Source organism: Lagopus muta, chromosome 2 (assembly GCF_023343835.1).
Source record: "Lagopus muta isolate bLagMut1 chromosome 2, bLagMut1 primary, whole genome shotgun sequence".
Taxonomy (NCBI): Eukaryota; Metazoa; Chordata; class Aves; order Galliformes; family Phasianidae; genus Lagopus; species Lagopus muta.
In genome coordinates, this window is record NC_064434.1 from 42,819,917 (window position 1) to 42,940,776 (window position 120,860).

Here is a 120,860-nt window from a genome sequence, read left to right on the forward strand (position 1 = left end):
AGACCCTGTCTCACCATGAAGGCACTGCATAGTGGTTAGCAGGTGCAGACCAGGCCCCAGCACAGCCTGAGGAGTTGTGTCCCTCTGGCACAGCCAGAGCATCGCTTTCTCAAATGCTGTGCCCCATCTTTTGGGGCTTGGGGGTGAAATTCTATATTGCTGGATGGAAAAACTGCTCTTGGTGTCTGTTCTCATTCACTCACGTGTCTTTCTAAGACATTCCTAAATAGTTGGTTAGCCTTAGGAAAAGCCAGAATCACATTTCTGAGACAAGCACTCAGAGCAGCCCAGGACACTCAAGGTACTGAAGAGCTGTTGGAGCAAGGGAAGAAGCACCTGCCCTGCAGAAGCAGAAGGTGCCATTCTTTGTCTCTTTTACAAACTGGCTCTCAGAAGAGTGGGAAAAGTTGCAGTTATTAGTTGTCTCCACGAGATGGTTCCCAAAGCACTGGGAGAGCAGCAATGCAGGGCCCAAATACCAGATTAGGCTCGAGGCCAGTGCTTTTATCATAGCTCTCCCAGGCAAAGCACAAGCAGGTGCTGCAGAGCACAGTAAACCGCAAAAGGCAAGAACAGCCTTTAACAAGCTCTCAAATTTGATGTACAGCAAGAGAAGGAGCCTAGCATGGAGTAGGTAAGAAACCAAATAAACCAGTGGTGGGAACAATAAACATTGTGACCAGCAACAGGCTTAACAGAAGCTCTCCCTCTAACATGCTCCATCCAAATCTGTCGCTACCTCTGTTCTGCCCCGAATTAGGCACCAGAAAGGATTGTTGTGGGCTCACCCTGGAGGGCAGTATGGCAGACTGTGCAGCTGCTTATTCACACTCATTGCCTCCCACTTCCCAAGCAAGCTGGGACAGAGAATCAGAAAAGCAAAAGAAAGAAAAGTTGTGAGTTGAGATAAAAACAATTTAATAGGAAGGGAAAAAAAACCACAAAGAAACAAGTGATGCAGAAGCAATGACCCCAGCCAACTGATGCCTAACCAGACCCAAAGCAGCAGCTCCCCTGGAAGACAGCCCAGCTTCTATTGCTGAGTGCAACGTTCCATGGCACAGATTGTCCCTTTGGTGAGCTGCAGTCAGCTGTCCACCTGTCCCCAGCCTGCTCACTGTGGGGGGAGAGTGAGATGCACAGAAAGCCTGGGTGCTGTGAAAGCTCTGTTCAGCCAAAGCATTGGTCCGCTACTGATACTGCTGTGGTCACAAATCTAGAACACAGCACCATACAGGCTGCAATGAAGAAAATCAGCTCTATCCCAGCTAGTTCCATCCAGCGCACCACAGTTTTATTCTCCTCTCCACCATACCCAGAGAGGCTGTTCCCGAAGCAGCCTGTTTTGGGCTTGCAGCCCAACAAGTATAATATGAAAATGGCTTTGGTCCATGGACGGCTACCCTGCTGCTCAGGACATTGCAAGGATGGCCACCAGGAGGGGTTGATAGAGTTGGGACTGCTTAGACCACTGAGAGCAGACTAACAGGCAACCAAACACTACCAGCCTACAAGTACAGGGTAGGGAATTAAAGACAGGGGAGCCAAACTCTTCTTAGTCGTGACAGAAGTAATGAGCCATCACCACTAACTGGTGTGAGGAAGGACATCAGAAGGTGAAGCAGCACTGGGACATGCTGCATGGGGAACCTGTAAGAAGTTTCCAAGGCTTGGTGTTGGCAACAATCCCACTGTGAACAGGAGATCTGAACACATGACCCTTAGCACTCCCCTTCCAGCCAAACATTTCTAAGCTCCTATGTACCTTGTTTTCCAAACAATTAGAAGTTGAATTTTACAGCCTTCTTATACAACATTATCACAATTGTGAAGCTGGAAAAACCAGGCTGGAAGTTCCATTAGACACATATGAGACAGCCATCCTAACCACTGCAGCTGTGCTCTTTGCAGATGAATTCAGTTTGGTTTTATGAGCAATTGGGACCTTGTCCTGTATTTTGCATACCCGTGGAATGGTCCAGCAATACAAATCCTGGAACAAAGTTCAGAGGAGCAGCTGATAGGTGCTTCTGGTTGAGTCACTTGTGTTTTGGATCAGAGTACTGGTGGCAATTAAGAAAAGCAGACATAAACATTAGGTGCAATTTTCTGTGCCAAAGCCCTTCTGAAATGCAAGGGCATGGAAAGGAAACGGCACATGTCCTCGGCTTTGCTAAAAACCAAAATCACCTCACTCCTCAAACTCTTTAATTAATGTACATTCTGATAATTCTCTTGGTCATTAGAAAATTAAAAACAAACAAACAAACACAACAAACGTGACCCTGAAAACAGTTTTTTGGTTTTTTTTTTCAATCTTACGGATGAGAATTTCACTATATATATACATGTACTTCTAAAACAGCTGAAGACAACACAGCTTCTGTCACCTGGATGGCTGAAGCAAATGTTATGAATTCCCTCCACAGCCAGAACTCAGACCTCCCCTCCCCGACATCCTTATAGAAGTAGGTGAGGAAAATAATCCAGGAGAATAAAACCAGAATGGTCTAAAGATTCCACCACTGCTCAGCAACTGCATATGGTGTGGGGAACCCAATTAACCCACAGTTTAACAGAGGGGTGTAATTCTTTGCTTGTGTTTTACCTGGATAAACCAAGGCAACAAAAATTTCTCAATAGTTATAGACAAATATACTGAATATAAAATTACCCAATAACAGTGGTACGGACAACTCATTTTGACTTCTTTTTAAACTACTGTTAAGGAACAGTTTAAGAGCAAGCAGAACTTTCTGGTGGTAAAAATACAAAACCATTCTAAATAGTTTTGTCGATTTGCCTTTATTAGTAAAAAGTACAAATAAAAAAGATGTACTTGCATGAAAAAATAAACCAGGTGTACACAGTTGTTTTGCATGTTTGATTTTTTTCTTCATATAACCGAGGTAAGATAGCTCAGAATATCTCCAGCAGACCCCAGTTTCTTGTAGCTTTTAATCATTTTGAAGCACTTAGCGTAGATGTAAAATAAAGACAAGGTATGGCTTCTTCTATATGTAACATGTAAAAATCAGGTCCAGAAAAGCTGTCTGAAATACAACTGGGGTTGAATTTAAGTATTTACTTTCAAGCCTGGTGCCTACGTTAGCTAACCAGTGTACATTTGCACCTGTGAAGTTCCCTGAAGTTCTAAGGCAGATGCCCATGGCTGCCATCACCTGCATGCTCTTCTGCAGCCTCCAGCCTTCCTGCAGCAGCAGCACCAACATGGGCAGAAGTGCCCTGAGCTTGGGAAGACAGAAAATGCCAGGGCAGCCATGGAAAACAAAGTGCAAGCAAGAAGTGGTCTCATGCTGAAGACATTCTCCAAAATAAAACAAGTCCTGAGTTTTGGACACTGCTCCTGTACAAAGATTGTCTCAAGCGTCCTTATTATACATGCAATATTACAGTATAATATAGACATATATTACATGGAATATTATGTACATTATGCGGGATACATTTTCAGTATATTTTTAGAGGATACAGTTTGTATTTGTATTTTGCACTCGGTGGAATGCAACACGCTGGTCTATGATAAATAAGCTGTGTGACAGAGCGGGGAGGAGTGCAGGGGGAGAAGGAGGGAGGAGAGAATTTAACAGAAATAACTCCACTTAAGTGTTTGAGTGAACGATGTAATGAAATCTGTTTGCTGTGCTAGCTGTCTCCAGATCGGGCTGTAATTACACCACAGAAGGAAGAAAGGTAGCTGAGTCTCAATCTAGATCATTTATGTAAACTCAGCCTTCTTGTCAACGATGTTCTCAGATTGCATGCATGCAAACCACAAAAATCATCTCCTATGAACAAAACAGAGACAGTCTCACATTGCAAGCTCCTGATACACCTCAAGCTTTCTGTAGTTGGACTTTAAAATTCAGAACACTGAGATTCAGAACTTCTCCAATGCTTTCTCCATTTCATTCAGAGCCGCGAAAGGCTGCGCTCACAGAAGAATTTCACACAGAATTTGTGTTCTTTTCTGCCCAAGGCTGACATCTAGCCTTACAAATTACCATTTATTTGGCTGAAACGAATACAAGCATCGCAAATCCAGGAAATTATTCTGTGTAAGGTTGTGCAGAAACAAACTACTCGATCTTAGAGAAGGGTATTCCCTCAATTCCTTCAATTCTTTGACCCAGAGAAGCACATTCTGTACGCACAGTACAAAAGCCAGGCAGCCACTTCCCTCAGCAGAGCCAAATTAATATTCGATTAAATATCTTAAAGCTCCTACTTACCATGCTTGACACATTTTCTCGGCAAGTTTCTCAGATAGGGAAAGCATTAGACACAGGGCAACTTTACATTGCAATACATGAAAAGAGCGCGAGGAGCCCCGGCCGCGCAGACAGATCAAGGACTTTCCCCTGTTAATTCCCTGCCCTGCAGTGGAAGATGGGGTGCCCGCTGGCTCTGGCAGCCGGGGGCGTTTCGTGTGACACCCGCTCCCTCCGCACGCCCTCCCTGGGCAGGAAAACCACCGGCCTCCGCCCTGGCGCCGTCCCCGCCGATGCCCAATCAATACGCACTTATTTCCTGTCCATTTGCTGAGGTCACGGAAACGGGCCTCATTAATTATTTCTGCCGGCGCAGCCTCAAGTGTGCTTCTGGCACGACAAGTGAACGCGTGACCTTTTTTTATTTCCCCCGTCTTTCTTTTTCCTTTTTCTCCCCCTTCCCCGAATTTTGCCTGTCATGGAGGGAGGTCAGGCGGGTCCCTGCCGATGGGCACCCGGCAGCTCCCACGAAGAGCTCAGGAGAACCGGGTCACGGCGTGGACGATGTTGGCCAGGGCGGCTCTGGCCTCCGAGGGAGGGAAACTCTCCAGGGCTGCCAGTGCGCGGTTTCCATGGCAACGGCACAGGTCGATGGCAGAAGTCACACCTTTGCCAGCCTTGATCGCTTCTTGCAGCTGTTGGGAAACACAGGCATGGAGAGACTGCTCCGACAGGGCCGGCGCATGGTTAGCTGTGATGGCGGTGCTTCCATCACCTTTTCCCGAGGTAAAGGCAATCACCAAAGCAATTAGAAACAGCTCTCAGAATGGTCTCAGGTGCACAGCTGCTCCATTCTGGCCCCAGACTACAATAAAACTGCAGGTGATTTAATGCTCATCGCCCACTGAGAGCTGCCAGCTCTCCAGGGAGCACAGAGCAATACAAGACTTCAAAACATCTGAGCATTTCCACGCCACTGTCTGAGAGCCGCTGTGCAGCACTGGCACACTGCACACTCATTTGATCTCCCATTTGCTGCAGTGAGAAGCTGGATTTTATAAATGCTCATTAAGGATGGCATGCATGGGGCTTTTGCCTTCTGTACTACAGATTTCTATTAATACACTGCATGATTACATTTCTGACAGTGGACAAAAGCAAACTGTCAGTAAAGCAAGGTTTGTTCAACTTTATCATACTCAACTAAGTCTGGATAGAATAGCTTAGGTTGGAGGGGACCTTACAGATCATCCAGCTCCAGGCCCCTGCTGCTGGCAGAGCCGCCACTCCCCAGTTCAACTGCCCAGGTTCCATACAACCTGGCCTTGAACAGCTCCAGGGATGGGGCACCTACAGCTTCTATGGGCAGCCTGTGCCGGCGCCTCACTGCCCCCTGCATAAAGAATTTCCTCCCAGCAACTCTTTTGGTTTGAAGCTATTCCCCCTTGTCCTATCACTATCAGACTGTGTAAGAAGTCAGTCCTCCTCCTGCTTGTAAGTTCCCTTCAAGTACTAGAAGGCCACAGTGAAGTCTCCCTGGAGCCTCCACTTTTTCAAATGTAACAATCCCAATTCCCTCAACCTTTCTTCAAAGGAAAGGTGCTCCACCCCTCTGAGTATCTTTGAGGCTCTTCTCTAAACCTGCTCCAACAGCTCTGCATCCTACGTGTCCTGGTGCCCCAGGGCTGCATGCAGAACTCCGGATGGGGCCTTAGGAGGTCAGAGCTGAGGGGGATGATCACTTCCTTCACCCTGCTGGCAACCCCTCATCTGATGCAGCCCAGGATATTGTTGGCCTTCCAGGCCCATCCTCTCAATAAGGACAGGCAAATTGAGAATGGTTCAGTGAAACACCCGATGAGAAAGTAAAATTCCCCGTGACATTCACAGCAAGCTGCTGGAAAGATCTGGTATCTAAAAAACTTGGGTAAATGACAGGTTAAGTTTCCCACAAAATAATACAGACAATTATCCCTAAACCATGACAGCATTTCATCATCCTTAATATGTCCCACATGGCTTTCATTGTTTAGTTTCATCACGGTATCAGCTCTTTGTTTGTTTGTTTGTTTTAAAAAGGCTTTTCTTGAACACAGGTGCCTACATTAATTACACAGGGTTCTATAAATTATGTTTTCCTCCAACACATAGCACAATGCCCCAATTCATTCACAAACACATCATTAAAACTGTAGCAACCTAGAAGTAAATCACGTCAAAAATATCTAAGCCACGTCCAAACTGTAAAAGTCATCCATTTTATAGATACTTGCATTTAGTTAAAATGAATGATATTTCTTAATACAAACTGAAGTGGATTCATTATCCGTATTTAAAGATGAAATTAGCTGAAAGCATATTACAGCACTTGAGTGTTCAGGTCCCAGTTCATAAAAATTTTATTTTCCTTTTCAGTTAGAATCTTTCTGTGCTGTGCTTTGGAGAACTAACCTGGAGGCAAAACTGCACTGCATCGTTAATTCAACACATCTTTTAACAAACAGGACTCAGCCGTACAGCACAGCTCTGCTGCGAAGGTGGGGACAGGTGAGAGTGAGGAGGTACGTGAACAGCATGGAAAGGTATTTCCTCTCTGCCTCCTTCAGTCATAACTTTGAGAGATGGCAGAGCCCACACACTTGAAGCTAACTCTGCTATTTGTTAAAGCTCACTAGAAATGTTTAAAGTACCTGCTAGCGCTCGTGTAAGTATACACTGAGATGTAAACTGGAAAGAAATCAACTTCTAAAAAATCTTTACAATCTGGAATGAGGGAGAATTCAAAAACTGACAGAAGGACACAACCTATTTATGTGCTTGTTTTGTGCAAACCTGTAGACTCATACTGTGCCTTGAAGACAAAACAATTGAAAAAAAAATCAGACCAATCTACTATTGAACGTTTGCAGGCAAAGTTCAAGGAACCTCTAAGCGAAAAAATCTCTGCCTGTATGACAGGTTCCTTCCTCAGCTTTTTAGTCATGAACAATTTCACAGTCCTTAACAACTTTGTTTTGTGCTCCATTTGCAGAACCAGCCAGCCAATTCAAGTAAGTATACATACACTGAGGTAAACCAGCCTGGATTAATCAGAGTGAGCGTTACCTCTGTCTCAGACATGGCTGTTAAAAAGGAAGGGGAAAAAAAACACGAGTACAAATTGGGCTTCTTGCAGCAAGAAAGTTATTAAAGAAATTCAAGATGTAACTCCATAGGAAACCAGGCTTCAGTAGTCCTGCTTTACACAAAACAAGTGATTTATGTATTTAGCTGCACTGTTAGTTTTACTGGAGCTACACTTGCTCTCAATTTTTGAACTTCAGTGATTTCATGTAATGAACTTCACAAATTAAGTACATTAAAAAATCCACGTATCCAGTTTAGATGTATTATTCCTATTATTTCATTTAGATAGGAACAGATAATTTTTTAGGCAAATTAATAGAAAAGAAAAACAAACTCTTTCAATTTATTACTGTATAAACTTCAATTAAGCTCCCTTGTTAATTTCTTCTAAACAAAGGGATCACATCTTCTGGTCTCTACTTACAAGGCTTCATTTTGCGCTAGCATATTTCCACTGGTAGGAACAATTTCATCTATCATTAAAATACAATCTACTTCAGAGCAGCATTCAATAATTGAAACAGAATACAGGTCAAGATACAGATTACTTAGATTTTTTTTTTGCCAGTTCAACTGCAAGATATGCTGGAATACTGCATTTTAAATTTTTGGCTTTTGTTCCAACCACTGGCAATAAAGCCTTACTTCTTTCTAAAGGTGCCAAGCATGTGAAAGTTCACAGAAGGGCTCTTGTTTCAATTCAGCTTTAAGAATAGTTTTAAAATAGTGCAGCCCAATTAAGATTCATAAGGGAAGCAATAACCCCTCCCAGCAAACCAACACTGTTTTTCCTCAGCACCCTCAATCTATCCAGATGTTTACCAGGCTTAGTGGTTTTTCACTGTACACATGAAGCTCAGAAACACAAAGTTTTTTTGTCTGAAAGGTTGCTCTATGAGTCTAAAAAAAAGCAACGCAACAACAAAATCTTCAACTAAATTCAAATCAACAAGGAATAGGTTGATAGGTCCCATTTCTCTCATATTTGAACCATACTTTTTCCTTCACAGTTACCTACACACCTATTTTTTCTTGAAACAGTGTGCCCTTGCAGCAAAGATCATGAACCAACCTCAGGCTGCGTTAGCAAGGAAAGGCTGCAAATTGCTTGGTTTGGCTTAAGAGTAGAAGGCTGGAATTGCTGCCCCGATCATCAAGGACCAGTGCAAAGGAGTCACTGATCAAAGGCTTATGTGGAAAGGAGGAGAAGCACTGGGCTCAGGTAGCAGCATGAGAAATGCTGATGAGACTCAAGGAAATTCTTTTCCACTGGGAGGACAGTCAATCCAACAGGTTTCTCAGGCAGGTTATAAGAACTCAAGTTCTTGTAGGTATCCAGAACTCAGACAAGGCTCTGAGCTGATCAATTCAAACTAGCTCTGCTCTGAGCAAAATGAGGGACCAGATGTTCCCCACAGTTCCCTTCCAACTTCAATTACCATATCATTTTGTGACTAAAGCGGAGTTCTGAGCACTGTTTTCTAGTCTCCTTGTCTTAGAAGGTTCTGGGCTCCTACTGGAGAAGACTCCTTGACTGAGGGCAACAAAAGGACAAAAGGGCAAGCTAGGAACTGCTGGATTTTGGAGACTGAAGAATCATGAAGACAAAAAACCAGCAGGTGTTCAAGTATAAAGGAACAACTTCAATTCTTTCGTGCTGATATATCTTTACCTTATTTTCCAGCCTAAGGAAAAACAAGATTCCTTTTAGACAGTTCTACCTACAGGGAGCAATACATTCTGCAGAGGGAAAGACTGTGAATATGTAGTAAATATTTTGATAGCACTAAATTTTATGTGCAAATGGAGAAGAGCACAGGAATTCCTTTTTCTTTTTAGTAATGATCAAATTTAGAATTAAGTGACAAGATAACAAGCAACTATGAAAAAAAAAATGTATTTTTTGTTTGAATGGCCCTAAACACCTTAATTTCTTCTATACTGAAATCTTCAAACACCCTGTATGAACTGATCTTGAACTATTCTAAATTTCTGAAACATACATTATTTACCAAAATAGAACCCCCAAATACAAAATGTAAATTGGTTTGTGGCTGAGTGACTGACTAATGCATTGTTTACAGAGCTATGAACTAGCTTTTCTAAATCTGTTCTCTCTTTACTTGGTAAGAACTACATTACACTGCTGAAACGTCACCTTAAACAGTCTTAAAGCCTATTTTACAACCAGTAGATCAATTTTTTGATTTTTTTCCTATATTTCTGAAGTACCTTGGGGTGTCTCAGCACTCACTCGCAGTCCTTGTGGCCAAACACAGATTAATACTCCTCCTTCTCAATCTAGGCTGGACAATCATTTAAGTGCATCACTTCATACTATCACTGAATACATTTTTTCAGACTTTGTTGGTTATATGCAAAATAATATGCCATTTGAAAAAGGAATGATAAATACATTTATGCAATATTTGTCTTTTTTTTTTTAATATAAAAGGTTAAAAAAAAATGCACCTTTAAAGAGCATAACAGCCATTAGTAGAACAGGATTTATTTTCCTTACTTATCTGACAAACAGCTGACATTTCTACTTCAAACTCAAACTTCAAACTTCAACCCTTTCTAGGAAGAGACCAAATCTGGAGTGAGTCACCCCTAACAGTACAGGAAAGATGTCCTGTTTATAGGGAACACTTCTGCCCCACCTGTTACACAGTTACAGAAGGACACTTTGCCAAATTATTGCAAGCCATCTTGAGTGTCTGATAGAATGTATAAACCTTTTACCTTTCTAGAGAAGATACTAACTTCTCTTCCTTATGCCTTTCCAGGTCTTTCACAATGAACTTGACAAGACCTATTAGCTTTTCAATCTAAACAGTGATAGATGTACGATGAACCCAAAAGCGTGACATCCTCTAATCACAGTAACACAGGTAGCCAATACAAACGCGTCACCTTAGCGCACACAAGTAATTAATATGATATTTATGCTAAAAAAAAAAGTGATATTGGTTCGTTTAATGGAACAAAAGCTATGTTGGATTCTCATCCTAAAAAGGCCATGGAAGACACCCACCAATTAAAAACAATGATACAGCTGATTTTTGGTATTGCATATATGCTTGAGTACTTCAGATAACTGTTACTTTTCTTCAGTTTAGCCAAAATCTACTTTCCAAAGAAAGAAACAAACACACAGACTCAGAAAACAAAACCTCCTAAATTTACCCCAAATAACAACATAACAGCATCCCACATTTAACAAGTGATCATAGAATCACAGAATCATAGAATTGTCAGAGTTAGAAAAGACCTGCAAGATCATCTAGTCCAACCATCCACCTACCACCAATGCTGCCCACTAAACCATGTCCCTGTGTACCACATCTACACATTTACTGAACAACTCCAGAGATGGTGGCTCCACTACCTCCCTGGGCAGCCTGTTGCAGTGTCTCATCACTCCTTTTGAGAATAAGTTGCTTCTAATATCCAACCTGAACCTCTCCTGATGCAACTCGAAGCCATTCCCACTCATTGTATCAAATAATTTGGATGTTAACAAAAGATATATTTATTTCAGGGAACAAAAGTGAACGCCAATGAGCAATAAGGGCCAACTTCTCCATAAGGGACAGGGAGCCACAGGAGATGACCTCCCAGCAGGGCATGGGACCAGTCCTACAGGGTCCCATGAGGTGAGCATCATCCATTTTGAGATTTGGTTAATTCCAAACGTGCAGTAAGCTGCTTCTCCTACAGAATCACAGAATCACAAGGTTGGAAACGACCTGCAAGATCATCTAGTCCAACCACCCTCCCATTCCTATCAGTGCCACAAGCTACTAAACCATCTCTCGTAGCTCCTCATCCAGGCACCTCTTGAACACTGCCAGGGATGGCGACTCCACCACCTCCCTGGGAGGTGCCTCTCCTGAGAGGCTTTGTCTGCTTATGTAATATTGCTAACATATCAAGAATAAGTATACTCACTAACAACTGCTGTTTTAATACACAGAACAAAAGAAACTAATGGCAATTGCTGCAAACAAGAGATTTTACAGAAAACTCGCAGAGGTCACTACCATCTACAAATACCAATTCTGTTTTTAGCTCTCTGCTGCATTTCAGGAGCAGGACAGCAGCTAGCCTACTGCCTGTAGTCCCATGACACCTCTCATGGTGATACTCTGGCATTTAATTAATCAGACCTGAGGGAGCACTGTTATTTATGGTGTAAGATGGTAAAACTGCTCCACAGACAGCACCACAGTAGGACAAGTGCGCTGAGTAAGGCAGTCAGGAGTGAGCTGGTCAAGCAGAGCCATATGCCCTTGCTGGTGCAGCTGGATGGCACTGTGTTATTGTTACTGTCACCAAGAAACCTCATTGTTTCCAGATCTGACCTTACCCATTTTTCTTCTTTAGTTCTTTCCTTCTGTATGTGAAGCCAAGACATTAGCACCATGCACTGTATGAATGGATCTACCACTTCCTGACTCATATTACTGCCAATCCAGTATAAAATCAGCTCTGTTAAAATCTTGTGGTGGTTCTATACACGAACTATCAAAGTATATCACAGCACTGCTGACGTGCCATATTTCCTGTGCCAGTTTGGATGAAAGGACTCCACAAGAAAGCAAGTGAGTAGGCCTACATTAAAAAAAAATTGTTTTGCCATATCTTCTTTCACTTGACCTAATTTATCTTTTACGAATGCTATATTAAGAAAAACAACAAGTCCTTTCCATGGTATGCTATCTGGATGCAAAACATAGGATGTCACTTTAGTCTCGTAATTCTTCTAGAGCCTTGGCCAGTGAACAAGAATTATTCACTCCTGCTACTTTTTGTACTTTTGTTACTCTCACTTAACAAGACTGCATAATGCCTCGCACCATTAAGTCTTGATTTCAGTGGAAGATTTTCAACCAAAATTATAAATAAGTGATTCACTGAGGATCTCAATTTGTTTTTGTAGAATTACAGCTTATCTGTGGCAAATAACTTGTAAAATGGACAAAGAAGCCTGAGATTTTTGTTGAAATTCAGCGTACTAATGAGGATGACAGGAAATCACATTTCAATGACACACAAGCTTTGTTTCTGCCATATATTGGTACTTTTACTGTTGTTATCTGAGGAACACCATTGAAATAGAGCTTCAACTACTTTTTCATCTCTGTAAGAGACTTTCAAACAACATAATGATTGGATCAATAATTTGTCTGGATGTGGTGTGACGGTACAGCAAAATTCAGAGTGAAACATTCAGATAATAATGCAAGAAAATAAGAGTCTTTCTGATACCAAAGTCCTTCTAATAAGAAGATTGATATGCTGGGATAAAAAAAGTACTGATAATTTTGCAGAACAGTGACCTTATTGACATGATAGTCTTAGGGCTAATTAAATTAATGAAAAGTATTTCACTTTGTTTTTATCTCAGAGCCCTAACAAAATTTACTAGCACCATCAAGACTTTTTTTTGTCAGTGGAAAAGCTCAGAAAGATCATTTTCATATAACATGCATCATATGAACAGTTAAAAAGTTCTTGAGCAGCCTTTTAGTAGTAGTCACGTTGAATGGATAGATCTCAATTTCTCATCTTTTCCTTAATTCATTATTTTAATTGAAATCTGCAGTGAATAAGGTGAAATATTCTTAAGCAGACAAAACAGCAAAAGGTCTTTATGTACATATTGTTATGAATTTAAATAAACAAACAGCATTTTTATTTTGTGCAAATGGCATGCTGAAGTTCATAGTAAAAATGAAGTTTCGCATCTAGTTTTGGTGACCATAGCTTTTTCAAAACGAAAGAGGTGTTTCAGAGACTCAAAGAGAAGCAAGGCTCTGGATTTGATTAGAAATGTTAAAGTAAATCTAGCAACTGAATAGAGATGAGAGGAGACACTGACGCTGTGAAAAAAAAACAAACACAAAAAACAGCAAATGTGCAAAATACTGACTCTGGTGGTACAGGAGTAAAGACATCAAAGCAAAGAACAAAAAAGAAATACAAATTTGTGTGGCACAGTATGTACTCTAATCGGCTGTGTGCATGTACCGGTCAAACTACTACACTGAGATGAGCTACAGGTTACTGAGCATGGATGTAACTAATGGCCACTTTTATTTTAAATGAAGAAACACAGAAGAGAGGGATGTGACACCAATTTTGAAACTGATGTTCTCAAAAAACAAAGTTGATTATTGTTTGAGTGTGCAAAAGCAATGGAGAATTTTTCACTAATAAACTACTAGTAGTTCTTCATTACTGAACTCATAATATTCATGAGTGTGTAAGAGATGATCAGCCAGAGCACTGAAATCATGTTTCCCAGCTGAAGTCGACTGCATGAAATAAAAACCTCAAGAGGGCTTTTTCCTTGCCTTGCCTTGCCTTCCCCCTTGCCTTCCCCCTTGCCTTCCCTTTCCCCTTCCCTTTCCCCTTCCCTTCCCTTCCCTTCCCTTCCCTTCCCTTCCCTTCCCTTCCCTTCCCTTCCCTTCCCTTCCCTTCCCTTCCCTTCCCTTCCCTTCCCTTCCCTTCCCTTCCCTTCCCTTCCCTTCCCTTCCCTTCCCTTCCCTTCCCTTCCCTTCCCTTCCCTTCCCTTCCCCCTTCCCTTTCCCCTTCCCTTCCCTTCCCTTCCCTTCCCTTCCCTTCCCTTCCCTTCCCTTCCCTTCCCTTTCCCCTTTCCCCTTTCCTTCCCTTCCATCCAAGTGTCCAAGTTGCACAGTCACACTAAGTTTTCCAATTTCATATGAAGGATTCAAAATATGAAATCATGCAAGTAAAAATGTAGAATATAACAACAAATACATAATTCAGTAAAGCAATTTTAGAAGCCTTTAGAAGCCTTTCTCCCACCTCCCACTTTTTTTTTGTTTTAAACTATGGAAATGACACTGGGCATGTCACAACTGTAACTCTTATAAGAAGGAAATCCATTCTATAGTTAGAAAAGCAAGTAGCGTCTGAACATTCAAAGGAGTGTTTCACATATTTGAGGAAAAGAATTCAGTACTCTCAGCAATGATTTAGAAAGTGACAGTTGTATCAGTCTTTTTCTATTGTTAAAAACAAAACAAATCAAAACACCAAATCAAAATGAAGATGATTTTAAATAGTTAAAGTTGAGATCCTTTTCATGCTTCAACAAGAAGAAAAAATAGCAATTCAAACTTTCTTAATATGGTATAACTACATTAGAAGTCTGACCTGTATGTATACATATTAACTTACCATATTAGCAGCAAACATTCATAGCTGCAATGTTCTTTAAACTCTACTCCAAGAGGGTGATTCTCAATTGTGTGAGAGCAGTAACTTAACAACTATTTCCCAGTGATGCTGGAGGAAGCTAACTGGACCCTCATGATGTACTTCAGACTCGGAACAACTCAGCTTTGTGCTCACTGAGTAACTTGGGGACAAACCTCATCTTCTACCTCCACCACAGTTAAGCTGTTCTCCAGTACTGAAGCTGGGAGCCTTCTATGTCATCTCCTGCACTTCTCTAAGAGCACCACAATGCTCCAGCTACTTTCAGCTGATAAGCTAGTTAATTCACATCTGCTTTTACTACAGAGCAGTTGCATAGCACATGCTGTGGTGACTTAGCTCAAAGCTGTAACAGGAACTGAAAGAAAGGCAAATTGTTATAAAACACCTGCGTGTAGGTGTGTGTATTTTTCTAAAGGAAGCAGAGTATTAAGGTGAGATTAAGAAAAGAATAACAGCATATTCTATCAATAAGTAGAGATCACTGCTGGCAGCTAACCTGCAAACAACTGCAGAAAAGGAGACAGCAAAAGCTGACAAAAAGCTGACTTCAGAACTAAGTTTGGAGAATTAAATGGAATAAATAATGGCAAAAATGATAATTAAATGGCTGTGTTTGATACAGGATAAGATAACTGTTAGTGACTTTTCAAATCAAGTAATAGTACAAGCCATTCTCTCTCTTCCTCTCTCCATGCATACATGCATAAAGTGGCTTAAACAAGGAAGTTTCAACTGTCAAGAATAACCTTGAAAATGTCACACATAATATTAAAAATAAAAAGCAGGTTTAAATGTAATTTACTGACCTTCTTGTAGTCCATCAAATTTCCTTTTCCTTGTGCCTTGAAGAGAAAGAGAGATTTTATATAAGACATCGCCTATATAAAGTAGCAAGAGTATAAGATGCAATTAGAAGACCTACTACTTTAAACAGAATTGACTTTCTTTAGGAATCTGATGCAGAAAAAATACAACTGAAGTTATTACTAGTAATAACTTATCCAACATAGCTCTGTTTCACAGAATCAGGCTTTTTAGTCTTAGTAATACCAGAAGAGGTGTGTTCGGCATGCCCTCTCCTAAACATAAGACGTTACAAGCAGCAGGAGTATTTTCTCATTCTCTGCTCCTCTCAAACACTCAAGCCAACAGCAGTTACACTTCTCCAAGCAGCAGCCTTAGCTAATGTTTCCTAAGGTTTCTTTTTACAATAGCACATTTGCCCTTTTTTTCCTTTTATCCTCACAGTAGTTTGCTCTTTGACTTTTACTGACCCTGATTTCAGGCACAGAGACTTTCTTCTATTACATAAGATTTCTGCATCTGGTTTAGCTTCCTCACTGACTTACAAAAGGTATGCCTTCTTGCCAAACTGGGGTAACTTTCCAGGTCTCACTGCTTGGCTGTGCCAAGGCTCTTGGGAGTGCTAAGGTTCTGAGCCTCAAATAAAAGGATCTGTGTACCAGCATGCTCAAGATATGAACAAGCAACTCAGCTCAGCCTTTCTTCTGAATACCACATGCCAGTAGTGAGGGACAATAATATTAGGACATTCTTCATCGATAATCAGGTGGTGTAAAATCAGCTCATCTTGCCAGGAAGAAAGATCCCTGAATCCCCCGTGGAATGGCTCAAAATGCATCAGATAAGCAGATCACAAGCAGACACTTTATGACAATGCTTTTGAAGCAGGTTTTCAGGACTAGTGGTTTTGAAGATTGACTTTTCTTTCTCAGATGAGGTGACCCTCTTATGTATGTTCTTAAAACCTACGCTTCACAATACTTAACAAAGCATCTGATAAATCATCTACAAAGCATTTCAGAAATGCTTTTCTTCTTGTTGTGATTCTTCAGAGAAGGCTCAGAAAGACCTGGTAAAAGGTACAGGGATTACTTTGGCCTAAGTGAGATTGTTTCTAATTTATTCTCTTATTGAATTAAAAATGTTGTGGGCTAAGATGAGTTCTAGACCTATTTTTTTAATTTTAAGAATACAAGGCTTTCCAAAATCTCAGCAGGACTGCATTTAGCAGCTATTTTAACACTTTTGTCTAGAGGTCAGCATTCAAGCATTTGTCTACAGTGGTGTTTTCTGGAAACTATTCAGGGCTGGATTTAAGTTTATTGAAAAAAAGAAAAAAAACACACCCCAAAAATAAAGACATTTCAGGACTCTACTCCCTAGCCCATATTGCTGACCATTCATTGGCTATTTTACTCTTAAATACAAAAGGTTGGAGGGGTTTGGTGGTAAAATCAGTAAGAATAGATCTCTGGCCTTTGTGTATGATCATTCACGTACGTATCTGTATATGCATGCACACACACACACACACATATACATACATCTACAACTTTTTTTCTCTTTTATGACACGGCTTCCCTTTGTATGCATCCCAATTTTCTTTTAAGGCAGTTTCTGAACATCCAAATTTGAAGGTAATCTTCTCAAAATACACACATTCTAAGTGTTGATGCAGCCTTCCACATGTGGTGATCTGGTGTGTTTTGTTCTTTTCAAATAAAGAAACAAGAGGGTTTTTAAATGGTCTCCAGCTCAGCAGCAAGAAGGTGCATATGCCTGCCTCTATTCTAAAGCTACCGTAGGAACAGCGCCTGTTTCTGGACTTGTGACAAGAGAACTCTGGGGAAACAATGACAAAAAGTCCTGGGCTCCACAGCATTTCAGGCATCCTTGATTAAGACACGAATGACAGGCAGTAAATCATGGCCACATACTTTGTATTTAGCTAAAATAATAGTAAGTACAATACTTCTATGTAGAGCATGTCACTTTTTTCCCCTTCAGCAAAAACCGCTTCATTGTTTCTATCATGCCCATTTTTGGTATAAGAATTAGCAAGGAGACAGACGGCACTCCTGGAATCCTGCAACCTCCTCTAGATTCTGCAGATGGGAAATGGTTTCAAAGCCTTTATAAAGTGCGCTGTGGTAATACCATTATTCTCCAACTGCAATCATCTAAATCCATTTACATTCAACTCACATCTGAGCCTTGTGTTGAGACTGCAGAATTTGAAAATTTCTCATCATACATTATGAAACATCGTCGTCTAATTTCAAATTGACATAAAGCTTGTTTTGGTTCAAGATTCACACACAGTACCACTGCAACCTGGCCACCATAAATGGAGAATTAGGCAGAAGCTCAAACCTTACATCCTGCGATGCTGAGTTCTGCTTTCAAACCAAGAAGGAAAGAAGCCATCAACAAGCATCTTAAAAGAACGTGTTTGCAGGGAGCTAGCTTATTACCAAAGGCAGCAGACTTTCTCCTGAAGAATCAGTGTAACAACATCAGGAATTTCCGAACAGTACACATCACAGCTGTTTAGAAAAGCAAAACATGTCTGTCTGATACAGGAACACAACAGAATGCTTATTACTGGTCATATTTTTTTGTGTCTTCCCCTCTTTCTCCTCCCTGCTCTCCTGTATCATTATCTATTTGTATTTCAGCACACAGGAAATATTCATAGGCTGGAATGCCACAGTTCTATGTGGTAATGTAGAACAGATATATGCTACACAGCCATCTTACTTTTATATCCTTCCTTATGTGTTAGAGGAAAAATAACTGAATGAAGAGAACTGAGCATGAGGACATCAACCAGCTAGACCTCTCAAATACTTTGTAGTGGTCAGGAAGCCATGTCTCCCAGGTCTTTTCCCTCTGTTGAAAATCACAGATCCCAGAGAAAAGTTAGCCAAAGAAAACGTGTACTTACCTTTTGACCACTCTGGTGGCATTACACTGCCACTGAAAGTAGGTTTAAGCTAAGATATAGGACTTTGCACAAACAGTAAGGGACAGATGCTCCATGGAAGTGAATCTGCTCATTACACTGACACACAGAAGTCGTAAAGAGCTCATTTGTCAGCTCCTCTGATTTCACCCTCTTGAAATAATGAAAGAGAGCGGTTTTAGGTATTGGAAAGTAGAGGTAATAACCTTTGCATTATCTCATCTGATGTCAGTTTCTGAGTTTCTCTGTAGATTGAAAGCACAGACGGGAAGAGAGATGCAAATGACAGAAGTTGGCAATTCTAAACAATGTTTTAATTTACCTCTCTGATCTGTTTAATCCATGCATCCCTTCCAAGGAATTCCTGATGAAGGACTGCAGGAGCACAATTCAAACTGAAGGCCATGCCATCACTAGAACTTTCTTTAACAAATGGCTGAAGGTCTGAATGCAGCTGAAAGAAAAGAACAGTTTTTTTCAACTTCCAGAAGCAGACTATACATTCACATCTACCAATTCAAAGCCCGTATCCCAATTCTATAGCTACTTGCCATTTTCTGCTTTGACGTTTGCATTCTGGTTGCACTTCAAGACTGAAGGAGGGAAAGGAAGAAGGAGAAGCACTGCAGTGGCAGAAAGTTGCGATAAAGTACATAGAGTATCTCCAAATAAGTAGGTAAAGGACAGCTTGCAGAGCTGGGCAAGTGATGAGACAGTCAGGTAAGGAATTGTTGAATGGAAAGAAGTGGAAAAAAAACCATAAAAGAAAGAACAATTTAGTCTTTGTTGGGAAGATCAGTTTTTCATCTGTTAAGGGCAGTGCACTCTATCTACTTCCAGTAACCAAAGAAGTTGATGTAGTACGATCTGTTTTCTGACAAAGGAAATATTACACAGCTAATAGCCTTCTATGAAAATCATGTAATCCTTTATACACAACCATATTAATCACTAGAGAAAGAATTAATATTAAAGCACACGCTAAATATATTAAAGCTATAGTCTGAACTAGATGTAGTTTACTCTCAGAGCAGTACCTAGCAATATTTGTATGCCAATGAAGTCCTGCTTTTGAAAACCACTTCCTTTTCTTGGAGGAACTAGAAACCACATAAACCAACTGAGTAGGAGCGGATGGGAGGTCTGTTTGCCTGTCTCAAGCGATATCTTCCTTTACAAGTACTGCAATACAGATGGAGTGGTTATGTGAGGCAAAACAAGAGTGCTGAAGATCTGAATCTTTTGCTTTGCATTAGCTCTAGCTGTGGACTGAAAGATTGAAGAAAATATTTCTGTCCAGTTTTCAGTGAAGAAAATGCAGCTTAATTCTTTAACTAAAACATAAGTTGACTAATTGGATGCACTCCTGACTTGAACTGAAATTGCCAGAGATACGCCTCTGTGTAAGGCCAGTGAGCTCCCACAGAGGACAAGTAGAAATCTTAAACCTGCACAGACATTTTGCAGTGACTGTCTCACTCTAGCATGAGGGAGGGTCAGACTTTTTCTGGGAAATCCTACTGCTGCAGAAGTTTATGCTCCTACTGTTCTCATCTGGCTACCGCCCTCGCTATGCATCATTTACTCCCTTTGGAAGTTAGCTCCACAGCAGATTGGCTAGAAGAGAACACATGCAGGTACTTCAGCCACTGCAGCTCCTGTCTCAGTCTCATGTGCTGCTGCAGGAAGCTGAACTTATTGGCACAAACATATGCATGGAGGCAGCTTGGCACCCAACACCTGCTTCCCTCTGCAATTCCTGCTGCTGGGACTGTGGCTTCAAGAAGAACACAGGAGCACAGAAAGTAAAGCTTTAAGCTGCTACAGACAGATGAACCAGAGGGACTTTTAACAGAGCCTCGAATGAAATAAACCACACAGCCAGAAAGCGTGATTTTGCAAGCTCATAAGCACTGTTCATATCAGCAGTTTCTGCCTATACCAGGCAGTAGTCAAGTCTCTCAGTACCATTAACCTGCTGACAAAGGTCTGTGGCATAGTGGTGGTATAGAACAGAGCTCAAGACCAACAAATCTTGCAAGTTTTTCCAATTTTAAAATCACAGACTGAAAGAAAAAGGTGTACCTTATGACTCATGGACATGTGCTTTCCATACCGAAATGCCATGTCCTGAATCTCAGAGCTATGCTTTGCTAGTTCCATTGCAGCCTGGCAGCTCTTTGCCAGCAAGGCACTATGTGACAGGAAAACCTGTTCCTTCCACGTAGATATTCCAATGTCATCTGTAAGACAGTTCTGCAAATGAAAGAAAGGTGAAAATGAAAACACCAAAACTGCAACCGTGTCAGCTCATGGAAGTTAGCATTGCGGCAGAGGAAAATGCAACATGTGGTAAGTAACAAAACTCTGGATGCCAAAGTGCTAAACCTAAGTTCTTCTATGGATAGGTAGAGAAAAATACCAGAATAAATATGCCTGAAACTTCAACAAACAACATTTTCATCTTCTGCTCAAAAAGAACTACAAACAAAATATGTGGAGTTGTCAACAGATTCCACACAGATCCTTTTCTACACTACTTTATTATTACCCTGAACATTAACAGTCAGTTACACTCCTTCTGCGGTACTGGGGAGAAAAAAGAAAGCAGAAAGCAAACTACGTCTGTATTTCAGCCTCTTGCCAGTAACTAAGAACCAGCAATCCCAAACAAACAGGATGTCATCTCAGAAGTCACTTTCATTTCTTCTTTGCAGTTAAGAAAAAAAAAAACACCCCACCCCACAACACTGGAGAAAGTATTAGAAAAGCATATAGAACTGCAATGGAAAGACGAAGGGGAGTGATGAAGGAGTCATACCTCTTCCTCCCCAGGAAAGACTGAAAGCATTTCAAAATAAATAAAGCCATGTTTTAGAAAAGGTATTAACTTTCCCAGAGGAGCGACAGTGACTGCAGTGGTGTCTCTAGTGAACTTCATCACCTTGACTCTAAGGTCAAAGATATTTAACATTTCCCCAGATCCTCTATATCTAAAACATTAATTTGAATTACTTTCTACAAAATGGAAATGTGTTTTAGTTAATATGAATCCCATCTTCTCTTCCCCAAACATAAATTCATTTGTGTTGGTATTTCACTATTTTACTAATAAGTTTCCAAAGCTAGATGCGACATGTAAACTTTCTCACATGTACACATCACTGTAGGTTTTCTCCAAATAGAAAAATAAATAAATGCAAAAGATTGTTTTGTTATGAAAACCTAAAATAAGAGAAACTCCAGAAAAGAAAATAATGTTAAAAAGTTGGTAATTTCTCAGTTCAGTCAAACCTATAGCATACACTAAACCAAAACATTCTTCAAAACAGTAATGCAAAAATCTCCAACATAACAAGAATTTTCCTTCAAAGTGATGTCAATTAAGTTACTCAGCAATGAGCACGTAGTAATTCTGCGTGACCCTATAGTTTTCTCACAAGGTATTATTATCTGTAATGAAATTGGTAACAAATGAAATAGAATCCATTCATTCAGCACGAATTTTTCTCCCTTATGTATATCACCCAGAAGTGCTGCATTACAAGGGAGAGAATAATTTGAGACTAATGGAAAAAGTAGGAGAATTCTGCAATGCCAAATAACACAGTGCTGTATCAAAATTCCACTGCTTTCAGACACACGATTAACTTATACAAGGAATGTGAAGATCAGAGAAACCACATGTTTGCTATTATGTATTTGATAACTTACGAAGTCAACCCTGAATTATCCTTGTGTTTCATTTTACTGTTGTAATTTTGTTTTAATACCTTGACTCAGCCCAGAGCACGTGCAAATTCTCATCGCTGGCAAAATGTCAAAATGAGCATTTAATTCAAGTAGTTTCCTACGTATCAAGTTATAGGTCCCTCCCTCCACCCTCCCAATCAGATATAGATCCATTTATTTTAAATTCAAAATCAGAAGCTCTTGGAAGACGCAACACAATCTTTTGCTTAACAACCAATCTGCTCAGAGAAAGAACAGGATTTACTAAAATTTGCTGGATGATACTGGAAACTGGCAGTGATTTTTATAATTATTTGTTTTAAATCCAACCAAGACAAAAATAATAAGGTATCTTTAAACAGTTTATGAAGTTCAAATACCTTTCAGAACATCCACAAGCTGAACATTTTAGCTTGCCTGAGCCCTTGAACAGTAAGAGAAATGCAGACTTTATCGAATAATGCAGGAACTGAAGCAGCTTAAACAGTCCTTCCAACTCGATACACATGAGGAAATTGATTCTACAATGTTTGGAAGTGACTGCACAAGAAGCTCCTGTCCACTGGATGAGAACAAGGTAAAGCTTCATACATCTAAAACGGACACATAACTTCCAAAAAATGATGAGAATCTGAGACATTAGAAAATGTAGTATTGAAGTCTTACGTATTGTGAATCCCTGGGTTACAGAAGCAAGGTCTAAAAATGAATCATGTTAATATGGATGTGACTTAGCATATAAGTTTGCAAGCTAAAATATAGCTAATTTTAGTCACACACACTTGTGACCACATACTTCCAAAGCTTCTGCTTGTTAAGAGAACAGAGGTAAATACAACCATTCTTTAGCAAAATTTTCCTACAAACAAAATGGTATTTTTTCCCAAAGATAAATTTCATGCTACACAACTGTAGCATGCCAATGACACTGTAGTCCTACAGTGCCTATGCTAAGAGTTAAGCATGACTATAAAGCATCAAGAAAGAAATGAAACTAGTTCTGGTTTCAAGACGTTGTGAAATCTGAAGCAATGGTGATGTTTATTGTCTTTATTAATTCTAGCTGTAGTGGACAGTGCTCAGACATCTGATGCCTACAGAGCGACCTCATTACAAAGTTATGCCCTCAAGAAGTGGGTCCAGATCCCCATCAACTCTCGTGCTGTTCGTGCAGCAGAGGCTGGGTGAATCCCTCACCGTCCCTGAAAAAAAGCAGTCAATTCAGGTCCAGATACACTTTGAGGAGTGCTGGCATGGGAGCACAATGAACATATCTGAAGCACCTTTGTCGATCACTTCTACTCCAGTTATGCTCAAGAAAAATGGTCCTCAAGGGTCTAACAGCAGGTTTGCTTTCCTTGTGAACATGTTTTGACAATTCACACTCACGATTTAAAAACTTCAAGAATCAGTGTTTTAAAAACTAATTTTTCAAAGCAGTACCTGGAAGAGGGAAATTAAGACCAGCTGAGGGTGCTCCCACTTTTATTAACGTCAGGGTCAGTTACTGTCTTGTGAGAAAGAAATTGGATAGTTGAGAGAAGCTTTCCCTTAAACGATTTCTGTAATTTAAATTAAGTCTGAAACAATCATCCTAGGCAACAGGAAAGGTAGAACTGTCAGAAAATGAACTTGCTAACAAAATATGCAGTCATAGAGGGGCAGGTCTTCGTAGTTAGAGTTACAAGTATCCCCAGTGCAAAAGAGGTTTGATTTGCCACACCAGAGAAAATGGTAACATGAGTTCGGATGAAAACATATTCAGAGAAACATGAATGAAAATTGTTTCTTAGAAGTGCACGAAATCATATGCAAAAACAGGAAAGAGTAGAAGTCAGATATAGATCACATAAAGGGAAGCTTTATTTTAATCAATACGATGGCAGCTCTTTCTTAGCCATCTGGTGTCTCACAAAATGATCAAGATGTCTGAACCACTTTTATACCGAGCTTTATAGCTCAATTCTCAACGGGCAAATAACCCACATAAACAGAGAAATATTCTCAAATAGTTCTACCATTTAAAAGTTTTACATTAGATGGTTCAGGAATGTCTATTTTACATAAGTAAAATCCAGTTACAGATCTCTCTAACTACAGCAAGACCTTGCAAAACATCTTGCATACAGTTCATACAAGCTTTAAACAGATGTATTCCTGCTTTCTGGACATGACAAGGCATCTTTTATTGGTCTGTTAATATATGCCTTCTATATTTTTGGAGAGAATCTGCAAATGGGTCAATAAAGCATGCCACTGCCACTGACTACCTGACACTTCTTACTGTGACACAGTGTAAAAAAAAAAAAAAAAAAAAACAGTTGAAAAATTACAGTAAATTAAAACCTCTCTTCACATCTGCTACTTTTAAATCTCCTGGAAAAGCCCAGTATTCAAAGAACAAAAGGAATAAACAAGTAGCAATGGCCTTCTTTCCAGCGATGCTTTCCCCCACTCTGACACATTCACCTATTCTTTTCACAGATGCTTTTTGCTCAGATTCCATATTTTATCATTCCCTTTCGTCCTGCAAAAGAAACATACTTAAAAAAAGTAAGAGCTCTGACTGCTGCCCTGCTAAAAGGTGGTTAGCATGACTCATAATTCATTTGATTTACCCTCCGTGGTACAATTTATAAGCAAATCCATTACTTGCAACATATACCTGTAACATTCCAGTTGACGAACATGTGCAGAATCCCAAAACACAGCTCCTCAAAGCAGGACTGGTGATCAAACATGAATGAAGAATTGGTATAGCTCACTGCATATAGCTATGCTTTGCAGGAAAATAAGTTTCTGTTCCATATTAGTCTATGCCTGTTAACATTGATTAATTCACTATCCAGTACAACAAGTACTTGCTACAAAGAGATTTATTTTTCATAATTGTTTTACATACTAATTCTTCATACTTATTCAAACAATTCAATGGAAAATTTCAAAAATACTTACCAGCCACCAGAAGAATATCTTTGAAAAAGTAATATCTTATGTAACAGTCTCATTCTGATACTAAAAATGAGGTTTGGTAACACACATCTAGCATCAGCTGGATAATTTGAAGGTGAGAAAAAAAAAGAACACTACAGTTTCCCATGGAAATCCGTAATTCTATAAAAAACAGTCTGCCAAGTAACATACAAGATCCAAAACACTCAAATACTTGTTAAATGATCTGGGATATTAAGACAGAAGATTTCTGAGAGTGCAACAGTATTCTGTGAGCTAGCAACATTTCAGAAGCCTTCAGTCTTCTAAAAGTAGGAATTAGAGATCCAGCACAATGTTTTGTTCTGTTAAAAACAGACACTATGATCAAGAAGGAGGGCCATGTTAGGCTGATATAATCATTGCACTCACTAAGGGCATACACTTCTACTTCCAAATTAGAACTAGATGTAGGAGAGGCGGATGGGAAGCAGGAACGGTGTCCTTTAGTCACAGAATTTTGAGTTCTGATATGGGATTTAGCACAAAGCTGCAAAAATTTTATTGCGCTGCCCCTTCCTGCTCCAGTTTACAGTTCAGAACATTAGCTTAAGCCATTAATGCAATGTCTTCAACCACAACATTTATATACTACTTGCAACAAAAGTGGCAGCCCTAATCTTTAGGTTATGCTCACAACACTTTATAGGTAGAACTGCCACTGCACATAAAGATGAAAAGTTAAAACACTGAATCTTCATTTTCCCCCATTTTACACAGATCTAATGACTCACTGCAAAGATCCAATCAAGAACAACCAAGCAGAACATGCTACAGTGGGATGGCTGCAGGACTGCATGCAGTTTTACAGAGAGAGAAGTGGTAATGAGAGCTGTAGAATCATTATATCCGTTATACATCTTCAGTAGTAAATAAGGTCAGCCTTGTCAGGTCAAAAGATCCTTTTAATTTTCCCATAGGGTCATCCAAATGAAGCAAGCTGAAAATACTTTCTTGGATAAACATGCACTTAGGATCTCAAAGGGGAAAGGTGAATTTTGCTAAGTTATTTTTATCTGAACTAAAAGAAAAAAAAAAAATCTAGCAAAGCTCAAACAACTCAGTGCTGAACAAGAAATGAGTCCATTTTATGCTACTGAAAAGTTTTATAACAATTGTGTTAAAGGCATATTTAACATAAGAACCACAACCTTTCTGCCTCAGGAAAAAAAAAAAAAGAGAAGACATCCTTCCACTTTTCTAAATTTAAGATATTCCCAGCAATGAAAATGTCATTACTAACATCCCTATGCCCTACCGTTAAAAGAAAGTAAGCTTGACATTCGAGGCTTAGTTGCAGAGTAGATTAAAGTATTTGTCTTACCTCCAGGAAATGTCGTTCAAATTTTGGTTTTGGTCAAATGACAGTTGGTGACGGAAAGATGATGCACAAAAGGTACAAATAAGACTAATAACTGACTTAAACCATTTTGCAATCTCTGCTAAAGAGATGGTCAGCATATGAATGGGACACTGTCACAGCAGACAGCAGGGATACATCTAAATACACAACAAGAAGCTACATTTCATAAAGGGCAAAATTAAAGAAAAAGAAAAAAAGATGCTACACTTCTTTGCTCTCAGTCTCAAGAGGCCACATACATTATAAAACTAAACTTCAGGCACTATCATGTAATTTTCAGTACCTATTATGCTATCACACAAATTCTGTTTTGAGTTAACTGGATTTCTCCTAGGAAGGAGAAATGTACTTCCAGCTCTTGTTGGACAGAATAAGTCACTAAAACAAAGTATTTTCTACTTGTAATAGGACCAGGGTAGGCAAACGCCATGCAGCTGTACTCAGTGTATCTCACACTTCCTCTGCAATCTACATCTGGAGTGCTTCAGTACTGCAATAGAAAACAACTATTTTCAAGTTCATCTAAGATGATGTAATTGTGCCAGAACTGTCAGCTCGGCACTTTGCCAAATGAAGAAAAAGAAGAGTTTGACCCTCTGTGATGGCAGGATCCTCAACACCTCTCATTTATACAGCACCCATTCTTAAAATACAGTCTCATTGATGAGATCAACTAGTAGAGCTCCTACCAATAAAAGTAGCTATTGCTCTTCTACATGCAGTGTATCTGGGGCTTAGTTGTATTTAGAAAACTGCCTGAACACAGAAAATACAGTTTAGCTCCTTTGCAAAGATCTCAAAGATACTATCTACTTTACTGTAGAACCCCCAGCGCCGTCCTTGCAAGCAACCTACAGGCTGAAGTGCTGCTTACTCATAGATCTAACCCAGAAGGTGCTCCCACACCTCCACTGTGGAGAGGTGCCAGGAGATGGCTCTATGCACATCGTCCCTTGCCTGCAGCACCCAGCACAGCTCTCTTGCTAGAGGCCCTCACCTCCTCAGAGGGAATTGCTCAGTAGATCAGCGTGAGCACTCCCTGCTAACTGGTTTTAGCCAGAAGAAGACGGATAAGCTGAAGCAAGGAAGTAATATGCCTTCATTGTATGCCACCTTCTGTGGCCCAGCTGCCGCACATCCACAGCCTGACATTCTGCTTAGCCCACAACCTGGTTTTGCCTGGTGTGGAGCTGCCAATGCAGGTACCTACTGTGGCAGTAACCTGTTTGAGCTGATGATTTATTGTGCTGCACACTGCAACATGGCAATAGAAAGCCAGAACAGCAATCTGAATACACAGCACATACAAATGTATTCATAAACTTCTGCCATCTTATACACTGAACATTAAGACAGAAGTGTCTGAGGCAAACTAGGCACATGAGAAAACATCAGAAGAAATAAAACTATATGCTGCAGTAGATTTTAAGATACATATTTACATATACACATTGCTGACCATTGCCATACTGTGAAAACTTGCTATTTAAGACCTGCAGAGGTTATGACAATTTTAAAATATCAATTTTTGTACATGCTAAGATACAGGCAATACAAAATGGAACTCAGTTTTGCTCCAACATCCTGCTCAAGCCAACTTACTTCATGTAAGTTTTTTGTATCTCTACAAATTTCCTTAAATATTCTACGAAAGACAAAAGCATCTAAATCTGATTTGCTAAATCTTCATTATGGTTCTTGCCACACAAATTAAAACACAGGACAGTGACACAAGACATCCACAATTGCCCCTGAAGAGAGAAATGATTCTTTGGTGTGAAAAACTGGCTATTGTCTCTGCCCACACCAACTCTGTAATACATGCACATGATCTACAGTGGAGAAAATAATGGTACTGCATCTCTAATTCCTCAGCACAAAACAGATGTTCAAGTTATCAAACTTAAACACTGAAAAAACCCACACTGAAGCATTTCTGGAAAGGCTCAGTGTTCACAGGTGCCACAGTGACGTTACTGCTGAACCTCGCCATGACTGCAGCTCATTCTCTTCCTCCCCCTTCCTCTTCCATTTCAGATTAAAAAGTTGCAACATTTACTGTACTCACATTAATATCACCAAATGTCTTGAGTATGTAAAATTACTGAAATTCTTACCTCAGATGATCTTGAATTTTCATAGTAGATACCTTGAACTAAATCACCAATAGCACTTGATATGAGTTCCACAACCTGTAAAAGAAAAGGAGGAAAAAAAACCCAGACTTATCTTTACCAGTAAATTTAGTCATAATTAAAGAAAAGCTACTGCCAGATTTCTAGAGAGGTAAATAGTTTACAACTTCCTTTGCAGAAAGCTAGATGCGAGGGACTGCAGGACCTACCAGGATATATTCTACACAAGCATGATCCTGTCTTCCTGCTAAAGCCTATACTGCTGAAACTCTTCTATCAAAGTTTTAAGTAATCTATAAAATAGAATATTTTTAAAAAATTTAAAAGGATAGTAGTATATAAAACCCAATATTTTTAAAGAAATATTTACAAAAAAAAAAAGGATAAAAAAATTGAAGTATGAACGACAGAGTGTATTCACAGGACATTCACAGAGCTACTAAGTCCCAGTTCACGAATATAAGACAATACCTCATCTGGGCTTAGTTTTGTTTTGTTGTTCTTTTTTCCTGCCAAGTAAATACTTCACAGTACCTCTCATTGGGAGCTGTTAAAATTCTAATCTTCGCAGCTATACAGAAAAGTCAGAATCCATGGAAAGGTAACCTTTCAAATGTGATCATTTGGTATTCGGGTGTCCTGGGAATGCACTGTGGATGTATTCAGCGCATGGCCTGAGGCTCAGCTGTACCACATACACTGGAAGTCTGCAACACGGGAATGATTAAATCAGATTTATCAATCTGTATTATCTTCAGGGTTCAAACTTTTTATTTTATTCAAGTGAAGCCTAAAAATCTGAACTTGATCCAGAATGTAAAACAAGCATTCCATGGTCTCCCTGGAACTACTGTACAATTTAGAGTTGTGCACATGAACTGTCTTAATTGGAACAAAATACTCAGATTTACTGTAAAATTAAATGCAGGCATTTCAAATAAGCACACCTTAAGGCTACCCCTGTAGTTTTAGTTTCTTGAATGCTTCATTTCCTATGCATATGATTCTATATCTGATTCCCCTTTTTGCTTCCTAAATTCAGCCTTGCTCTTATTGAATTAAAAGATTTAGTTTCAGTTTTTATCATTCTTGTAACTGAACACAAGAAGTCAAATGATAGAACCCCTAACAGAAAGATATTTTAACATTTAGGCAGACTTTATTTGATAATAAAAACACATTTGCATACTAGTTTTCAGTACCAGCAGAAAGATTGTGTTTTTTTTTTTTAAAAGGCTGGTTCATATACATATTCATACACACAGAGCAAGCGCTAACTTTAGAAATGCTGCTGATTAAAAGTCATGTTTTTTCTTGCAATGCATATGGGTTAATTTGGAAGACCTATAAAAACAGCCTAAAAAAAAAAATCACATTGCCCTTTAGGAAACTAGATCCCTAAGAATTATTGTAGCAATATGAACTGCAGAGGAACTGAAAGGACAATGATCCTACAGTGTTACCAGATGTGTTGAGTTATTTAAGTGGGGAACAGAGAAAATGAGGGCTTTTTTTTCTTCTTCTTTTTTTCTTTCTTTCATTCTTTTTTTTTTCTTTTTTTTTTCTAAGGTATCAGATAAGCACTATTCCCAAATCCAGGAGGATTGAGTATCGCCAATAGGTCTATGAAAGTCTGTAACAAAATGCCGGAGATCAGATTGTATTACAGTTTATACAAGCAACATCCCAAGATTCTTCTGATGGCTAGGACACATAATACAGATCAATCACCCGCTAAAAAATGTTATGGTTTGTGAAACAGTCTGAGCTCAGAGACCTACACTGGTAATACGAAGAGGAATTTACAAAGACACTGAGTCCTACTCTAAATGTCAAAGTGATAGTATGAACTTTTAACAATGCATCTGGCTCTGGATAACCAGACCTTTTCCTCTCTCTCCTGAAACTCTAGACTATGCAAGACCCTGTTTTGGGGTTTCTTCTTTCCATCTCTCCTCTCTTTTTAGTGCAACTCTGCTCTCAAAGGCAATTTTAACTGACTTTAAAACAATCTCAGTGAAAACATTTGTGAACAATTGTACCTCTTCTTCTCATAACTTATAAAACATCTTTGGACAATTACACATTTATTAATTAGAAGATTCTATATATTAAACACCATTAGGCCTTCAGTGACATATTCTCACTAAACGTTAAGAGGTTAATAACAGCAACACTTCCTTTCTTTCCGAATCTCTCCTTTTCTCTCACAAATTATTTTTCTAAGGTAAACACAAGGCCACATAGATCATTACCAAGAATGAAGTTCCAGTTTCAAGAGCACAGTGGGATGCTTGCATGCTCTGTTACTTCATCGCTCCTTAATCTGATCTGTGAAAAGTATCTGCTACATAACATCAGTGGCCTGGGGTCTTGGGTGTGGGCAAATGCAATGAAAAATGTGGAAACAGGTATTCTTCCTGTGTCCCCAACTGACAAAGAGGAAGAAATATTATTACAGATTCAGTAGTACTCATGTGGTCAATGATACACTGACTTGTTCCTCTTTCGGATTACTCATCAGAAAATCTGAAAGCAATCAAAATCCACTGTAAAATTTATTTCCTCCTGTTTTATATAAGAGAAAAAGAACAACAGGGAATTGATTTTCCCCAAAGTCATGTAACATGCCAGTGAAAGAGCAGAAAACAGTATCCAGGTCACCTCTATTCTCATCCGTGCTTTTGTCTGACCAGTGCCCTGCTCAACTCTTCGACATTTCTAAAAAGCAAGTTTGAAGAATAGGAAAGGTAGATGAAAATCACATGCTCCAAACTGTTTTCCTTCTGTTACCATTTGAAGGTTGAGCTCCATTTTGAAGAATTTCAAAGACTGGCAAAGAGAAAAAAGAACTGCCAGAACTAGTGCTTCAAAGCAGCAGGATCTCTGCAGACCAAAGGCAGGCTATTCACAGTCTCTCTCCCCACTATTTTTCACTCCTGCACGCATTTCTGAGAAGCCTAGTCCCTCTTAGGTACTAGAGATGCGGAGGAGTAGCTTCGCATTGATAGAAAACAAATTTCCACTCCATATTTCGTTTTCCATTCTGCATCAGTATCACCCAAAGTGGTAGCAAGGAGGCCTAGTAGCAAACCAGGGTCTGGCCAAGGATTTGCAGGTGACAAGTTAAAGATGATCTCATAGATCGTTTCACACTCTTTTAACACATTTTATGCAACAGTTTTGCCAGTTTTTTCTTTTTCTTTTTTTTCCCCCTGAAGTAGAGCCTAACACATTTTGTAGAGATGTGATGGTCATAGCTGGAGGGCTGTAGCGAGTGTCTCCAGGTGGGGGCTGGTGACAAGCAGTGTCCCTTGGGGACCTGTCTTGGGACCAGTGCTCTTCAATATCTTCATCAACAACACAGAAAGATGAATTTAGTGCACGCTGTCCTGGTTTTATCAGTATTCCATATCATGACATTATGCAGCAAGCTGTTCGGTGTTGGAGCAAAGCACAGGGGAAATGCACTCCCTGGGTATGAGCTCTGGCAGTCTCTGCTATTCTCACAAGGATTCCAGCTCTGTTAGAGGTGGATACACTGAGAAGAGACAAACTAAAATCTCCCAGAAGTCTCCAGTATTCCCCATATGATTTCTGAATCTGGATGATGAGACAGAGCTCTCTGCCCTTCTAGGAGGCCAGTCTTGAGTGCTGGCCAATAAGGGCTTGGACTCTCTTTCCTCCTGTTTTCGGTTCATTTGATTTATTATTCTTAATTACTCTGTATTATCTCACATTCCGTTTAATAAATTAGTTCCCTTATCTCTGACAAGTTGTTTTTTCCTATTTCCCCTCACTTCTCCCATGGGGAGGTAGGGGTGTTGCATAATTAACTCTTCAAGCCTTGACAGCACACTCAGCACACAAAAGTCTAGTCTAGTTAGTTGTCTAGTTAGACCAGTGGCAAAGCTGATTTCAATAGAAGGAAAGGATGCCATCCTGGGACCTGGACAAGCCTGAGAAATGGCCCCAAATCAGCCTAATAAGGTTCAACAAAGCCTAGTGCAAGGTGTTGCACATGGGTCAGGGCAATGCCAGATATGTATACATACTGGGAAAAGAACTCTTTGAGAACGGCCCTTGCAGAGAAGGTCTTGGAGAGTATGGCTGATGAAAAGCTTGACACAGACCATCAGTTCACTATGAACACAGGGGAAAGAAATATATGGATAAAGTTAGAATATTCCCTACTATTTAGGCAGAGAAAGTATATGACACAAATTCTGGACATAAGCATGAAATGCCTGATTCCACAGCAAAGCAGTGCTCACATTCTAACTTCTTTGATGCAAATATAAATAGGCTAGAAGTCTGTGCTGTGCTTCAAAACCAGAAGAGGTCTGTAGGTTTGAAGATGAGAGGTTTGGTGAAATGTATTTTGCCCTTTTTTTGGTACAGTAATTTGTTTGTTAAAAAAGCATAGCTTTAGCTCTTCAAAGTTCTTAAAATTTACTTCAAGTTCTGTCCCTTAAGCTCAGATGTTGACTGAAAAAATACAACACAGTGCTTGTAATTTTCCCGGTGGTTCAAAAAATGCTTGGGATGTTCCAATAACCGCACACTGAAATTCCTCTCTCCCTTTCCTGAACTCAGACAAATTTTTTTCGACAGGTCACTTGTGATCAACTGGTAAGATCGTTCAGGATCCATAATTCTCAAATAATTCTCTCTATGCAGTGACAAAGAACAGGGCCAAGTATTCATTGACACAGGAGCAGCAGCCCAGTTCTTGCTTCCAGTGCCAACAAAAAACAGCCACGTATTTTGATTAAAGTGAAATTTTAAAACAAGAATGAGTGCAGAATAAGAGACAATTTTTGGTAGGACTAGAACGCCTTCTTCAAAAGTTAGTAAATGTGACAAACTCCTTCAAATGTAGTAAAAAAAAAAATGGATCTTGAGCCACGCTCATTCTTCACAGGAGTTCTGAACACACTGGATGAAAGGAAGACATTACTGCCATCAGCTTAGCAACTCAAGCACTCATCTTTGAAATATTTTTTTCAAGTTCACTCCAACACAACACTGAATATTTTTCCCATTTCCCTAGTTGAAAGACAGAATGAATTTGAGTTCCATTCAATACGCGGTGTTTTTTAATTTTAGTTTTTTAAATTCAGCATCTGAACTGGAATTGATTATACAGATTATTCAGAAGCAGCAGCATTGTACCTCTCCAGACTCAAACAGATATTTCAAGGGGAATGTCAGGGAAAGGATGACCCTCTGGGGAGAAGTGGGAAACAGCAGTAGTGAGAACACAACAACAGGTAAGTCTTTGCTCCTCATCCTTCCCGATCTGAAAAAATTCTGTAGCTTTGCCAAATTCCTTTCAAGAAGAGCCATGAGTTATGCCTTTCCTTCTTAGTCTGTCTTTTTGGGCTGCTGATCTTGAAATGATACTCTTTCCTTAGACATCCGCTGTGACAGATCCCACCCCTTGCTGCTGGGGAACAAAATTGAAGATGTTGCAAGACTTCACCGTCCAAGTAAATAAGAAAATTGTATAGTCAAGAAACATCAAATATAAGGATAAAAGTTCCTTCAATATACATTTGACTATATTGCTATTTTTTCTCCTCTCAAAACAAGTTTTAATTTTTGGAAATATTTCACACACAAAAATTCAATGAAAAGTTCTTAAAATTGTATACTCTCCTGCATTTGACACCGACACACTGCCACACTAAGAAGCTACAGATGAAACTCAATAAGCAGGTGAAATTGGATTTTGATTGTTCAATAATATCTAAAAAAAAAGAGAGTAAAAACTCCAGGGAATGCCAAGAATACTGAAATTTAATTTTCTTTCCTGGTGATTTCCTGAAACATCATTAGTCATACATGTAGAGAGGCATGCCAGATAAAAGATTTGTTATCTTTATTGTACCCTATTGGATTTACTTATTTGAGCTTTTTTCTTTCTTTCTTCCTTCTTTGTTATTTTTTTCTTAAGCAGCCACTCTTCCTGTTGAAGCACATGAAAAGGACTCCTCACAGCAATCTGCTTTCTAAGCAAATTTTAAATGCTCTTTGAAAACAAATTTATAGTTTTCTTCACTCTATTAATAATGAAGGAAGAAAAATACAAGGCACAAAGTACACACATCACCCACACATACAGCTTGATAAAAAAGGTACTTCCTAGCCATAAGTATATGCATTTATATTCACATTCAAAACAATATATAGATATTCAAAATAAATATCAGCAGACAATTCGAACATTGTTAATATTTGTAATACATAACTTCAGGTCAGTTTATCTTGAGGCTTTTCCACAATGTTACATGTCTCCTTTTTGTACTGATGTAACACTATCCACAGAAGGGGTTTACACAAGCACGAAGACTTTCAGTGCATAATTCAGTTATTTTCCTGAACGATAACAAAACTAACAGAAGAAATGTTGCTATCTCTTTCCTCCCTTCAACTGGTTTCTTACACAGTATACTAATATCTTCAGATATCTTTACATATCTTTGCACTGAAGCGCTCAGCCATCTATTATTGAGTGACTCAGATTAAAGAAGTATGTGATTCCTTCAACTTGACCTTTTTGGAAGGGGTATCTATTTCACTGCATGTCTTACATACAAAAACAGTGAACAAGGATGGTACTGGGACTACAGGGCACTGAGCTATAAAACCCTCCTGATCAATAAATGATGCAAGAGAGCATGGTTGAAAAAACACTATGCCCAGTCATGCTGGGGCAGACAACCATTACAGCGGAGTGTTTTCACAAATAAACCGTGGATTAAACTGAACAAAAAAAATTTTTGATCAGCTTCAGGTTGACAAAAATGATTAACTGCAAGTGGTATTAACTATTTTGCAGAGACTATGTCTGAATACATGTGGATCAGCAGCAGTATCATGTAGCATCTGACAGATGGAATCAACTAAACCAAGCTGCAGATGTTTGTTAAACTAGCAAATCAACAGCCTGTTCTGATGTACCAGGGAGCAGAAATCAGATTCTAAACTTGCAGTGAAATGCTGCTGAACTTCAAAACGCTATTATTAACCAGCAGTTCCTGTCAATCCAAAAATAAAATCCTCTTGCTAGCCAACAGGAGCATTTTATTTAAAAATACAATTAATTTATCTACAAAATTGCTATCATATTATGTACTTAATTGCATTATTGAAGTAAAGCCCTTCCTGATATAAAGGCACTAACCAAAAATTTCATCACTCTGGGAAGGTCTGCTTCAAAGACTAGCACTCCTGCAGTGCAAGAAGAGGGGAGGATACTTAATCTATCACCCTACTTACAACATACGTTTTTTCCTAGCAGTACACTGCGTAAAAACATCTGCAGGGAAGGAATGAAGAAAACAGAGCTAAATTCTTCTCAGTGGTGCCCACTGAAAGGATGAAGCAATGGGCACAAATTAAAACATATGAAATTCCATCTGGACACACGATAGCGCTTTATAGTAAGGGCAGTCAAACACTGGAACAGGCTGCTCAAAGGGGCTGTCTCCATTAAGAGACAAAGCTCCAAACCCCAGATGGACATGGCTTCGCTGGACAACCCACTCTGGGTGCCCCTGCTTGAGTCCAGGGCTTGGTCTAGATGACCTCCATAGGTTCCTTTCAACCGCAACCACTCAGTGATAGTAGCAGCTGTCTGAGAAGGACCACAGCTGATTTTGCATACGCACCTCTGCATACAACAAGAATTTTCTCTTTAAAGAAAGAGAACTAGCACTACAAAGCAGATGCTAAATACTCTGTTAGGAAACAGTAAATATTAGTGCATGCCCTGGGAAGAGATCTCCCTTCCGTGAGCAGCCAGGCTCTTGAGAGATTAAGAGAGGCAATCCAGACAAATCTTAGATTTCCATCAGTATTGCTCAGTGTCGAATTGCAAACGAATCATTACAAAAATCTAATTTCACTTTTTAAAAGCATATTCCTTACTGAAGTTGTACTTCAGGTGGACATTCGACTATGCACTGTCACTTTGAGTTTGCAAAATCATTTCTTAGCTGCGTTGTTAGAAAATAATAGAAGTCCACCTCTTGAACAAACGTGTCCTAAGACCCCATCCAAGGAAAGATGAGTGTCAAAATGCTATAAGTCCTCAGTCAAAAAAGGCTCTTTGAGAAAAAACTGTCAATACAGTATTTCACCACAAACAGATTTGATTGTTGTTCACCCTGCTACATACTCTCAATATGAATCTTCTATTACAGTTAAGAAACAGGCTTTAAATAAAGCCAAGAAAACAGAACTTGTGATATTCCACTGTTAGAGCTATAAAAAGAACGGAGGTGATATGCAAATATCGCTGACTGAGGAGATCACTTCTTGCAATTTTATGAAAAATCCACTTTCATTTCATAATTTCTGTGTGAACTAAAACTTTTTAGCATTGAACTTGCCTGTGATGATTATTCACGGCAGTGGAGGAAAAGCTGCACTGAACATCCATGCTTTAAGAAACCTGGACGGTGACAGTATCATTTTAGTGTTAGTTCTCTTCACTCTTTTTATAAATGATCTGGATGTAGCACTCAAGTGCATACTAAGTAAGTTTGCAGATGATTGTAAATTGGGAGGAGCTGTTGACTTCCCTGAGGGCTGAGGGGCCTTGTAGAGAGAGATCTTGACAAACTGGAGGTGCTTGGCATGCATCAGCCACATGAAGTTTAACAAGAGCAAGTGCTGGATTCTGCAGCTGGGATGCAGCAACCCTTGTGGTATATTTTTGGCAAAGATCTTCAGTCTGAGACTTGATGATTCACAGCAACGTCTATGAGAATGTACTTTGCTACCAGTTTCAGTTTCAGCCCTTCCACATTCTGCAGCAGTTGCTCTGCTACAAGGCACTGGTTGTAAGTCATATGTATGTCCATAAGGGAAATGGTGGAATTTTCTCTCTATTTTTTAAACTAATTTTTCACGCAGAAGTGGGAGGACAGAAAACAGACTGAAATCTAAACACAAAATTTTCCAGCACTGCCATGGCCAAGAACCACAGGAAAATAAACTTTTTCAATAGAGACGTATTTTACAGAAGCAAACCTAATCCCAGTGGAGCCTAGTTTTGGAAAAGTTTATTGTATTAGCTTTAAAATCAGTGCAGATGCACAAGGTGACTAAGGTAAGAAAAGACCTACATGTAGAACACACTGATTAGGAAGCAAAACCAAATTATGCAGTTGTAATCCCCAACCCCGTGTTCACTGCAATGCAAAAGAACTCTTTTACAGATCATCAAAAAGGAGACTGTTTCTAACCTATTACTGCAATTACAGATTAATTCCAATTTTTAGAATTTCATTTAAATTAATAAGTTAATAAGCTGTGTCACCTAATCCTCCAATTTAACTTCTCCAAAAGATTACTTTTCAAACATATAATCACAGCCATTAAGGTAATGAAATTCTACAAGTATTTTATTACCAGTTACAGATAGCAAAAGTGAAACAGAAAAAAAAATGAAAAAGATTCAGAAAACTGAATGCCTCATTTGCTCATGAGTTATTTTAAGAGGCTATAAATTTACTTCTTGAAAACAAAGGCAAATGACGTGCTTACTAAGAAAGTATTCCACTGACACAGACATGCAAAGGGGCAGTGGGGACGGCAGAAAGAACTAATTAAGAGATTCACAAGCATAATTCTACAATTTTATCATCATCACCATGAGAACTGTTATATCTACTGACAGCAGAAATGCTAGACAAAAGTTTTAAGGTAGTACCACGGGAGAAGAAAGACATTATCAAGTATCAATTCAAATAATTGTTAATCTTTTGCCTTTAATATGCAGGATTTCAAATTCCTTTCTCGCAATGATGTGAATTACTGGATTCTGGTACACTCTAAGAATATTAAATAACTGTATTCTTAGTTGACTTATTATAACAACTCATTTTTCAGTACTGAAAACTTCTTGCATTCTTCAATAGAATTTATGATAAGCTGTATACTAATACTGAGATACTCTGAAATACAGAACTACTTTCTTAGTGTTGCCCAAACAAAAGCTTTATTCTATAACAACTCTCAATCACAACAATTGTGGTGTCTTATGTCATCTCATATTAGGTTAAGTGTTCAAAACACACTTGGTTTCCTTCTCCTCCATTTCCCAGAGAAAACAGTGCTCCTTAATCATAACTTTCTGTAAATACTTTCAGAATTCTTCAATCCTACCTGCAATTTTCAGTAGTGTCTGTCTTTCAGACACACTTCCATGACACTCCTAAATACTAAATTATACTCAAACCACTCAGCAATATAGAAGCAGCCCTACTCCCCACTCAGTGCAGTATGCTCCCTCAGACGAAGGTACAGCAAGACAGACAATGCTAAGTTAGTTCATTCTGAAGCTCATTTTAATTCTTTTTTTTTCCCCTCTCAAAAAATCATTTAAAAAAGGGGAAACCCTTTACTCTTCACTGGTGCCAAGGAATCAAGTCCCTCAAATTCAAAACCCATGCCCCTTCCCTCCATGTAGGACCACAAGTGATGCTATGTAAGCATAAACCAGGGCTCAAGACAAGCAGAACTCTGAGGAAGCAAAGTGCACATTCAGACTGTTTCAATAGAAGGATCTACACGAATAACTTGTTAACACTTATGCTAACACAAGTCCTATCTTGTAAATAACACATGCAGTTAGGAGCACATAAACTTAACGTAAGGAAATGCATCCACTATGTAAGTACTGCAACTGTGCTGCTGTTCATTTACAAACAAATAATGCCTAATAAAACAACTCTCTGTGATGTGGTCTGCTGGCAGAGCTCTGCACTGACAGACAAGATTCCTGAACTCAATTCCAAGTTTTCAGGCTGCAGATTTGAAGTGCTTTGGTGCAGCTCAATCATTCCAACAAAAGTTCATTGAATTACAGAGGGAAGAACAGTGCCACTCCAAAAATTTCAGTAAGAAGTACAAAGAACACGACCCTTACAGGTATGTCAAAATGTTTTGGATTAAGCTTTTTTTTTTCTTTTTTTTTTCTTTTTTTTTTCCTTCTAAGAGATATGCCTTCCTGACTGTCTATGGAGTTGCAAGCAAATATATTTAGATTCTTTTATCATTTCTTTAGCCATCAATACATTACAGTAGGCATTGCACTAAAATGACTGATTTCATCCTTCTCGAGTTCTAGGTGTCATTGCCTTCAGACTGTGGGAGCATCAAAACTGGTCACAACTACATCTTTAATGCACTCTATCTATAGTTTGACAAGAGAACTTACATTAGAGATGATCTAACAAGCCCCAGCTTTAAAGCTGCAACAAGTTTCACTCACCTCATCTGTAATATATCCTAATAAAGAAAAATATTTGACAACACTCTGGTCAATATTCACACATCACTTGAGTTAAAAATGTCCATATGACATTTCTTGCTAACAGATGGCAAAACTACAATTAATGCCTGCTACGTTTGCTGCATTCACATTTGAACACCAGTCTACAATTATTATAAGAGGTTAAGGTTACTTAGGCAGAACTCAAAGACCAAACCAATACCTTTCATTACTAAAGAAGCACTGTCACACAACAAAATCTTGCTAGCAATTTCAACCCCTCATCCATGGCTAAACAAAGCAAGATCAGATATGTTAAGGTCACATCACCTTCAAAAGGCAACAAAGAACCAACCAATTTTTCTTTAAGCACACTGGAGATACCGTCATTTGTTAGGTAAGCATCATTTGCTTTTCTGTTTCTCTCACAACATACATGTTTACAATGACTTCTACAATACTTCATCAAAATTCTAAAATCAAAACACCATAAAACGAGAATACCTCTCAAGCAACCCCCTCCCATCATCCCAAATAAACATTCCAGTCCAACAGATCAGCACGTTACCAGATGTTACTGTGTAATTTTTAACTAGCAAAAAACCCCATCCTCTTCCTCGTTGAGGGCTAATAATTTCTAAAACCACTGCCAATACATCATCTACTAAAAAATCCCACCCAGATGCTCTTTGTGCTCAATTCAGTTTTAAAATCCAATGTCCAATCTACTATAGGGTGCAATTATGGAATAAGGTTATATCCATATTATCTTCAATCAACAACACAACTTAACACGATAATCAGAAAGCCAAGAAAAGCCACTATCAAAAGTACAAGAAAAAAGGCAGTCAAAAAATTAACATGAAAGAACAGAAAATATGCAATCTGATCAATGTAAGACTTTACAGCTGAAGAAATCACCATTCATTTGAAACAGATTTTATTATTCAAATCAACTGAGAACTTTGCTGTAATTTACACAAATATAGTACGCAGTTGCCCTTCTGTAGCTTTTTTTTTTAATTTTTTTTCAATTAATGCCAACTTTGTAATCATAATTAATGTCTTGATTTCACAGAGTAGAAAATGAGAATGCTTTCTTCCAAATTATTGTGTGTGTTCAAACAACAAATTTTACATGACTTTACCACAGCACAAAAACAGTATTTGTATTATAGGAGGCTGTACTGTTTCTGACATCATAATTGACATTTCAGGAAATCCTCAGCATTTGTAGCACACACATAAAAAACAAACAAAAACACCCAACCCCCACCCAAAAAAGCAACCCTCCACCTCAAAAATCTCCTTTTGCATAACATTAGCAAATGTACGAATGAGAACTAGGAGCATTTGATTTAAAAAAAAGAAAAAAGCCCACAAACCCTGAGCCCTGAATTAACATCAGTGCAGTTATATTCTACAGCACTAGCAAGAAGAGGAAAATTACTACAAATTAACAACAACAATTCCTATATTTAATGTTATTTAAAAATCAAAGTGTTACCTAAGGCAATTACCTTGCAGCCTTTTAATATCTACAGGGAAAAGCCTAAGGGAAAATAATTGACTTTGCTAATTTTACCCTTGGCAATTATAAAATAGCTCTGCATTTCATTACGACTACAGAATTTCACATCTAATTGTCAGCCCCGAGAGAAGCAAAGAGATAAATGCATCATACGCAAGCTTAGACAAGAGTTTAATGGCACAATAAAATTATCTCGGTAGCAGTGGTATCAGGTAATGTTCAAATCCCCTTTAAATTCTAGATGATACAACAATTATGCATGCCTAAATAGAGGTTACAGTCTACCACGGTCAGTGCCATGTACAATGCACGCTGCTCATTTCACCAGCCAATTTGATGAGCTATCAAACGAGTGCTAGCAAAAAGCAGCACTGAGATTTTTACTTTTTCCATCAAAGAAAACAAAACATTATGAAGGAAAAAAGTCACAGTTATTTCACACTGCTGAAAAACAGATGCCAGATTTGAAAATTCATCATTTACAAAAGAATAAATACAGTATGTTTAAATCATTGCACCTGTCAAGAAATTTCTATAGCTTGTACTTCAATTTTTCTAACTTTGCTAGTGGGGTTAGACATATGAAAAAGAATAATTTACTAAGTCAATCAGTTCCCATAATGGCATCCCACTTATCGCATCTAGAAGCTATGAAAGTATTTAGATGTCAGGAAAATGAAAAAAGTGCTAAAATGTTTTGGCAGGATTTTTCAGACATACAATATGATTACTTCTTAAAAAATAGTAAGGAAAAAAAGGGGGGGAAAATATTTCTTTGCACTTGTGTTTCATTTCACTGTAGGCTTTGCTTCCTGGCAAGCCTTAAGGGAGTTGTTGCTGCAATACTTAATGATGTAATAAATGCAAAGTAGTAGGTGCTGCATTTTATAAAACGTTCCCACAGAAGAGGAAACAACAACAACAACAAATTAAGTAGAGTTAAATGCTTTGCTTTGTCTTGAGATTCTTATTATGTACGAAAAAAATTAATGGACACAAATCAACAATAATTATTAAAAACTAATTACCACCCACTTTTATTGTGGTATAACTAAAACTCTTTACAAAACTTCTAAAAAATATTTACAATTGGTTCTCCCTGTAACAGCTTAACCCAATATTCAAGCAGATTGACACCTGATCTCCTGTCCTTCTTCTGAATATCAGCTCTACACTGTGAAATGACACCACATTTGTGAGACATTGTCATAACAATGATCAAAGCAGTATATACAGGAAATACTCAATTATAACCATCATGAGGAACTTCAGAAGAAGTTAAAAACGATGCACTCATTAAGCTAAGAATTAAAACTGTGTTGATCATTGACATTCATACACATGACATGCTTATTTTCCATTAAGATATGGAAGAAATGTTCATGTGAATTAAGGTTTCCCTGTCAAGAAGAACAGTTTTCAGTCCACAAAACTCCAGCCATACATGTAGCTAGGTGATACACACTAGACTGCAGAGGGATGCTCACGAATCTCTCTCCACCATGACAAATTTTAAAGAGAAGCTAGACAAATCAAGAATGATTTAGTGCAGCTGATTCTGTCTGGGGACAGAAAAACCGATCAGAAAGATGATTTCTCAAGTTTTCCATCAGATTCATTTTGTAAGATCACACATATACACAACTTGTTCATCATGAAAAACATTGCCTGTTAGGTTTGGTGGATTAGCTAAGTTGCAGATGCCTTTTGGAAGCCAGTACGTCCATGTAAATTGGGCAATCCAATACTCAAGGATGACCAAATGCCTAACAAAATAATTTTATTACCTGAGAGCTGCGTAGACAAGAGATTAAGTGTCTTCCCTTATGAATTCTCTACGACAGTCAAACTTTTCACAAGCTGAAGGTGAAACACCAAACCAAAAGTGCCTGCAGATGGCAGCCTGCTAGAAGGGCTCTACTTCAAGGTGTCACAAGGATGCCACAGCACACAGCTAAAATCCACCAAACTAACCAGTCATTCATCACTACCTATAGCTACACTGCTTCAGAACATCCACTGAAGCTGTCAGCACAGCAATTCTACATGATAGTGGTAGACGTTCCCAGCAGTAGCATCCTGTTAATCCATCCACAGCTACAGTATAAGCATGCTGATTTTTAAAGGGTGTTCCACAGATAAACAACACACCATAACTAAGCTGATTTTCTAATGGACTTCTGTTTTAGAAGATTTACTAATAGTTGCTTTGGCAGTAAAAGAATTTTTATTTTTTATTTTTACCTTGGTATTCTGTAACTGAGCAAGACTTGTGCAAGCATTTGCGAGCAGAAAATCTCCACTCAGAACAGCCATTTTATTCCCAAATTGCATATCCTTCAGCGGGCCATCACAGGACTTGAGCTCACCAATGTTCACTATGCCTCGATGCACCAGAAAGGCAGTGTGGATCAGTTCCGTAATCTCTGCAAGACTTCTTTGACTGAAAGTAAAGAAAAAGTACAATTACTTTGAAGCTATGAATAAAATAAAGATTTCAGGGGGGAAAAAAAAGGCCATGCTAAGCTATACGCTAAGGTAATATTTATTTATTTTCAGATGCAACATTAAGCACAGACAGAATCACATCACACCACCAAGAATTTCCAGATAGGCTGCTGGTACCATTGGTTCTGCTTGGGGGAACACTGCCCTTTGTTTGAATTCTCCAAAAGAGCAAAGCTAAGTAATCAATATGGTTCTCACCGCATTTTCTTTTTAGTTTTGTCTGCAGAAGCTTGAGGGACAACAGCGTGAAGAAATTAGAATAATAGAATCGTAGAATCACTCAGGTTGGAAAAGACCGTAAAGAACATCAAGTCCAACCACAGCCTAACCACACCACCCTAACTCTAAGAACCCTCTGCTAAATCATGTCCCTGAGCACCACATCCAAACAGTTTTTAAACACATCAGGCATGGTGACTCAACCACCTCCCTAGGGAGCATATTCCAGTGCTTAAATTGCCAAACAGAAAGTGTCAATAGGAATGAACGAAGGACGAGCAAGCTAATGTGAACACTCTAAGAATGCTACAGTAAATGACTGCTCAATTTAGAGTTAAATTAATAACAGGATACTTTGCAGTTCCATAACATCGAGGGGGGTGGGAGACAGCCAGACATATGGTGCACTAGTGACATTTCACTGGTCAGAAGACACAGTGATTCTTGTCCAGCACAGGAACAGGTCAGATTTTATTTGGGTAGCTTCACAAATTGTTTCTCATTCCAGCTCACAATATGCTACCCTCTGAACTCTGGAGCTTCATCCCTGTGAGAACCCCGCATCAGGCACAATATTTTCACTTTCCTGAGATGAGACTTGCCCTCTATTTTCACTTTTTTTTTTTTGGAAAAGGCATAAGAAGAGCCAGGTAACCAGTTCTCTTTCTTCTCCTCCTCCTAATTTGGTGCTGTACCCTAGTGACTGCCCCAGGGGCCCCAGGATGAGTTCCTCCCTTGCTTCCACCCACAGCAAGTGATGAGCTGTCAGCAGGCAGAGATGAGGGGAGGGAACAGAGCAGCAGGCAGCAGCACTTTGCCCTGCTGGTTCTGCTCAGCTAGATATACACAGGGCTGCTCTGATGGAATCATCAGCATGTTCATGTTTTTTCACATTCAAGCAGTTCCCTCTGTGTCACAGAGACTTAATGTTATCAGCAAAAACATAATGTACATCCTTGATTATAAGGTCTTTAAGTTGAACTGCAACCTAGTACAATAGTACTGGTGAGGCAGTGGCACAGGCTGCCCAGGGAGATGGTGGAGTCACCACCTCTGGAGGTGTTCAAAATACTTGTAGATGTGGAGCTGAGGGACGTGGTTGTTAGTGGGCACAGTGGTGATGGGCTGGAGGTTGGACTAGGTGATCTTAGTGGTCTTTTCAACTTCAATGATTCTGTGCTCCCTGTGCTTATTCCAATACTGACTAAGCCCCGATTTACTGAGTAAATAAACTGCCTCACATGTTCACATATCCATATACTGCACATATGCATATACAGGTTAGGTTCCGGTTCAGCACTTGCAAAGCACTGAGTAAATCAATATTTTTCCTCTGGCTGGTGCAGATGTGTTGCACCCACCAAAATTGACCTGAATGCAACTAACCTCCTGCCCAAATGACTGCAGACACAATGATGCCCAGCAGCACCTGCTTTGGGCCCACAGGCTGTGGCAGCCAGCAGAACAAGAAGTCAGCAAAGCCATGTGGGCTCTGTGGCACGGCAGGGTGGGCGAGTGGGAAAAGTGGAAGCTGTAGTCCCCAACGTGTTTTGTCACACAGAAAGCAAAGTTTTTTTAAAAGTCACCATTTCTGCTTCATGTGAAGACACTGTGAAAACAAAACAGCTGGCCATTCTCCCTTTAGACAGGAAAATTGGAGGTTGACAGTGTTTTTCAAAGAGGAAAAGCAGCCTCTACAGCCTTCATCCATGGAGCAGTACTGTAGTGCTGCTGGCTTGTCTCTAACAAAGGGTTAACAGAATTGCCAGCTTGGAGGAAAGGACTAACAAGACATCCCAATGCTCCTGCTGTCACTGTCACAGCAGCCCTTGGAGGAAATGTCCCTATCAATTCGGTTTATCAGATGGACAGCTGATCAACATGAAACAGCCTTGCTCTGGGCAGACTGAGCTGAGCTACCTGGCATGAATAGCAATGAGGGCCCGCTGCCCGCAGCCAACCCTGCCACCTCAGGCTGCACAGATCCCAGGACATATGGGGATCCCTGGTGACGAGCAAAGCGCTGTCGCCAGCTCCAGTGATGGTTCATTTCCCCCAGCTGAAAGCAGACATTAATATCCTGAGGAGACTGGGCCCGCCTCTGCAACCTCCAGCCATTGAAGCAAAGCAGCAACTGTCCCATTTCTTCCTTTAATAAGCTTTTAATGAAGGAAATCAAAATCTCCTCTTTGACTTCAGCATTGCTCTTCATTCTAAGGTTACACAAATACATCAGTGTCACGCTTTCCAAATGCACAGGATCTAGATGTTTTCATTTCATTTTTTTATAATCCATTTGTTCTCATAACGATACTCGTATTATTTGTGCTAACAAGAGAACCATATTATGGAGATAATCTGCATCTAATCCTGATCTTACACACTGCTCTGCTACCCTCTCTCTTGAGTCAGCTAAAGATAGAAGAAACAAAGCCACTGTAAAAATCCAAGACAATGCCTTTCCTAACGACTTTCTGTGATAACACCCACAATACTGAGGCACTAAATGGACTCCACGGTGCTGCTATGGATACAAAGGAGGTCTTGACGTGACTTTGAAAAGTACAGCACCCAACAAACAGGCACACACAACGCAAAAAAACCCAAACTAAAACAAATCAACACCCAACACTGTTATGAACTTGCTACTGAATGCCCGAAGCAATACCACACGCGGCTTTCTCAATCTGAGGTACAATTCAGCGATTCAATAGTTCCGTGTTTGAAAGCACATAATCCCCACATACAAAAAGCTGATGTTGGAAGAAATGCTGGACTTATGACAGAAACATCTGATAGAGTACCAAGGCAGAACAATAGGGCAACCAGATTACGAACTCCTGCTGCTTCCATTCTCATATAACAAAAAGGGAGCGCAGTAGCCACCAGAATCACTGACATCACAAGGTAGCACCCAGAAAACAATCGGCTTTTTATATTTTTTTTTCCAATATGCAAAGTTTGTGTGTTGTTAAAATAGAAGAAGAAGTGTTTTTCCATCAAATGTCAACAAACTTCCATTTATCTTTCATGGCCTTTGCCACTAAAGCAAGGACACACTGCAAACCACCACCAACTGCCCCAGAGACCCAAATTCTAGCCATCACATTGCAAGAGATTGTATTATTTCAATCTCAAGTCACTCAATCTCCTCTTTCTCCCTTTGCAGAAAATGACCCACGTGTAATGATATCATTCCAGAAAGGATGGTACAGAGGCTTGACAGAACAAGGAGGACCTTAGCAAGAAGTTTTGATGAGTCACAGTCAAACAGGTACAAGTTCCACTGTTAGTTGCATTACCTACATGGGGTTAGCTGTGAAAAACAGCCCTCTCCCTTCACCTCAGCTAAGAGAATCACAGGATGGAACTTCTGTACCCAACCAGCCCAACCCCTGCTCCAGCAGGGACACTCACAGCAGGGTGCCCAGACCCACATCCTGGCAGCTTCTGAAGATTTCCATGGAGGAGAGAGCCTCCGGGCAGCTTGTGAGCAGGATAAGACAGACTGGTTCATTAGCCTTTCAAGCCAATTACTGTCTACAGTTTTAGTGAATATCTATTTTCTCTCTTCCAGTCTTTAGTAAGATCCTTGAGTTTGTTTATAGTTCTTTTCTTGCTCTACTCTTCATGAAAATCTCAATTCAGAGCCTTGTACTGCCTGAGGTATATAAAATGGGGCAGCATCAACATTGTCTCTTGTTTTTTTGCTCACTCCTTGTTTATGCAAGTTTAGAGCACCTGTCTAACTAATCTAAACGTGTGTAAAGCAGCACATCATGGCTGGAAATATCCTGAAAAGTAGAAAGGAAACACGGATATTTCTAAGAGTCAATAACACCGCCTTCTCAGCAAGGGCTGGAACTACGCTGACTCTGAGACTGTGAAACAGTAGCTTGCAGGAAAATACTAGGAAGATACAAAATTGAGTTACATAGAGCATTGTATCTCACATCAGAATAAGGAGAGCTATTTCTGTTCTTCTTTGCTCCCTTGCCCCAGTAAATTCAACACAGACCTTTGGCATTCAAGTATGTTTTGGTGAAATTTGATAAACTGCTGAACATACTTCAACAAATCCTTTAGATCTGCCCTTATAAACTGACCCAGGAGGTGCAAAAGTGTGCTGCTGTGACACCATCAGCCCAGGGAAGGAAGACAGCTTCTGTACAAAACCCACGCACAGGTAGGCACCAGACCCATGGAGAAAAATAAGGCAAACACTTTGTAAATATGCTCCTAAAAGTAAAAAAGAAAAAAAGAAAAAAAGAAAAAAAGAAAGAAAAAAAGAAAAAAAGAAAAAAAGAAAAAAAGAAAAAAAGAAAAAAAGAAAAAAAGAAAAAAAGAAAAAAAGAAAAAAAAAAAGCTATGATGATATTATTACAAAGAGAAGTATCTCATGAAAGTTTCACCACAAATGTTGAATCCTACACAAAACTGTACAAAATGGCAAGGTTGACTGGTAAAATATTGCACCAAATTTCCGTGAAAATAAAAATAGGTTTTTAAAACAAATTTCCCTTGCAACTTTTAAAAACAATTTTTTTCAGTGCTGAATACCCTGTTTGTCGTCTGTGTTATCATAAAATGCTTGCAGCTACGAAACTTTACTGGGCACGATCTCTTCAGAAGTTCTTACAAGCAACTTCAGTCCTTAATTTCAAGTCCTCCTCTAAAGAGAAAATAGCATTGTGCACAATATATAAAATAAAAACATTAAACAGCTCAATTGATGCGAATTGCTGCGAACAAAGAAGCACTTCAAGTTGAATACTCTGCAGTATTTGCGATGGAAACTCAAGCTCTCAGTAGCAGTTGTAAAGTATGAGTTAGCTTACCTTTCCTCATGAGCTAACTATCACAAATATACTGCCCCTCTCAGAGGAAGATAGGTTACACAAAGAGCCACTTAATAGCTTAAAATTATGTTAATATTAAGGATAATATTTCACATAAATGTACCAAATAAACAAAGAATAATACTAGCTACTAAAACCCACATTCTGAATTTCTCAGCAATGAACACAACTGCTTTGAATGAAGACGAATAGAGATTAAAAATTCTTCAAGAATTATCATCATAGAACCTTTTATTAAAAGGTAACTAACACTGTACACCCCAGATTTGAAGATTTTGTCTATGATTGTCAATGCAATAGCTTCCCTTCCATACACAAAGGATTAACTTGAATGTACAATGCTGCATTCACAATTTTTTAAATAAATACACTAAAAAATATCAGCACCTATTCTAGTTGAGTGACAACTATAATAATCCATATATAAAAATAATATATGAAGTAATATAATAATTATAACTAAGGAACTGAAAAACCATAAAAGCATTTAAGAAAGAATTAAAATTATAATTCTAACACTGACAATGTATTTTAGTAGAACTTGATATCTGATGCAATATTTGTGACCAATGAACAGAAAGAATAAAACATTTATATGGACAAAACATTGCACAAGTTAAATTTAAATTGATTCTGTTTGCTGTGGTCATAATGCTGTATCAACATAACACACTTATTCACACATTAAAAATGGGGAGGAGGGAATTTTACAGTTCTTTTTTCCCCATTAACCTGTCAAAGCCAACACCATACTTAATAAAATCATTATTGAATTATTTAACATTATTAACATCATTTAACATTGGTTAAATTAGCCAACATGTATGGCAGGTGCCGTGGTTTCATTAGCAGGAAAAGACTTTAGGATGAAACAGTAGACTTAAGCCAAATATTCTGGCATGGCCACAATTCATGCCTTTTTACATGCTGAAATTATCTATCCACTGTTATCCTTTAACAAGGTCAAAGACTAAGACCTCTGTGATTCCTTCTATATTGGTCTCTAGGCTATTGTCATCTTCCACCAGAGGGATAAATTAACTTTAAATACATTGGTTCTATGAAGTTTATTAAGGATGCTGATAATTACACTCCTGTTTATCAATTTATTTTCAGAGTTGCTACCTACCTTGCCTTACTCTTCTTTTTCCCATCCTAGCATCACAAAACATTTTGATGTACAACTTCTACCCATAATTGTCCATATATTTTCTTTTATTCTTGTAAAGAGCTTTTATTCTGTATTTTGCCCACCACTGAAATGCTGTTTCATTCTCCTCCCCCTCCAATTAACTTAGGAAGCTCTTCCCTCATTCTTTTGTAGAATTTGAAAATGTTTTCTGATGTTTAAGTTGATTTGATGTTGACTTGAATTCAGTACAACTGTTTCCCTGAGCATTGTGCATGGACAGCATCCTGTTCCCGTTCTTCATACAGGAATCACGTCCTACGATCCCCATTTTAAAATCAATGTGGCAAGACTGATGCTTCCAAAATGAATTATAGCTGTCAGATGCAGCATTGTTTTTTCTACAAGGCAATTATCAAGCCTTAAACTTCTAGTAAATAAAAGACAAGTTGAAATTCTAGTTGCTGCCTGCTGCAGATCATATCAAGAGCCATGCAGACCATATCTAGTGCAACGATCAAGTCATACCAAGAGCTAAAATGTTTACTTCCTTAAAGAGCTACTTCCCTCCTTTGGTAAATATATTACATGAGAATTTACTGACACTCAGTAATTTATATTGGCAATATAATGAATTCTCAATATCGTGTATTTCTAAAAGAAAATTTCCTATCTCAAGAAATGTTAGATTCAACTTGAATTCTCTGTTAAAACTTTTAATTTGCTAAAAAGAGCTCCTATCAGAACAAATAATTTGGGTACAAGTGAATATGATCTAAACACATTTCTTATGCAAAAACAATATAATCATAGCCAAAGCAGTATACAAACACTTCTTGTAAATATGATATGCAATGTTCAGATGTATATAACATCGTAAGTAAGTGTTATTTTCAAAGATAAAACAAGCTGAAACCAATAGATAAATTAAACAGTAAAACACAAACAGCTTTTGGATACTGTTCAAGAATATTTTGCTATATAACCAAAAACCCACAATTCCCTAGTCAGGAAGACTAAGCTGATTAAAAGCAAAACAGAAAGCCAAAAAACTGTTGCCTACACAAAGCCAAACCAGCTATAATTCCCTTCCTCTCTGTCTGAAACAAACTGAAAAATGGATGGAACAAATGCAAATCAGAGAAACTAGGCAAGGAAGGAAACTAACAAAAGGAACAAGAAAATGTAAAGACGGGCACAAAACTCAGCAAAGGCAATTTAAAAATGATATACTAAAACCCCCTCAAAGTCAAAAGAATTTTGAGCATTGCATTGGTCCATTAGGTTGGGTTTGGCAGAAACATAACAGAAAGGCAGAGGATTTTAGGAAGTCTGTTGTATTTCTAAGTGTTACATTTACACAGCCAGGTACAAATATCTTCTAGATCAGTAGTGAATAATAATGCTCATAAACAGCAGTGGTTACGATTTTATAGTCAGTAGATCCAGAGAAATTGCTCTCTGGAGAGGAGACTAGGGAAAGCAATGACATAGTGGATAAATAGCAAGGAGAACGAATTGACCTCGATACAAAGTAAGCCAAGCTGGTTCAATATGTTTTTCTCAAGTCATAAACATATTAGGAAAAAGCAAATGAAACAAACAAACAAGCAAATGCCCACAGTCAAAAGATCTTAGGTAGAATTACAGAAGGCAGACTACACACTTGCAGGACAAGGGACTGTTTTCAGAAGAAAATACTCCCAGTCTGTGTACACGTAAGAGTTGGAAGTGTGGGAAGGAGGCAGCAGAAGAGATCATCTTAAATAATCAGCCAGATCTAACAGGATCACACAAGACACTACTGTAGTCAAAACAGGCTAATAGAATACACAATGAATTAAGGTAAAAATGCCAGCAGAAGCAGTGTTTCCCCCAACTCTTGGTTTCTGATACTAGTCAAATAATTACTGGGAAACTGCACTTCATTGAGGAGGAATTAAGGAAAGCCAAGAAAAGATTTTGGGGAAGTTACATTAATAATCTGAGTAATACAGAACACGTATTCCAATGAGAAACTCCACCATTTAACATAAAGAGAAAGCTGGTATTGAATCTGTAGACCAATCTGTTCACAGCTATTTAAAGAAAATGTACATACCTAGACTTTAGAAACAAATTTAAGAGAAGGAAATACCTGGACTATCATAGGATTGTTAGAATCATAGAATGGCTTGGGTTGGAAGGGACCACAAGGATCATGAAGTACCCTGCTGTGGGCAGGGTTGCCAACCACTAGATGAAGTACTAGATCAGGTTGCCAAGGCCCCATTCAGCCTGGCCTTGATCCCCGTGTTGTGGGGCATTCATAATCTCTCCAGGTAACCTCTTCCAATACCTCATCATCCTCAGTAAAAAACTTCCCCCTGAAATCTAATCTAAATCTTTCCTCCTTTTGTTTAAAACCATTGTCCTCCCACTATCTACCCAGATAAAAGGCTGATTTCCCTCATATTTATAATCTCCCTTTAAATACTGGAAGGCGGTAATGAGGTCCTGAAGCCTTCTCTTCTACAGACTGAACAAGCCCAGCTCCTTCAACTTGTCTTCACAGGAGAGGTGCTCCAGCCCTCTGATCTGATCTGATCCTTGCCCTGTTGGCCACCCCTCTTCTGATGCAGCCCAGCATACCATTGGCCTTCTAGGCTGCAAGCACATGCTGCTGGCTCTTGTTATGTTTTTCATCTATCAGGACTCCCAAGGCCTTCTCAACAGGACTACTCTTAAGGAATTCTTCTTCCAGTCTGCATACATATCCAGGATTACTCTGACCCAAGTGCAAAACTTAGCACTTTGCTTTGATGAACCTCATTAAGTTCATATGGGGCCACTTTTGGAGTTTTTCAAAGTGATGTTTTCCTTTTTCCAGTCACAAGGGACTTCACCTGGCAGTCACTACTTTTCAAATATGATGCAGAGTGGCTCCTTTAGGACCCAGGGATGCATGTCATCCAGCCCCATAGACTTGTACATACTCAGTTTTGTGAGGCACTTGCTCTGCCCCTGTGTTTGGGGAGGGGGGGAGTTTGCTCCCTCAGTTTCCACTGAGATTATCAGGCAAAGATAAAACACAATCCAGTGGCTTGAAACTCAGCCAATTAAGAAAAGAATAAGGTGAAGGTACTTTCCAAAAGGAGTACAAGAGGTAAAGACAGACTCTCCAACACTGGCAAAACTGAAGATGATGCTTCATGAAATTCCACTGAAGTATAAGGATTGGAGCTGATTAAAGTTGGGAAAATCCTAAGACCTGTTTTGTACTGCAAGCTGATCTATCAAAATGATGTCTGTTATTCATGTACGTCTGAACCGTAAAGCCAAGAGAGGAAAACTTCAGAAAACAAACAACAAATGAGATTTGGCACCACTTAGCAGTGAACCCTGAATTTAAAAATTTACTATTGGTGAGTAGCCTATTTTCTTTTAAGGATGCACAGATATTTTCAGGATTGGGATTTCTGAACGCATTTCAGCCACCTTGTTCAGCAGACTGCAGAAGCAGGACCACTTTGCTCATTAAAGTTACCTTGCAATCACAGTACAAGATCATCCAAAGCCACCAGGAGGCTGGGAACCTGTCCTGCTAACACAACTTATTTCTATCTTACTGTTGCAGACAATAAATGTTTAAAAAAAAAAAAGGAAAAAAAAAAAAACCAAACATGTTCTACAAGAGGAAACAACCTTTGTCCAGAATTCATGTTCATCTTCACACATTGAGGCACTCACATTGGTAACACGATGTATTTGGCATTGTACTCCCACAAAAAAAAAACCACCCAACAACAACGACAACCAAATGAGATAAAGCAAAACTGAGACCTTCTACAAAATTATTTTATGTACATAAGGGTATATATTTTATCTAAGTATACATACTTTTTTTAAACACAATTTTTTATATAACCATTTGGGGGTTCTAGCCATGCAAGTCACATTTATTAAAGGCAGCACGTCAAATAAGAGTTGACAATTACAGGCTATATCAATACACATTATGCCAGATGGTAATGAGCCATACACAAAGGGCCAGCCATCCAAAATAATCACACCATTTTCCACAGAAATGTTGAAGAGGTTATGGTTTATTACACAGTGCTCATTAGATATACAGTGGCAGCATTAGCAATTTTTCCTTCATTTGTGTCTCATTTAAGACTCTGCCCCCGCAAGCCCATTCAAATTAGTACACAAGGTTAAAATCATTATGGTCAGAGGGAAAAAAACTGAACCGCATTTTGCATTTTATAGTAATGGTGGATCAAAAGTCCCTGGAATCTATTCTTCTCCGAACTATTATCTAACACAGCATTCTAAAAAGAGTAAAAGCCACTGTAAGCAGAGACTTGACATGAAGACAGACTATTTTAACTGAGCAAGCTCCACATCACTTAATAACACTTAGTGAAAACACCAGTTAAGTTGTGACACCATGCGACAAAAGACATAAAACTAAAAGGTGAAACTGAACTGGAAGTTTTGAACATTCCTATCTGCATTTCAATTTGTTGCTTTGACAGCACTGACAATTCAAGTGTCCAGAAGGCCACTTTCAGAGTAGGTTAGAAGCACAGTTGTCTGAAATAGCAAGAGTGTCACCTTTGAGAAAAAAATTAGGTATGATTTAAAGCACCTTTCCACCCAGCTGCATGTGCTGATTCACAGCTAAAATTGTCTGCTGGAGACATTTTCCTGCCTGTCCAGTTTATAGAAGTACATGAGTGAAAAGATATATTGAGGTCAATGTGAATATTTCCCTGCACTAAAAAGGATGAGTCTTATCAATTAAAAACATGCAGATGTTTCCAAGCCTCCAAGTGAAAATGAGTATTCAGAAGTCAAAAAAAAAACAACCCAAAACTGTGGAAGATGGAGGAATTGAGCACTGCAAGCATCAGCTGACAACAGGAATGAAGAGAATGGACATTTTGGTCCATGCTCCTGAAGAATATCTTATTTAACAAGGCCTTACAAATAAATAAATAAAATAAAAAAATCCATCTAAAACTGGTTTTAAACTGTCTTCCTGTTCTTATCTACATCTGCCTTACAACCTGTGCCTGCTGCCAGCCAGCTCCTATGCCAGCACACAGATTACCTCTTCAGACAGCCAGAGCACCCAGGCACGAAAGCCAGACTTGTCTTCTGATATCCTTTGGACGAAGGGGATTGATGTTCTATTTTCTATGCCAACCCTCAGCCTTTCCAGAGAGGACTTTTCCTCTCCTGCCAATTAATCCACTTCTTCATTGCCAAAGGGACGTTAACTTCTGCAGAGATCATTCTAGACCACCTAGTAAAGCCAACAACCAAATTTCAGCACTGGACAAAAAACGTTTCCATTGACTCTGCAGAGGAAATTAGTCAGTCAGAAGTCATAGCTTATGTATGCTATGCACATGCATTGGATATACCTGCAGGTTCACCACTGGCCTCGGTGAATTTTATTTATTTGCGGTTTTTATTCCTATGACAGAAACACACCTCTAATATGAAATGGCATTTTATGAAAACCACCAAACAAGGGATAGAGGGTGATGTTTCTGAAGCTGAAGACCTCTGCTCAACAATCAATGCTGTTGCTAATCTTGAAGAAAAAGAAGTACTGCTGTTCCCTTAAAACAGCTGTACAAAACTTGGAAAAAATGTGAAGATAAAAATGTTTAAACTTGATCAAATGCAAGAAGATCAAGCAAAAAGGAGTATTTTAAAGGTGAGCTAGTGTAAGGATCTTCTGGTTTACCGAATGGAGTGAGTTGCAAGTTTTATAAGCAGGAGTCCAAAAAAAGGGGAAGATATGAGGAGAACAAAACCTTCAGCAACAGTTGTGATAGCATGACCTTGGAGAAAATTAGATACATGATGCAAGGAGAGAAAGTAAGACACAACTGAGAAAAGTATTGTGAAGAAAACACTCAAAGGATGAGGCATAAATTAAATAATTTGTGAATTGTATGACTGTGTTACCTCTAAAACAGAAGTCGAATGAAACATGGCAATGAAGAAAATCAGGAATTTTGTTATGGAAATTCTCTTACAACAACAGCATGGTCAGTCAGACTGCCTATGAAATGACTAAGCATCATCCAGTCCGTCCATCCATCCAAGATTAACTCAGATGTACTCTACAGACCCTCCACAACAAGCAGTCTTCAGTTGCATCCCATACAACATCTATTCCATAACAAATTTCACATCACAGATTAAAAAAATACTATTCTTTTTAGCCAAAACATTTAAATACACAATAATTAAAGGGAAATAAGCTTGACATTTACAGATAAATGGAAGAAATAGGTTACTAACAATACAAGCCAGCAGTGTGCCTTGGCAGCTAAGGCATCAAACCACATTTTGAGGTACATAGCCAGCCAGTCAGAGAAAGTGATTCTCCCACTGTCTTTAGTGGTGGTGCAGGCTCATACTGAATGTTGTATGCTGTTCTGGATTCCAAAACATTAAAAGGACGTTAAGGTCCTTAAATGTGTCTAGTGGAGGGCAACAAAGCTGATAAAGGGACTGGAAGGCATATGCTGTGAGGAGAGGCTGCAGATGCTTGGAAAAAGTGGGAACAGCAGAAAGCTGTATGAGACGAGGCTCAGATTGGGCATTAGGAAAATTTACTTACTATGAGGATGATCAGACACTGAAATAGGCTTCCTAGAGAGGTGTTTGACACCCCGTGCCTGTCAGTGCTCAGGAGACATTTGGACAATGCCCTCAATAACATACTGTAACTTTTGGTCAGCCCTGAAGCACTCAGGAAGGTCCCTTCCACCAGAACTATTCCAATTCTGATTTTATGACCGTATTTTCTCTTACTATATATTAGCGATTCTCAATCCCCCAAGACTTTGAAGCATGAATAAAATTTTATTTGCAATGAGTAAAGGAACAGTTTGAAACAACATAACAGAAATTCCCACTACCATGTACTGACAACTATGCAGATACCACCAGCAAATGCCATCATGACTTATCACTCTAAGTGTCTCTCTGAAATATCGCTGAAGAGTTTGTCTATAATTGCATTCAATGTAGCTAGAAGTTAAGGTGCAGTAACCTTGACATTAAAGCTCTGCTACTAATGACACTTGAAATACATCGAACCCTTTTTATGCACGAGAAAAGAAGGTAACCTTTTTTTATGCAGTGAAGAAAACCTGATAAATGAGCAGTCCTGCTAAGAGAATGGATGGTTCACATGTCTAAATGCATAAGAAAAAGGCACTGGGGAAAAGAAACAAAATCCTCTGAATTACCAGAATGTAGTTTACAAGGTAGTTACAATTTTTTTATCGTGCTTATATAAAATCATAACATATATTCTGAAATGTTGACAAATATCCAACTCACAGAGGAAAAAAGAACACAAAAATTTACACAGCACGATCACAGATACCTCATGTGAACAAGGAAAGCTGTCCTATTCTGAGCATCTGTAACTGCATTTTTATTACTCGGGAGTTAAACCTGCGGTTCCTGAACTTTCCATCTTTATTGGAGAGGGACACGTAACACCATACATTTAAATTGTTTACTACAGGAACGCTTTCACTTTCCACAGAGCAGAAGTATTCAGCAGATGGGTATTGCCTGCAATGAACAAAGAGTGAGACAGATAGCCAAAGGAAGACAGGAGACTTTCTCAGAGACCTTGCCTCTTGGAGCAGGTGTGTTGATAGAAGCACAGCAGGGAAATGATAATAAACCTTTGAGAGTAAGGCAATGACTGCTGCTTCTGGGACCACATCAGTACAGCACAAGCATTTGGCACTACTGATATCTGCAAACTTTTAGTAGTAGTAGTAGGAGGAGTATATATTTTATGCAAACGAAGTGTAAGACAAGACTATGAAAATGTGTCTTTTGATGAGCAAAATTACTTCCCATTATCCCACTGGCACAATTTCCATCTATTTTTACCTCATTTACATCAGTTCATAACAAATCTGAAAATCTCATTCTTCCATTCTTTGGTCTTTCCATCCCCAAACAATTCAATGTATACATTTTAATAAGTGGTATTCAAAAATTATCAATTAATTCCAAGAACATTAACCCCAAGGAAGTACTGCTGGAGAGAGACCTATATGTTAATGAAACATCTCCAAGAGCAAATCTTCTGCAAAATTCCTCTCTGAGTCCACAAAACAGGGCCTACTATTGCTTGCAGCTACTACTACAATCCTGATAACATTCAGGTAGTTGACTGAAACAGCACATGAAATTACACCAACTTTTTATGTTGGTTTTGGTGCATAGTTTCAGAAGCCAGAATGAAATTTCAGCCACAAGTCTGAAGTAAGCTTTCCACAGAACGCTGTTTTGACGAAACACAGTAATTATGTACAATATTGTACAATATCTGAAACTCAAGTTTTCCTCCTTTTCTGGAAATACTAGACGCATAATTTCCTTGGCTACTTTTTCTCTTTCCACAAAAATTTACCGAAGTTTGGTCAGTCTTTAGAAAAATTAAAAACTCCAACTGCCAATACTATAATACACTTCCAGGTTTTGGCAGTCAAGCTCTCCCAGAATCTCATTGCACTGAATATGCTCCATAATCATACCATCAGTGCCAATCAGAACTTTTCAACTGCTGCAAGACTTAGGAAAAAAACATCATTTGCCTTTCTGATTTCTTTTCTGACTGCCTTACCACCTTCTCATGCAACATTATTAAAATGCAGTCATGAAATCTCTATCCTTATTTTTCTAACTCCCTATTTCTCTTGTAAAATCACTAATCATTGTGCTATCACATTTCTAGCAACTTAAACTCAGAATGCAATCACTATCTTCAAATTCTGGCTTGCTAGTCTTGCAATCCACACAATCCTAAAATCTTGTATTACATAATACTTTAACTTTCCTCTTATTCTAATAATGAAGGTACAACATAACAAGGACTCATATTTTCTATTTTGATCTACTGAAGAATCACCTTAAGTTTCTGCAAAGATAGTTCATTTTTTATTAATGAATCTTTTCCATCACATTAATCTTTGCAATCATTTCTCAGTATTTTCTCTTATCGAATATATCTTACATCAAATACAAACCACCTCGCTTGTGAAGATGAATATCTACCAAATGATGATCTCAAGATGCATTGAAATAATGCACAGAAGTAAATATGACCAATGTCTACTTAAGAGGGAGTCAGTCAAACAAGCTGTTTCTGCCTATCCATCACCCACTGAAGAAAAAAGTAAGTCTCTGAATTAAGGACCTCCTTATTTCACAGTCTCTTCAAGAATTTAACTTAAAATCCTTTCTTCCCATCTTCAAAAAGAAAAAACAAAACAAAAAACAAACAAAAGACAAAACAAACATAACCAAACACAAAATCCACCCACATTTAGACACTCTGCACTTGCCTCTCTTCTTGTTTTTTTCTGGTGACATGGCGAGATAGAGAAAATCTTTTAAGGCCTTGAACAACCTGAGCTACAGTACTACAATAACTGGTAACTTCTTTTTCCTTGAGTTTTCTTCATGTTCCTGATCTCTGTATGTACTCAGTGATCTGCTTTTATATTGGAATGCAATACAAGCAACCACGCTTTGTCTAGCAGAAATGTCCTGTTTATACTGGTCTTAGCAGTTATTCAATAAAGAAACTTACAGTGTAAAGAAACTTTGTATTTTAGAGAAATTGTTAATTTCTAGTCAAAAGATAGAACATTCAGATGTATCTTCCCCTACAAAACAAAGTTGACATCCACCACAATATGCTTTGATTTAGAAGCTTCTCAGAGCTGTCAAACTCCACATGAAAATCTACCACAAGTTTAAAACCAGATAACATTAAAGGATCAGAAAGATTCATTTACCTCATATATAACATGAATCCAGGCTCTAAAACAACTCATTATTTCAAGTAGAAGGAAACGAAGTAGAAAAGGCTACCTTTTCTGAGACAGCATCATTCGTTAATAATCAGGCTCACTCGTACTTAAACTCCATCCCAAGACAACAGGTTACCACAAGACAAACAGCATATTCCTCATACATAGCCAAATACAGCAAAGACCCATGCATACTTTACATTAAACTTGTGGGATATGAGCATCTTCCCTCAATTCCACACCATCAGTTGGAATGCTTTGCAATATCTTCAGTTACATTATATCAGTGTGTTGATTGAGACATCCAAGAAAACAAATTAATTGGTACAGCAACTTTTGTGATATTTAACTTTCCAATTTTCTGAGTACTGTGGAAGTTAGTATTGAAACTTTGCGATTGCACTGTAAAATTAGAAAAGGGAGAAGTTAATGGCTTGGGCATGAGAAAAGGAGAGCTGTTATTTTAGCATATGGGAAAGCATAAGAGACATTCTGGGACTGCAGGACAAATTAATTATAAACATACAGTTACTTCAAAACTTTGCTGCGATACAAGTGGTCACATTGGCATCACACTAGTAGTTGTGAGTGACAAGCAGCTGCCATCTTAGGGCAGCTTTGCAGTGCTGTCATCACAGCATGGAGTCGCACTCACATGACAGAAGTTTCTCTTCACATAACTTATTTATTAAGAAAGCATGAAAGTTCTTAAACAGAACTGTGAAGTGGACTGGTACATGGGGATGCCATTTCCCCAGGAAGGCTGTGCTAGGTCTTCCTATCAACAGGTCACCTAGGCTTTTTTTAAGATCTCCCACTAGAATGAAGCAGAACTTGTTCCCATAGGCACCACTGACTCACTGCAGTTTGTTTTTCGTCAGTGCAGTTTGGCACACTGCAGATTCTTGCAGTCCAGTACTCACTTCACAAGCAGTAGGAGGAGGAAGACCCAGAAACAGAGTGGACTGGAAAGACAGACAGCAGGCAGCACTGTATTTTCTCCAAGGTAACCCCTCTCTACTGTGAATATGAAAATCATTTGTAGTGTTCATATTGAGTTTACCTTGCTCTGTTATCTGGTGCTAAATAGATTTATTTTGAACAAGTTTCAAGTCTATATTCCTCCATAGTCTTGGATTAGCTTTACTGCAGAGTATTCTGATTTATTCTATGCTGTGCAGAGAGGACCTTTTCTTATTCAACACAAAATTGCTGTATTTGCACATGCTATGTATGCTGAAAACAATAAAAAGTTAATGAAGAAAAGTATTGCTTGTAATGAATTAGTAATACTGTTAAATTTGTATTTGGAGTTGATTCTTATTGTTGTGTGTAGAAGATGATCAATAGGAATATGTAATCAAGTTGTATGTGCTTTTCATCTCCTGAGATTCATCTTGTAAATGAGATGAAGAATCTCACAGGGTTCATCCTGTAGAGCAAAAACTAAACAGAATAATTTAAAACAATCACTTAGATTTCTTCTAACTAAAAGCTAAGAGGTTTTCCAAGGTTTGGAAAACAAAACTGTACATTTCTTAAAGATTATAAAAGACATCACTACTTATATTTTGAGATGCTTTTCTCCTTTATCTTCCAAAGAAGTAATTTTGTCAAGAGCCTCGTGTTCCTTAAATACTTAGATACTGAATATTTTAGGACCATGCATTTTCCCTACCAGCTAATTAGCTAAGCTTCAAAAACATGGTAGTCAGGATACTGCACCTTCACTGGAAGCCAGCTTTGCAGAAGATAGGAATAGGATGAGTAACACCCAAAGGAAATGTTTTTTATGATAAAGAGTCCTAATGTGTCCCAGTAAAGGTGAGGATTGATTGTTAAGGCCTATTGTTACTATAATTAGAAGTCAAACACCAATTAGTCGTTCCATTAATAAGATTAATCTCTGCAATATCTGCAGCTGAGACCCAGGGCTTGAAAGCAATAAGGCGGTATGAATTTAAAGTGCAACAGCCATTCTGCAATAAAACTTTCAGTCTGCCTACTTAGACCAGACAAAAGAAAAAAAAGCTCTACCTTCTTGGAGTTTTGCATTGCTACACACACTTTTGATCTTGCAACATCTTTCTCATTACTTGCTTTTTATTTTCTTTAAATGTGTTATGAGTGATTTACACCATTCATGAGGACAGGAGCAATGCAGTATAAGGTCTTCCAAACTCCAGTTCTTGGCCACTCCGAATACATTGCATCAGGTCAGGGTAAATCTGGTTTTGTTTTCCACTACTGATAGACAAGAAGCAATGAAAAAAACCAAAACCTTCTGACAATTCTGTATGTACTCTCCAGGTGAAAGAAGTTCAAAATACAACTAACCATCATTCACTTACTTCCAAACACAGAAGTAAGAAACAGTGAAAGGCAATCTTTCATTTTAATATACAATATAGTTCAGAAAAACTGAGAGAAGCAAAAAGTCTGAAGGAGAGGTGAAAAGTCATGCTCTTATACTCTACATTTTTGTAGGTACTGAAGTATCATTTTAATGGTGATTCTTTGATTTTATTTCATCCAAGCTTTGTCTTTTGCAATAAATGTCTAACAGAATTTGTTCACAGATAAATCTCCCCTGTTTTGACTATGAAGATAAAAGCTCATCTGGGCAAGGTAGAAAGAAGGCTTTTTCAAAATCTAGTGACAAACAGATCAAGGAAACCTCTAAATGATACTTATATTGTAACAATACAACTGATCTCATCTTCACCAAAATTTACTAATGCTTGCCATTGCTTATTAATGAAGAGCTTTTGTAACAGATTTGTATTTTCCTCCTTTTAAAGTGAGTCCATCTGATTTCTTAGTATAGGACTATTGATAAAGTCATTATAGATTTACGTATAGGCATCCATATCTCAGATGGAACACATTTAAATAATTATTTTAAAATAAATTTTAAAAAACCAAACAACAATGTGACTTTTAAACTCATCTAGAGTAGAAAGAATTTGCTAGCAAAAGTCTATTCATGAGAGGTACAAATCTTAAAGACAGCAGATGTCCTTCAGCCAGAGTAATTGTTACATTTTCCTAAACCAGAAGTAGCCCTTTGCTGTTGTAGTCACTACTTCGCTTGAGAGATGCGAGAGCCCTCTGAGTCACAACTCTGAGTTTAGTTGCACTCAAGACAGGACAAAGGCTATTTGCCAATAATCAAAGCCCCCAGGGAATGCAGAGCCCAAGGTGCATATTCAAGCATAACAGATATTCTGTTTGATCACTCCAACTGGAACACATTTTATTTTCCTCAGTCTTCAGAGAAGATGTGCTCACACCTCAAATGCTATGATGCTAATTACCCAAAGAAGAGTATTGCCATTTTGGTTTTCCCTCAACCATAAAATCCCAATTCAACAGCAGTCCAGGACAGGGGTCAACAAACCAATGTCCATCTGTATAAACCTGTGCAGAACATAGCTCTCAGAAATAAACAGTCGTAAGCCTACAACCACTACATCTTGGACTATGCTAGTTCTCATTTACCTGTGTAGTCTGAAAGAGTCCAAGTAACACCATCATTCACATAGCACCAATTCCCTGGAGGCAGCCTGATTGCCTCTCATGCACACGGCTGTTAAAGACTGCTCCAACAAGCACAGCATCACTTCTTATGTCTGTCATGGCATTGGTTTTAGAGAAAAAACAGACAAAGCTGCAGATGGTGAACTGACAAGAGATTCCTTATATCTCCACTAAGACTCAGGGATACCCATCAGAAGTCACTAAGACTGATGATAACTTTACACTTGTGTTCTCATAATCAGCCTGGGATTGGCCCATGCCACTAACGTGGAAAACGTGGGTATGGAAAGTTTTTCTGTTTTCATATCTAGCAAAGAAAAGCCAGGAGTAAACTTCATGGAACTGCAAAGGGACAAAGCAGTAGAAGCCCTAACTTAAGGAAACTGGAGAAACTTCAAGAGAAAGAACAACCAGTGGACGAATATTCTGGTCAAGACTTGGTAATTCCTAGAGACCTTTAGGTTGCAAATCAGTTTTCCGTTAGAGATGGTGAGGACAAGATGACTTGAGGTATTTGTGATGACAAAGAACATGTAAAATCAGATAGTGTGATGTTGTTTGCATGTGCTGTGTCCAAAAACAGAAAAAGATAAAAGAAAAATGGTATCTGGGGAACTTAGTAAGAATTTGTACAGGAACCTAGTGAGTGAAGGACTCAACACCATAACAAGAACTAGTATCTGCTGTTAACTGCCACTTTATAGGTTTTTGTTGGAAGCAGCAACAGTACTGGTTCCAAAAATCATTGCTGAAACACTCAGGAAAAGCAGTACATGTTCACGCTGACTGTCACTACAGTTTCACTGCCACTATTTCAAGCAGCAGAAAGGATTCAGAGAAAAGTTTAGGCAGTAAAAGCATGTAAGAAAGCATGTTCGCCTTGCAAGAAATGAATTCCTGGAGCTTTTAAAGGCCAGATGCATAATTCTGAGGGAGAACAGGCAGGGCAGAGCCTAGCAGTGAAAGTACTAATCCAGAAACCTGTAGTGATTCACTTACCAGTTCTTTGGTAAAATAGAACTTTCTGTGATCCATTCTACACACACACTTGCTGAGTTTGACAAGAGTCTCTTTACTTTCTCAGTGTCCATAGGATCTGACCTTGTGAACACATAGGTAGACTTGGCTGAAAACATACCAAAAACCCAACAGCTAGAAAAAACCTTTGACAAGTGTCCAAAGGAATCTGCAGAGCTGAGGCAATGGGTATCAGTGCTAGAAGGTACTCCTGAGACTGGCACTAAAAGAAGAAGAAAAAAAGAAAAAGTGAAAACATGAAAGAGAAGAAAATAGCTTGCTATAGTAGAGCCAAGGATATTGGTGCCTGAAGAAATGGCATAAGTTTGCTCTTTGGCATCACTTACACTTTCAGCTGCAATATAGAGGCTACATGAGGAATTTGTGACACAGTATAAAGCCAAGAAGATTCCTCAGTTCCAGCCAATGGTGTCTGCCAGTGCCAGACATCAACAGCAGAAGATACCCCTTTGGGTACACAGTGAGAGAGCCCAAGCCCATCTTGGTATCTTCAGCTGTAATTTAGTTGTTGAATTCTAGCTCCAGCTATGAAGCAGAAAGCTATAGGTGTTCAAAAGCCATGATCCTGGAATATCTATTAAAAACCTTCAGCAGCAAAGACCAACAAGCTGCATACATAACTGTCCAAGCAAGATTTGCTCTGAAAGAAGGCAACAGAGAGCAGTGTCTGTCTCTAACATAATCACAAGTTTGGAAATGGGTCTCAAACTCTTATGGAGCTCTTGGCTGCAGCATCACATCTAAGGTGTTCTCTGATACTATTATATCATTATAATTAGCTAGATTCCATCTAAATGTAAATGTGTGTTCTGTGTTCTCTTCAGCAGAGAAAGAACACGAACAAGGTTCAGTTGAATAAAGGATGACGCTTTGCTTAAGTATGGGCAATGACATCAATCCTTACATGACACTGCTTGCATAACTTGTTGAGTGCTGCTCTTCATCACAGCATTTACCATGGTTCTGTAGCCATGGAAATATTTACCTAATGGTAAGAGACCAGCAGGAAGCTTTAATTTTAGGAAATCTGTCCAGCAGGTGAAATAGGGCTGTTTATCATGTTGCCATTCCTTTTCTGCATCCTCTTTTGGGAGCACTGGTGCTGAGCTGGAGGTAATGTCAGGTTCCTTTCCCCGCCAATGGCAATGCAATTAGGTTGCTGGCAGCCTGACAGGGAGGTGGCACTACAGAGAAAAGCATGCCAAGCAGACACTTGTAACACTTTCCTGTTTATCTTCTGCATGACTCATAAGGTAACCACCAGTTACTATGATATCCCTGTGCACAATGGCTTGTAATTCTCCCCTAGCTGAATGTGGACAGTTCACATCTGCAAATGACAAAGTGCCAAGCTGGAAGCAGTGCCGGCCACAGGCAGCATCATATCACTACACCAACTCTGCTTCTTTAACTACCTAAATTGTAGTCCTCATTACTCTGGAAAAAAGATTGCTCTCTAGTAGCAGGCACCAGTTTTGTTCCATTGTGTACCAGTAAAAACAGATGCAAGTTAAGTAGCTAGCTAATCTATTTTTATGCATTTGGGTCACTGACACATCTAGAGATTGGGAGAACAGGATAAAGAAAAAGCTGGCAGTTCCAAATTTAGTGTCCTTAAATTTTAATTATGGATACTGCATTCTTCGTTTATACTGTGATTCAAGATATCAAATAGGGAAAAAAGGTTATGCAGAACATGTCTCATCACAAAATGAAAGGTCTTTTTTTTGGTGATACAACAGATGTGATACAACCAGATACAACAGACTGATGTAACCTAGCTACCCACTGTGGGACAGAGGATTTCAAGAGAGCACAAGAGCTGACTCCAACATATACAGTAGGAAAAAAAAAAACACTGGACTGCTGCAATCACTGACAAGTACTTGAACTTAACTCATGCTCAGATTTCAGAAATGCAATTAACCCCTACCAAATACCCTAAAATCAAGCAAGCTATATCCCAGCTAATAGTCCACAATGCATTGTTCACAACATGTGAGTACCAGACAACAAAGATGCTGGTTACAGTGCCAGAAATAATATTTCCAGCAAAATATTATATGTAAAGTTGAAGTAATTATATGGCATGGTAACAGAAAGAGCTGCATAGTTTACAGCTGAGATGAAACTCTGTAGGAATCAATTTCAAAAAAAGAATTTGAAAGCTGGAGCAGTATATAAGCATTAAAGGATCAAGCACATTTCTTCACTGCATATCACTGAGGAATATACTTTGCCTTTGCTGTACAATTCTAATACACACACCATATATAACTACACTGTAACCAAGACAGCAGACAAGGATGTACTAAGGGAAAATGTCCTTTGGTACTTATTCAAGAGAAAGCAGTTTATAAAACATTATCTGTAATACATAAAACAATCGCAAAAGCCCTTTAAGTTCATGATTTTACGAGCTGCCACTTCTCTTTGCTCTTTGTACAGAACTCCTCTTTCTCTTTGTACAGAAATCAAAATGAGAAAAAAGACAGGCATTGAAGAGTGCATTTGGAAAAGTACACAGCCACAAAATCATTAAGAAGAGGGAGAAAAATAAAAGAAGAGTTCCAAGTCAAAGATAAAGCGCCAAGTGACTTCAGTGGAAGGCAATACCTGGCTCACTATGACACAAAATGAAATAAAGCACTGCCATTCTGCTAGTATGCATCAGTTTGCTTGTATCTGCTCCACAATACAGATTTCAATTGCCACTGAAAATTCACTCAAATTAATGATTCCATAGTTATCACTCTCACAGACAGTAATGAACCTTAAGTGAACCAGTGCGGACGTATTCAAAGCTGTTTCATTTCTGGAATACCTTGGTAACTCTAATCTAGGTATTATAATGGCTATTGACTTGCTCAAACTTAGATTATTAGGCTAGATTTTCAGCTGGTTGAACTGGCACGGCTCCAATGATGTCCATTTACACCAACTGGCTCATTATTAATTCAAGGTCTTATTTGCTCCTCACTGAATACTTCCAATAGTCATCTTCCCAGTGGCAGCTTGAAATGCTCACTAGTTACCTCCACAGTCAGAATCATCATACTCAAAAAGTTGGTTATGAAAACATAATGCTTTTTCTCTCCTTTTATGAGACACACTTAATGAAAACTTCCAAAATCATTTACTTCCAAAATCAACTAAAATACTTTCTGTATTATAATTAACTAAATAGAATTATGCTCTCATGCAGCATCATTTGCATATAAATATAAAAACATTACAGCCCTAAGGGGACATTAAGGACAAAACCAAACAAGAACGGAATTAAATAGCTAAAGGGGCATCACAGCCCCTCCTTAACAAGCCTCCTATATCTGTTCTTTTTTCTTACTTAATGTTATTTCTGTCCTTACCTATTCATGTTTATTTTCCTTCTTTATTTTGTTGCTTTAAGATTTCATATGTATTTTAAGGATGTTATTTGTTTTGGTCTTTTCAGTTTTGAAATGCTATTTGTGCCCTTGTGTATAGGATACAAACCTGTCACTAAGTTTGTGTATCTTCCTTTAATACCCTACAGAGGCCAGAAGCAGAATTGGCTGAAAATACAAGAGTTTTCTCACCCATTGACACTCAAGTCTTCAAAAGGACTTCAAAAATTTTAATTTTACAGTTTTTCAACCAGAACTTTTTAACATCACTTATTATTTCAGAGGAACAGTTAACTGTCAAACACACACAAAAAAACCAACCACTATTTCTAATTACTGTTGTTACTAGTATCAAATAATTTACTTCAAATACTTAAAAAGATATTTAGGAACTGGATGAAACCTGATTATATCAGTGAGGCCCTGAGGTACCTTAGTGACAGGCTCAGTAATTCAGCTCACATGTGGGAGGTAAGGAACTTTATTCTACACTATAGTGTCAGGGGAAAATATCCTTCAAAGTGGCTGCAATAAAAATGATTTGCTCAGTGAAACAAACTGGTATTCCACACAACTGTCAATCTGACTCTGACATTTCTAGTAAGTAGGTGTACCTAAATTACATCTGAGTAACTCAGAAAAATTCCACTCAATTAATGTATGTACATATTTGATTCTGAGTACCTCTTAACGTAAACTTTCAAATACCTAACTTAATTCAAATCTTTTTGATTTAACTGTACCAAGAAACGCCAATTAAGATTTAGGCATGGATATTATACGAGCTACACAACTGGCAGGAAATGCTTTTCACTGTGGAAAGCTTATAATAATCCTGTGGAATAAGGATTTATAATTAGGCAAGTATTGATTTTTTCCTTAACAGCTGAGCAGGCCACTAGGATGCTCTGAAATCACCATGACATTGCCAGTCAAATGCATTTGTGCGTATCTAGCTAAAGAAAGTTACCACGTACCTGGAATAAATCCCACTGACCATGTTGTGCTGGAAAGAGAGCTCTGCTTTGCTGGGTCCAGCAGCTTTGGAAATAAGCAATACAACCAAACCTCGCATCTGTAAATTATTTCGACTATCATACACAAAACCCCTGCAAAAAGAAAAAAATAAAATTTTAGAAAAGCACATTATTTACAATCCATTTTCACTGCTTATGACAAAACAGAAAGAAAGACTTAGATCTCGAGCTCCCCTCGTTTCTCTAAGTCTTTAATAATCACGTTTGCATGAAAATAAGCTGTAATTATTAATCACAAACTTTCGTCACCCTTCACCTGTAACTTATTGTGAAATATTATTACTGCAGAGGAAATTGAGTATTCAGGATTAAATGTCATTTATTTCCGAAGGGTAACACACGTCCTGTGCTTCATATGATGTCGCAAAATGAGTATATCAAAGTAATGTCCAAGCATCAACCACTATCTCAAATTATATTCTTTCTGTCCTTGTCAAAGTTGCTTTCTACTTCCTATGATCATCAGTAAGGCTAAATAGCTACAAAAAAAGGATAATATATCCCAGATGCTATTAAATCTGTAAACTGCTTTCCAGAAGGAGCCCTTATCTCCAATATAATTTAAATATTTGCTGAATAGATAAGAATTACATCACAGATTACTAAGCGATCCAACTCACTTTGTCCCATTGTGTCATTTTAGTCCTAATCACTGAAGAAAATCAATCCAGACCAGTCTGTAAAGCAGCTAACTGACAGGATAGGATGCCTATCTTGGAAGTGCATTTGAATAAGTAGAACACTGCGTGCAAGCTGAAAGTCTATTTGGATTTTTTTCTCATAACATTTACACCACTTCACAACACAATAATATCTTCGATACACTATTTCACTTATGCAGACATGTAAATGTTAAAAAAAAATGTAATTTAATTATCCTTCCACGTGAAAGTTCATGTGCTACTGCAGATAACCACTCCACTTCTTTTGTCAGTCTTCCTAACTATTCCCACAGTGACAGAGATGACCACGTGCCTCCAAAAGCTCAGTGCAGAACAAGCTGGCTCAGGCGGCTGGTGCTGGGTGAGCCCGGCCCCACGTGGCCATGATCGCAGCACCATGCACAGCTGTGGTGTGAGGGAAAGCTTCCAAGAGGAATGCACACGGTTATGGCTTAAGACAGCTTCAGAGTTTGGTTCAACTGAGTTTTAAGAACCAATGTGGTTCACAGTCACAGCTGAAACTTGGCCAGGTGCAAGCATCAGCCACCAGTCTTAACCTTCAACAGTGCAATTCCATGTTAGCCTCTTAATAGGGCAATAAAATGAAAATGGCAATTTGCACAACTGTAAAGATGGTGAAGGATCTAGCAATGTAAGATATGTGAGGGGTGGCTGCAGTTCCTGGGTTTGCTCAGCCCAGAGCAGAGGAGCGAAGTAGAGCCCTCATGGCGGCTGCAGCTCCTCACAGAGAGCAGAAAGGCAGCGCTGAGCTCTGCTCTGTGTGACGGCGACAGGGCCCGAGGGAACGGCATGGAGCTGCGTCAGGGAAAAGGCAGTGGGGTTAGGAAGAGGTTCCTCACCACAGGGCGGTGGGCATGACCCTGAGTGCAAGGAACACTGGGACAGTGCTCTTACACATAGGGTTTGGTTTTGGGCAGTGCTGTGTGGAGCCAACAGTTGGACTTGGTGGTCCTTGTGGATCTCTTTCAACTTGGGACATTCTGTGATTCTATGAACGCGTTACCTTGCTACCTTATAGCAAATCATAAACTAATCAAAATGTTTCTGTAAATTAGGAGAACATGGGTAATCACTATTTCTGTGGGAGACTAAATTCAGCACAGACATCAGTCACAAGACTCAACTTTCTGAGGAAAAGCCCCCTCACAGCCATCAGCTCTCACTTCTTCCATCCACAAAGATCCTTTAAAAAAACTGAATACAGCAGCGTAACAACTGCTGAAAGGAAGATGCTGTACAGCTTCCCAGAGCAGACAATGATTTCTCTTTGTAAACCACTCACGCAGTGCTTCCCAACCATTGAAAGCCAGGAAAGCTTACACAGCTCAGATCAGTTCCTAAGACACAGTGCAACGTACAACCTTGTTTTGCTCACCAGGTATGTATGGGGAGGGATTTTAAAGAGGAGGAGAAAGCTGCTTACCATTAGCATCCTGTGAATTTTCACCCTACATACCTTCATTCCCATTAAGCACACAAAGAATGGCTATTCTTACCACGCTTAAATATATAGCTTCTCTGGTTGAGCTTCAGCTGACCACATTACTTACAAGCAAACAAGTTACACAGCTGATGCAACTAAGTACAGATAGAGTCCTCATATCTCCTCAACACTTATTACAATTCCATCACTAAGAAAAAAAAAAAGTGACTTCAGGGAAATATACATATATTTTTTTACTCGCATACATATACTGGTAAAACAAGAGTGCCTGACACAATATATGCAGGATCCCAAGAGAAAAGAGTAGCGTTGTTTTGTTTTGTTAAACAAAACATAACATAACCAATTTTGCTGATACTTTAAGTCAGAATGCTTTGGTTTTCCATGCTCAGCGCTCCATGGTTTTCCAACAGACACATTATTACAGAAAGAAGAAAACTGTCCAGATCACCACAAGACTTTAAAGCACCGACCTTTAAACAAGGCACTGCCCACAGGGACACTGTGGAAATGAAGTGCTGCAGTGCTTTTAACTTAATAAAGCTTAAGTGAAGAACAAGAGATAATTACCTGTATTGAAAATACTTGAACAGATTCATAGCAATAAGGAAAACAATTGCTTTAGAGCTGTTCTGGGGGGTTGCAACCATGCTCAAAAGAATTGCATTTTTAGCAGAATGTTATTAATGAGAACTGCAGATGTGGGTGGGGGAAGAACAGGACATAAAAATTACACAGTGTAATGGTAAGGAGCAACACGTCTGTCATTTCTACACCTAGTCATATAGGCTAAATCCAAATCCATATGGTTTGAATGCAATTTTAGACAGAATTTTCTATGAATTACCAGACCCATATTCAAAGTCTTATTCCCTTCAAAACATGACTGAAGCTGTGTTACTGACATGTAACATATCCGTACTAAAGCAAACCGCAGGAGACTTGAAACAAATAAAGCCTACGGTGATCATCCTTTAGAGGCTGGAAACTACTGCAGCTACTTGACATGGCTTCAGGGGTCACATTCACATTCAGAATTAAGCTCCCAAGAGATATTCTGCACAAGTAACAGCTACACAAAAGTCTTCCAGATGGTGCAATTAGTCTTGATGGGTATGTGGCAGGAGACAGGTGCCTCTAGGGAAAAAAAAGTGAACTAAAAGCTACCCAAGTGAAATTGTGCACACAGAAAAAAAAAGACGCTTCCAGCTCAGACTCTTTTAGAAAACCTCTGCTGAACACAAGTGTTCATGTACATGCACAGTGTAGCTTCCCTCCCTTCTCCCCCCCTCAAAAAAAAAAAAAAAAAAAAAAAAAAAAAAGCAAAAAACCAACAATAACAAAGAAAACCAAAAACAACCAGGAGTGTAATTTTGCTTGCTTGCTGTGGAGTTACAGGCTTGGTATCTTGCAAATAACATATTACATCTTCAGGGGACCACATGTCAAAAGAAGTAGGAAAGCAAACACTGCGACAATTCAGTTTTGCAAAACGTTATGAATTTCAGGGGAGGTGTGGAGTGAGCATTTACTCGAGATATCATCCATGTGATAGAATAACCCGTCCGAAAACGCAGATTCACGGTTTTAAACAGAGTATTGTTCACAAAAATTTAATCTGAAAGCACAGGGGAGAAGAGCCCAGCTCTGAAACATGCGCAGTGTGACACCATACAGACACAAGAGACTCACACCACCCACTCAAGCAATGACACTGGCTAATAGCTAATGTGCTGCAAATTACACCTCCTACTACCAGAGTCCTCTGCTGCAGCGAATAAATCAAGCAAACACAAGCATTTCCCTTAATGCTTTGTGTATTTTTCCACATGTGCAGCCATTTCAGTACATTCTGCAGTTAAAATGCTAACCTCCAATAAGTGTCAGGCTTAACTCCTGCATTAATTTCCGTTTCTATAAATAAAGAAATAAGTAATAAACAGAGTGCTGATTGCAAGCTCCACTCCTACTTTGGAGCAATGTTGATTAAATACCGTGAAGATTTAAAGTTATTTGCATTATAGCAGGTCCTCAGACAAATACAGCTAATGCTCTCACCATTTTTTTTCATTACATCATACCCAGAATTCAAACTATAAGAAACATGCAAAATAGAGTGGTGACTGTAAAGAAGAGGTGGATGAGGGTGAAATATGGGAGGGGAAAAAAGCCACAGCCAACTATAAAGTCAACTGAATGAATGTGGATGTGTAAGAGATCAAATCCATATGCAGGAGTGCTAGTTCCAACTTAATCGCTAAGAACACAGGAAAAAAAGATCTAATTAAAACAGATATGATGAGGTATTTTACAGTGGTCAGAAAGAGAGCTGTTAAATGTTCAGTCCAACATTTTTTTTTGTTTTCCAAATGTTCTGTTCATTGCCAATGCAAAAACGCCAGGCTCTGTCTGCAGCCGTCCCATTAGTTAGCCAGCAGGCCCCCAGGGTGACCTTCTCTCACAGCCCAGGTGGGTGCTCCCATCACTGCCCTGATGCCTAGGGGCTAAGTGAACAAATGGCTGTTCTTCTCTTTTGGTGATTCTACCCTTTCTGCACATTTTATTGATGGTGTCCCACTGACAGAATCGTTCATTTTGGTTTGGGTCATACACGAGATCTGTTTATTTACGTGGGGATGAAAACCAGGGAAAGACACTGGGTGCTGAGCAGCCATTCCTCAGCCTCCCCCACACAGATGTTGAACAAAAGGAGGGGAAAAAATCACCTTTTTATCACCACGTTTACACAGCACTAATAAAAAGCCACTGGAAAAGGACCATAACAACCACAATCAATTATGCTGATAAAAAAAGATTTATAAAGCTGGGATAATGTCTTTGAAAAACACAGGCCAGTATTAAGCTGAAATAAAAACTGATCTGAAAAAAAAACAGCTCAATTCTACCTGACAGTCTCAGATGTGACAATATAAACACAGTTTAAATCTGTAACACCTAGGGAAAGTAACACCTATTTCGTCCAAGACAGAAAGATTATCAGAATGTACACATGGTTACAGGGTGCAACTACATTTAAAAAGACTTTTTTTCAGAATCAGTCAAATCAATTAATTTTAATCAAAATTAATCAATTGTAACTGATGATTCTATATGTGGTGCTAGAAGTAAATGACATGGCTATTTGGTGAGAATATTGGCTACTTTGTTAGAAATGTAAGAGTTCTACTAGCCTCAGGGCTTTTATTCAATTTGCTTTATTAATGACTAGTCAGAAATAAATAAGAGAAAACTCTCCTGACATACATTTTCTTAACGGATGCTAAACCACTCTATTACAGATGCACTTACTTGAATCACATGACTGACCATATGACCACACTCAAACAGGCATACACTATTTAATTATATATTTCGTTTATGTTAACAGCAGTCCATGGTGACTTATTTTCACCTGGTGAAGTTTCAAGTACATATTAAATAACCCTCTAGACAACATATCTTCAAACACATTAAAAATATTTGTCAATTGAAAAAAAAAAAAAAGAAGAAAAAAACCCACCACCTTATCATGCCACATATTTTGAGCATAGTTATCACAGAATGGCTAGTTTGGAAGAGACCTTAAAGCCCACCCAGTCCCACCCTTGCCATGGGCAGGGCTGCTACCCTCCAGCTCAGCTGCTCAGGGCCCATTCAACCCGGCCTTGAGTACCTCCAGGGATGGGGCACCCACAGCTTCTCTGGGCAGCCTACTCACACAGATGGGGAGACTGACTGAAGAACATTCAACGTACATTAAAATTACAGCTTATAGGAAATGTAGGTGTTTAAGCTGGAATTGGACTCAATTATCTGTGTTGGTCCCTTCCAGCTCAGGATATTCTATAATTCTTTCTGGGGCTGTTACTTACACTTATTTCTTCTGGCTTCAGTATATATCCCATATGCTGTAGTACTTTCAAAAATAAAATTCCAGCACCTTTTTAAACACAGCAATGATCACAAATAATGGAATCTTCAAGAAAACTCTAGAAATCAAAAGTTTAAATAAATTTGTGGAGATTCAAATGAGCAAGACCTCACAAAAGTCAAATGCCATCAAAAAAAACAATTTTAAAAGCTACAGGTTTGGGGAGCAGTGCAAAGCAAATAGTGATACTTGATGATGGCTAATTGGCAGTTTGCTGTCTTTGAACATTCATGGCTCCTACAAATTGATACAGCATTTGAATTGGTAAAAGATTTCTTTTTCTCGGAGCCTTTATAACCCCATTCAAATGTAAGTATCAGTCTGCCATTCACTGATGCTGGACTTAGTGGGCTGCCCAAAGGCAGAAGTTACCTGAATCATTACCATGATGACATACTTGTGTACTGCTTTTTTTTGTTTGTTTTAAGTTTCTGATATACTGACTTCATTTACTACAGGTTACCCCCAAAGATCAATGGGAAGAATTCTTGTTAGAAACAAGCAAACAAAAACAAACAGTTCTGGGCTCCTAATTTTCCACAAAATTTATTAGCAGCTGAGTACCAAGAGGACAGAGCTTTACTAGGAAAGAAGAGGACAACTAGATTTTTTCATGAGTTGAAGAAACACGGCACTGGGTTAACTAAAGTTTCAGTAGAACTGGCTGCAGATTGCATGGTCATTTAAGATCAGAAAACAACCTACACTGAAAAAGAAGATCCTGCAATAAAAATATCAGGCAGCTACAATCACACATTATCTGAAATATATTAATTACTCAGAAAAAGTTTTCATTACAGATTTGTTATAATAATACTACCTTCCCCCCATCAGATGAGCATTAGAGGTGGGCAAAAGCACTACCTTAAGGTTGACATTAAGACACGAAAAAAAGAAAGAAAGAAAAAAAAAAAAGTAGTATTTTTAAGCCAACTGCCAACCTTTGCTGGTTTTCCTGGTCAGTGTTGGCTTGATCTTGGAATGTGATGTGGATAACAGGCAAGCTAATACCACAAAAAGCAGTCAGTGTCTGAGTGCAATTACTCTGACCAGCAGTTGCTTGCAGGTCTGGCACCCCTATTTTTTCTAACCACAAATACTTAGACAGAAGCCTAATTTTTGTGTGTCTGATTTCTCCGTCAATATTTACTTTATTTAAACTCAGTGGGAGGTACAGCATAGCACCCCACTGCCAACCAGTATCAACAAATCTATTCAAGCACAAGGCTACCTTGAAAAGATGCAAGAATATTCTGCTAAATGAAAGGAATATAAACACTTTGAATGACAGGAATATCATTAGCTTCACAAGGCTAATGATTTCAGACACTTCTGGAGGCCCCGTGTCACCTCGACAATATTGTAACAGTAAAGCCTGTCATAAAGATGTATTTTGTATTAAATAAACTCTACTAGGAAAATGCAACAACTGAATAGGTCAGCTCCTGGTCATTATCTCACAATGAAAATGCTCATACTGTGTTTTACAGACGTAGGAAATAGAAAAAGACGAAACTGTTGAGACACGCATTGTCGTGATAGAATGATCTAAAAAGTTCTTATAACCTTTTGTACTCAGCAATATTTCTGAACAACTTAACTGATCTTCTGCACTATTTAGATGGATCACAGATACGTAATCTCTAAAAACACTCACAGCTCTTCAGTAGCAGTGAACATGACGTTCAGGCTCTGTGCTTCAGAAGATTTTTTTCACTTAGTCCAAGTAGCTCAATCCAAATTCACCAAGAACACTGTAAATACAGATCTTCCTTTTAATAGAAAGAAACAGAACTTGTTTTAAGTGGTTGAAAACCAACCGGTACCAATAATCTGACTGCAGCACCTTTTCTAAAGGCTTTCCAATTGTCACTACCTACTGAAGTGCTTATGCACAGTAAAAGCCTTTCACAAACTTGAAAGGAAGCAGAACAACAACAAAAACAACTTAAACAGCAGCAGAGAGCTAGGACAGAATGCAAGGCAACAACTCGTACACACAGTTAGAAAAGGGAAGAAATATAAATATTTTGAGATACTATAGTAAATGTATATTCTTCCAAATACCACATATTGAGGGCATCTCAGTGGCTTCTTTCATAGTTTTAATTGAAAAACAATTTAAGCCAACAGTAGAGAACACAAACCCAGACCATAACTCTTACTAGTATTATCTTAATTACATTTTTTCTCTAGATTACTCATTCTAGAGGGTCACTTTTCAGTGAGACCCGTGTAGGCAACTGTGATCATTGATTTTTTTATTATTATTATAAAAATTCTTAATTTGACCTTTACTCAAATTCTGTAGGATGGCTCCATATTGTCAATAGTACAATGAGGATTGTTCATGCGAGCAGGAAAAACTCATTTGACAAAGATAAACATGACACACTACAAATATCTGCCTCCTTTTCCTGGATCATTGCTAAGCATCAAATGGAGTCATTAAGTTACAAATGGCACTCCTTAAATTTATGAAGTAATGAAACAAGATACAGTGCAAAAATGCTGAAAGCATATTACAGCAAAGCAATTGTTAGGAGAATCACTGGACAACTTTAGAGATTTCCTATTATTTCTCCTTCAGAAAAGACAAGACTTTAGAAAGCTTGAGAATTTAAGCAAACACTTGTGGTTTTGGAAATGCTGGTTTCCATGGCAACCAGTAAGGTCTTCTTTATATAGCATTATAAACAGATGGTAAAGACTGGTCATGTTTGCTTCTTTGCCAGCATATCAATAGAAGTGCTGTGCTACTCTATCTAACGTATTAGAGTTATTAAGTAACTTGGGTATTTGAGCAACAAAGTCTACAAATCAGACATGCTTAACTAGTGCCTTTTTTTTCCATAAACACATGAAGAGCCCCAACAGTAAAGTCACTGTAGTCTATACAGTCAGACTTCTTTGGCAAAGCTTTCTATAAATGTTTTCTCAGCACTTGCCATGCAGGGTACGTTACTACCACAAATATGTACCCGACAGGGATTACAATAATGAATTTGAACAGGAAATAAAAGTGTCACTGTATTTACACCTACCAGTAGTAAGGTGTGCTTTAGAATTATAGTCTTGTTATATTATATTTGGAATTGTTCAGAGAAGACATAGCAAACTGTAAACTCACCTTCCGTATTTTTCAATAAGCAGAGGTTATTCTGGCAGGTGATTTGTAAAATACAAAGAATCACATTTCTTTACATTTCAACCCTTCAATTGTAGTACAGTGTGTAACGTGTAAGTGATTTTGTTTCACAGATGGCTGGAAGTATCAAGAGAATTTGACTGGTTACTGAATCTGATTTGGTACCTCTCTGGGAAAGTCTGAAGCAGTAGCTACCAGCAGTGCATGCTAACAGAGATTCTTGCCATTGCATTCAGCTTATTCTTTGTGTTTTGACTGTGTAACATGTCTCGTGCCATAACTCAGGGGAAAAAAAAGAAAACAAAAAGGAAAACAGGAAAAAAGGGAGATGTAGTACTCCTGTGGGCACACTGACCATTTCAGGAGTCCAACACAGACATTTTAGATCAAAGTATTACCTGTAACCAGATTAAAAAATACTTTATAAACAAATTATTTTTAAAAAATGGATCCACCTCCTACTGAAATAAAGCAGACTCATGCCATTTTCCAATTTCGATCAGTGCTTGCACAGGAAGTTCTCATAAAACAGTTAAAAGTAAATAGGACTTTTAAAATCTGATTTTTTTCCCACTAAGCAGTGGTTTAATGAAAGGACAAGAAGCAATGGGCAGAAGGTGAAAGAGAAGAAATGTCATTTACATACAAGAATTTATATTTGTTAATTCTGAGTGTGATCTTACACTGGAACAAGATGCCCCAGCTCAAAATCCCACGCATCACAACCATGAGCAACCCATTCTAGGGGACTGTGCTTTGAGCATAGGGTGCATGCTGAACTAGCTGGTCTACAGAGGGCTCATCCAAAGTCAATGACTTTGTGCTTTTATTTACAGTGCAAACATTTACTATTTGACCCACTTACGTGCATTAACCATAAAGCTGAATAACAAGGGCGTATGTGTTTTGAAAGTTTGGTGAGAATGCAAGAGTGTGCAATTGTTGGAAAGAAGAAACAGGCCGACTGGGCTGAGAGTCAGCATCTACTGGAAAAAATATTAAGTGCTAGAGCATTGTTCTCTATTCAATAGCCATATAATTTAAAATTTTAATGAGTGCTATGCTTATGAAGGAAAAAAAATGGAAATTTAAATCCCATTCTTCCTTGAGTGAAGAGGAAAAAAAGGTATGTGCATTAACATGCATCTGAATAGCAGTTTCAGAGTGAAAAGTTACACTGGTCCTAGATAGAAGGACTACTGAAATTGAGCACAAGCTTTTACATTCATTCTATATTATACTGCCTACTACTTAGCTATTTATTTTTTTCTAAATGCTTTAAGGCCCATTTTTGAAAAATCTAAAATTTCAATAGCTGACAGAGACTAGAAGAACTTTATTACCAACAGAACTGCATTAGTTGTGACCCCACATGCATTCAGCTCCTGGGCTCACAGCATAAGAAAGACTTAGACTTGTTGATGTGAGTCCAGAGATGAAGAGGATGTCTAGAGGGCTGGAGACATCAGATAGATGGCCTACAAGAATTACAAGTAAAGACTTTTGATAAAGTCATGTAGTAACAGGTCAAGGGGGAATAGCTTTAAACTAAAAGAGCGGAGATTTAGGTTAGCTGTTAGTAGGAAATTCTCTACTCAGAGGGCGGTGAGGCACTGGCACAGCTGCCCAGAGAAGCTGTGGTGCCCCATCCCTGGAGGTGCTCAAGGCCAGATTGGATGGGGCCCTGAGCAGCTCAGCTGGTGGGGGGCAGCCTTGACCATGGCAGAGGCTGGGACTGGGTGGGCTTTAAGGTCCCTTCCAATCCAAACCATTCTATGATTCAAAGTGTCGCTTCTTGCTGTACGTGAAAACATACATTAAAGAAAAGCAAAAAAAAAAAACAACAGCAACTACAAAAAAAGGTGGAGGTACAAAGGCAAAACCTTTATGAATTCCAAATCAGTGGGATTTCAATTTAGCAAATTAAAATTCAAAATTTTTTAAAAAGCCAAACAGCTGAGTTTTAAAAAGCAAAATAAAATTTGAAGCAGAATATGGAGTGAAGGGCAAAAACATGGCTTGTGTAATTCAGAAAGATTCTAGGCTATGCAAGAGATGAGACAACCTAACCTTACACTGATTGCTTTATTTACAGAAGAGATGACAAAAAGATGAACCACAACTTAAAAACAGTATATTGACAGAAAGAGATGGAGCTTTGCAATAGAGCTATGGCAGTTGTTCTGGAAAGGCACTAGTGGTACTGATCACCTCAATTTTTCCTGGACTGCCTGGTGCCAGAGTCTGAAGGACAAAGTTAAGGATGTAGTCTAGGGGAATTACTGGAGTCCATGAGAAGAAAAAAAAATGGCAAGAGAAAACAAGGCAGGAATGCGAAGCAGGAACCTCATTTCTCTCCACTGGAGTGACCTCAGTTGCATGGCAAACATGTGGAAAGCAGTACTGCTAACAGTGAAAAGAGCTACAGCAGAGCTGCCACAGAAGGAGTGCACTTTACTAAAATGTTATTCTTGGAGAAGAATCAAGAAAAATGAAGGAAAAAAAAAAAAAAAAAAAGAATGACATGCTAGAGTTGTTACTTTGCTTTAAAGAAGCCTATTTACTACTTCAGGTGCCTACAGAACAAGGAAAACTGTTACTACAGAGCCAGGCAAACTTGGAAAACCTTCCAAGACAAATACCCTAAGATAAAAGGTAACATAGAGGAATCCTCTTCAGGCTTCTTCTGAAAAATCAAGATTTTCCAAGGTCCATCACCTAGGGGAAACTTCAGCTCTAGAGAGCTACAGGTGAAGCTGCCAGAAAGAAAATTACTCCTTAGTTAAAAGTCTCAAGGAAAGAAATTGGAAGTTGCTGATTTGATTCTGCCTCTGGACATACAGGGGCAAACAAAAAACAAAGGGTCTGACAAAGGAATTCAGCACTGATGTTAAATCTTTCCTGAAACAAAAGATGAAATGGGAATGAGGAGACAGAAATTTCTGGCTGTGATTTCCAAGGAAGATAACCAACATTTTTACACAATTTATAAAAATATGGAGATTATCCAAGCACACCTGGAATTTTATTCTAACATGGCACTCATTTTGACATGTAGCTCTGAACAACACTAAAAGTTCCCATTACCAGCAACCCAGAATAGAATTGGCATTTTTAGCAGTAGCTTATCTTCAGCAAATGACAAAATTTATCTTGCATGAAAAATGCAGCCTCAAATTCCAATGTGAAGTTCAGCATATTTTGAAGAATACCTGTTTCTTCTTTGAAGATCTGAAGGACTGTTTCTGCTTAATACTTTCATTTATAAAAAAATGTAACTCAACACTGTGATAAAAATACCTGAACTCTCTTATCCTAGGAAAAAAGAACCTAATTGGTCTGGAACAAAGATCGACAAGATGTACCTTGTACCTGTACGGTGTGATGTTATCCAAACCAACATCTTACCATCCAACCGTCACCTTACTGACAGAACATATCAAATGCTTCTGAAAGCAAACAATGATGACAAGACAACTTTTTTTTTCTTTTTTCTTTGTTTTTGTTTTTTGTTTATATAAATCACCACTGGAATGAAGAAAAAAATAAAAACAGCACCAACAAAAATGCTCTAGAAGAGTTTTCACAACTTCTGCACAGAAGCGGCAGTGCTGCATCTCATCTGTAGAAAGAGTTGCATGAAAACTGAATTCCAGATTTCAGGATCTTTCTTCAACTTCTATCCCAGAAATAAAAGCCTCTGTGTAACAGTATTTCACAAATTACTCATCAACATTACATATCAACTATACATAGTTGATATATACTATACAACAACATTATATATCAATTATATATATATATCAACATTAGTAGAGTGCTGACTTGCAGAAAAAATAAGGCTCTACTTTCCTCTTAACATTGGTTTTCCCTGCTCTAGTTGTCCAGCTGTTAATTTAGCTTAACACCAACTAACTCTGATCTCACTTATTCCACATGAGACAGAGGAAAACAAAAAAAATCCTAATGTGCACACTCTTTGATGTGGCTTGACCTAATTAACCACCACAGCTATGTTCAACTACATTCTGGTTATGACCTGCAACTACACACTTTCCTTCAAGAAAACCTGAAGGAATTTCAGGAGAAAGCTAATATCCCTGCAGAACCAAACAGCCCTGAAACCCTCACATCAATTTCTACTTCATTCAGTCAGATTTTAGAAATGGCCATTTTGTACTAATTGTACATAAAATTATTCAATTACTTGAGGAGGAGCTTGAGCTTCATACCATGAATGACACACTCTAGAAAACTTCAGTCCAGGGAAAAAACAGACAAAAAAAACAGTAAGGTTGCATGCTCAAAAATTTAAATTTGTGATCAGTGCTAGCCTGATCTATTCTTCTATACTGCTATCCTTGGTTGAAACAAAATCATGCATTCAAACAAAATTTACTCACTGCTACACTGCATATAATGGTATTTCTTACTTCCAACATACATAAAAGTCACTATGAAACTGATACCTCCTCTTTATTTCCATAGAAAATATAACAGATAAAAAAAGCACTATGATGCTACTTGATAGAGCAAATTTTGAGCTACAAAACACTTTTACGACAGTCACCACCATTAGCCATGCATTTTCACCAGCAGTGAACAAGAACCTGCATGCCACGCTTGTAAAAATGTGCACCAGTGGAGGTGAACCACTGTTTCACAGCTGTCATGACAATGTAATTGCTAGAAGAATGCTGCCCAAGTTAACCTTTCATCAGCCTGAACAAATGAAACTCAGAATGTACTAAAACCGGACTATACAGTGGATGCAGCAGGATAAGCCAGTCAAGACTGGCAATGTTTTTCATGGTTTTCGGAGTGGTATGGGGCCCAGCGTTACTGTATTGCAAAAGAAAGGGTGCCTTCTTCTCTGACCTGACTCTGGAAGCTCAAGCATTCAGCTTAGGCATTAGTTGTGATGCAGTGGTCAGAGTTGGTTTGTCCTGATTCCAGGAAATCCAGAAGGATCACACCTTTCCCACAAGATCCCACAAGACAGTGCACATCACTTTACCTGTTGAGGACTGGCTCTTGAACTTCTTCGATGGAGAATTCACACACTGCCACTCTAGGGACTGCTGTTTTGACTCTGGTTCATAGGGGTGACACCACACCTCATCACCAGTAATGATGCAATCCAAGAAACTGTTGCCTTCAGCCTTATATTGATTAAATAGTCCCTGACAAATTCACACATGGTATTCTTTCAGTTCGTGCGTGAACATTCATAGGACCCACCTCATGCAAACTCCGTGACATTCCAATGTTGCCACCATCTCTTCCAATGCACTGAAGCTGATATTCAGTTCTATACACAGTTCTCTGACTGTAAGCTGTGGATGAGCTGATTGAGATGCTCTTTATTTTGTGGTGCGACATCTGTGCATGGCTGCCTTTCATGTTGTTGTCACCACTGCTGAAACAAACCAACCACTGCTTCACTGTGCTCATATCCACTGTCTGGTCTCCATCAGTGTTCATCATGTCAGTGTCAATCGGTGTCTCCTTTTCTGCATGGAGGAATTCAGTGACACGCCTTTGCTGTATACACAATGTCAGACACCATTTTGTCAGACTGCCCCTCTGCTCCCATCGGTCACAAGGCAACAATATGTAATGGGATGTTGGCAGGAAGGTTCAACTTCTACTGCTGTACCACCACCATCCACCTCTGACATCATGAAACAACATAATAAAATAGAGGATATTACTTTCAGAGCAGCCCTCATGGATATGAAATTTTCTTTTAGAAGATAAATACTAACGCAAATATTTCAGACAAAAATCCTACAAGATTTTTTACTGACAAAAATAAAACTACATATTTATGAAAAAATTAAGAGAACATGACAAAGGGGCACAGTTTAAAGAAGTTTTTGTGCTTTTTTCCTCCTACATTATCCTACGTTTGAAGGATAGAATCTAACTTTGGATCACAGTCAAAGTGCTTTGGCAAACTTGCTAACCTTCCACCAAAAAACCAACAGTCCAGTTATACTTTAACTGTAGTATGCTGGCAAGTTCTTTAGTATAACAAAACGTGTTCTCTACCATGCCAACAGCGGGATACATTTTAATACTTCAAGGAACCATATGCACTTCCCTTGGGATTTGTTAGCACAAGAAAAAAAGGAAAAGGTCGTTCTCATAAGTGAGCCTAATTTGCACATACACATTTGCAGCCAAGGAATATGTTTGTGTGCTACAAACTTTTTCCCCATCCCACTAAACATTTTTTCTTCCTTACTCAAGTTAAGCGCACTTCATCTGTGATTTCAATTTGCCATTGAAAAAAGTGCATGCGAAATGAGCTGCAAAATTACAGGATCATAAAACGATGTCGATTTAAATGTCAAAATGTAAATGAAAAACGTACAGATATCTTAAAAGCATGTCACTAGAATTATATATTAAAGCTCTTTTATTATTATTTTAAAAAAGTACCACTGCAATTATAATACAGCATTTTCAACAATTTTCTTTACCTATGAACTATGCTCCTGCTAGTTGGCAAATACTGCTTTTAGCATTGTTAGATGCCATTCCAAAAAAAATCTGGAGATTTCGTTAGACTCTCTTCATTAGACTATGAAGCAGCCAGTTAGAATGCTACAACTTTCTAGTGCCTCTGTGTTTGTGCTCACATGTCTCCTTTCTGCTGATGAGGTCAGCCGCAGCGGATCTTGAGGTTTCTAAAATGAAACATGATTTTGTGGTGAAATGTCGGTGATCAGGAATAAAGAAAAGGCAGAAAATACAGAAACTGGATTCTCCCTGACAAAAGCAGTATCAGATTCTGTGTCTTGTTGCTTTTTCTCCTCTATTCCAGCTACTCATTCCCCAAGCATAATAATAAAAATTAAAAATTAAAAATTTATAAGGGCCTTCCTTCTTAATTACAAATTTTAGCAGAGGCTAAACCCCGAAACCCCGCTATCAGGAAACTGAAAACACTTACTCTGCTGGAAAATATAAAGTAGAAACTATTCAAAAATCTCCAGATATAATGCAGTCTGACCCAGAGGAAAGAAATAATGCAGATAAGTGGCCTATGTGTACACTTCTGTCCATCTATGCTTATTCTTAGCAGCCAAACCTCAGAAGAAGTCTCCTGCCACAAACATTACTCAGTCTCACGAAAGGAAAAACAAAAACAAAACAAACAAGAAAAAGAAATAAACAAAGAAAACCACCAAGAACACACATTTTATAACCAATATAATCTTTAGATAAACCTGCAAAAGTGATAAAAAAAGGCCATTAAAAATACCCATTGAGGCTTAGACCAACTCTTCTGTTCAATCTGATGGGCAGGCTTTCAGTTTACACCCAAAATAAGAAAAAGCATTCAAGTACAACCCCAATTACAGGCTGACAGCACTGTAACTGTCAGCAGCAAACTGCTAGCTGCATTACACAAAGTGTTGCCAGCAGGTCAAGAGATGATTCTTCCCCTCTACTCTTGAGTTTGTGAGGCCCCACCTGGAGTACTGTTTAATTCTTGGCTCCCCATACAAGAGAGATATGGACATACTGGAAAGAGTCCATGAGAGGACCATAAGATGCTGATGGGACTGAAGCACCTTGACTGTGAAGAGAGGCTGAGAAAGCTGAGCCTGCTCAGCCTGGAGAAGAGGAGGCTCAGAGGGATCTCATTAATGCATAGAAATACTCAGAGAAGGTGCAGTGAGGACAGAGCCAGGCTCCTCTCAGTGATACCCAGTGCCAGGGCAAAAGACAATGTGCATAAACTGGAACACAGGAGGCTCCCTCTGAGCATCAGGCAGCACTGCTTTGCTGTGCAGGAGACAGAGCACTGGTGATTGCCCAGAGGATGTGGGATCTCCTCCATGGAGATCTTCAAAAGCTGCCTGGAAGTGGGCCTGGGTACTCTGCTCAGGGTTTTCCTGTTGAAACAGGGGTTGGGCCCTGTCAACCTCAGTCACTCTGTGATTCTGTGAAACTTTCTTCTACATCTTATGCTTACTATTCTCCTTAACTTGTCCAAATTTCACCAAAATCAATTCTTCACAGACATGCTCACTCGAAATGGATTCCAAATCCGAAGCAAACTTACAAGAGCTTTGCCATATATGCAGACCTGGCACAAGCTCAGTCTCATCAAGCTACCCAGCACACTTCCTCTTTCATCACATTATTAACTAGAGAAGGACAGATTCTTAAGTAGCAAGATACAAGGGGGAGGGGAAGGGGAAGAGGAAGGGGAAGGGGAAGGGGGAGGGGGAGGGGGAGGGGGAGGGGGAGGGGGAGGGGGAGGGGAGGGGAGGGGAGGGGAGGGGAGGGGAGGGGAGGGGAGGGGAGGGAAGGGAAGGGAAGGGAAGGGAAGGGAAGGGAAGGGAAGGGAAGGGAAGGGAAGGGAAGGGAAGGGAAGGGAAGGGAAGGGAAGGGAAGGGAAGGGAAGGGAAGGGAAGGGAAGGGAAGGGAAGGGAAGGGAAGGGAAGGGAAGGGAAGGGAAGGGAAAATCCAAACCCCACACGCTAATCCTCAAAGGAAGTAGAGTCAAGTTTCCTATTCTTTCAGGACTAGGAGTATAAAAATGAAACAGATAAAAATCAAAATTATCCTTCAGGTCCATGTTGAGATTCTCCTGCTTTTGGAAGACCACCATCCTCTTTGCAGAAATACAATTCTACAAATCAGAGAAACAGTACCACAGTGACATTTTCAAGAAGCAGAATATCTCCCAAAAGCAACAGCACTGGAGAAATTCTCAGTTTTCTCCATCTTGGACAGACAATAAACTTCAAATTACTAACAGCCTATTATCTCTCAGATAAGACTATATGGTTTCATCAACATGCACAAAGCAAAAATACAGAGAATAAAGAATTTCACATTCTCAACCAATGCAAATACATACAGTAGTAGCCATTCATGAGAAGTCCACCTTCACGTACTGAAGTTGCTGCTTTGAAAATACAGCAACTTCTGAGGGTGCTTTAACTCTTTCGCTGTGACAAGATTTAGAATATTTCATGCAACTGAGTTTACTTACAACAGTAACAACTAGTTCTACTCACTATACAGAGCTTAGACAGGCTACAAACTTTGGTTTGATCTTGAGCTCTCCAGTTTTAATGACTGAAACTGGTAATTCAACTTTGAGGGATGCACCGGAAAGTTATAGATAAGTCTGAAATCTAAAAATAAGAACTCGTATATGTTAATAGACTGTATACAGAAAAAAGTCAATCCTGGTGCAAACTCTCAACAAGTAAAGTTTAGCTCCCCTGATTGACCTTTTTAGAATTGAATCCACAGAGGCCACTGTGATAAAAAACACAGTCTGTTCTGTCTTAGTACTGGTGACTTTGTCAGAGGACACTGTTAATGCCATCTAGAGACTTGAATGACAATGTCATGAGCTAACGTAAATGCTTCTTTCAGGCAATAAAAAACATGCTAATTCTTGGGCTGCTTCATCAAGTAACTTTAATATTAAATTTATTTCAATGTGCTGTCCTTGATGAGTGTCCCAGTGCATAGGCAATCCCTCTTTCAAAGACTATGTACTGAGATAATCCCAATATCCTACTAATTATACTTGCAAGTTCTTCATAACGTGTGACAATGATTTTGTAGTACTGGTGTTCTAGTCCTATCTGACCTATTATGCCTGCAGCAGTAGTAAAATACAAAATGTCAACACATTCTTGCTGTAAAATAATACAGTACCAGAGCTGTGTGACAGCACTTACACGAGGTAACACCTAAACATGGAACATCAGAATACTTTTTTGTAAGTCAATAATGCTGCTTCAGATTCAACAACCATCTTTAAAATCCACAAAACTAGGACTTAAGAATTTATTATGCTTCAATTTAGCTCTGAAGCTGAGCAGCATCTCAGTGCATCAAGCAGGGAAATTCCAAAGTTAGCAGTTATAAATGACTACTAACACATGTATCGTATAATTCTAGCATATAGAAGGTTATTTACATGTCAGATTCTGATGACTTACAACAATCTGTAACACAGCCCAAAGCCTTTCCCTTTTAATCATCTGGGAATTACACAGCACTTTTATGTTTACACAGGTCATGCTCATAATATACAAATATAATGGTCCTATGAACACAGATGCTCAGAATAGAATACCCCTGTATTATATTCTGATACTAAAATCACTGTAGTCAACATACAACACACTAAGGCAATAAGAATTTACCTTGAGACAATTCTTTGAGTCATGATCTTCCATTAATTTCAGGTGGAAAAAAATGCAGTGACTCAAGTTTTGGATTCTGTATCTGAAGTTCTTCTGACAATCTCTTAGAATTATTTCCTCTTGGGTAAGTTTCCAACATAACTCACGAGATGGGCAGACAGGAACAAATGCTCCCTTGCTAATTTTGTAATTCCTTCCAATTCTGAAGGAAGAATAGCTGCATCCTGTAGCTCTAACTGAGTGATGAAGACTGGACAATTGTACTTTTTTTGCAGGGCTTATTTAATGAAAGGATAAAATATTATTTATAAAAAAAGACCTCTTATTTCAGATAGCATAGACATGGTGCTTTCAGTATGCTCACTCATCCTTGGAGCTCTGCTATTATCCTGCTATTAAACTGCAGCTAAAAAGAAAACCACAAATGTCTTCGCTTTTTAATCTTTTACCTACTAGTGTACCATGACTTCTCAAAGCATACATACAAGACTACAAACACATCAGCACTTCCTGAATTCTGAATGTCTGGCCATGCTTCTTCATTCTTCTAAACTCCTCCTGTTTAGGAAGGACTTGTTTGCTCCTTCCTAAACAACATTCTCACAGAATTTTATTGAAGGTCAAGACAGTGGGGAAAGGAGAGGAATGACTTGTCAAAGTAGAACACACCACCAGGATCTTTGTTCTTGTAAGTGACACGCAGTGAAACACACAGCACTCAAATGAGAGCTCTCTTAATAAAATCTACAACTAATAAAAGAATCTTTTTCTTTTTTTTTTTTAGTCCAGAAAATTAAAATGAAAAGCATATCCAGTGCAATGACACAATGTAGCATGACTGAGCCATTGAAAAGAGGCTGGGGAATGCAAGTCAGTGTCTAACTGAGGTGAGATCCCGTTTGTTATTTCTTTTGTGGCTTTTGTTTTGTATTTAACTTGGAATTTAACTTAGCTTTAAACTTATTTTCTGTCGTCACTATCCTTCACTCCCATAAAGAGATACAACATAATTTGAAGTTAACTTCTTAGATTACAAGTCTTTGGAGGCTCTTGAAAAACACAGCTTGTGGTGGTAAAATCTTGGCAGTTTCTATGGCTGGAGAGCTCCAGGCTATGCCCATGCTCTTTTCTCCAGCACATCCTACAGTGCTGGCTCCTGACTACATCTTTCCTGCCCTACACAACGCTACCCCTCCAAAAGCTCCTACTCTGCTCTTAATGCCCACCCAAGGAGAAGGGGAAGAACTGAAAGGACAACAGAAAAATGGGACAGAGCTAGGTTGTGTCACAGCTCGCAGCTCTGTGGCAGCTGCTTCTGCTGTGGCTGAGGGTACTTGCAGGTGGGTTCATAACAAGCAGTTCTTCTTCAGGAAAAGCCCACTGTGTGAATGGAGGAGGAGTAGATGGTCTGCTAAAGCAGCCCTGAAGAAGCTATCTCTTCTATAAGAAGCAGTAGCACCAGTCTTGTTAATCCAATTTAATTTTATGGTCCTAGGGATTCTATCAAACATATATGGAAGTGAAAAGCATTGCACGTGGGAAAAAGAAAAATTTTCATTGGCTCTTAAATTTGTGTAATTCTCTTCTAAATATCCTGGGATATATATGACTTCTTGTCTCTTGTCACAAGAAACCAACAAAAATTTGTATTGGAATATATTTGGTCTTTGGCATCTGGCATCTGACACATTTTAGGGTAAAACAGAATGAAAAAGTTTTGTTTTCCTCTTCCAATTACTGTAACTTCCTTTCAACAGATTTAGTGGCAAGATTTCCTCACTGGCTGCTGGAAGATCATGGTTATTATTCTTTCAAAGGAGGATCTGTCTAAGAAAGGTTTCAGTATTATCTAGGGCCAATAAAATACCAAAATTTGCCTAAATCTCTTCTGGTATTCAAGTCCCAGAAGATCATAGCAAGAGGACTTTGGCTAACGATACTTATTTTCTATTTCTTAGTTTCTATTTTCACATTGTGAAAATGTGGTCACATTATCCCAGAAGAGCTCAGAAGATGTCACTGGAGTGCCCATAGCAGGGGAGTAACAGTTATTCCATTATGCTCCGTTCTGCTGAAGGAGGATCAGAGCCACCAGAAGAAGAGTGGGAGATCTCCTTATATACCACCACAGGCAAACTGTTGTCATAAGGTTATGGACAGATACAAGCACTATCAGCACTGAATTCTTGCATGATTTCACAGCCATTCAATCATTTTGAACGCTTCTTTAAATGTGTCCTCTTCTACACCCCAGGGTAAGAAGTATGCAACATTGCTGGCTAATGTTACCTGATTCTGCAGGTTAGCGATCAGCACCCCCATTTCTGTGCAAAATCATTAAAATTATAGAGACTGGGCAGGAATTAAAAGAGTCCTTCAGAGTCCTTAAGCTCCAATGGTGGCAAGTGGAATGAGGTAATTTATTGCACTGCTCAAGGAGTCAGGCACATTTCTTTTAGAGGAAGATCAAAGCATCCATTACCAAATGGCACAGCCGTTGCTCAGCAGCTCCCCCTGCTTTCTTCCTCAAGAAGAGGCCTGAGCACTTCTCGCAGACTCCACCACTCCAGGCTTCCTATATGATTCAGTTAAGCGTAGCGCTCTATTCATCACATTCTGAACATCACCAGACATAGCTGAAAAGATGACAACTGTTTTCTCTCTTATAAGAAAACAAAACAAAATTAAGAATGAAGTTTATGAGCAAGAGCCAAGGAGCAGTGATACAAATCATTTGCTAACCAAGTGAAAACGTTCTGCAAGCTGGCCTACAGTGTTATCACAGCAACTTGCTCTCCACATCAACACAGCAATGCCAGTGTCAGTTCTGACTTTTCCTTCTTTAGATCTACAGTCACAGAAGCAAGATGTTCACTAGATGCAGCTTGGGGACCACTATTACAGGTCTTTAAACTACTTGTGTTAGCAACTACAAGTGAACACCACACCAAACCATAAAGTGATTTTAAATAACACTGTCCAGATGAGGCAACTGCCGTTTTGGAATAAAGCCATTTCCATTCTGTAAGAGACTCTACATGGGGAGCTATTCCAGAAAAGCTTCTTGCACAACAGTTGTGCTTCTTTGCAGAGAGAAAGAGCATCTTTGGAAGGTAGGTTCAAAACCTATCAAAAATCTATCAAAAACCAAAAACCCAATGCCAACAAAAGACATGGCCTATACTGTGTTAATTTTATGTCCCAAAAATAAAATTTCTTTTCTTATTCAACTTGAAGAGAGACGTTTTCAGAGAAGTTTTGGGGGTGGGCTTTATAAGCGTGTTGGTTATTAATTTAAGAAATGAATAGGAAAATCCTTCTTTTTCCTGAATGAACAGGAACAAATGACTGCATACTAACAGACGCACAGCTCAGTGTTACAATTGCAAAACACAGCACACATTTTTTGACACAGTGTCAAAAACAATGAGCAGAATTCAGCTCAAAATTATATATATACCCTACTCAAGAAACTCTGAAAATACTTTCAAGTGAACCCATTTCATACGGAAACAGAGAGAGCTGGGTTTTGAGTTAAAAGGAAAAAAATGCAGCGAAGTCGCAAATTGGGTTGCCATAATTGAGTCTCTGTCCTTTTCTCTAGTTCTACAGAGACATTTTTACAGGTTAAAAGTGGTTGTTTTCCAGACCAAAACTATTTTTTCAAAGTAAAGTCTGAAAACAGGGTAAAATGGAAGAGAGCCATAATCTCAACAAGAAAGAAAAGAGCGCTGTTTCTTTAAAATAAAGCTAGAATATTTTCCCGAGTCTTCTCAACAATTCATCAGGGACAACCTAGCTGCTGCATGAATGGTAAGTGTAGCACTAAATTGTTCATATCCTGTCACAAAAAGACTTGTACATCTCAAGAAACACAACATTTCCAAATGCCTTATGGCAAAGCTGCTAACATAGTTAGTTAGCAGTGCAATTCATTAGTCAAGACTTCCCCATCTTGCTTCTCATTTTGCTACGGCCACATTAAAAGCTATGGCATAAATCCATTCCCTTTTGAAAGCTGCTTGTTTGGTACATTTTTTCCTAGCTACAAAAGCAAGACTGAAGTGTTTGAGATTTTAAACTACATTCAAATTAAAGGCAAAAACACATTGAGAATACCTGGCACATACCATCACAAACTTAGTCCGTTTCTAAGTGTGGGTTTCTAATGCTTTACGCAGTGACTTTTATATCTGTATATCTCCTGTGAAATAGAATGCCATGCTGAGCTATATGGCACTTCACAAACCCGGTATGTAGCAGTACCTTTCTCAGTTTTGTTACCTTACAGATTAACTGCAGTGAGGTAGTGAAATTTCTGGGGTTTCCAGTTATATTATATGATTTTAGAGGGGAGTTGTTAGGGTAGTATGGTTAGGCTGTGGTTGGACTTGATGATCTGTAAGATCTTTTCCAACCCAAGCAATTCTATGACTTTATGATTCTACTAACACAAATACGAACTTCAAAAGTTTGCATCAAACTCTGGCAGTGACTTGATAGTAAAAGCTATACATTTTTCAACTGATATCTCAAGTTGCAGTGACCAAGACCTTACAAAAATTACAAAAAGTAATGGAAGTATTTGACGTTCAAAAACAAATAAACAAAAGAGCTCCCACTGGTAAACACCAATTTTTTAAATGGGAGGGAAAGCTCCGATAGCTGTGGTAGCAATGCACCGGCTCAGTCAGCACATAGCCAATAACTTACCTCATTAACACTACACAGGGTATTTTCAAAGTGAGATACAAAAAATATAATTTATTGGAGTACAAGAGGTGGTTCAGATGTCATATTTGGAGCCTGAGGTGAAAATACATCTTTGAAATGAAACCACCTTCATAACTGTTAATAAAAATGACACAAGCTTAATGATACAAATGTGATACTAAAGCATCTCCTCCACTACTGCAAGTCCTCCCACTCCAAATTACATTCGAAAACTTTGCTTTAGACATTTGTATAAATTTCAACACTGCACATTTACAATTCAGCTGCATTTTGTGAATTATGTCAAAAAGCAAAAATAAGATATATATATATATATTATTTTAAATAAGTGCTGTTGCAATTTTGAGAGTTAGTCCTAATACTCTTCTGACTGTAAGCTACTGGAACATCTACCACAACACCCATCAGGCAGGGACCCGAACTTCAGTTAACACTTACAGCAAGCTCCTGGAACTGCTGCTACAAGGACTTTTGGTTTGTTCCTTTTTGTTCTGCCCCAAATTCCTCGCCTCACCCCTAGCAGCATAGGATGTAAACACAAAAGCAAGTTAGGAAGAGTTAAACAGTTACTACTCAGCCAAGCTGTGATTCCTGTCCACTCCTAGCCTGAGGCAAATCCGAGATAATTAGACTCAGGTTAACCTGCCATGAGAAAAGGTCAAGCTACATTGCATTATTTTGCATTTGCTTTGGGCTAGGTGAATACACATTATTCAGTGTTTACAGCTCATTTTATGAGCAGTGACCTGACTGCACATCCATTATAAACAAGTATCTTTCAAAGATCAGTGTTGAGATACAGTTGCAGCATGCTACCACTAGCAACACAAAAGACTGAGCCTGAAAATTCAGCACACTGCTGGGGGGGACGATTGGGACGGATCACTGTTGCGCAGCTGGATGCACCACAAAGCAAAGAAAGGAATATACAGAATTTTCATTGTAAGGGCTACTGCTGGTCTGTGTTTAATATTTACTCAACTCTTCCCTTGTAGGATTTTTAATCCTTTTTATAAACGGAATAGAAACATGACACCATTTTTGGAAGAGTCGATTATTACTTGAAGTGGTATTCCTACAACCTACACCCAAATGAACACCAAAATTAATTTTGTGAGAGCTTGGAATGTGCTGGTTTAAGACAGAGAACAGATAAGTTTCTCTAAAAGCATCCTTCAGCTGCTCATTTTCTAAATGTTTTAATGGACCCAAAAATGTCTTCAGAGTTCCCAAGATAAGCACAATAGTCCACAACCTGGAAAATCTCAGATCCTGATCAGAGCTCCTCACTTTTCCCTAACATAAGATTCTTCAGAAACAATTTGAACAACATGTAACTGTTTACTACTGGACTGTATGAAAGAAAATGGTGAGGAGAGAGCAAAGGTCTCTTACTAGAATCGAGTCGTCCTCTCCACGAGACACTTGACTTCATACAGATGTGGTCTTTTTTCCCAGTACTGCAGTAAAACATCCTACTACCAGGTCACAGCTCTGAGATACAGGGAATTGGAGTGCCATAATTCACATTCGGACTGGAAAACCACACCACTGAAATGCCCTCTTTCCTCTGGCTCGAGAGCTCTTCCCTCGTTAGTTTTTTTTCTTTAACAAGAAGGCTGGGAGATGAAATCAAAATTCTGGACTCAAGGTTTTCATGGTCCAGACAGGCTCACTCACTGCCAAAAAAGGGAGAAGAATAATTGTTTTCATCAAATTACCTTGGAAGATTTTCTCTTTAACCCTTCCATCTTCCTCTACGCTCTTCCTTTTGAATAAAAATATCCAAATGGTGACTGGTCAGGTTGCAAGGACATAAATACTCTATTGGACGGATTTTTTTAATGTTGCCTCATTCATTGAAATCCAAGCACGGCACAGAACAAGAAATTATCGTAAGCGGAGAGTCAAAAACACTAATTATTGATCTAAATAACTTCAGCCTTCACACACAAAGGGCTGAATATTCAGCTCCCACGTATAAAGGGTCCTAGAAAGTAAAAAATTCGCACGTATACTTTAAGATAAACTTGGTGCCCTGCTCATATCCAAGTTCCCAACATCTGTAAAAAACACTATCCTGCGAACTGCTTTAAGTATTGCCTTTGCTGGGCCCGGTCGGTTCATAGCTTAATAAGTGCAGCGATGTGACAGCCATTCAGCGCCATGCGTGAGGATTTGGCGAAGCAGCTCCCTTTGTTAGCAGCACCGCTTTGTTACAGGGCCGCACTGCGCTGAAAACGCTCCCCACAGTGCCATTGTGAGGGACTTAAAACCGAGAGGAAATCTCTTCTAATCGAGGATCAACTTTGGCATCCGCTTTTACTCTTTCATGCTAATGGTAACCTTCCCTTTTCTGTGCGTGCATTCAGAGGCAAATTCTTTGTGAAGAAAATCATTCAAATCCCAAATTAGAGCAGAACTTGGGCCAAAAGCGCACCCACGTTCTTTGCAAGAACTTGCGGGTGAATTCTTCTTATCCACAGCCCTTTGGAAATCGGTTAGCGAGAGAAAGTTACATCCACGTAAGTTCGGCTAAACGAGGGCACACAGCACTTCTTTCGGCATCCATAATGAAACATCTTCTGCTCTGCCCAAACTGCTCTGCTGAGCTCCTACTTATGAGTCCTACTTATAAGCAACAGCAAACAAGCACCAATTTATTTAAGATCAAAAAAGATACTCACAGTCAGGGGTTTTTTTGAATGAAAAACTGATGTCACATACTACAAACTACTATTTGAGAATTTACTTCTGAATGCTTTCTTAACACCAGTAATATTCTATCGTAAGATGTAATCAAAATAACACAATAATAAAGAAAACCAGTATCCTACAGGTTAAAAGTACTACGTCAAAAGAAATCCTTCTGTATCCAAACATCTCAATCTAGGCACTCCCTTATGAGAAGATACTTGCCTTTCAAATTTGCAGAATGAGTAAGTGCCCAATGGCAACTTTCCCATAATTTATTCAATTACTATCAGAATCATTTCCATACTTTGCTTTTTCATAATGCCTGGTCTACATCTGAGGTTCACTTTCATGTTTTATTTTTCATCAAAAAGGACAGAGTAAAAGACAGAATTCCCAGAACTCAAAGCAAGGAGCCAACCTGTTTAATGTGCACTTTGACAAAAACTGTGTACTTAACTTCAGGTTTTCTATTTGTTTTCTTTCCTCCGAGGGCTTATAGGAACAATAATTTACCTCAAAATTTTGTTTTTTGTCAGGCCTGAGGGAAGAACTGCTTCAGAAATTGCAAACTTCTTACAATCCTGAAAGATAATGCCAGGTAAACCCAGCCAGAGAAACACAGTCTTTCAACCATGTGCACAAATACTTATTGCAGCTTTTTAGAGGGGGGAGGGGGAAGAGAAGCTTACTTGCATGGTCCTCTAACAGCAAGGAACTGAAGTGTTTCTTTCTTGCTTTCAGGAGCTCAGGGGAACAGCCTCATGAGTAAAGATATTGCTCAGTATTGGAGCTGCTTTACTAAGCCAATTTCTGTCAGTGACACTGCACTGGTGCCCTTTTTGTGGTACTGTATGTATGGGGGACAAATTTGATTTCCTGGGATTAAAAGAATCTCTCGATTCAGGACTTAACAAGATGAAAGTACAGGATCAGTTGTGCATCTGACACCATCATTACAAGGTCTGATCTCCAATTCTGCAGCAGTAAAGTCCTCAGTGGATTTCTGATCTCACTCAGGAATCTTTTCTCCCCACACCTGCTTCCCTACACTGATTCAAGGGCTTCTTCAAATAAAATGGCTGGTGAGTTTCACATATTCGTATAGTTTTAGCTGAAGTAGGAATGTCTGTAATCCTGAGGCACTGCTGGCATGCGTTGCTCAACTCCATTCTGCACACCTCCTCAGACAAAAAATCCAACAAACTTTCTCTAGTAACACAGCACAGGCTTTTTGAAACATTCATTTCTCTATGATCATTATTAAAAGCAATACTTAATCTCAGATACAGACATAGACATGGAAAAAAAAAACTCCTAACAGACATGTAAGCTCACAAATACGAAATGTGGATCCCAAGTCAAGATGCTCCAATGACCTACCCCACTAACTTGCTGTATTCAGCAGAAACCCATCAGGAAACTACCCAACACAGGTTGAAGAGGTCTCTAGTCTAGAGGGAATTACTTCTTTGGCAACAAATCGGTTGCATAACAAGTTCTGCCAAGCAGGACTTTCAGCTTCCCCTTGGACATTCCTGCAGCTTTTCATGCATCCTGAACCCTGTCTCTGAATATTAAGGACCAATACCTTCACCTGCACTTTTGCAGGAAGTCAACATGGAAAGGCAGGCCAGCCACAGCAGCTGAGCCAGCATACAAGGTTTAAACCCTTCCCCCCTCTTCCCTACCCTTCTAAAACCACAGTTTTTGGTTATTAACCTTTCACATAGACATCATTTGCCTACTGCTAGCAACTTGCCTACTGGTCTGTGGTAATTCTCTTCTAATATCACAAAAAAAATGGACTTAGCAGGCAAGCCACACAATTAATTATTTGCAAGAGATGTATTTACAGGAATGATGATGGGAATAATATTAGGAAAATATGTAAGATCTGTTACTTCTGTCAGAGAAAACAGCTTTCTAAAAGGAAGCAGAGCCAAAGGGCCACTTATCCCAAATACGGCTTGTAGTGGAAGTACAATTTTAAATAACTGATATTTCTCTCAAGAAACCCAAAGAAGAAACCACCTGCTACTGCAGAAGTAGAAAACAAGATATGTGCAGAAACTTTATGAGGTGGTGTACATCCTACCTAGCAAACCCACAAACAAAATAAGTTGATATAAAGGCTATGAAGCTTGTTTCTTCAGGTTTTCTTGGAGGTGATACTTTCTTTCTTTATCAGTCACTCTAAACTGCCATTCAAATTTCTGTTCCTCTATGTTCCCAGCCTGTTCCAATGATATCCTGCAGATGGCAATAGTGGATTAGTTATTTTTTAATATATTTTTCATGTCGGAGGCTTTTTAAATTTCATTCATTTCATGTTAATTGATGGTACTGTAGAAACCAGCATTTAAACTGCTTGATTGTTTCCAATTTATAAAACTTGCCCTGTCCTCCTGTCATGCTTTTCTGATCTCTTCATAAGTTTTATAAATCTCTACTCATCAAATTCAAGGCATTCAACATCTAACAAGAAATAATAAGAGGCCCGTATTGTTGATTTCAAGAAAATGATGCCTTTTACACAAGAGAAAACACCAATTACCTACATGCAAGGCTGAGGAACAATGAATTAATGTAGCGGTCAAAAACATTACTTTAAACTCATGGTATGATTCTGCTCCTTTGAGGTACCCAGAAGCTGAATCCATTCAAACTTCAGCTTTCTATGTCTTTTATGAAGCTACTGCTATAAAATTTAAAATTCACTGCTCCCATAATCATCTGTGACTTGATTATCTCTCAGGATGCAGTAGACTCATCTGAATTGGAAACACTCTTTTCTTCTTGCTCAGTGTACCTTTTTCAGCTAGACAGATGGTAAAGCAGTTTCAGAGCAGAGTTAAATATCTGACAAACAGCTGGAAGATCTTAAGCATCCCACTTCCCCTATCAGGGAGGGCAGCCATTCTCATCTGAGCTTATCTGCGATTTCTTCTGATAAGGTTTTCAGAAAATAACATTTCAATGCAGGTACTTCCTAAGGCAAATTAACTTCAGAAAATGCACAAAGGTGCCTGGGCATGACCTTGGCTATCCTTAAGAGGGAAAGAGATTCTTTTTATTTAATCATCCAGGCAAAACTGGTAGTTAAAATATTCAAGGCATATTTGACACCAACTCACCTCAGAAGGCTAGACAGCTCACAAAAGACAAACATCCTTTCCTACACTGTATTCTGCATTAAAATGAAATTATCATGTAATAGGGAAAGATCACTTCTGGTAGATGGGAACCAGAAATGTCAACATTTGCCCTCCCTTCTACTACTACATAGATCCTGCAGTGCAGGTGCAAACAGAAAATCTAGATATGTACCTGAATTTATGCCTTGATACTATTTGTTGTCAGTAGAACTAAGCTAGGCAATGAAACTAACTTTAGTAGCAGCAGTAAAAGACACCTACAACATTTGATGTCATTCCTACATGTTCTGGTATCAATGAGAAAAACTGAGAATTGTTAAAACTTTCTTTGTTTCAGCTAAAGGAGGAGTTGGTACAGAACCAGGTGTGCCACAGAGTTCAGAAGCTCATCTGCTACTTCAGACACTGGGGGCAAAAGTGTCCATAAAGACTGCTAACAAAAAACAGAAGCAGCAACTTCACAACAGCAGAGCCTTGCTAAAGGACTAAACATGCACTGCAAGAGAATGAACATCATGCTGCTTCTACCAGTAAACCAGATCAGCCCAAGAGAAAATGAACCCAAACTGAAAAAATCCACCTGCCTTTCTTATTTTCTCAAATTAACAAATTAGATCAGTTCACAGAAAGACCAGAAAATCACCAAAGCCAACGCACGGAAGTGGTAAACCTGCACAGCAAGGGCAGGGAGAGCGTGCCACAGTTCCTTCGAGCTGCCATAGCCCTCAGACCTGCTCAGCTGCTGGTGAAACCACAGTCCAGGGCCCCTCCAGCCAATTCTGCTTCCTTTCAAGTTCTTCTTCCACTCAACGCAACTGCCTCAGGCCACTTGTTAAAGTTCTCCTAACTGCATCACTTAGCAGCCAAGCAAGGCAAAAGGATTTCTCGCATGCTTTCTAAACTAAACTATTCAGTAAATATGGAAAGATGATTTTGAGTTCCAGTAATAAAACCACTTTATCTGCAAGTAGTTTTCCCTGCATGGTTACCAATTCAAATATTTAAAAGTTCACAAAAGAATTTCTTGTTTTCTTGTGGATGCGAAGTTCCCTCACCTTGTAAAACCTTCCTTCCCAAAACGGGCAATTAAAACTCAAATAGCAATAACACAGCAAAAAGAAATATACTTGAGCTACTAATCCTATGCAGAACAAATGCTCTGGACACTAAACTGAGAAAAGGGAAAAAAGATATAGATTCATTTATTTCTGAACTCAGTGACTGTATGGCTTTACACTTTCTGACAAAGTACTCAGATACAGCCAAACCTCACTTCCTACAATTATCTCATTTTCAATGCAGCTTTTATTTGTTCTCCAGAAAAAGGAGATTCTCATTTCTTAGGGATTTTTTGCACTCTTCCACTCTGTTACACTGTTTTTTCTGCTATACAAGTCTTTTAAACCAAAAGGTAGAGAAGCAAGAATGCAATGACTAAGGCAACAGGAATAAGCTTTTCACAGTCTACTGTACCTGAATAAAGGACAAACTTCAGCGTTGTAATACCTCGACCCATGCCTATTGCATAGATTCAAATTGCAAGAGCTGTCCACATTCATACAGGACTTCAGATGAACTAATAAATCCTTCAGCAGATCATGAAACTAAAATTGAAGTTACTTCACTACATAATTGAAAGCTCTTATACTTAATATTTGTAAGTCCCAGCTGAATAGGAAAGCATTTCCTCCTCTTCAGCATCCAAATGCATTTGCAATAAGGCAATGCTTTGTCACTTGTGTTCTCAAACATCGTTACTTCCGTGTTACGTGAAAGTTCTAATTAGTGAAGATTATTCTTCCTCACACTTCTTCTAGAATATTATTCACACACCTCTTCAATTAAGAAAAGTCACAATACATTCATCTGTATATCGTAATCTTCTCTGAAGATTAGAATGAAAAATGCTGAATATTTCTGTTTCTACATGACACGCACACACTGAGGCTGAAAAAGGCTGTCAGACTGATATGAACAATACAGACATGCACTGCAAGATAAACGAAGTTCATGATCTGCTGCCCATAAGGGGAGCTGTTAGTCTGCTGAACTGTATCTTTCCATTGTTTTCAATTTAAAGTGATGAAAAGGGCATACACAGTAGTTGGCTTTTAAAAGCGTTACACAGATGAAAACATCTGGAAACCACAGGAATGCCTTGGATGCAAACCGGAACTGTTTTGTACATATCTCAGACAACCTCCCCATGATGAGCCCTGAGCACACACGTTCCAGCTGCCAACTCCTTAACCTTACTGCTGTAATGTACTTCCCATATTTTTTCTTAGCCTTCTCCACTTCTTGCTGTCTCATTAGGTGTTTCTCTAATAATTCACTGGCAACACTTCTCTGCCCCACTTGCTAGGAAGTCTGTCAGGATCTTCATTCCTTTCCCTGAAAAGCTACCTTGCCCCTGGCTTGGCACACGTCACCCAAAATGCCTGGCCTTCTTCTTGCCACTATCAGGCAATCAACTGAATCTTAGTTTTGACAAAATTTAGTTTCAAACCTCCCTCCCAAAGCACTTATACCTCTCTTCATATTCTTCAAAAGATTTCAGATATTGATTGACTTGAGCATAATTAAAAGCAAATTAAAAAAACAATTAAAAAATGAAGACTTTCACAAAACAAAATGAAAGGAAGCAGTGAAATCCTGCTCCTTTTCAACACTTTCATCAGCAAACAGAAGTGTCTGCACCTAGCGCATTCAGACCGCTAGCCTCAGGCAAGCAAGACCTCTGCATGGTATGTCATCATTATTTTGTGCTTTAAAAATCATCAGTAGGACATACATACTTAAAATAGCACTGAATATTGCTACTTGGAGATTACTTTCTGCCTCAGACTGAAAATGTGTTAGGACTAGCTGTGCGTGAAGCAAAAATAAATAAACCAGGTTTCAGATAACCTTTAAATATAAAATAACCAAAGAATTATAGAATCATAGAATGGTTTGGGTTGGAAGGGACCCTTAAGATCATCCAGTTCCAACCCCTGCTACTGGCAGGGACACCTCCCTCTAAACCAGGGTGCTCACAGCCCCATCCAGTCTGGCCTTGAATGCTTCCAGGGAAGGGGCATCCACAACCTCTCTGGGCAACCTGTTCCAGTGTCTCACTACCATCACAATAAAGAATTTCTTCCCAATATCTAGTCTAAATCAACACACTTCCATTTAGTTGGTATCATGGATTGCAGTATTTTCTGTAAATATTGTTTTAGCTATTCGACGTCACAAATTATTGCCATGTTTTAACAGTAACAACTTACAATTATGTTAATTTGTAACAAGCAATCTTACATCATCTTACATAGTCAACAGTAAAAAAAAGAAGCATTTTCCAAGTTAACTTCAAGTACCATTTGAATGAAATACTCTCCAACATATTTCGGCAAAAAAAAAGGAAAAAGATGAAAGAAAAAAGAACTGTTTGTAGTATCTCAGTTGCACAACCTAATGGGCAAGTTTAAGCTTTTCAACTTTTCCTAAGGTTTTCATCCACACAAACACATTAAAAAAAAAAAAAAATCCCACAAATCTTACAAAATGCAATTATGCAATTACACATGAATCTCATAGAGCTTAACATGGCCAACCTCAAGGTCCTGCACCTGGGTAGGGGCAATCCTAAACACAAATATCAGTTGGGCAGAGAATGGGTTGAGAACAGCCCTGTGGAAAAGGACTTGGGACTTCTAGTGGAGAAGAAGCTTGATGTATGTCCAACCCTACCCTGGGCTGCATCAAAAGAGGTGCAGCAGGGCAAGGGAGGTGATTGTCCCCCTTTACTCTGCCCTCATGAGGCCCCATCTGGCTACTGTGACCAGGCATGGGGTTCCCAGCACAAGAAGGATGTGGAGCAGTTGGAGATGGTCCAGAGGAGGAACATGGGAGCAGGTCCAAAGAACGGACAGGCAGGCAATCACAAGGCTGGACCATCTCTTCTATGAAGACAGGTTGAGGGAGCTGGGCTTGTTCAGCTTGGAATAGAGGTCTCTGGGGACACCTCACTGCAACCTTCCAGCACATTAAGGGGCCTATGGATGCTCCATCCCCGGAGGCGCTCAAGGCTAGGACGGATGGGGCCTTGGGCAGCTTGAGCTGGTGGGTGGCAGCCCTGCCCATGGCTGGGAGTTGGCAATGAATGGGCTTTAAGGTTCCCTTCCAATCCAAACCATTCCATGATTCTACCCACAATTCCATTTTTCACAAACCTGTTTATGCTCCAGCTCCTGCATCCTGGGAAGCCACAGTCACCAGACAGAGCAGCCTTCCTATCTCCTCAGAGGGATCTCCACTGCACATGGGAGCGCATGGGAAGCAGAACATTCACACGTGACCTATCCTCACGTGCCCTCTTCAGACTGCCTCTGCTTCTCCTGCCTTTTTGGGATACCAGGCTAGCTCAGGGAAATGAGGAACTAATACAACATTTGTAGACTGAGAGGCAGTGGTGGTAGTATGCTTCTGAGCCCAAATCCAAATGCTGATGTACACATCCAGTTGCCATAATTTGCCCAGAAAAAGACCCACTGACAGTCATATAGGCAGTATAAAGAACCCAATCTGGGCCTCTTAAGTGAGAAGAATAAAGAAAAAAAAAAAAAGAAAGGAAAACACCCACAGAGGGCACCAGAACAACTAAATCCACCTAGCTTAGTATCTTCTCCTCCTCAACATACAGAAAAAAATGAAAATACATGAGAAAATCATAATTTTAAGACAAGCACTTTGCTCTCTAACATTAGCTGCAGGTATGGCAGTACAGTATTCTGGAATATTAAAAAACAAAAATATTAAGATACTAAAAAAAAAAAAGTGTGAAGCAGGGGAATTTTAAAAGGGACTCTTAGCGATCTCTATCCTACAAGTTACTGTAAGAATGTTCTCATAAAAGAAAAAAAAAGATTTTGCTTAAGGCTATTTCCCTTCCTCTTTGATTCTGCTCTTCAGCTAGCCTCTAAGATAATTCTTTGAAGTAATTAACACAGCTAAAGGTGCAACGATGAAAGCTAACTTAGAAGAAAAAAAAAAGGTTTAATGACTGAACTCTTTACCCTACTTCATTTCATGCATGTATCTTTTATTGTAACTTGACATAGTACAAAATAAATTGCAGTTTGGCTGCAATACTCACACAAGGGAAAATATAATGTAGGTTTGTTACCTCTTTTTCATAAATCAGACTCAGGCTAAATTTAAATGCATGCCAAATATGACCTAAATTTGTCACATCTTCAACAAGTAATCATACTCCAGAACAGGAAAATAAGCATCGCTTCAGTCCCCACAGCCCAACAGCCCACAAGTAACAGATAAAGTTACCATTTTATGATTGTATATAGTTATAAACACATAAAAGAAATAGTTTAAAAGCAAGGGGAATATTTCCTGAAATAAGGATAGGAAATTAACACCAATAAACCTGTCCCTATATTTTGCCCATCTTCTAGGAAGACTTCATATATTTGGTTACCAGTACCTCATTTAGTTTTACGTTATATTTCTGCAATCCTTAACAATTTCCCAAAGCAACAGATATCAATAGGTCTCACTCTTCTCTTTTATAGTTAAAAGAAAAATATGTTTCTGGTGATATCTTCTAACCATCCAAGTTGTTCCCTGAAAAGCTGGACACAGACCAGAAATCAAAAGCAAAGAAGCAGCCTTGTTCAGCTGAGCAACACACAACAGCCCATTAGAGAATTATGCAGCAAGAATTATCCTTTTCCACTGCTAACGTAGTAAAAGCTCTTCAGGGAAGAGCTGAGCTCACCTGTAACTTAATTTAAAACCCCGAGTAATTAATTAAAATAACGTGGATTTCTTCTGAAAGAATCATTCAACATTCACAGGGCAGGGAAGAATGTAAAATTATTTATATCAACAAATGATGACATTTTGAGATAAGCTAACACAAATTTCTATTTTGAAACAATCAGGTACAGAATCACAACATGCTAAGCATAGTAAGCACCTTTCATTTGCCATAACCAGCCTGCAGGACTCTGCCTTTTGTGTCTCCGTGGTAAAAATAAACGGTTTGTGAATTCATGAAAATCATAAGCAGAATTTAGAGCCAGAGAAAAGCTACTTCTCTCACTTTATCTAGATCTGTTTCTAGAGCTAGTCCAGCTCTAAATGGTTATTTAGCCCTTGCTGAAGAAAGAAAGCATTTCCCATTCTTGATATAAAGATGCAAAACCATCTCCAAAATATGCATAATGACACGGGTTAAATGTATACAAGGTTTTATCATCTGCTCTCTTAACAATACACTTCTGGAAGCAGAAAAGTCTGAAAATGGAAAATTGCTACTTGCACATCATCGCTTCCCAAAGGCTGTGAGGTTTGGGTTTTCCTTGTTAAATGTGAAGTCTGAAGTGTACAACTACAGTCTTTCAGTAATTAGCAACACTAGCTGCAGGTTTAATATGCCTGCATTGCACTCTATATAGTGCAGCAACATTCATTCCACGTAGACGTGAAGCAATAACAGATATGTTATTCAATGTATTTTCTCTATTTATTTTATTTATTTATTTATTTATTATTTTATTTCAATGTATTTTCTTGCTTCTCTAATAATTATATGTGTAAGAAGGACTCACATTTGTTTGTCTCCAGACTTCGTACCTGGCCTACAAATCTTTCAAGCGTAAAGGACACTGTTTCATACAGCATAAACCTTTGCTTTCAAATTTCTTTGAAAAACCAAATGAAAAACATTTAATGAGGTCTGGTGACAGTAGTTGGTAAGCATTTAAATTATTTGTGAACTCACAGGAAATTTCTTCAGTCTCAACAGTCACTACTTATTCCTCCCAGTATCTCTCTAATATAGTTCCTGGTCTACTGCTCCATTTATCATGGCCAGAGAAAATCAGGACCACAAAGGCTTAAACGGTAGATTTCCTAAGGCATACCAGTGTGTACACACTTCCCAAACTGTTCAGTAAATAAGACTTGTTTATACAGAGCTTCACCACTGGAGAATATGAAAACAGCTTTCAATATTTAATGCCTACATGCACACCAAGGTAATCCAAAGCAGCAGAATCACCCAGGGACAATACATTAACCCAAACCTGGTATTTCTGGCAAGTAAGTCATCAGCATTTACAGTGTAAGAAGGAGGGAGAGGGATTCTAACTGTGAAGACCCCCCAGCTTTGGGTTGTAAGGCATGTTCAGTTTTTAATAGCCAGATTAAAAAACAAAACAAAACAAAACATTGGATAAATTAACTAGCAGGAAGATGGTACATCAGAAAGAATGCTGTGGACTGAGGAGAGGACGTGTTAGAATTAAAAATGAAAGCCCTCAAAAGAAAATATTAAAAGCAGCCAACTGCGTGCACCAATCTTATATAGCATAACATCCGCAGGAGGAGCAGAGAGGGAGCCTGCCTTGTCCTCCCGTGTGGCTCCTAGCAGCTGGGAGCCCAGCATGCACACCAAGTAGCACACAGACACACGTACCTATATCCATGTGAGCCTCACCACTGCTCTCTGAGCTGGTGAAACTTCACACTGCAGGCTGGCATCTGCCAATAACATCATGCTTGTGGTAAGTCAAAAAATATATACATCTCAAATTTTTGTTCGTAACACTCTGCTAGTGAAGCTTAATCATTCTCTGACAAGCCATGGTGAGAGGAGCAAAAGATTCAAGGGAGCTCTTAAAGACTTAAAAGTAGAAAAGAAAATGAGAAGAATATTCAGCAAATATTTTATTCAAGGGAAATTTTGAAAGAGCAAAACCTAACAAAACTTCAGCTCTTTTGAAGTGTGACAGAAACAAGAATTGCCAAAATATGTTCTCCCCAAGAATACGCATTATGTTAGGACATATTCTTCCTCTTAAATGAAAAGAAAAATGAAAGAAAAAAATCCACCAGCAGCAATATGATCCCAAGTGATTCACAAACAAAAAACAAGCCTATGTTTCTGTTGCTATAACATAACATAGAATGCTCTTTTTTTTTCCTCTGATGTCATTTTTATAACCTTATTTTGGAATTTGACTATTTTAAAACTTGGTTGCTATGACACATTACAGTCATTACGCGGATTCATTTCCTACTTTCCTGCTGGCAAGATAATTTGATTCAGTTTTATGAAGTTATATTATGGACAAAAGACACATAAAATATACTGTAAATTCCAATACTAGAAACTCCTTCAACGTGTTCCGTTCGTTGAATAAATATGTATTAGAACAAGGGCTTCCCCACACTACCTTGCAGGTCTCTGCATTTCCAGCTTCCTTGAGTCCTCTGAACCTTATTTCTGAAAACAGCCTTTTCAGGTAATTACTCCTACCAATACATGAAATCTGATTTCTTGCAGAGCCTATCAACAACCTCCCACACTATCTAAACTAGGAACCAGGGATCAAGAACAGATATGCTGAAGTGATCTCTTGTACTTTTATACTTCAGTTTCAACAGGACAACAAAGGCTTGGGGAAAATAAGTTTTTTTCCTTAAGATCCATTTTTAATTATTCAAAGATGTCGAACCAGTGAGATTCACATTCAGAAGTCTATTTTTAAAAGCAAGATCCAAATATGAGCATAATGTAGCATTAACATCACTGCAATTATTTTTAACTATGCACACAGGGTATCTTCAAACAAACCACATTAAATCAAAAGCAGTTGGGAATCAGAGACAGGAGAAAAATCTCTCCCTGCATAACATGCACGCATACAAGCAACACTCACATACTGCAGGTACTTTTACTTTCTAGTCTGTGAAAATACATGAATTTTCATAATGTGAAAGCAGAGCCACTGCGCCATACTCAGTCTCAAAACTCACCACTAATTTAACTGGGAACACAGCGCACCTTCAGACAAAAACAATCACTAACAAACACACACACTCTAGCACAACCATTTTTCAAACGCTTGAAAGAGAGATGAGTTTCCACATGTGATCACAAAGCTTTGTGATTTATGTACTGGACCCAACAAGTAGTAGATTCCATTTAGCTTTTAACAACTTGAACTATCTGTTAAGTTCGATTAAAAGCAATCTTACCAAATCAGCTCATGACGGTGCTTCTGCTACTGGCTAATCATTCAGATGACAACCAGACACAAAGCTGCTGGCATGGGCCATTAGCCTCACGCTGCCTTAATGAGGACAATGCACTGGTAGGATGGTTTCACACACGCACATGCTGTTGCCAACCCAGACCTACTTTGGGACTGAAAGAAAGTCGTTGTTTTTTCGTTTGTTGTTTGTTTGTTTGTTTTTGAAGTGCAACATATCTACAAGACAGAAAAGGAGAAAAGAAGCAGCAGCTACTGTTACTCTGAAAAAGGGAAATGGAGTAGAAGGAAGGCAAAAAGCAAACAACCGTCTCTTGTAATTTAAGTGAAAATGAACAAGAAGGACGAATGCAAGAGGTGGAGCAAGCTGGTGCTTCTTTATAGGAATAGCTAAGGATTAAAGAAAAATGACTGTGGCTGAAAAAGCTCCAGCAGGCTGAACCATTCCTGGAGTTTCTTAGTTAACTCAGGTTTAGAGTCAAATTTCTAAGCCCTACTTGTATCATTACAAGTACAATCTAGCTGGTTCACAGCACATTCTTAGTAAAAGCTCAGGCATAATGAGTCACACCAGTTTTCCTATATGATCAGTTCTCCTTCCCTTACACAAATCTTTCACAAAGTGAGAAGGGAGAAGAAAAATTAAGTAAAAAGGACTGTCAATGCCACAGAACTGGCAGGGACAATTCAAGGACAGTAAAGCATCTGCTACAGAATTTAAACAAATTTTGAAATAGATCCGATTTTTAAATTCATAGTGTTCCTTTATAGTCTGCCAGGTTTGTCTCCTGCGGTAGTTCCTTTAGGGCAAGTGCTGTAGACAGTCTGCCTACCCTGAGGGAAACTAAGAGAGTCAGAAGTGGGGTAAAGGAAGGTTATTAATAATTTAAAACAATGGTCTTCCACCCCCAGGAGAAAGCAGTGGCATCAGCATGGAAACATCTAGATGCTTGCTTGTATTTGTGCTTCTCCAACTTGGTATCTATTCAGGAAAATACAAAGTACTGTACAGGACACGGTGTTATACCTATGGTTCTCTGGACCTCTGAAAGGGATCACCAGAATTAGTTAACAGGGCTTCCCAAGGCCACAAGGAGCAAAGTCAAACTGGGAGGCGGCATCAAAAACTACAGCATGGCAGAGGGAAAATATCTTGAGTAAGAGAAAATACTTCTTGCAAGCTCCAACATACAGATGTCACAAAGAGCAAGAGACCACGGAAAGTACTTTCACCCCTAACATTTAAAAAGGCGAGTTAGGATTTTGAAAAAGAAGATTCATTGAGTGAAAATTGTTTCCAGTGATCCAAATACGAATCCTGATTACTCTATGACATCAGCTCTCATTTGTGCTTTATATAATGGCGTATTTGGTAACTATCTTCTGGGTTACAGAAAGAATGATTTTGAAAATATTCCCACTTATTCAGTACTCTTTTCCTGCACAGGGCAAACATTGACATAACAGTCATTCGCCACTGCATTAAACTTGCAGGCATTACAAATCATTTAAGCGTAGAAAAGATCAGATGTAAACTCCAACAATTACCTTTATTTGAAAAAGCTTCTCAGGCTGCTGTGTACATAATGTAGAAGCAAGTATGCTATGGGCTTGTTCAGCATCAGTCAGCCCACTCTGATTTTGGATACACTCCCTGCCTTTGTTTATTTGTATTTTTTGCTCTCTATAACAACCTGAAGGGAGGTTGTAGTGAGTTGGGGGTCGGCCTCTTCTCTTGTGTAACTACTGATAGAACTAGAGGGAATGGCTTCAAGCTGTGCCAGGGGAGACTTAGGCTGGACATTAGGAAATACTACTTCTCTGAAGGAGTGGTCAGACACTGGAATGGGCTGCCCAGGGAGGGGGTGGAGTCTCCGACCCTGGAGGTGTTCAAGGAACATTTGGATGTTGTGTTGAGGGACATGGTTTAGTGGGAGCTATTGGTGACAGGGGATAGTTGGACTGGATGATCTTGTAGGTCTTTTCCAACCTTGGTGATTCTGTGATTTTTGTTTTAGGGAAACACTACTTGCTACCAAAAGAAAGTGCTTTATTATTTATACAGTATCCTTCAAAGACTGACCAGCACTTGAATCTGTTTATTACATATTCAGCTTCTTTTTTACACACTGGAAGCCGAAACTTAAGAAACCACAAAGTTTTTCATTCGATTAGAATGAGTCATACACAAATTTCTGCTGAAATCTTCAGACTCGGAAGAAACAAATTACTACATAATTAATCATTACAAGACAGACAATCCTACAGGCACACGCATTCCCTATAGAAATGTAGAAATTATCAGTATCAGGCAGCTGATTCGTTCTCATCGAAAGAAGATTCTATTAGCACATCCCAAGCAGCATTTTCACCTGAATACATTTAATTTACCAAAACAAGCCTACATTGGTGAAATAACACATTCCTCATAAGTACAGAAACGTAGATTCAAAATAAATATTCAAATGAGAACCACTGTAAAGAATACTATTAAAATGAAAGACAAATTAATTTGCAGCCTAACTTTTACTCATCCGTGCTGCAAACTTGCTACTTGATCACACTTTGCTTATGGTGGCACAACATTCGGCAAAAGCCAGTATTGTACCACACAGCTAAACATCCTTTGCACCTTTAAGCACACACTTCCATAAACATCCAATCAGGGAGCGACAAGAGCTCAGTATCAGTTCAGCTGAAAACAACCTGTCCGTTCAACACTTCAGCCTCTCTCAGCATCTCTGGCAAATCCACAGCCATGAGGATGACTGTCTTCATCTTCTTGAGCTCTGCTTTAGGAATACTTGTCAACATTTGTTTGGATAATATGCTTTAGCTTCAGGAATAAGATTCTCACTGCCAAACCCAGTAAAAAGCATGTTTTATTAAACTCAAATGTAATTTGATTTTAATAAAAAGTTAAGACCCTTAAATGTGAACTGTGAAGCTCAAGCACAAGTGTACAAGTTCTGATGCAATTCTTATCTTCTTCATCCTACTGACAGCTCTTCGAAAGAGCAGAAATAATTACTGGGCACAAGCATTTGTGTATGTGAAGGTAATGCCACTGGTGGAGAAAACTAATTAAAAAAAACTTGCACTGGTAAAATATGCAAGAATAGAGACAAAAAGTAGAACTTGGGGGGGGGGGGGGAAACAAGCAGCGTTTATTTATTCACCTAGTTATATCTTACTAAGGTATAAAGGATGAGTGTGACATGCAGAAATGTATTCTTCTTTCCCCTTAACTGGATAAGCAGTATTTAATGGCTAACTGAAAATAACAGTGGAGTCCATAAATACAATGAAAAAAAGAAGGAATCAGATGCAGAAGGAAATTTCAATCTGCATGTGAATCCACAACTGATTTAATTTCCTCCATGTCTTTTCACCTGCCAAAGCTTTCCATCATTTTGAGCTTTTTGAGAGATCATCCAGCCAAAATGCAGGGAAAAACTGATTTTGAGGGGCAAAGAATTGTTTGTTTCCAAGTAATAGAAATGCCTGTGGAGCACCAGCATTTCTAAGAGACGTAACACGACAAAATTCTTTTGCAGCTATTACTCAAGCCTACCAAGCCAGATTGAAAGATGTTCACAAAAGTTGATTTATCCAGGAGAGAGCCGCCTTTCCTGAAAGAGAAAGGCTTCTTGATGTGGCAAAGCCACAACAGCACTCCAGTGCTTCAGCTGCTGCTCCTGAGAGCACTGCTGCTTCTATCAGCTATGCAGTAACCTGGCAATTAGGATCAAATATTTAGAGCAGGAAGACACGTCTGCATTTCTGACATCACCACAAAGACTTTCTGCAGAGGTGCACTGCGTGTTGTTAGCTTTAGTGAACAGTGCTTCCAGACCTCCCAAGCCAACAGACTTCTGCAGTAAACACAGGAAATTACACACCTGCTACCTCATAGCTAGCATCTAACAGCATTCTGACCACAGCTATAAAAATTGCATCTCTACATCACAAAAACGTTTTTTATAAAGCATTCCAGAGGCTGAAGAAAAGCCAATAAAACGCGGTGAATGCAAATTCATTTTGACTTCTGATCCAGCAACAGCAGGAGAGGGATGTCATACCCCATCCCCAAGGTCCTTTGCAGATGCGGGACCTCAGTACAACTCTGAAGACTACAGCAAGTTGGAGCTTTAGAAAGCTATGCGCAGGCAGAAGCCCTCAGTTGTGCAGAGCCTCTGCTCATGGCTGCTGGCTGTGTGCAGTTACCCCGCTAGCTACAGCCAAGCACATGGACACATTTATTTTAATAGCCCAGAAAAAAAAAAAACAGCATTTGGAGGATGTTGCAACAAAGCTACTCACAGTCAGTCAGAGCACACGCAATTATGAATAAGGGTAGTTGTAAGGTCACCTTTCTGTGAGACGAAATACAAATTGGCCACAATTCCACCCCGCAGGGCTGGAACAAGCCCCTGTATCTGTGCTGCTGACGCTCAGTCATCCACACAGGAGGACAAATGAACGTTGCATCTAAAGTGACAAGATACAAGTCACCAAGCAGAGCCATTCCAAGCTGACAGAGAAACACAACCATCAGGAATGTAACATTATCAGACATTTTAACTCAAAAGCAGACCATCTCCAAGCTACTCTGGATTGCATGCTACACTCAGTGCTTAGAGCAGCTACAGACCAACCTGTGGCAGGCAGCAGCAGAACAAATCCTGTTCGATCGGGCTTTTTTATTTCTGCAATAATCTAGGAAAACTGTAACTAAGTCTACACAAGGATTTGTCACCAACAAACAATTCTGACAGAACTAAAATATAATCATTCCTCCCACACACTAATGATGGAATGACTAGAGCTAAATGGTGCCCCATAATAATTTTACGTGTATGAAGTGTTCCATTTCATTTACTGATATTATAAAAGTGATGCATTGGCCATAACGTTTACTGTTTACAATCTGCAATAAGCTATATCCTTCTCAGGGGAGATTAAATAATCAAGAAAATGTTATTCGCACTATGTATTTGAGAAAAGTAGATCGTGGTGCCAATTACAGATTCTTTCCTATACTAAAAAGGATGTACGTTAGCCTAGGAAGGCGGGGGAAGAGAAGAGAGACGATTGGAGAGGATTGGATTTATTTTCTTCCCATCTGAAAAGAAGTTCACATGCTCACTGTTGGAAAAAATTCTTTAGTTCAACAAAGCCTGAAGAGCAAAAGAATGCTAATGTTAGTTTTCGGTAGTTGCTGAAAACACTTCATTATAGGGCAAGAAAAATGAAAGCTCTGATGGACCGTCCTGTGGCTCAGAAGGCTACAAAGAAAGATCCAGCAGCAGTTAGCGTGCAATTCTATTTCCAGAGTATCTGTTAGAGGTGAATATTTTAATGACAGCATTTGTTTAATGTATTCTTTATTAATATTGTTTATACACCATTTTCCACTGAAAGATCACAGCGACCAATGCAGGCTATAATGAACTAAGTGTAATAACCTCCAGAAAACAGATGCTGCATTATTCATTTTACAGATAAGTACAAGCAAGTATGAAAAATTAAGTGACTTCTCTGCTCAGAGTGCCAGAAGCACAGCTGTGAATATAATCCAGATACCCCAACTTGCAATGATCTGTTAACCACTAAACATTAGCCTTTCTAAAATGAAATTCAACCTTCCCTCCCATTTCACTCTCCTTCTGACAAGTCTGGCAAGGCCAGTACCGAAGACGTTCGCTTCATGTGGCCGACTCAGGAAACCAAAGCTTAACAAAAAAAATCAACAAAAGACAGTTGGCCTTACCACACGGTCATTCCAAAATCCCTTGTTGTAGGGGTCAGTTACCCGTCACTCTGCTTCAGCTGCACAGTCAGCAATAGCTCACGAATTTAAGGCTGCTGGCCAAAAGCAGTCTGGGTCGGAGGCATCGGGGGTCGAGCATCACCCCCAGAACACCTGCTGCAGGCCTGATTCATGGCAGGCACTGAAACCCATGTGCTGCCACTGCTGCATCCAACGAGGGGAAGGAATGGATAGGATCATCAGAGAAATGTATACTGCCCCGACAGCTGCTCTTCCACATGTCCTGTCTCATGTGGACTGTTATCTTTAAGCTGCTTTCCCTAAGGCTCTCAGCACTGGGCTACGTGCCGCAGCAGCCTGGTGACCCAAAACAAGGCAGAAGGTTAAAAATGCTTATCAGCATTCCACTTACACTGCATGTTTTCAGTGCTGTAGCAGTGATGCTCTACAGTGTCACAGTTCAGAATTTATGCTCCTCAAAGCCAAGGGTTTTCTACCAACACATAAGAAACACATTATGGTCTAAGGAAGACTTTAAGAAGCAAGCTGCCCAGAGAGGTTGTGGATGCCCCATCCTTAGAGGTGTTCAAGGCCAGGTTGGACGGGGATCTGGGCAGCCTGGTCTAGTATTAAATGGGGAAGTTGGTGGCCCTGCATGTGGCAGGGGGGGTTGGAGATTCATCATCCTTGAGGTCCCTTCCAACCCAGGTCATTCTGTGATTTTGTGTGCAGCAAAGAGTTTAGACAGAAAGAAAAAGGAGGGAGACGGAGGGAGACCAACTTTTCACGGTCTGATAATGACAGGACAAGGACAAAAGCTTTAAACTAAAAGAGGGGAGATTTGGATTGGATATTAAGAACTTCTTTACTCAGAGGGCTGTGAGGCGCCGGCACAGCTGCCCAGTGAAGCTGTGGATGCCCCATTCCTGGCGGTGCTCAAGGCCAGGTTGGTTGGGGCCCTGGGCAGCTGAGCTTGGGGGTGGCAGCCCTGCCCACAACAGAGGTTGGAACTGGGTGGGCTTTGAGGTCCCTTCCAACCCAAAACATTCTATGATTCTACGATTCCATGAAGGAAGAAACAAAGGAGAAAAGCACTGAAAATCCTACTGGTCAAAGAAGTTAAAGAAAATTAACACAGCTTAGAAATGACAATATACAATCATAATTTGTTTGTCAACACCTACTATATACAACCTCAAAAAAACAGTAGGAAGTGGAAACTTTAGAAACAAGTGGAATTAATCAATTTTAAGCAGTCTTCATATGGTCACAAAAAAGAAAAATCTCTCCAAGTGTTTGAGTACTTAAAGGACATGAACATTTTTGCATTCATAATCTTTAAGCTTAGAATTGAACAACATCACACTCAAAAGCTTTCCAAAAAAAGTCACCAAAGAACATATTTCAGATATCTATGCTTTAAAACATTTGCATGAACACACAATAAAACTATGCTGGTTCATACGCGTGGGCAAAAATCAAAACTTGTTTCCTCAGTAACTATGGTCAGACCACAGATCCCAGACTTCTCACATTAAGGGATTTCAGTAACACTCAAGCATACAACAGCCAAATTTCAGCAATTTGTTAAGAATCAACAGACTCAAGATTCACACTGTTGAAAAGCTATACCATAAAACACAGGAACATACAAATTGTGCGTTGTTCCAAGTGTACTAAAACTTGACAGCACGAAATCTACTCTTCTTATAATATTAAAGTCAAGACCATTGGAAATGCATGCATATCAAACCTTTGGAAATATGAGTGACGTAAATTAGGAACATGCCAAATAAATGCACACACTTTTACACAAGTAAATACTGAGTACTGTTTTTTTATAGAATTTTAAAGAAATGAACAGTCAGTTCTCCAGGCCCTGTGCCCAACTGTATTCCTGATAGCGTTCCACAAGCTACAGGCTCAGAGGTTCAAGTCCAAAGCAGCCCATGAGCATCACTTCAAAAAAAGCTCTTTCCTGAATATTTATTCATCCACAAAGTCACAAAGCACAGGGTTCAGCCTCATCCACAAACAAACCAGCAGTACTACACACTGAGCAGGCTCTCAGATACACACTGACGTCCAGTTTCAGCACTGAGGGACTCTCTGATACTCCTACAGCTATGACAACTGAAGAATGTGTGGTGATCCAGGCCTCCTGTTTGCTGCATTCTACCAACCAGTCCTAAAAACAGATCCAAAGGCAGAAAAACGTTCTCTCTCTGTCCCTCCCTTCACACAAGCACATCAGAAAATCACAACCTTTTCTATAGAGCTTATCATAATACTGCAAGCTGTTGGTACAAATGTTCCATCCCCCCCTCTCCCCCCCCAAAAAAAGAAAAAAGTATCTCTCCAGCAGTATTTTCTGAAGCCAGATATTTTCCACTTTTCCTAACAAGTTGATTTGTTTCTTCTGGACTTGCTTTCTTAAATTCACTATTTAAATTCCACCTCACTGGAAAAGCCCCATTTGCCCCCTGCACCTCTCTTTGTTCAGTTCAAAAAATTCAGATTTGCACACACAGACCTTGAAAAATGCATCTTGTTTTGGACAGCATTGCAGCATCACTGCAGAGACGCCAAGGGCCATCACACAGCTACATTTTTGAATCTCAAAAAGCAAAGTAGAAGACCGATCTGAGTAAGTACTAATTTGTGGCTTACACCTGTTGACAGATATTTTGCATAACAACCTCGTGTTTGCATAGCACCTCGCGTTCTCTTAGTTGTTGTGCTTTCAGCCACAGCGATTCAGGCCGATCGGTTTCCCCGACTGTCCCGCTATCTCCTCACAACACAGACCCAAAAGCCGCGGGCGCGGCGAGGCCAGCCCCGCTCCTCCCGCCAGCAGCGCAGCTCCCGAGCCGCCGCCGCCCGCCCCCCAGCACGGCCGCGGGCGCTCACCGGGCGGTGTCGAGCAGCGGGTGCTTGGTGCCCACCAGCTTGCGGACCTGCATGGCGATGTTGCTGAGCTCGTCACTCAGCAGGCACCGCAGGCTCATGAAGGACGTCGGGTAGCCCACGATCTTCTCGGCTTCGGACACCACCTGGCTCCAGGGCGCGGCCGAAGGCGGGCCGCCCCCCGAAAGCCCCCGCCGGCCTCCGCCGCGGCCCGCGCATCGCAGCAGGGGTCCCCACATCCCGCCCCGCGCCGCTGCTCGGCCCGGCTCAGCCTCGGGCGGCGGACCGGCGCGGCCTCATCGCGCCCTGGGGGCAGCCATTTTGCGCGTCGCAAACGGGCCGTAAAGTGAGGCGGCGCGGCTCTCCCCGTTTTGCCCGTCTTCCGCGCCTGACGGCCTCTCGCGGCATCCCCGCGTTGAGGGTCACGCAATACTCCGAGTGGGGAGGGAGCCGCGAGGATCGCCCAGCGGCTCCCCCAGCTCCGCACATCGCCACATAAAATTCACTCCCTGTGTCCCAGCGCTCCTTGATCTCCAGCACTCGGGGCCGTGCCCACCGCCCTCCGGTGCGGAACCTCTTTGTAACAGCGACGTCTGAGCTCTGCTGCTTAGAGGCAGAATTCTGATGAGAAAAAAGCCCCATTGACTGCATTCCGGTGAAAAACGGGGCATTACGTTTCTTACCTTTCTAAATACGGAGTACATCTCACTCTGTGTTGCTCCACGTGATTAAAGAGCTACAGTGAAGGATAATGTGAAAAAAGGTGCAAACAACACAATTCCATCATGAAACTAAAAATGAAGTGCAGTCCAAGAAAGCACAAGCAAATAGAAGTTCTTGAAATGATAGCGCGAAAACACTGGTAGCTGTTTCCATGGCTAACACAAAGGGGTTCACTGTTCTCACACCTGAGACAAGACTCAAAACAGACATCAACAGTTTATTAGTGCCCTACAGAAGGGAGTTTGGCTGGAGCTGATAACATCGGGACTTGTCTATGGCAAACAGCCTCCCCCAGATCTGAAAGAGAACAGCTGGAATGTAGAGAGCCTGCAAAGTCTGCTTTCTGTGCAGTGTGTCTCTGGGAGAGTCAGCCATAACTCTGAGAGAGCTACCATTGAGTTAGCTTAGCTACTGTCACAGAGCAAACTGGTGCTAGATAGTGAGTTCCAGCTTATAAACACTGTCTGCAAATGACAGAATGTGATGGCTTTCTGCTTCTGTGCAGAAGGACTGAGTTAATGAAAAATGCCGGAGGGATGTACTTAAGAGGAGCTAACAAGGCACCTCAACCTATAACACTGACAAATTCCTTGATCCATTTCCCAAGCCCTGTATGTTCTTGCACTTAATGTGCTAAGTGTTCTGTGAAAAAGTAACATGATTATTCAATTACAGTCTACTTAAAATAATACATATAAACAGAGCAAGGAGAATTAGAGTTCTACGGGCAGTAAACCTACCATCTCCTAATGTGTGAGACTTTAGCTTTTGAAAACTCTGTTCTTCATGTCATTCTAAGAAACCAAACACCTCTGCTCTTTTTATATAGAACTCTCCTAAATGCAAATGGTTTAGAAGTAGGGCAAGAAGCTTCATAACCACAACACAGTATGCTGCTGCTATAGCTTCCTTGGGATTCATGAGTGTCAACAGCAGGTAGGCATTCTTAAACAACTTTTTTTTTAATCTTTTTTTTTTTTTTAATTTATTTGTTTATTTTACTGCAGAATAATCTTTGAAAGCATTATACCATAATACTCGAGGACCTTCTTCCTCATGCTGTCAACCCAATGCCTTAATCCAAGCCATACTTCCATGCCTATTTTTGACTCCTGGTCCTGGTACATGGTTTCACCCTGCTAACCTTCTCACTTCTTTACTTCAGTGTAGCACAACATCCTTACTGGCATTTTTTTCTCATTCTTCTGACAGCTTCCTCATCTTTTTCTCATTAAGTTCCAGTCATCCTCATGTCTACACAGCCTGCATCCTAGTCATGGGCTCCTCTTTTCATATGCATTTATGGGTGTGGTTTGTGGGGAGAAGCACAAAAGCCCTCTCTCTGCTCTTATGCTGAGCTCTATAACACCCCTACTTATGTGAAAATCAATTGAAGTCCAGGTAAGCCTAATGGAGACGTCCATTACTGTTGGACTTTCCAGGCACCAGAAAGTGGAAATGCCATTCTGATGAAGGGTAGTTATTTACACTTTTTAAATGTAGAAACTGAGAGATTCTCCACCTATCAAATCTCTGGCAAATCCTTGGCAAAGCCAAATTTCTATTTTAGAAAATGGAGATGCAAGAGTTGCTCACTTTTACAGACCAACAGCATTTTTAATGTGAGCAAAATAGTGTATTTTTCACCAACCTTCTTTTGCAAACTGACCAGACTGTTTTAAAAATCAGCTTCATGCTGAAACACTAATCATAGAAAAATTCATTACACATTAGTAAAAATTTTACAGTTACAAGCATTAACATCCAGTCTTACAAAGGGTAATGATAGACAATCCTACCCAGAGGTATTGCTGTTTGTACTGCTTATAATACTGAGTTCCTCAGTTTTTTTTTTTCGTCTCTCTTCCTCTCAGAATACAAATAACTAAATAAAACAGAAGCAGAAGTGTGATGTACTTACCGTATTTTAAGTTATGGACACAACAGTATGTTTGCTTCTTGCTTGCTTGCTTTCGGCTTGGTTCATTTCCCCTCAGGAATCAATAGAAAAAGCCACACTATTTCAAGGGCTTCAGTATGTGTACAATATATGTGTCAATTTCTTTAGAGTCTTAAGTAGAGAAGGAAATGGTAAGTCTTTTTTTTTTTTTCCTATCAATTGACTTTGTCAAGCCTTTCCAGGAAGAGAAAGAAGCCACTGCAGGGGGCCAGTATCACACTTGAAGAACAAAGAGGAGAGGTGAGGGGACATTTCTGTTTACAGCAGCATGCTCTGGATTGTATACCACAGGATACATCAAAGCCAGCACTAATGCCAGCTCTGGATTTCTTCTAACAAATGAAATGTGGGAATATTTTCCTGACTGCCATCTAAAGCAAAACTTTTGCAAAGCACTTACACTTGGTTGTGGAACAGTTGACCATTCAGTTACTCTGGCCCTATGCAAAATAAATTATGTCCATAGGAGAATGAAGCTAGAAATATTTGTATTTAATGCTATCTACACACTACACAACCAATAATTGTTCTGGACATTGTTTAAGTTTTTAATACGTTAAAACATTGGGTGCACTCCACAAACATCTACAGAAATGAAAGCAACATGAATATGTCATTGTTTTCCAAAGTATCCAAGTAGTCTCCCCACCACACATACTTACATACAGCGAATTGATTTACTTCACAACATCCTGGAGAAAGTAGGCAGTTATGATAATTTCCATTTTGAAAGTCAGAAGGTTTAAACTTAGAGGTTATGTGATTTGTCCAAGGCTTCACAAAAGCCCTAAGGCAAACTGAGAAAAGAATTCTCTTCTCTTGTCCTGGCTGTCTGTGCCTTGTCTGCAAGGCTGCCTGTCTTCCTACTAGCCTATAGCCTACAGAGAAGTATGAATGCTTATTGATCCTTTAGTTACACACACACACAAAAAGCCAGTATAATTCAATGTCAGGTGATTTCAGTAGGAGCCACATGCTCTGTATGGAATTTGGCAAGAAAATATGTTAATTTTTAAATCTAAATATACCTACTGAGATACCAATATCAGAAAATGATTTGTTGCTGGTTAATGAATGATAATTAATGCATAATTATTTTGATTTCCTTAGCAAGTAAATAAATACAGCTGTGATATATAGGGATGCTTTGTATGAGTAGGAGTATGTTACCATTCTTCCTTTGCACACAAAACACAGCACTTGGGTCAATAGTCAGTGCACAGCGTGGATCAGGAGCCAAAGCACCCAGTAGCTCTTGGCAGCCCTGTGCAGGCAACGAGGCGAGTCCCCCAGTGCTGCATGCTTACTGCACACAGCTGCATTCACACTTGCTCACCAGCCTGCACTGCAAGAAAACAAAATCAATTGAAATCCCTCCATTTCAGCAAGTGGAGGAAAAGGAGAAATAGTAGCAGAGCAGTGTGCGGCTGATAACACCCCTCCTTCACAAAGTCACA

General features: G+C 39.2%; 1 protein-coding gene across 2 annotated transcripts; it reads right to left on the minus strand.

Moving 5' to 3' along the window:
* Window positions 1–2,214: 2,214 nt before the first annotated feature.
* PDSS2 (decaprenyl diphosphate synthase subunit 2) lies at window positions 2,215–117,065 on the minus strand. 2 transcript variants are annotated; one of them, XR_007375447.1, is made up of 9 exons: window positions 116,724–117,065; window positions 68,934–69,065; window positions 43,665–43,863; window positions 28,585–28,659; window positions 20,467–20,637; window positions 18,704–18,835; window positions 17,891–17,962; window positions 15,419–15,454; window positions 4,870–4,927 (listed from the first exon to the last, which is right to left on the minus strand). XR_007375447.1 is itself a non-coding variant. In XM_048937647.1 (8 exons), exons 1-8 carry the CDS (start codon window positions 116,957–116,959, stop codon window positions 4,769–4,771), a joined length of 1,140 nt encoding a protein of 379 aa, XP_048793604.1. In that variant the 5' UTR covers window positions 116,960–117,065; the 3' UTR covers window positions 2,215–4,768. The 2 variants fall into 2 exon arrangements, 1 of the variants encoding a protein (XP_048793604.1); XM_048937647.1 differs by lacking the exon at window positions 17,891–17,962 and having other exon boundaries at window positions 2,215–4,927.
* Window positions 117,066–120,860: the final 3,795 nt, after the last annotated feature.

Excerpts from the sequence above, each read along its gene's own strand:
- PDSS2 (XM_048937647.1), bottom strand. The coding sequence starts at position 116,959 with ATGTGGGGACCCCTGCTGCGATGCGCGGGCCGCGGCGGAGGCCGGCGG. Across the intron at positions 43,864-68,933 it reads GTCAGTGGGATTTATTCCAG|TCAAAGAAGTCTTGCAGAGA; the intron begins GTACGTGGTAAC and ends CTTTACTTTCAG. Across the intron at positions 28,660-43,664 it reads CTCAGTTACAGAATACCAAG|GTTGTGGAACTCATATCAAG; the intron begins GTAAAAATAAAA and ends TTTCTTTTACAG.